A 116763-nucleotide genomic window follows, 5' to 3' on the forward strand; every position below is an offset into this window, starting at 1 on the left:
GGTATTTTTAGCTCTTCGAGCTAAAAGGGCACTAACTGACGTACAGATTATACGATCTAAAACGTGAAACTTGATTTGTTTGTACATCAATACCTATCGATAAGGATTATTTTAAGCCCTGTTGTTGTGCAAGAGGTATGATCGTCGTGAGTGCGCTATTTCTGTGTAATCACGCCACTTGGGCTACTCTTATTTTCTGCGGTTTATTGCAAATGCATCCGCAAACCAAGGGGGAGCTAACACGGTCCGGTCTAGCCCGCGGTGGGACGGCATAATTTAATGATAGCGCGTTCTATACGCCGTTCCCGCTGGATGTCTCCCCACCCTGTCTGCGGTAAATAACGCTGAACGATCTCTATTATGTACGTGTCGAAATGCTAACCATTAAACATATAAAACAGATAGTTAAATAGGATAACCTTCTTCGACAAAGACAAACTGTTTTCTGCGTTATAGGGCTATTCACTTTTTACATAACCGTCTATGTAAATTTTCTCCCCTGTTTACGCCTAAGGTAAAAATATTTGTTGTTGCGTTCCACTGTTTTGACGTAGCCATTGGCTTAAAATCAACAATGCTTACCGCCAGGATGGATCTTTTATTTAATTTTCTTGTTATGACACATACGAACACTGGGTTCAAAGTAAGGAAATGAGAAGTTATTTGTTTCGATCACTGATAACGCGAGTATTTATAAATAGAGCATTTTTAATGGAAATCAGCCAAATGTTCAACAATATGCGCATTCTAAATTACTACTCTGACTTGCTCTGAGCTTATTGTTGTAATTATATCTTATTCGTGCGTGCGATAACATGACGAAGTTTTGTTGTTGTTTGAAATGTATTAAAATATATTTCATTTGATGAGTCAATTGACCCCGCTACACAGAGCATACATTTCGGTAGTTCAATCAAGAAACAGATATACTTTTACTTTAACATTGTTGTTAATAAAAGTACTACACGCTATTTATACTTTTTTTCTTATTTATCGCAAATAAACCATTGCATGTTCAAATATAGATAATAACGAAAAAGTTGTTGATCGACATTCTTAAACTGAAACTCTCAGATCCCTGGAAGTTATCTCAATACCCTGCAGCATTGTAACGTTACTTTGCGTGCATAGGTGCCGTTATCTGCCGTTATCATGAAAGCTCCTTCACGCTCTAACTCTCCTACCACGAAAACCGCGTTCAGATAGTCGCTACTTGGGATAGGTGTTATTCACTTGAACACTATATATAAGGCTGTTTTGGGTTAATGTCTTCGCCTCTAAAGATGCGACAACGCTTGGCTACAAAATGACGAAAGGTACTTGTTTCTACTTGGCTACAAAGAAACAGAACTCAGAAAATGTACTTTAGGTGTGGCTGTTGAACCGCAAGTTGCGTGCAAATCCACACAAGTTATGTATTATACTGATAATCTCGCTTGATCTCTATGATCATTTCACTTGTTTTCTTCAATATAATGCTACTTTGCGGGGGTACGGCTTTACTGCCCAAAAAGATTAAAATAAATGTATTACTCTTCATGTCGATAATAGTGTATGAATGGCATCATGCCTCTATTGATTAAGGCGGTATGATACCAATAAAAATAACTTCAAATTTGAAGTAAATTGACAAAAAACATTTCAAGTTTATTTAGCCTAGAAATTATCTCTGCTTTATTCGTGATTAGATATATTTCTGGGAAAAAAAATTTTCACTTTATTTTCTTACGATCCTCAGGGCCGACCCACGTGACCCCTTAAAGAATGTCGATCAGCCATATACTTCATTATCGTTTATCATTGAAAACACAACAGTTTATTCCCAAGGAAACTTCATAATAACAATCTAAAAAATAATTTGATTGAGGATATCTTGGTTAATCGCTTGAATAAGCCGATGGAAATTGATTCTTTCTGTGACTCGGCATGGAGCGGGAGCAAAAAATGGCGGCGTGGTTTGCCTTCTATATTCGGGACAATGAGAACAAGGAGAACAGTAAACTGTAATGTAGTTCGTTTGATCACACATTTACGGTGCTCTTAGATCATGACCGACATTCAGCTTTCATTTCTTAACACAGGGTACAGCGCAGCGCAATACTTATCCCTGTCACAAGACCTTGCTAACTGGAAGTAATTTACCATCTCGATCGCTCGTTCACTAGCCCCCCACTACAAAATACACGTAGCCGTAAAATCTTTAATGCACTTGACATAGGGCTTTATGGAACTTGGCCAATTCCACTGAGCTTTGGTCTCAGACGTATGCTTTAGAGTCACGAGTATTCTTACGCAAAACCCTGTGCTACAATAGGCTGTGCCCTACCTTTCCTTCTTGGGGTGTGTCGCTCGTGTGACTATCATTGGGTGGACGTGATAAAACGGAGCCCTTTTGGCCATGATCACTTTTTATGAGATGGCCTGGCGAACCTTCCTTGCACACAGTCGGCCATAAAACCAGACCTGCAGTTCAAATGGGGATCTTCCGCCATACTCCTCTGAGTTTAGTTCTAGATAATCTTGTTTGGATGTTTAAATCTTGTTCAAAATATGTAAAGAATTTTTTTCCGCACTACATGAAGAGCTCGTTCCATTGTATTGCGAATTTATTAAAACTGAGTAATTGAATGAATGGGATCATTGTTTCAGACTTCCCTTGAATAGCCTCGGTTGGAATTTATTACAAAAAATTAAAAGCTTACTAACAGTTTCTAAAGAGGTAGATAAATACGTTCACACTTCATATTCAGTCTTTAACAAATTGCTTCGTGGTCTCCCTGTGGTGGCGCAGGGGTGCTCATTATCATTATTATTGATTATGTTGATTCACGAAATGTGAAATGCACTATACGAGGCGACAGTGGGTGTCCGAGTATGAAAAAAGCCAAAGGTTTGCTATGCACCCGCCGTAGATCGATACAGGAGCCACCTTATCCTCTTAGCTCAAGTACACTCAAGCTGGCCTCCCCCGCAGTCATCTCAAAGAGCAAAGAGAAAAAAAGAGTGATTGGGTTGCCTGTGGCAAAAAAAACGGAAGTGGGAAACCGGAAGCGCTGCTATACTTCTCCGCAATTTCCTCACAGGTAACCCGTTCTTTCCCATCTGTTCTTCACGAGTTGCTTGCGGATTAAGCCTTTTTTTAGTAGTGCAGTCGAGCATTGGTGGTTTTTAATTGGCCCGTCGACCCAAAGTCTTGCATCCTTTTATGGCTAGTCGCCAAAACGGCTAAATGACTCGCAATGCATCACGGGTAGGACAAACTCAGAATTTCAACGCATCCCGGGTAGGTCGGACACAGAATGTCGTACGTTATTCCTATTATGCTTTGTTCTTCATGTTATCAAAACCTGGGCGCCAGTCTGCGTCAAGGACATTACGTTTAAATACCTTGCCTATAGAAGCCACTAGCAGCTATCGCTTACCATGTCAACACGTATACCAACAACAAACAACCGTACGATCTGATGCACGTCTCGAGGACGCTTCGGTTATCTACGGATGTTATAACTATTACACTCGCAGACGCTTCGGGTGTTTACGGATGTCATAAACTATAACACCCGATTGACTATCTAACCGCAAATTGCTGTAGAAAAGTGCTGAAAAGTCTTAGAATTTTTATCCTGATATGCTTTTGTTTATAAACTTGCAACGACTTTATTATTTTCTTTAAATGTTCCTGAAGGCTGGTACTGCTTCCAGGTAAAGGATTTTGCAGGTTGTGAGGACCCTCGTTTCTTTTTTAATTTGAATAGCATTCTAAGCATGCAATAAATACCACTTATCGCGTGTGTAGCTCTCGATTCCGGAAGACTCCCATGGCGAGAACATGCAATTGTTACTTATGAGTGTGTGGTATTTATTGTTTTATATTAATGAATTGTTCGCGCAAGATTGGCGACCGGAAATTTAACAAGCTGAGCTATACTTACGGTATGAACATCACACCTGTCACCACATATTTTGTCAACGTCATTTCCACAGTTTTGTTGAGCGCTAATTTTAGAAAGATAATACATTCATCAGTTAATTAGAAGATAGTTAGTATGATTAGAATAAATAATGACTTTTTTTTACCAGAAAGGCTTTTTTAGCGCTAGTGGAGTTCTGAAAGTTTTTTTTTTTTTTTTTAAAGAATCGGCAATGCAGGTTTTTTTTTTTTTTTTTTGGAATTGCCAACCCCCCCCCCCCCCCCCCTCACCAAATTTCTAATGCTCCACCCCTCCTAAGAACATGCCGAGGCTCAGATAGCAGCAAAAAATATATATTTTTTTTCAAATAGTGATCGCTCTTAAAATGAAAAATCAAATTGTGCTCATACTATCGATAAGAACGTATTCAGCCGCCTTATAAAACGGCTCAGCCTCGACTGAAAATTAGACGTTCTTAGATAAAAAAAAACGAGTGTATGATAATGATTAAGGTAGACCAAGAATTTAGCCTGTATACAGACCTCAGTAATTCCTTTTCTGTGTAAGATAGGAATTACGGAGGTATCTATGCAGGCTACCAAGAATTGAGATCTCTTCACAAAATTTAACGAGATTAGGAGCTCTAGCTTAGATCACTCTTTCTTTTCTTTCTTTCTTTCTTTCTTCCTTCCTTCCTATTTTTCTTTCTTTCTTTCGTCCTTTCTTTCTTTCTTTCTTTCTTTCGTCCTTTCTTTCTTTATTTTACATTTTTTTAAACTGAAACCATTTAAACATATCTAAAAGGCCTATTTCAGGAGTTTATATTTTTCTCTCTCTTGAGCTGAAGTGTTTATATGGAGCAAATCCCTAAAGAAAGACCTCCCACCCTGCCACTCATTGAATCTTCATTGAAAATATCTTGAAATATTAAATATAGAAAAACTATCTAAACTAATCTAGTAGTGCTATTTCAGGCTATTTTGTTTTTCTTTCTCTTGATCTGGAGAGTTTGATGTCTATGGACCTGAACCTTAAAACTCAGACCTCCCAGAAAAAAGGCCCTCACACCCCGCCACTTGACTTTCCACTTAAAAATATCCGCTAGATAATTCTCTAGAATAAAAGAATAACAATGTAGTCATATATTGGATTAGTCGCCTTGTTTATTTTTCAGCATTTTTGCAAAGCAATGTACAATAACTATGCACTGTTGTTTAATTATATCACAATATAAGATGCGACAAATACTGTACATTATAGTGGAATATCATTCCTAACTTATACTTGGGATAATCAATTTTAATTACAATAAATAATATCCTCTAAATTTGGATTAGCTAAATATCTATTTAAATTTTCCTTTGGATGGATATATTTTGGCGGTTTATATATTGAGAATATTTTATATTGACAATTAACGTTATCTGGGTTCTGTCTCTGGAGCAACTGCAGGCCCGTCCACGAAGAGTTAACAATGAGACTCCATACCTCGATTTCTATAGAACGAGGCAGTAAATACAAGGAAAATGCAAATAAGTGGACGGGTATTCTGCAGTTTAGCCCTGTCTCTAGTTCCTAAGTACAGTGGGAGTGACATCTGGTCGCTTGATTGCTACGAGTATTTATCCCTACTCTAACACTTAGTGTGTCCCCTCATAAGCGAAAAGAAATGGTGTGCAATTAAATAAATAAATAAATTTTCTAATCAATATGTGTCTCACAACAAGCTCTTACTATTTTATGCTCTCTTTTTTATAAGTTTTAAGGGGAATATTATTTTGTTTTTCTTTCTGCTCGAGGAGACAGTTGGATCAAGGCCAAAAATACTCGAGTTTGCCACATACCCAAATAAAACAATCAAAAATCAATCTTCCGAAGCCCAGAAGACACTTGTAGGTTCATCGCATATTCAAGTCCTGTCTAGATGGTAACCACAACTACAATGAAAACAATCCAATAGGACAAATCTAAAAAGCAATAGGATCAACAGCAATAGCTACACGACGGCTTATTGATAACAGTTAAGGACCACCTTAATCTCACCCATTTTCTATGACTGTTTCTTGATGTATTTATCCCCTTATATTTAAGGACGTGACCTCGGAATGGGTTCGTTTTGTTTTCAAGGTCTGTTTTCAAGTCAATGGATGGTCAAACAATTGAGTGCATAGTAATCAAACCTCCATCAAAGTCGATTTGTCTGCCTCCCTTGGTCCTTGAGTTTCCTGATGCCTTATCGTGATAGCCTCACAGTGTTATTTTGTGAAAATGACGCTTTTTATATAAACAATAACCAAATAACCATCGGTATTCAAGGAACTTCCTGTTCACCTATCGTCGTTATTCAGTTCAAATAAGATACTTCCCTCCTTGCTTAACCTGCATTTCCTTTTTTTTTCTCACGGAGTTCGATTCCATCCTTCACCCTGGTTCCAATGACTCCACTATAGATCGACCGATAGCAAAGCAAAGTACAATAACTCTGCATAATTAAGCTCGTTCAACTTGGCTGATTTCCTGGCTATCTTGATCTATCACTGAACGAAACATTTCCATTCCTCTTCGTTTTTTTTTTTACGGCGCCAAATCATCAAGAAATGATATGTTTATGATATCCGTAAATTCCGACGCAAAGTTATCTTTGATTAAACTTAGAGGAACTGGACATTGCCGTTTGTAACTTTAACGTGTGTAATAACTTTACAAAAAGGCTGAGTCAGGGCCTTGGGATTTCTTGGGCCAGAAGAAATGGTTCTGTTGATGCATTCTGCGTCAGAGTTTTTATCTTTTGCTTAACACCGTGATCCAGTAAGCATTATTGAGGAGCCTTGCTCGACTCTGTCCAAACTCATACATACTAGGCCGCATTCTATCGGTGTGCTCATAGTTCCGTACTGCACAAGTCAGTGTTCTTTAAACCGTCTTCCCAAAATGTATCGGTCCGCCCGACATACGTATATTGTCGGTTCAAACTCAAACTCCTCGCAATAGCGTTCGATGGTCTCGGTGTAACTGGTATTACTGGCTCGCTCACAATCTGCCGTCGCTTGTTTTTCGAAACCGAGCTGTTCTTTCGCCGCAATTTGGCTCTGTTTCCCCAGTCAATTACACTTTTATCCACATTATTGTTCAAATCATTAACGATTTCCTCCTCCAAACAAGGCTCGACTTTCTTTCTGATATCCACTTCGTCAATCAGCTTACTCTTAATAAGATCCTCTGTTTGGAGTCCATTTTCCGACTCTTTAGATTTAAGTGAGAGCAGTGATATTTCCTCTGTTGTTACTTCTAAGTCTCTTGTGAGAGCTTGACTCCGTTCGTACTCCAAGTTTTTATCTTTCTCTCGCATTGTGTCCGTACTGAAAATAACCTCCCAGCCGCAAAAGGCCTCTTTTAAACACTCCAAACTATTCTTGTCTTCCGCAAAATTCCTGCGTTTGATATGAGCAGTGATTATTACTAGACTAGGAAAAACGTGTTGCGTCTTTCTTAACCTCACATGCAAATGTGGACAGTTCCGACAGCAGATAAGCTACGGGCGACTGACTCTGGTTTGAATAAGACGACCTACGCCTATTGTGGTGTTAATTGTGACCCTCACTCCTCCAATCAAAGCCTCTTGAAAACGTCATCTCTCTCTCTGGGCTCGTTTTGATAGAAGCCTGGCGCACTTCAGACAGACCCTCCACAGCGCACAACGCGTCTCTAAAAGTGTTTCATTGTGTTCCTCGTAGCAGTTGGTCTTGTTAGTTTTCTTAGTTTGATAAAAGCGCATTTTTACGCTGTGTAGGCCTCTACTGCCCTTTCGACTTTTGTATGTTAATTATATACGACTGATTTTCCGGCTGTCGTGATGGAGTGTGTTTGTATTAGAATTAGTTCGGCTAATTGAAGCATGTTTCAGCTTTTTCTAGTTTCGTGAATATGTCAATGTTTACGAAGTAGGTGGAGAATGTGTCCGAATTTGCAAATACGAAGAAGCGATACCCGAAGGCTAATTTAAAATTCGCAGTTTCTGTCTTTGTTGGATTACGAATTGAGAATGTCTCTTTTTAAATCGATGCAAGCGATAGTTCACACTCAGGCAATTAGCGGAATTGAGGCGCAATAAGAACCATTACGCTAATGATTCTTGATCGAGTAATCAAATCCGAGCGGCAAAAGCTCCCGGATAAAGGGAAACGACAATGAGCAGGCCATTTACTCACTCAAACAAAAGCTACTAAGACAATAGAGGCACGGAAATGTCATTGTACGCAAGACCGGGCGAGTCTTCAAAGGACCCGCGAAAGACGAGGGGGAGGGGAACCGCTTACCTTTACCGCCTTTATTCATGGTTATATTTATGTCAAGTTGTTGTGTTCAGGATGCGAATTCGTCTAAAGGGCGTCGTATTTTTTTCCTATATTGGATTAACGCCTTAGACACACTTTTTTCTCAAATTCTCCCTTATTACTTATTCTTCTCTCAAAAAAAACTAGCATTTTCAAGTCTTCGTATCCGGTCTTGAAATATCACACCTGGCTCAGTCCGGTTCAGTTCGGATTCACACAAATGTGAGAACAGCGTCATAGGAGAGAATTAAATAGATTCAGATTTACTAAAGGCTTTTGTTATATGTTTAAATGACGCATTTCGTGTGTGTGTGTGCATTTTTCCTTATCTTTTATCTTCAAAGTATTTGCATATAGTGACTGTTATATACCAGTGTTTTTATCATCCATTGGTGGTCGCTTTTTATCTATTAGATAAATGTTTAAAACAGCTAATTTTGGTAATTATGATCTCCTATCTTTTTTGCGATTTTAAAAGCAGAACACCCACGAGCTTTCTATGAAATATCTTTTTTTCTCTATGAAATATCAACAAACATTACCTATAATGTCGTGTTTATACATAGGAAGTATGTTCATACGGCAACAGGGAAATATTTCTTTGTGCGTATTTTTTTTTCAAAAACAATGCACAAACTTAAGTGTATGGCTGTTTTCTATTTTTTCCCACGGTTTTCTGATCAACAAAGAGTTTCGGTGGTTATGAAATATCGCATTTGTCGTAAATCAGAGTAATACACGTATGGGATGATTGATTTGAATGTTAAACCCGACCACTTTACTTTGTTCACCATTCTTGTGGTCATGACCAAGGTCACTTCACGAAATAGGTCTGACGATAAAAATGGCAAAGGAAATACTTCCCTCGCATGTCGTAATAACCAAAGCTTTCCGACGAGCAGTTAATACACGGAAAAACCTCCTAATGTCAATACTGGTGTGAATAATCAGGGCTTATACCCGCGCAAAGTCTGACAGCAATGGAGACCCAGCTGTGCGACGAGTAGCTTAACGAGCCTTCCGACGAGTAGCAAAGTAGTTAATGTTACGGAAGAACATCATAGATCTAGTTATAGTCACTAATCTGGGTTTATAGAGACGTCAATGTTAACGTGTATTCTCTTAGAGAGGCAGCCAAACACCCTTCCGATAAGCACGAGTGGATGGGGTAGTGAGACGCAGCCTAATTTTTGTTTTCCTTAAATCATCTCTTCCTCGTTAGTGTGCAGTGTAGATTAATTTGCCGTGCGTCCGTACCCTATTGCCCACTGCATCGCTACGTTACTCCACCAAGGAATGGCAACGATTGCTGCTTAGCCTGCTTTTACGAAAAGAGGAGCCTGATATTCATTCAGTAGGGAGGCCATCGAACGAAAGGTCGTCACTGTCAAAAATTGAAAATGACGTCATTTTTGTGCGCGTCTTTTTCGCTATATTTCATTATTTCGCAATATTTAACGATACCGTAGACCCAAATGTCTTCATTTCGGGTAAAAAATTTTTATTATGCCATTCGATGACAATAGGCACACTCAAGTTGTTAGCAAAAAATACCACCAAAATCTTAAATACTCCGCCAGATATTCGAGAAAAACCGAATTCGAACGAGTGTAGCGTTATTCTCGAAGGCGTCAATAATCCAATAATCCTGTTTACTTAGCTCAAAGTCCCGCGATCAACATCCGGGGAACTTAGTTTTACGGCTTTTCTCTCTAATTAGCATACAAGCGCGTCAGTATCATTATCGACGTTTTATCCGAGATTTACCCGTATTTATATCAACTTTATAAGCGTTTACTCTAAATTTTGCATAGTTGTAAACTACGCCAAGATTAAGTTAGAATCTTTGGCTTCCTTCGAAGAAGGCTAAGCGAGGAAAAAAGCCCAAAACATAGAGCTGTCTCCGTTCGCGGTCTTTTTAAGTTTTTCGCGCTCTTTTCTTCGGTGCAAGAAAGCTCGCTTCGGTCTAGGCATCTTCCTTCACTTGCACGACTAGCGCTATGACATTTGAGCGCCTAAGAGTTTTCCCGCTGCGTGTAAAGCGTGCAATGTGATTGGTTGCCATACTCTGCTCTATTTGCTCTTCGTCTGTCATTACTGTCACGCTGTTTTCACAACTTCAGTCCCCGATATCTCGCAATCAAATTTCACCCCATCTTACTCTAAATATGTGAATTAAAGGTACACTTCTAACCGCCCGATTCCTACGCAACTTGGCAAGCGTCTAGTATAGATATTGTTCTGTCACACCGTGCCGCGGATAATCAATAGCTTTTTTTTGCTACGGACTTAATTAGCGCGTTGTAGCCAAAAAAGCAAAATTATTCCACGCCTAACTTTGACCCTTGATTATCAATTAACGAGGCTGTGTGACGTCAAATGTAGACACGGTTTGTCAGTTTAGTACATAACGAAAGATATAAAGCAGATCCCGGGAGGTTACGCGCTTTTGGTGTGTATAAATAATTCGCATGTTTAAAAGTGGTCGATTTCGCACTTCGGACCAGGCAAAAGCAATCAAAACTAAGCGCGTATAAAAAAATGATTATTTTAAGAGGAAAGTACAATAATTAAGCTTTAAATTGATATATAGTTTGTTGGCATTTGCTTTAATCCGACGCGAGCGCGAGCGATTTTCCCGGGACGATCGGGGTAATTACCGCTTGGGTCTAGGTATCCTTAAGCCCGAGATGCTCATCACTGACGAAACCATCTGATGGGTCATCCCCAATCTGGCAGCCTTTCTCGAGAAGGTGCGTATTTCTGTCAGCATATGGGATAAGGCTGAAGGATGATTGTATAGTGACCAAAAGTATATTGCTCTACTTGCCCATCGGACAGTGCCTACGGGGTGAATGAATGAATGAATGAATGAATGAATGAATGAATGAATGAATGAATGAATGAATGAATGAATGAATGAATGAATGAATGAATGGATGAATTGGGGGCGAACACACACTCTTTTACTGGTCATCTATAAACATTTTTATTATATTTGGGGAAGTTGGGGGAGGCTGTCCCCAGTACACCACCTCCTAATAATATGTCCCTGAGCACCCCGTTCTCTTATTATAATAGATTATTAATTCGGTTCATATGCAGAGTAAATTTTTTTTTTAGTTTTGCTAACTTGCCTTTTTTGGGGGCATATCACGAAAATTTAGCCAAAAATTGTCGTTTTTTCCCAGACGCGGTCTCTTCCAGGAAACTAATCCATTCCTTATTTGGAAAACCTGCAAGATTCTTGTCATTTTTAGGGCTGCCGTACCGCAGGTGCTTCGTAAACATTATGACTTGTAATCAGAAGAGAAATACAGTGACTGTGTCCTCGGTACCAGTCCCTCGAAACGTCAACGTTTTCTTTATATGTGGAGGGAGGGGGTACCTTGGCATATACCAAGCCACGCTACTCATCATAAATCCCGATAATAGTTTCTCTTATTATTAGCCAAAAATGCATATTGTTCTCTGGACATTTTCTCGTTAATCTCAACGGAACGAATTAACACGTTCGTAATTCCCGCGCTCCGAGTTCAAGCGCTGACATTGGTGCGCGTTTAATCACCCTTATGGGAGATGCACCGACCCGTGCCCTAACTACCTGTCAATCATTTTTATGATTGACAGCAAATAAAGAAAATGCTTGACTGAACATGGCCTTACTTTTCGCTTGAGACATTTGGCGGCGCAGTCCGAGTAAGGCATTGCAAAGCAACGAAATAAAGTAATGTATACGGGGTGTGGTCATTCGAGGACTTGGGAAGAAGGGGTGGAATGCCAATTTGCTTGGCGCATCTCACTTGGCACGTTCCATTGAACCCTTGATGCCCTATTAAGTTGATAACGATAAGTGATTGCAGTAATAGCGGCAATAGATTAGGGATAAGCTCTTCATTATAAAGCAATAAGTGTTACATTCAAGCAAGGTCAAGTAGGACCACACACAGCACCATGGTCATAATGACACAGCAGACAACAACCTTCGCTACATTGTATCCATGATCGGGCTATGATATACCCTTGTCTTATAATAAACTAACTCAACGCTCATGGAGAAGTTCCAATCTCTTCTATTTCTGCTAGCAAAGAAATGAGTGAACAGGATATTGGTATGGTCTGTCTTGCGATGCCTGTTGTAGCTGCTGTTGTCAGTTTTCTAATTCTGGAAATGCCAAAGATGTTGCGAATACCATTTACTGGGATAAGATTATAAATGACCTTGTCATGCTTAGGAAACAAGGCCACTAATAAGGCCCATTAGTATTAAGCTGCTGTCTAAACAGAACAATTAGCTCATTACTATACTACTGATAACTATAACTATACACCAGGTCTTCCTATGTACGGAATTATCAGGAACAATGTCTATAACCTTGCCTTTTAATCTTTTGCACTGCCAAGATGTACAGTGAAGAAACAGGCAGTTATTCACGTTTTAAAAGGGTGCGTTATGAACCTGATGGATAGCAGGTTGAAGGGTCCATGTTACCCCTTTTTTATCAAAGATCTTTGACTTATTTCCAACATTAATTCTGCACGGTGTCTAGTATTCCGTGTATTACGTGCAGAAGAGCACACGCCCCCAAGACCTTTACCTGATATGCGTCAGCAGAGGTTAATTTACTTGCCATGTGGCGCCTTATGACGATAAGTGTAACAGTCACAGGGCTACTTGACGATAAGTGTGTTTCAGTCACAGGGCTTCTTTCTCGGACTCACGTGTAGTTGCCAGTGCTGAAAACGCAAGACTAGTTCCAGTACTGCGCGGTTAAACTATACCTTTTGTTTTTAAATGGCGGCGTTTTACCGGCAAACTGTCACATTTTGGCGAATGCTACACCAAACTTAGGCTATAATTTTCTTTATGACTCCCTCATTATCAAACAAATCTGTCATCTTGTGTACATGGTTTTAAATGCTGTACAGTTAGTCAAAACAGCGACTAAAGTCAGCCTTTCCTACCTTCACTCGATCGATTCAACACTACGATTGTGTTTGTTTTTGCCAGAACACGCGCATACGCATACGTTATTCAGCACCGTACGTGTAGTTGAGTCTTGTGCTGGGGCTAGCTCTGTACCTATACGCCACGTGCTTCTTTGGCCACCTTACCTGTTTCTGTGGTTAAACTGAGTTGATACTGGATGTTGTATGTATTACCACTAGGTAAAATATGATGATGGTTCAGTATTTGATTTGGACCAAAGATCCGTGCGCTCCTAATTATGGAAAATTAAGTATACCGCCACGAGCTAGAACGAGCTACCTCAGAGAAAAAGGGCCGATCTATGGGAACGAATTCCCCTTGTGGGAATTTACTTTTTTTTTTTCTTGAGCTAGGAATGTCGTTCACATAAATTATTTAAACATATTTTGCTCTCACACGTTCAATCGCTCATTTCTTCCCCCTACTATTTCACATAAGTACGGAGGCGTGGTCGCTACACTTTGAACTCGCTTGGTATATATTATCCATTCAAGTACCTTTCCTAAGATGCAAAAACCAAGCTTATAATTGGTAGTCGTCCTAGAGCCGTTCACCCCAAATAAACAGTAGTATACCCGAAAATGTCAAGATCTGGGTCCTTGAGATCCTAAACCGTTAGACAGATTCCAGCGTGGTGCACATTACTTATTGATGACTTCAAGAAACTGTTATACGCCAGACGAATTTGTATCTCTCAGACCCACAGGGACACAGGTAGGTGTAGTCTTAATGTATTTTCTTTCCTTCTTGTCAAGTCTTCCTTTTTTTTATCTAGTCTTGTCTATAAGCCATGCCCCCCCCCCCCCCCCCCCCACACACACACACACACACACACACAACACAACTTATATTTGGATCAGTCACATGTTTATTGGGGCCGCAAGTTAATAAATTTTTGTATAAGCTTTAATGTGATACCCATATCATTATTATTGTATTATCACTGTCAGTACCCAGTTTATTTTACGGCGAAGACAATGCAGGGGAACTACTCTTGATTTGACTTGGAGAAAACGGTGTATTGTTCTCAACTCTGGGTAACTCTGCTGGGTAACTCTTGTTCATAATTCTGGGTAACTCTGTTACCCTTTTTTCTTTTTCAGCCATGGAGTCTCTCGTCGGCTTATTAATAGCGACACTACTCATCTATATCGCCAATGGTAATTCACATTCCACAAATTTGTCGAAGAAAGCATCATAAGTGTAAAACTGTCCCTTAGAACCTGTAAAAAATCAAGACAATGTTTTTCTAAATAAAAAGGGGGAGAAAGTTAGGTTAAGGGGGCTTTCGCAAACCACCAATCTCTCCCAAACGCGTTAAACAGAAGCCCACGCCCACAGCAGTTGGATAGAGGGAATGACATAAAGAACCCTCTTGTTTTCAGGTGCATCTATCTATGAGGACGAGGTAGACTGGAATGCGTATGAAGTGACTTATCCAAGGAGAGCGGACTCTTTGAGTGCGGACGGGGGTGATGCAGAGCTATCCACAAGGACAAAGGTCAGACGTGGTATAGTAGATAGACAACAGGCAACCTGTAGAAAAACTAGATGGTCGTGGTGTATACAAGCTATAAATCAACACAATGTTGAAAAAGTATGCTAAGTCAGCCGCCAGTCTATTGTCAGCCGCCATTTTCTCTTCACAGCAAAACGCCAAATGAGAGAAATCACCATTTTCCATCGGCTGATTAGGGGTAACTAAGTCAAATGGCTTTTTCGAGACAACTACAAATAACTATTTTTCCAATATGGAATGAAAAGAATAACAAAGGTCTCCCGGGTCGGGCTCCCTGTCCCAGGAGGTGAACGTGAGGAGAACCTTCTATTTTTGTGCCCTTGTCAACCACACCTCACCAGTCATTTTCAACAAATATTTGACTGTTGGAGGACAAACTTTGAGAACGAATCTCAAAGTAACCTCCTAAAATTAAAATCTTATTAAAATCTTATTAGAATCAAAATCTTTATTTACCAAATCTTGAAAAAATTACAACAGCATCCCAAAAAGGGACAATGGAAATGAATGCTCTCACGTGTACTTTGCAGGATGACAAAATATGAGGCTGAGGCTTTTTGCGAAGCCTTTTTTGTCAATAATTCAACCGTATTTGTTATCATATTTTAACCTGCATTATTTTCTAGATCGGCCATGAAGAGCAAGCGTCATATGTCGTGAACGCGTTCGGGAAAACCCACCACATCGACCTCAAGAAAAATCGGTCTGTTCTTTGTACCTTTTTATATTCTGTTATTATTTTATAATCGTATTCTGCTTACAGGTAATAAACACTACGTTTCTGTGACCCTGTGAAAAAAAAAAAGACAAACTACCTATCGTAGGAAAGTGGAGACAATTTTACCTCCTTTATTCACTTTTGGTTGATATTAGTTTGTTATTTTAGTGATCTGGTTTCCCCATCGTTCACCCTACGCTATTTCAAGAAGGATGGCACTGAAGTCCTCAAACAGGTGACGTGATCACGTGATGTCCTTGTCGATGTTCACTTAAAATGCGCACTGGTAGATGGCCTTTCCATTATTCCTTTGTCAGACCCTACCTAATTCCTACGCCCTCAACATCTCGGTTTTTGCCACAGGTTTCCCCGGAGAAGTGTCATTATCATGGTCGTATCCGAGGAAATTCCGACTCTCTTGCTGTGATCAGCACGTGTTCAGGACTCAGGTAAGTCTTTAATTAATTGTTAACTATCAATTGTGTTTCTCTGCTTAGACTTAGCACCTATTTCGTCTTCCTGTTAACATCAAGTTATTTGATTCTTTGTTGTTATCATTGTGAAATACCTGGGCCTATTTTAAGATAAAATGCCCCCAAATGAATTTGCGGTCGCGCGAACACGAGAATGTAAGACTGTTTCTTCAACTTTACAATTATCCCTAAGTGTACCTCTAGAGAAATTCATCTCTTTTTGAAGCATTATTATTAGCTGCTTACTCTTGCAGAGGCTTTATCGACGACGGAAAGTCCCGTTTCTACATTCAACCACATGACGACAAGGTAAGTCGATGCAGATAATCATCCCAGCCTTTCTAAAGAAACGCGTTTTTAGAAGGCCAATCACGCCGCTGTCTCACGCTCTTTCTCAATATAGAGTCAGGCATAGCATCCATTCCCATCGGCTAATTCAATCGAGTAACTAAAATAAGTTCAATCAAATATTTTTAATAGAATACCAGTCTTCAAACGTGGATGGTTGTTATAAAGTTTTCTTGTTACTTTTGACATTCTTTAACAAATCTGGACATCTTGCTCATCTCATAAAATATGAGCATAACCACCAGTCGTGCGCGTACCAAAGCAAGATTATTATCCTTATCAGGGTACTGGTGCACACAAGGTGTACGCCGTGAAACCATTGGACCAACAGACCCCACGTGATTGCGGTAGGTCCTTCTTCCCAGTTCTGGAGAAATGGGTCTTTGGTAACTTCCATATGACTCATGTCTGACCACGGAACTAAGCAGAATTTACATAGAAACAGGAAATCGGGCCCGGAATCTAGTGTCGACGGAAACAGGCACTACAGAGCGACGCACTGCCAACTGCGTAACCAATTGCTCCTAGATAACAGTAACCTGATCCTTACACCGGTGTTAGGGAGTCTGGTGAATCTTGCTGTGTCCGAAAATGTGCTATGGGAGTCTTGTATAACTGTTTTAGGGGAGTCTTGTCAATCTGAGTGTTACACCAGTGTTAGGGGCTATATAAACTTGGAGTGTTACACCAGTGTTAGGGACTATATAAACTTGGAGTGATACACCAGTGTTAGGGACTATATAAACTTGGAGTGTTACACCAGTGTTAGGGAATATATAAACTTGGAGTGTTACACCAGTGTTAGGGACTATATAAACTTGGAGTGTTACACCAGTGTTAGGGACTATATAAACTTGGAGTGTTACACCAGTGTTAGGGACTATATAAACTTGGAGTGTTACACCAGTGTTAGGGGCTATATAAACTTGGAGTGTTACACCAGTGTTAGGGACTATATAAACTTGGAGTGTTACACCAGTGTTAGGGACTATATAAACTTGGAGTGTTACACCAGTGTTAGGGACTATATAAACTTGGAGTGTTACACCAGTGTTAGGGACTATATAAACTTGGAGTGATACACCAGTTTGGAAAGTGTGAGCGTTAAACCACTATATGCTAGGGAGGCTTTTTCAGTCTTCCGGGCTTCCTTCTCGATGAAAACACTTGGATCTCACTTGTTTTTGCTTCACTTATTATTTAATTATTGTGGAGGTTTATGTTAACGCTAAAATATAGAAAAGACAATATAGAATAGTAAAGTCAACCTGACATTTCGTTCCCCTTTTTTCAATTTCATTATTATTACTCAGGCCATTCTCATACTGAGAAGAAAGCTATAAATAGAACAAGATCCCATTTCAAGACAAGACGGGTAGGTTTGTTATTATAATAATGATCTCATTTGTTCGCCCCTCCTTTAATAACAGTGTCATGAACAAAAAGTACGCGACGAGACCGTGACACAGTGACGTGACAGACGTTGATGTCATCCATGCATTTTATTAGCGTCATTAAATATATTCAGAGACCTCGAAATATTGAGGGGGGGGGGTCACAGTACAAAGACAACTTGTGGGGGCACAGCTTTGCCCCTGCTAGTCATTTCCTTATATATATCTTATATATATTTTTTTAATATTGGGGAGGGACGTTCCCCAATGCCCCACCCGGCCTTCAACAGCCCCACCAGCCTTTAACAGCCCTGATATTCTTTGCTATTGTCATGGCTTAATCTACTCTTCTACCCATGATGCATTGTGTAGACCATATACCATATCTAGATTATAGTTTCAACGTTAAGAGAGGCAAACGCTCTGATTGGTCACTCCTCAAAGTCAGATACTATTTAACCTTTTAAGGAAAAAGCAAAAACAACTAGATAGTCTTCCTTACATACTGTGTATCACTATTTTTATAAGGAGCGTCGAGAGATAGACGAGTTCTACAGAAAGTACTTCACCACTGATGAGACACGCTATGTTGAGCTTCTCTTTCTAGTGGACAATAAATTGGTACGTATTTGACACGCTATGTTGAGCTTCTCTTTCTAGTGGACAATAAATTGGTACGTATTTGACACGCTATGTTGAGCTTCTCTTTCTAGTGGACAATAAATTGGTACGTATTTCACCACTGATGAGACACGCTATGTTGAGCTTCTCTTTCTAGTGGACAATAAATTGGTACGTATTTCACCACTGATGAGACACGCTATGTTGAGCTTCTCTTTCTAGTGGACAATAAATTGGTACGTATTTGACCACTGATGAGACACGCTATGTTGAGCTTCTCTTTCTAGTGGACAATAATTGGTACGTATTTGACCACTGATGAGACACGCTATGTTGAGCTTCTCTTTCTAGTGGACAATAAATTGGTACGTATTTGACCACTGATGAGACACGCTATGTTGAGCTTCTCTTTCTAGTGGACAATAATTGGTACGTATTTGACCACTGATGAGGCACGCTATGTTGAGCTTCTCTTTCTAGTGGACAATAAATTGGTACGTATTTGACCACTGATGAGACACGCTATGTTGAGCTTCTCTTTCTAGTGGACAATAATTGGTACGTATTTGACCACTGATGAGACACGCTATGTTGAGCTTCTCTTTCTAGTGGACAATAATTGGTACGTATTTGACCACTGATGAGACACGCTATGTTGAGCTTCTCTTTCTAGTGGACAATAAATTGGTACGTATTTGACACGCTATGTTGAGCTTCTCTTTCTAGTGGACGATAAATTGGTACGTATTTGACCACTGATGAGGCACGCTATGTTGAGCTTCTCTTTCTAGTGGACAATAAATTGGTACGTATTTGACACGCTATGTTGAGCTTCTCTTTCTAGTGGACGATAAATTGGTACGTATTTGACCACTGATGAGGCACGCTATGTTGAGCTTCTCTTTCTAGTGGACAATAAATTGGTACGTATTTGACCACTGATGATACACGCTATGTTGAGCTTCTCTTTCTAGTGGACAATAAATTGGTACGTATTTGACCACTGATGAGGCACGCTATGTTGAGCTTCTCTTTCTAGTGGACAATAATTGGTACGTATTTGACCACTGATGAGACACGCTATGTTGAGCTTCTCTTTCTAGTGGACAATAAATTGGTACGTATTTGACCACTGATGAGACACGCTATGTTGAGCTTCTCTTTCTAGTGGACAATAATTGGTACGTATTTGACCACTGATGAGACACGCTATGTTGAGCTTCTCTTTCTAGTGGACAATAATTGGTACGTATTTGACCACTGATGAGACACGCTATGTTGAGCTTCTCTTTCTAGTGGACAATAAATTGGTACGTATTTGACACGCTATGTTGAGCTTCTCTTTCTAGTGGACGATAAATTGGTACGTATTTGACCACTGATGAGGCACGCTATGTTGAGCTTCTCTTTCTAGTGGACAATAAATTGGTACGTATTTGACCACTGGTGAGACACGCTATGTTGAGCTTCTCTTTCTAGTGGACAATAAATTGGTACGTATTTGACCACTGATGATACACGCTATGTTGAGCTTCTCTTTCTAGTGGACAATAAATTGGTACGTATTTGACCACTGATGATACACGCTATGTTGAGCTTCTCTTTCTAGTGGACAATAAATTGGTACGTATTTGACCACTGATGAGGCACGCTTTATGTCGTCGATAGGTCCTCATTGAAGTGTATGATAAAGCTTGTACAGACTTCACCACTGATGGAGACACGCTGTCGAGATCCTCCTTCTAGTGGATGATGCTTTCCTATACTGATGAGTCGCTTGATTGTCCATGCTTTGATCAAACATTTTTCTAATTGTTAGTTGTTGTTGTTATTTTAAGTACAAGAATTATGGCAGCGATGTTAAAAAGATGACCCAGAAGCTGATAACTCTTTCCAACGCTATCGACGCTGTAAGTAAGACAGGAATCTCAGTATCCCTTTTACTGGGGGCGCTATAACACTTTAAAAAGCAATATAAAATTTAATTAATAATTAAATAAATGAATAGATAAACAGATGAAATAAATTTATAAATATTAATAATGTTAGTATATACGGGAGCTCTGATTGGTTCGCTATCTCGGAATAATGGACAGTATTAACCGCTAAAAAGCCAGGGTGATGAATCGATTTGTGTGATTTCACACTATAACTGCGTGCGCTGTCTCAGTTTATCTCTGGGACGGAGCTACGAATTGAATTCGAACGCGCATGCCTGAGCGGAGCGGACGTATCTGCCCGAGCTCCATCTGAAACCCAATTTGTGGACTACACCGGCCTCTTGGAAGACCGCATTTACTACAGTCGTCACTCTAAGGTGTCTCCCCGTGTATAAGTGGATTTTAAGCCGAAAACTGGCGCTCTACCGTCTAATATTACTTCCCGTTAACTATGGAGATTGTGCCGGCCTCTCTACTCTTGCTCTCGGCGCTGGTCATCTTTGAAGCCGCCCCATGCTATAGGGCAAGACCAATTTCTACCCAAGCAGGTCTGCTGGAGTAACTATATCTCCATGTTTGGTTCAAGAGAGTCTTTCATTTGGAAATCAGGGTATTTTTTTGTATCGTCTATTGTCAAACCATGTTACGGGCCTTTTAACAATCTTTACACGGTCTAAAAGCAGCTACCTATTGTTACTGCTCGTCATGGCTGGTGACACAGGCATTTGTATTAATCCTGGACCTTGCAAATTCCCCTGTGGAGTATGCGCCAAGCCTGTCAAGTCAAACCAAGCAGGCATAGAATGCGAACAATGCCTTTTGTGGTATCACAAAAAATGCATCTACCAAACAACGAAATCGTATGAGGCCCTCCAAAATAACTCGAAACTTACGTGGATCTGCAGCTCCTGCCTATTTCCAAACTTTTCAACTACGCACTTCATGAGTTCGCTTAACTTCACAAGTTTTAACGAGTTCACCACCCTGGAATGTGCCACCGACGAGACCCCAGCTTTGTTCGCACCTCTCATGACGTCATCCCCTGGTCACGGGCGCTCCACTTGTGGCGAGAAACACGGCAAGAAAAACACCATATCTGTCCTCTGCGCAAACATAAACAGCATTAGAGGAAAACGGCTTGAGCTCCAGTCTCACCTAGAGACCGAAAAACCTGACGTTGTTGCCCTGCAGGAAACAAAGATTGACTCGCACATCCTAGACACCGAACTCTTCCCCCCTGAACTGGGCTATTCTATATTTAGAAAAGACAGAGTACTCGGCGGCGGAAGAGTTCTCCTGGCCATAAAATCAACGCTTAGTCCTATTCGATGTGATGTTGATACCAAGACCGCCGAAGGAGTCTGGGCCAAAGTGCGCCTGCGTGGGCAACCGCACTACTTTTGCAGTTACTACAGGCCGCCTGACAAGCATCATACAGAACTATCGGGGCTTCGCAACAAGCTCTGTAAGATCTGTGAGTTCCATCCACCAGACAACTCACCAGCCATCCACGTATTGGGCGAATTCAACTTCAGGAATTTGGACTGGACAAACGTCACCACAGAAATGGCGGGGAACTTTGCGAATCTTAGGGCCTGGTGCATAATAATGCGCGACTTCTATATGGATCAGCTCGTCACCTTCCCCACCTACTGATGACAAAACACTGGACCTCTTGTTTACCAACCGACCTGGCCTTGCATCAAATATCTGATCGGTTACTCTATCACATGTTCCACTCCTCCCCTGCGGAAACCACGACGGAAGATCTACCTATACTCTAAAGGAGATTTTGACCGCATTCGCGCTGACATGTCCAAGCTCCAAGAAAGCTTCTCGCCTACCGGTTCAGAGACAAAATCCGCCGAGGTGTACCCTATTTAGAGACACTCTTCAAGACTCAATCGACAAGGCCATTCCATCCAAGTTTGTATCTGGTAGAACCAGTCTCCCCTGGTTAAACCCAACGTTGCGTCGGCTTGTCCAGAAGAAAAACCGACTCCATGCCAAGTTCAAGAAGACCGGGTGTTCCAGGGTGCGGGATAAATGGCGAAACATTAGAAGGAAACTAAGGCGTGCCCTGCTCCAAGCGCGAAGCGGCTATATAAACAACATGATCGGCGATATAAAGTCCAATCCGAAGCCCTTCTGGCAGTTCATCAGATCCCAAAAAAAATACAGTCAATCTATGCCACTATTAAAAGCAACGAATGGCCGGCTTGTGGAGTCCGACATTGGAAAGTCGGAAATGCTAAACCAGCACTTTCGGGAAAATTTCTCCGATGAAGATACTGACTCGATACCATTACTCAAGCGCAGATTCCCCCAGATTCCAAGCATTGCCGTCACAGAGGAGGGAGTTCGCAAGTTACTTGCAGGTCTCACGTCATCAAAAGCAGCTGGCCCTGATGGTTTCCATCCACGCGTGCTAAAGGAGTGTGCACCGGTGATCTCGCCAATATTAAAACAGATCTTCCAGAAGTCCCTGGACGCCGGCAACCTGCCCCGGGAGTGGCGCATTGCGAAAAAATATGCCCTATACACAAGAAAGGCGATTGATCTCTTGCCTCCAACTATCGTCTAATTTCTCTTACTAGCGTTATTTGCAAGATTCTAGAACACATTGTGTGCTCGCACATAAATCGACACCTAGAAGCTCACCAGATCTTATCTGACCGCCAGCATGCCTTCAGGAAAAAGCGCAGTTGTGTGACACAACTGTGTTTTGTCATAAACGACTGGGCCTCAGCCTTGGACCGTGGCTTTTAAACCGACGCCTTTGTGTTAGACTTTGCGAAAGCTTTTGACAGCGTCCCCACTAACGGCTCAAGTCCAAACTATACAGCTATGGAATCGGTGGCCAAACCTTGAAATGGATTGATGCCTTTTTGTGTGAGCGGTACCAGCGTGTTTGTGTCAATGGGGCAAAGTCAAGCTGGACGCGGGTTACATCAGGTGTGCCCCAAGGTACTGTCCTTGGCCCAGTCCTGTTTAACCTGTTTATAAATGACAAGAATATGTACGGTCCGAGATCAGACTCTTTGCAGACGACTGTATTTGTTACCGCACTATTAGATCGCGAGAGGATTGCGAAGAGCTACAGCGAGACATATCGAGACTCACGTCCTGGGCTGACCAGTGGTCCATGAGCTTCCAAGCAGCCAAGTGTAACATGATCCGCATCTCAAGGAAAAACCAGAAACAACATCAACCACCTGTACTATCTGGAAGGTGTGGCCCTGGACTTTGTTGAGGAAATAAAGTACCTCGGAGTCACAATAACAAGGGACCTCCGATGGAACAGACATATTTTGCTGAAACAGTGAGCAAGGCAAACAAGATCCTAGGCCTACTTGGGCTGCACTTTTGCGACACAAAAGCGAAGGAAGCAGCCTACGTTGGCCTCGTTAGGCCGCTGTTGGAATATGCAAGTGCTATCTGGGACCCGCATACCAGCAAGCTCATCGTCGAGATCGAGAAAGTCCAGAGGCGTGCAGCACGCTTTGTTACGGCAGACTTCTTCTCCTTCGAACCCGGCACAATGACGCGCCTCCTTTCCGAACTGGGTTGGCAGCCACTCGAAGACCGCAGGCGCACCTCATCATTGGTGCTGCTAAACAGTGGCCTAAATAATGCCTCTATCCTGCCACTCGAAGATCTGAGGAAACCGTCTCGCGCCTTGCCCCGCACTCAACACTCTGAATTCTATACTATTCCTAACGCTAGAACTGACATATAAATATAGTTATTTTCCCCGTGCACTGAGACTGTGGAAGGTTGTTCCACAGTCAACAGAACAACCTTCCACAGTCTGTAATTGACATGAGAGGCTGCCCAGAGGCCTTCCACGCTGGGCTTTAGACTCGGCACTGCGCTGCGCACTGACATATTGTACAATAGGTTGCGCATTTTTTAAAGTGAAGTGATTAATCTAGATTCATTGTTTTTACGGAAAATCGGCTTCAAACTCTGTGTTTTCGACAATTTCCAGCCGAAATAATTTAGGCAACTTGACGCCGATTAGTTGCCTTTTGTTTTAATTTTATTCTGCACGTTCCAACATGCCGTACAGTTTAAGCCGCATGCAAATTAGATATGCTGCTCCAAAAGTACTCGCATATTTATTCAGCAAGGTATGGGCATCGTTAATCTATTTAGCGAACTAATATCTTTATCTCCTGGATCTACAGATCTACAAACGCATCAACATTCGTATCGTGCTAGGCGCCGCCGAGATCTGGACTGACAGAGACAAAGTGAAGCGAAAGAGCGATGTCTCGTATCCGCTACTTGAAGACTTGGAAAAATACAGAAAAGATATCTTACGCAAGAAATTTCCGACCCATGACAACGCGCAGCTCCTTTGGTAAGAATGAGAGGTGATTTGACTTACTTTAGGGAGGGAAACTTTTGTATTTGGCTGGCTTAAGGCTGAGCCAGATATTTTGTCACCGCATTGTTTTGCATATTTCACTGGATTGGAGTTTATCGTGTTTGTTATCTTATGGCAAATTTTTATACTACAACCCCACCCTACCCTTCGCAGTTTTGAATTGTGGTTCGTTTTCTCTGTTGCCTAAGTTGCCTCCACTTTCGTTTTACCATAGTAATCACTGGGAATGCTATATACGATACGGTATTGGGTATTGTTTTTGACTGATGTTTTAACATGCATGATTCTGTTTGTTTCAGTAATGACGGATGGGACGACGGGATCGGGGGGCTTGCTGGCCTGTACCACATGTGTACACCTAAATCTTGCGCCATTGACGCGGTAGGGATTATTTTTGTCGCCATTCAGGCGACGTTTCTTGTAGTGTTGCCTTGCACAATCAGCTTTGCCATTGTAATCCACCCCAATAGGCCATTCCTGCTATAATTTTGCGTGCGCATTACCATAGAAACTTACCTCAACTACCAGAATGCAGCGCTCTTTTTTTAGCTTGCACCAAACGAAGCGCGCGCTGCATGCCGGTAGTTGAGGGACAGTGCTGAAAAACGCAAGACTAGTTCCAGTACCGCGCCGTTAAACTAGCCTTTTTGTTTTGAAATGGCGGCGTTTTACCGCCGCTATTTAAGGTAGGTTTCCATGGTGAGTGCGCGCGCATGCTTATAGCTGGAATGGCCTATTCTTAAGTAACTGTATTGGCAATGCTTCTAAGGGGAGGTTAGGTTGCGCAGTTACCAGAGAGTCGCTCAGCAGTGCCTTTGCCTCAGACTGCACCATTTGTGGCTCTGGGTCGATTCCCGGTTCCGATGTGAGTTGAGTTAGTTGGTCTTGCCTTTGCCCTGAGGATGTTTCTTGGGGTTCTCCGGTTTCCTCCCTCCACAAAACCAACAATTTCGGTCTTAGCTGTGATCCGTGGTCAGACATGCCTTTAGGTCGACTACGTCTAAATCTGCGCTCTCGTAATTCGGCATCTAGCTGTAATAAAAGTGATTAGCTACTTCAACTTATTTATTCTATTTATATACTTTTAATGTTCGTCTCGATTCATCATCCCCTCTACCCAGTGTTGATAAGTTTGTCCGTCGACATCAGGCTACACAGGGTGAACTTGATATTTGCATTTGTATCAGTGGAACCACCAAACCGTCATGGGACCATGGATTGCTGTAGCACATGAGATGGGACACAACTTTGGCATGGAACACGACGAAGGTATCTGTTGTTCCTGGGGATTGTTTCTCCTTAACAAATCCTGGATCCTCGACGCACACAATCCTAAAATTGTCCCCTTGAAATGTGTCCCCTTTTAACAAATCCTGGACTAGCACTGCCCACCATCCCGAAAGTGTCCCCTTGAGATGTGTCCCCTTAAACAAATCCTGGATCCTCACCGCCCACCATACTGAAATTGTCCCTTTAAAATGTGTCCCCTTTAACAAATCCTGGATTATCCAGTGCCGTAGCAGTTCTCGCATAATACAGAATCGCCCCACCCCCTGCTACGGTCCCGTTAACACAGCCCAGCATCGTGAAAGTTGGTATGAAGCACTGAAATGTCTTTCAGAAAATAGCACGCGGCTTGCTATAACTATGACTTGTCATTAACATAGGATAAAATACAACAGCCAAATTGTGTTTTACTAACCAAGAACCGAGTCTTTGATCAAGTTCTTCAGTCAGAGGTGCTTAGGAAACTGTAAAGTTTGTTTTCTTTTTGTAGAGATAGGTCACTGCACTTGTCTGACACCTCGGGGATGTATCATGGGCGGACACAAGTAAGTAAGGATGATACTTGTAAGCTGTGTAGAAGGGCTTATCACGGCTGTGTAGAAGCTTATTATTACCAAGTAATAATATGAAAGACCAGAAGGTAATAATATGAAAGACCAGAAGTGACGAAATTTACCGAAATATTATTGGCTATTGGTTTGCTAGTATGTTTGTCGCCTTAGCTAACGTATAGTCCTCTATTATTGTGTTGTTAATGTCGTTTTGTTATTAATATTGTTGATACCTTGTCGTTCCTCGATGTTTAGGACTCGCATTGCAGGCTTCTCAGACTGCAGTATGGAAGCTCTGCAGAAAGTGGACGACTCCTGCTTGTATAATATTCCAAAAGAGGTATAATCCACATATCTTTGAGAATTTGCCTTTTTGAAGATGCTTGAGAACACTGAAAGGGGTAAAGGTTTTGACTCCCTAGCGGCGTAGCCAGGATTTTTAACAGGAGGGGGCCCAAAAGGCCCTTTCAATCCATTTTCTCCTGTATTTTAGATAATGTCTCATACATTTACTGTATTTTGGCTGCTAGAAGGGAGGCGGGCCCCCTGGGCCACCCCCCCTGGCTACGCCCCTGCTCCCGTTAGGTCTAAAGCACTTAGCCCATCAGCTGTCAACAAACTTATCATTTTTCTTGTAGGAAATGCAACCGAAATGCGGTAACGGGATTGCAGAAGAAGGAGAGGAATGCGACTGTGGCACCGAACAGGTCTGTCAGGCGGCACTGAAGACTTCTGTCATTATTTATTTTTGGAAAATAATAATAAAAAACGATTGTCTTTGTGTTTAACCTAGAATTGTCAAGAGAAAGACCTATGCTGCGAACCGAAAACTTGCAAACTGAAGCCGGGATCGCAGTGTAGTGATCTCAACCACAGATGCTGCGCTAACTGCTTGGTGAGAATTCCCTTATCTTATAGCAGATCGTAGACCAATCGAGCTCACGTTAAGCTGAAATGTTCTCAAATACCAGCAAAATTATGAAGAATTAAAAAGTTTTAGCATTTATTGATCGGGTTAACGCTGGCATGGTGTAAATGGAATTTGGACCGCACTGTATAAATGTGTCTTCAGTCCGTCCAGTTAAACTGGACCATGGGCCGCACTGAGCGAGTCTCTCGCAGAGTTCGGCGTTTGTTTAAAGTCGAAGTGCATTATTTTACTACAGTAAAAAGCATCTCAAGCAATTTCGTGCTTGATCGCAAAATTACCGATATTTCAAAAGTCGGAAAGGATGGCGTCAAACAAACGCGTCGCTCTTTGCATTCAAATTTACACAGGACAATCATCATCTGGAAAACGGTTGATCGCTATAATACAGTAACAATTGTTCACCTATAACAGCTACCTATCCATTATCCAGGTACTTTAAGTTTACTCTTTTCGTGTTCAGTTTAAGGCGGAGGGTGAGATGTGCCGAGAAAGCAAGGGCGAGTGCGACGTGCCGGAGTACTGTACAGGAACATCTGGACGGGTAGGTGCCATGCCAAGCACTCTATATAATATATGCATACACTCTATGTTCCTTTACGGTGAAATCTGGGCAGGTAGGAACCATAGCCAAGCACTCTATATAATATATGCACATTCTATGTCCCTTTACGGTTAAATCTGGACGGGTAGGAACCATAGCCAAGCACTCTATATAATATATGCACACTCTATGTTACTTTACTGTGAGATCTGGGCAGGTAGGTTCCATAGCCCCCCTTTTAGCAGCCAAAAATACAGTAAATGTATGAGACATTATCTAAAATACAGAAGAAAAAAATGCCATGAAAGTCCCTTTTGGGCCCCCTCCTGTTTAAAATCCTGGCTACGCCGCTGCACGCGCACTGCCACCAAGTGTGTGCCCATCTGCCGTGATATTATGCATGGAAGGTACATATAGTAAACAATATATTCAACTACCGTGGGCACAGCCACGGAGTGTTCTTATATACACCGGATTGTTTCCATCTTTTATCTTTCTCCTCTTCAGTGTCCTGGCGATGAGTACGCGCGCGACGGATATGAATGTGACAGCGAAAAACAGGTGCAATAACACTGATTTATTATAAGCTTATTAAGGGACCTCCCCGGTCCCACAAGCCCAGAACATGTCGTGTCATGTCGTGTCGTTTCATACCGTGTTGTGTCGTGTCATCTCTAAATACCTTCAGTTTTGTATCTGCAAGTTTTTTTTCACAAATCTGAAAGCTCCTATGAGCCTGTCTTTTACGTGATGCCTGTTTCGTATCAGATCATCCGCGGAATAGAGTACCCCGGCCAGGTTAGCGAGCACGCTCTCTCGCCCCGCATCGTGGCGCGCTACATCCGCATCAACCCCCGCCACTGGAGCACCAAGATGTGCCTCACTACTGAGATCTTCGGCTGCTCCGGCTCTGGAGGTAGACAAGTCTACTCGGCAATTTACTATTGTTGTGCTCCTGGTCCTCTTTGTGAAGCAATCAGGATAAGCCTGACCGTGTATAGTCTCCTTTGCAGCCGTTCGCGTTTGTCAGTCGCGCAACCGCCCCAACCCGACTAGACCCTACTATTGACCATACTTTATTCATGAGTCTAGTTTTTAAGATTACCATTTTACTCCTCGTTTTGTAATTACTATCAAAGTTTTGCCTGATTTTACCTTGTTTCAGTCGATGCTTCAAGCCCGACGCCACTACGTACAAATAACTTCTGCCTCGCACCTCAGCGTGGCGGATGCCAGGCTGCTGATGGTACGGCTCTTGTCTTCTCTGACTCCGCCGACTGCGAGAAGCAAGAAATGCAATTTACTCTGTCAGCGGATAGAGTACTAAAGCATGCGTGCAGTGATAAGCTAGTGTGTCCTAAGGACTCAAACAACTGGGACAACACTCTTCTTCAGATCAGCTCCAAGTGCAGCCGAGCGCAGGCCACTTTTGAACGAACCCAAGGTAATGACTCTATGATATTCACTGGCAAATTAACGTTTGCATTCATTGTCCTATCACCAAAAGTGCTGTTAAGATCGCTGCCTGAATGTGTTTGCCTCTGAATTCCTCTAATCCAATGCCAAACCAGCCCTAGTCCCTTGACTCGCCCAACAACCCCCGTGTTCGACTCACTCTTCACCCTTGTTACTCACCCTACCACTTGCAATCTGCCGTATAGATATATACCCCAATTGCTTAGTTGTCTTTGCTAGTTTATGTTATCATCACGTGGAGCCGTCCGATGAGATGAGAAAGATAAGATAAATGAGATGTCTCTAGATATTGCTATAATTCCGATAGGAGGCTCTTTGAAGCACAGCGCCAGCGGCAAATGCGTCCACCCGTATAGCGGTGGCTACACTGCTGGTACGCAAATGTGTATCTATGGGGACTGCGACCTTCCCAGGATAAAGATCGACTTTATGAGTCAAGGTAAGGACATCGCGTGGTATGTGAAGACAACACACAAGGTTTTGTCTGCGTTTGAATACAGCAGATTGACAAAAGGTTGTCGTCAACCGGCTCCGAGTATACGCGACAAGCCCGCATGTCAGCATGGGTAAAAACCACTGAAGCTCCTGCATATATTAGCCACCGCTACCGTGTCTAATGCTGCATTCACACCAAAACCATGTAGCTAAACAAGGATTTTCTTTGCCTGATAACTTGCTAAGTTTCTCATTGTGTTGAATTCTTACTAGCTAAATGATCACTTAGTAACATATACAGCACAGTCTATTCAGTTTTGTTAATCGTTCTGTCCATTGTTGGGAGATTGAGACTTAAACCAGTTTAATTAAACCACCTTTAAACTGATTTAAAGTGCTAGTATGAATGCGGTATAAGTCTGAAGTAATGCGATGGCTAATATATGCAGCTATGCACTTCAGTGGTTTTTACCCAGGCTTACATGCGGGCTTGTCGCGTGGTCGCGTAGCTGGTTGACGACAATGTTTAGTCAAACACTGTAAGTATGACACTGCACCCGCCTGTCCCATTGTCGTGAGCATCAACGATTAATATTGAGCATGCATACATACACATGGTATTCGCTCTGCCTATTACGATAGCATTTATACACTTCTTGTCTTTAGAACCCGCCGAATAGAAGAAATAACGTTTATTATACATGGTTTACTCCCAAGAAAAGGCTAATTTAAGGTTCTCATTTTTGGCAGACTGCTTATTACCTCTCGGAATGGCTAGCCGTAAGATCAAAGATGACCAGATCTCTGCTTCGTCCTTCACCAACAAAGACCATATGGCAAAACATGGACGTCTTGGCGGGAAACAGGCGTGGTGCGGACGCGGTGACCGCGAGCAATACTTGCAGATAGATTTGAAAAATGTGGGTACCAGTGGTCAATTTTCCGATTCTCACTCAAACGCACGCGCAATATCAGATGCGCCCTTTTGTTTGGACGGTTATCACTTGTGTTACGCTTTTAAGGGGCGTCTCTAGAGAAAACGCAGGGTAAGACCCAGAGTAATTCACTGACCACGAATCAATAGGCCATTCCAGCTATAAGCATGCGCGCACACTCACCATGGGAACCAACCTAAACTACCGGCATGCAGTGCGCGCATTTTTTTATGTAATCTTAAAAAAAACTGTGGTAACGGATCACTAAATTTATCTAGAAACATTTTTTCAATCCAATGATACTAATGCAAGTAATTGGTGTTCTTGCTGTTTAATTTTGTTATTTGCATTTCGAATGTCAACAAAAGGTGATGACGATATCGAGTGTTGCTCTCAGTGCACCAGACTGGGACTTTGTGAGCGGCTACTACCTCTATTACAGTACAGACGGAGAGTCTTGGAAGGCGTACATCGAACAGGATGAGCAGGCGAAACTAAAAGTAGGTGGAGGCTAACTATGCATAGAAATTCTACATGTCTCCATGAGATGAGCTTTTTATGTCTCTGTAACGAGGGTAGCAAAGATGCCACTGTAATTTTTATCCTCGCGTATGCATTGGATCAGTAGAAACATCGGGATTATATCCAAACTAAGACATTTCACCCCATTTTCAACGTTATCAAATATATATGGATTTTTAATTCAACCTTTGATTACATATGGACTTGTAGCCTGGGGCCAGGCTGCACGTTCACATTTAGATAAAATTCTTGTTCTACAAAAAAGGGCAGTACGCCTCATGAATTTCGCTCCCTTTCGTTCTCATGCTGTACCATATTTCATTCAATCTAATATCCTGCCAGTTAGTATGCTTTACTACAAATCTTTAGCTTCTCTAATGTTTGATGTCTATAATAATGCTGCTCCGTCTAACATTCTAAATCTTTTCACACCTCTTCATGAAATTCACCAATACAACACCCGTGGTTCGTCGGTCGGTAATTTTTATATCAAACAATCGAGACTTAACCAACAAAAATACTCTTTCTCAAGAATTGGAGCTAAAGTTTGGAATAGCCTGAACACCAACATCAGGAAATCGCCAAAATATAGATTTAAAAAAGAAGTCCAATCAATGCTTTTTCAAATGCTTGAGACTGAGGACAGTTATGCTGACATATATACGATACTCAATATTCAACAATAATCCTCCCAAATTTTCTTCTTTACTCTTTTCCTACTTTTCTTAATATGCAAACAAAAAATATCTATAATTTAATACTTACTATGTATACTATAGTTCTTTTTACTATTTATGAAATCTAACGTCCTTCACTCTGTCGGTCTAGACTAGCTAAGCTATTTGCCGACAGTGTGTTTATGTAAAATATTATTTGTAAAAGAAAATAAAAAAAAACTGTTCTGTTCTGTTCTGTTGGATTCCTATACCATTTTCTTGACAGTCGCATTGCTACATGGGAAGATGTACCGATACCTTAAACACGCAATGCACGGATCTCTGGGGATCAGGTAAGGTTTTTTTTTTTTTTGTTTAATATATATGCCCAAGAGCAAATTCACAATTCCTGCTTACGATGTGCGTTTTGGTGGAATTAGAGGCATACAAGAAGTGATACACATCTAAGCCAGGCGCGTACACAGGGAGGTGCGCAGGGTGGGCAAAATCTGGGTCATATCTCATTAAGGAATCTTCAAATACCAGGATTTCTCCATAAGATCCTATGACTGCGCTCCCCCTCCTCAGCCAATCCTGGGTACGCGCCTTTAGTAATACACATTCATTTTTTGTGAGTTTTTATTCCTGTTCTTGTGCTTCAGCTGCTCGCTCTGCAGACAAAGCCTGTTACGAAAAGTACAACAAGGAAGGGCGGGAATATGGCACGTGTGACCCATCGACATCTAAACCATGTGCGCAAAGGTAAGGCAGGGAATATGGCACGTGTGACCCATCGACATCTAAACCATGTGCGCAAAGGTAGAACAGAGGATATGGCACGTGCGACCCATCGACATCTAAACCATGTGCGCAAAGGTAGGGCACGGAATATGGCACGTGTGACCCATCGACATCTACACCATGTGCGCAAAGGTAGAACAGAGGATATGGCATGTGTGATCCATCGACTTCTACACCATGTGCGCAAAGGTAGAACAGAGGATATGGCATGTGTGACCCATCGACTTCTACACCATGTGCGCAAAGGTAGAACAGAGGATATGGCATGTGTGACCCATCGACTTCTACACCATGTGCGCAAAGGTAGAACAGAGGATATGGCATGTGTGATCCATCGACTTCTACACCATGTGCGCAAAGGTAGAACAGAGGATATGGCATGTGTGACCCATCGACTTCTACACCATGTGCGCAAAGGTAGAACAGAGGATATGGCACGTGTGACCCATCGACATCTACACCATGTGCGCAAAGGTAGAACAGAGGATATGGCATGTGTGACCCATCGACTTCTAAACCATGTGCGCAAAGGTAGAACAGAGGATATGGCATGTGTGACCCATCGACATCTACACCATGTGCGCAAATGTAGAACAGAGGATATGGCATGTGTGATCCATCGACATCTAAACCATGTGCGCAAAGGTAGAACAGAGGATATGGCACGTGTGACCCATCGACATCTACACCATGTGCGCAAAGGTAGAACAGAGGATATGGCATGTGTGATCCATCGACTTCTACACCATGTGCGCAAAGGTAGAACAGAGGATATGGCATGTGTGACCCATCGACTTCTACACCATGTGCGCAAAAGTAGAACAGAGGATATGGCATGTGTGACCCATCGACATCTACACCATGTGCGCAAAGGTAGAACAGAGGATATGGCATGTGTGATCCATCGGCTTCTACACCATGTGCGCAAAGGTAGAACAGAGGATATGGCATGTGTGACCCATCGACATCTACACCATGTGCGCAAAGGTAGAACAGAGGATATGGCATGTGTGACCCATCGACATCTAAACCATGTGCGCAAAGGTAGGGCAGGGAATATTGCACGTGTGACCCATCAACATCTACGCCATGTGCTCAAAGGTGAGGACGTAATATAGCATTTCGTTATTTTTAATTTTTGAGATTAGATCAGTGATAAAACGCAAGTGGCTAACTTATTTGACTTTTTAGTGACGTGTTGTGTGGCCAGCTTCAATGTCTGGACACTGTGAATGATAAGCCCGCAGTTATTGACTTTGGCAGCGGTTACCTTAGAAAATCAATAGGAAAAGGCGTAAAGTGCAGGTAAGAGAAGTATGGAGTTGTACCTTGATTTCAAACGAATGTGTGATTAAAATAACGAACAGCCTTTCTTAAGATCCAATCAGCTTCCATTTTCTGGCGCATCACTTCTACTTCTATATAAAATAGAAATCAAAATTTCGCCAACACTCGCAAGCTCCCGCCAGCACCACACAGCACCTCCCAAGACGGTGTTCAAACTTAGCCAGCATTGCTGGACCAACGTCTGGCCAGCGTCCCGTCAGCAATTAAAGACCAAAGAGGCTGTAGCCAAACCAACCGCAATATATACTTGACAACAGACTAAAGGTTACGGTGTTTCTATATTCTTTTGCAGCGTGGCGAAATTAAAATCTGCTGACTACGTCGGTCTGGGCATGGTGCGAGACGGGACGACTTGCGGGTCTAACAAGGTTGCATAATACATGACATAAACACGGCTAGGCTTACTTAAAAGTGTGAATAGAATGGTAATTTTAAATTAATCATGAGTTGCTCGTTCTAGATTTGCATAAATCACAAGTGTGAGTCGCTGTCGTCTTTACGCCCAAAATCCTGTCCGTCGATTGGCGGGAAGGAATGCGCCGGCCATGGAGTAAGTGAAACACTTATCCTGCTTTGACACTATATATTGATCTTATTGTGCTTTCTTTTTCTCGTTAAAGAGGAAAATCACTGTAAGCTCTTATTTCGTGCTTTTAGGTTTGTACGAACGAGGGCAAGTGTGCCTGTGATCCAGGCTATGATATTGCGTCATCGTGCGCAAAGGGTAAGTTTCTATTTGTGTTCACCCTCTTCATCTAATGATGTTGTAAGCGCATTTGAGTCTTGGCTTAGACTCAAGGCCCTCAAAAGCAGTTCTTAAACTTTTAAGTTCACCGGTCACTTTTATTGTTCCGTAATCCCGTAATTCCGTAATCCTCTCTCGTGCTTACCACAATTCCAGTCCCGCCTTCTTCTTAGCAGCTAAAATCCCTCTTTTAAAAACAACCAATATCACTATAATCCAAGCAATCCCAATTTCAGTTAAAAACGGTAATGAAACCAGCTTACTCCACGTCAATTACGTAGCGATCTCAGATTACTTTTAACGGAAAATGCCAGAAATATTTCAAAATCTTAAAAGCAGTGTGTCTTTTAGAAGTATCTTCAAGAAGTCGACTGATAATTTAGAGCGAATGGCCAGTTGAATAGCGCGGATTCTAATAACATTCTGCAGTCTTTTGTCGGTTGAGATGTCTGTCGGCCTTACGGAAGTAACTGGTGACAACACCGCTTTAGGTCCCTCAGGATAACATCAGGAAGAAATGTATCAGTACCAAGGAAACCATTAATGGAAAAACAACAATCATAATTATTGATGTTAGAATTTGTGAATACAGCGTACTCACCACGCGATGGCTCATGGGGCAAGTGGTCGCAGTGGACTGAGTGCTCAAGGTTCTGTAACGGCGGCACGCGCATGCGCTATAGACTGTGTGACAGCCCCTCCCCGCGGTACGGCGGTAAAGAGTGTCATGGAGAAAGAATACTTGAGCAGGAATGTAACACAGATCCTTGCCCAGGTACGCACTTGTATTTCTACTCGGGAAACTTTCATTTGCGTCTTAAGAAACTTGAAACAATTAAGATCATCTCCTTAAAAGCCTGTTGGTCTGATGTATTTCCACGTATTTTCTTTTTGGAAAACCTATTTTGTAGCCCGCCCGAAAAGGTTTCTCAACTGTCTGAGATACGAGAGATAACAGTAGACTCTGCCTCAGATACAAGATGTTTTACGGGATGGCTCAACTGTGAAACATGTCACATTCTACGTGTAACGCATGTATCATATCACAGCCAGGCCTTAATTCTTTCATGTCGTTTACAGAGGCCCATTCGTGTCGTCATATCCAACAACTCGGCAAATCTAAAGGCGTCAACTACCGTGACGGTGTCTACAAGATAAACCCGGACGGCAAAGGTGCAGTGAAGACGTACTGTGACATGTCACGTGATGGGGGAGGATGGACGCTATTGGTCACTAGCTTTACGAACAAGTGGACGGGGCAAAAGGTCAAGAAGAACAACGAGGACAAGCCGTCACTCAAACAGGACTTCTCTATTTTGTACAAGGCTGATGACATAAAGAATAGCTTGAATGTGGTCGGAGACAACTTTGAGTATCGTCTGGAGGCAAATGAGTTTGGTATGAAAAAAAACTCTTACACGATTTGTGAGTTTATTCAATACATCACCATCAGTCCATTTTACTTATTCTGTTTTGAAAGGATAGTGTGTCACAACTAAGATATAATGCAATGCAGCCGGCCGATTTAACTTGACGAATGCGTCTTGCAGGTCGCTGGGGCGGCATATGGTCAGCGCCTCGTTCCTATACCTTCCTTGCTACAGATAACTCACAGACTGCTGTGGACCTGACGAAGAAGTTCGATGATTGGGAGTACGACTACTGGAGTCTGGAGAAACGAATGCCTTGGCTGACTGGCGCGCGTCTCACTACCGCAGGGGACCCTGGACAGTCCAACTATGGGTCTATCACTGGTATCTATTCATTATTTTGTTTGTCTGTCTGTTTGTGGTTGTTTTTATTGTTTGTTACTTTGTTTGTTTGCCAATGGGTCAGGACTTCTTCTGAGCTCATTATTTTTTTTCTTATAGCTTTACACCGTTATATTATTACCATGGTATTCCATTAAATTAAAATGAGATGAAGTAAAAAAAATCATTTTAAAAAGTTTCCACCTTTGCTTTCAAAAATCTCTCGTCTGACACTAACTTTTCAGAGATCTGATTTTTTTGTTGTTGTTGCTGTAAAGCAAATCTCAAGGAGTACCATCCTGCCCCGTGGATTTTTGGCAAAGGGAAAGAGGAACAGCCATCTCGGATTTGGTACTGGTTACGAGAGGGAGAGTACCGCCAGCCCAGCTCATGTATGGATATACTGACACGCAGCGCGGGTGAACAGCCCGCAAAAGGTAAGCCACGACTATACGAGCATGAGTTGGTCTTTGTATGAATACAGCCGTTTGACAAAAGGTTGTCGTCAAACGGCTACGGGACAAGCCCGCATGTAAGCATGGGTAAAAACCACTAAAGCGCCTAGCTGCATATATTTGCCAACGCTAGACCGTCAACGTCTGAAGTTATGCAGTGGCTAATATATGCATGGCTAGGCGTTTTAGTGGTTTTTACCCATGCTAACAAGTGCGCTTTTTTTACTGTATACGAGCATGAGTCGGGCTATGCATGAATATACTGATGATATGCAGTGCGGGCGAACATATCGCAAAAGGCAGGCCCGTAGCCAGGGTGGGTTCGAGGGGTTCGAATCCCCCCCCCCCCAACTCGGAGTAGAAGGTCCGCTCATCTAATGAGGGGAAATTGAGTACCCCTGCGAGATAGGACTACCTAAGAGAAAATGGTCCGCTAAATGGGTTAAACGAACCCTCCGCTCAAAATCCTGGCCTGCAAAAGGTACGCATGCCAGCATATTGAACCATGATCTCTGGCTTCATTGGTTGCGTGCGTGCATGTGTGGGTGAGGAAAGAGGGAAAATTGTAAGGCAGAAAAGGTTGTAAACAGTGTTTTTAAAGAGTTGCTGATAAGTCCTGATTTTGAGATAAATTGGAATACTAGAATTACTATAATGAAAGGCACTTGTGTTTTCGTCAGACGGGGTGTTCGCGATCAGCATCGGTGACAAACACGTGCAGACCTACTGCGACATGACCCGAAACGGGGGCGGTTGGACACTAGTACTCACCAGGGCCACCAGGCAAGGTTGGACACAGGCCTCCATACAAGAAAAGAATGTTAACGATCCTCGTCTTGATAAAGACTACTCCCTTATTGGTTTGAGCGATGAGCTGCTGGGTAATCAAAAATTTCAGGTGGGTTGGAAATTGAGATACTAAAACTAGACAAAACTAGACAAACCTTTGTTGATTATTCAAAAGTGGATGATGAGTCAGGTAAAGAAACTCAAAAATCACCATCAAGGAACAAAGGTTCTACAAATAAAACATTTTTTTGTATTTATAAAGCTCAAAGGAAAAAAATATAAAAACATTCCCAAATAAGCCGCTGGAAATTAATGCTTTCTAACGCTTAATATTTTTGCTAAGATGACAAAATGGCTCACACACCACCTTTAACAAAAAATATGTAGATAAAGATGCTTGGATGATAATATTGCTTTTTTGGCCAACATACCTAAACCTAACTCTAACCCTTACCCTACGTCTGTTCGATGTCTCTCAATAAGATTTAGCTTTTATTTTTGTGGTAGCTGTAACCATTGTTCCCACCCCCCTCCCACAATATATGTAACACGGGTGCGGAGCCAGGATTGGCTGAAGAGGTTGGGGGGGCGGTGCAGTAAGAGGTGCATTATGTGGAAAAAGCATTAGTATTTGAAGATTCCTTAATAAGAAATACCCCCACTGTGTTCTCTGGATGCAAAATATTTCAGAGAACACAGTTCAAGCTGAAAATGTTACTCATGTCAATCTTCAGTATCGCATAGAGGCAGATGGCACCGACACATGGGGCGGTATATGGGCAGCGCAAGCCGGGACATCCCTCTCGTCTACCTCAAGTAAACATACGCAAATTAAGTTACTCAAGAAGTTTAGTTCCTGGGATGAAAGTACAGAGAGCTTAAATACGCGAGCCCCTTATATCGATAAGGGTACCTATACTACAGTCTCATCCCGGTCGGACAAGTCCGGGGCGCTGATATCGGACAGTGGAGACTACATAAAGACGGGGAGGCAAAGACCGAGTGTTATACGGATTTGGGTCAGACCAGGAACATGGTAAATATCAAAGACTTGTGCAGGAGCTAGATAATGTTGTAATTTAACGAGGTTAGACTTATTTGTTTAGAAGGCTTATTGATTTGTCGATATTTTTGTATATAAGCTGAATCGTCCTATCGACGTTCTTCTTAACTATAGTAAGTAGTCCCCTGTACTAATTATGCTTTAACTATTTATTGCCAGGTTTATGATTTATTGAACAATCTTTGATTGTACTTACTTAAAACCTTCTAGATGTAGCTGTTTCTAGGTAAATTAACTACTAATGTATATGTCGAGTTTCAATGGTTGTTTGGCATTCTGACAGGCAGTCCTGTAACCAGATCAAGCTGCATAAGAGTCCAGATGTCCGACTTTCGGACGGCGTGTACATGATCGCGACAAAAGACCCCGCCACATATCTCCCGGTGTACTGTGACATGACGTCAGAACCTGGCGCCTATACCCTACTCGTCACCAGTGCTAACGGCAACTGGAAACCACAGGAAGTCACTGTTAGAAACCAAGGAAGCCCTTCACTTATCAGAGATTACTCGATTCTGGGTAGGACGGGTCATCTAGTTATTCCAACTTGTACTCCTTATGATAAAGTTGCTCTTGTGTGAAAGGTTAATTAGGCCTATAAGTGTGTGACTCAATGTAATATTTCATAGCCTGTGTGTCAGAGCTAAAATATACTAGTGACTAATGGGGTAGCGAGTACCATCTAGGTTTGGCCCCGTGCTGACAGGCACAAACGTTTACGAGAAGGTTATTTAATTAAGCTCTTTTAGAATTCCCGCATTAAGACATTTTTAATAATTATTATTATTTTGATGATGATGATAATCATCACATTTGGTAATTTCACTTAGTTGACAAAATACCGGGTTACCCATGCTCTTTTATTATGGTGTAATGTAAAGCATAACAGGGACTGATTCTCAAATAATAATAAATAATAATAATAAAATATAATAAAGCTATGCTTGCGTCTCAGATTATGCCGACGACATCAAATCCGCCAGCCATGCCAAGACATTGAAGTACAAGCTGGAGGCTCGTGAGAGAGGAGCCTGGGGTGGAGTATGGGAGGCACCTAGAGACTATAGGTAAAAGTAAAAGGACCGCGGGCGCTAGGATAGTCCCAGTGTTTATTTGAAAATGTGAACATTTGAATTCCAGTCAGAGTCGTTGTGTGTGTGTGTTCATCTAGTGAACTATTGATATCCGCTAAAACTGAACCAAATTACTTGATTTATTTGTAGAACGCGAAGCGCCAAATAATCATTATTATTTAATTCAGCCGACTGAGCCGACTGAGTTGCACACACATAACGTTTCTGATTGAAATTCAAATGTTTAAACTTTCAAATTAAGTTAGTTTGAAGACTGGGACTATCCTAGCGCCCGTGGTTTGATGAATGCTTTTATAAGGAAGTGAAAACGTAGATTCAAATATCCAACTGTCCCCGTTAATCCCGGGTATAATTGCAAGTATTCGAAATAAAATACCGGCGTCGACTGCAGTAAGTTGCGCTGACACGAATTAAAACATATCAGAAGTTATCATGCACCTATACATCTATATCTTTGCAGCTTCACAAAGAAAGACAACAGTCAAACGAATGTCAAACTGATCAATAAGTTGGGAGACTGGAAGAATAACAAAGACGCCATTCAAAACCGCATGCCTTGGTTAGGGTCAGCCAAAGCGCTGCTGACAACAAATCAGTACTCAAATTGGTACGGCCCCGGGACACTGATCACTGATAGCGGGGATTTTGACCCTGCACCGTGGATCTACCCGGATGGGTACAATCCCGGAGTCATAAGGTACTGGATTAATGACGACGACTGTGGAGCCGACAGAAAACCCGGTAAGTGCAAGGAGTGTCAGAATGTGATGAAAATGTTCAAGAATATGAAGTTTGTTACTTATATCCATTATGCAACGACACTCGTAAATGGCGCGACCTGATTGGTCAAGGACACACGCAGGCGTCAATATGCGCGCGCGCTCCCCAAAAAACTAGATTGTAACGTAAGAAATGAAAACATTTTTATTGTTGTATAAAACAAATAGATGCCATTTTGTGTGTGTGTATGTTCCTATCCTCTAATAGATGCACAGAAGACGTCACAGCGTGTCAAGAGCAAAAATCATGTACTTTTGTGACGTCATATGTGCATTAGTAATTATTTATCGGGTGCAAGGAGAGGGCTTGGGGCCTAATTCAAAGACAAAAAACAAAGATTGTCAGCCGTTTTCGCTACAAAGTGCGTCAGATTTCCTATCACAAGGGTGCATTTAGTATTTTTTCTATTTCAATGTGTGTTAGCTGTCTTTTTACAAAGTACGTCAAAAGCTTTCTTGTTTATAAAAAGTGCGTTAGGTTCATTAATACAATTTGTTTAACTCTAGTGAAACTGTGATAACAAAGCTAAGCACGTTTATCCATAGTTGTTGGCATTTATTTTGGAGATGCTATTTTCATATGAAGACCTGTAAGGTCTGTCTGATTAACTGATTTTATTGGTTTCTCTCTCTGTTAAGTGTATTGATTAGAGATTTTAAATTACTTTTTTGTCTTACTCTCATCAATCACCTTTTATTTATTTTGTTGTGTAGTTTATTAGATTTATGACTTTTCTGAATAAGGAGTTCTTATTGAATACGACCTCTAACAAATATTGATTGTACTTTTTAATTCTCGGCTTCCACTTCTTCATTGACATACGCGCATGTTTTAAAGGCTATGACCGCTGGTTTTGGTTCTTGACCATGTTCTTTTTGATGCTTGGAGCTCCTAAACTCGTTGGGCTTATTCCGACAAAATAACTCTCTTAATGCTTTTCTGAATTCAGGCATCCTCAGAGAGTAAACTACGACGTTTAGAAATGAGTTACTTAGTAAAAGAATGTCTAAAAAGAGTGATATTACATGTATTGACTTATTTTTAATGCACATATCACGGTTAAGAGTTGTTTTAAAAATCGTTCGCGGCATCCATGTAACTAGCGAAGTCGCGATGAGAATAAATAGAGTAACCGACAGTTTTCTATTCTCGACTTGATTCTCGCTTGAGTTGTTTATTGTTTTGCAGAAGACCCTTTTGATCCAGATTGCGAAGTACGAGATGATTATCAATCCGATATCTAGTAAAATAGCAACCACATTCAAAATAAGTGTGAGTTTTAAATTCGAATAAAATAACATCGTTAACCCAGACAAGATTATTGAGATAAGCCACGCGGACAGGATAACTGTAAAGTAGTGTTTTTTTTCGGTCTGTCTGTGTCGAAACGGACTTAGGATTGCAAACGCCCTTTCCATCGCAATAGTACTCAAGGACAACATAGATTGTAATGCAAACAAATATTGTACTGAAAAAAGTGGGTGTAGTTCCACACTTTGAATTTGACCAGGTTTTACCAAAGAATTAAGAAGTTTTTGCTGTTCTTTCATGCACCCAAGTCCCACAAGACCTGTCAGAAGGTCAGCTACTGTCAGGTTGACGAGAAGATACTTGGACTTCTTGAGGCGTAACTTCTTTCCGAGAAAAATCACCAAAGCCAGCGAGTTGGCAACGACGATTACCGAACACTCTAGTCCATATATTGCTTGATACACTGTATTCAGTGTTTCACTGCCTTTTAGACAATGGGTCGTGTTATTCATGATTTGTGAAGTTGTGTGGAATACGGATTCTACTGGTGCTGTGTGGTGACACCTGCACAGTTTTACAGTACCGTCGAAAACCAACCTCACCAAACTATGCGTGTCAGCCGCCAATCAAATCCTAGAAACTAATATAAACTTTATTTTCGAAAGTGTAATATATTCCGATCTCTATTTACACATATCCATCACGGATATTAAACAAGACATTAATAATTCCGTTCAGCATCCAAGTGACTAGTGACATAAAAATGAGACTCTCCAGTCTCTTCCTCGACACTGCCCACGATGCCGCGATAGATGCGAAGTGAGGGAGAAGTAATTATTTATCGGGTGCATGGGAACCCTCCCCTAATTCAAAGACAAAAAAAATGGCGACCCTTCACCCAAAAGGCGACCAATTAAAGATTTGTTGAAAAAGCAAATTAAGGTATCCTTAATTTTCTGTTTTTAGCCTCGTTTTTTAGCCTGGATCAAGGGGACCATTTTGAGCCCTCTTATGCAGCCCCCCAACCCAGAAAAAGCTTTTCAGAATTGTCGACATTAAGTAGTATTTGATTCCTTAGGGACTAATGAACACTACTACACAATTCCCTAACCTTATATCCACGGGAATTATTCAACAGTATGCCCCGACTAAATGCCATTCGTCAGCTCATAGAGTATGACAACATGACTACTATAACCCGAGCCCTAAAAGGTTCACAAATAGACTTTGGGGGATGTGTTTCTTTAATTAAAGGAAATGTCAGAACTAATTGTTTTTTTTTTTTTTTAATATTGCTTGTGTGCATTGATCAAATGATAAGCGCCAGGATATGGTTTTATTACGATAAAACATAGTAATTGTTATTTATATAGTAAAGTAATTCAAGCGGGACACAGAAACATGTGAAAACGCCACGGCGAGTATTATATAAATAAGCTTGTTATTTTGCAGACACATCACAACCATCATTAGAGTGATAAATTTGGGAGAGGAAAATATATATATGTATATATAATCAATTATTTCTTTAGGAGCCTCCAATCATAAAATCGAAATTTGATTATGTTTATTCGGCTTTAGTGGGCTGTAAACTGGAAAGTGGAAATCGAGATTTCCACACACCTTGTCATAATGACAAATTATTTGAACAGCAGCTGAAATCAAACAAAGGGCTGTCAACAGTGCTTTGTGTTTGCGGCTTTGTATAATCCAAACTGCTCAGATCTGTCCCCATAGACGTTGATAACCATCACCTTATTTTACTTTTCTTTTTACACTAGTTTCTAGGTACTCTAGATTAACAATCGTAAGGATGAAATGGAATGGGTTGATTCCTTTATATTGGATCTTGCCCGTATTGCCACACTTGCTCCAGCGTTGTAATTAAAATGTGTTAAAACTAAAGTCGTGTTGACATACAGTATGTATTACTCTGTAGGGCAGTCAAATTGATTACTTGGATGTATTACATCAGCTTTGGCGTTACTCTTAACCTGCCCTGGAAATGGGATGATAACCATGATGATAACAAGCAATAATATATTTAATCTAGCGAGTCAGTAAATTCACTTAAGCCAGTCAGCAAACTCAGGTTTATTAAGCGTAAGACAGTTATTATTGTAAATACCCGCATTTACTCGAGATTGGTTGAATTACGAAAAATGCCATAATTTATTTATCGACTTTCCTAGTATCGCAGTGTGTAATTATGGCAAAGACATGTCGTAGACAGGTAGCATACTACTAAATCGTGTTGCCTTAAAATAAGTACTGGACTGTAATTAATTTGTGTTGTGCTTCTCAGTAAATGGAGGCGTGTCTGGTTGGAGTTCATGGAGCGCATGTGACGAGCTTTGCAAACCAGGGAAACAAGTCAGGAGCAAGTTGTGCAACAATCCGTCGCCGCGATGCGGTGGCGCCCCTTGCCCTGATGCGCAGATGGCGCAACAGACCAGAGACTGCTACTTCTGCCCTGGTAAACCCACGTGACTCTTATTCACCCTATTACTACTCTGCAATTGGGGGCTTCAACTTGTTTACTTATTATGTGTATTCTGGTGTTCCCACGCCAAATCCTCGCTTTCTCACTAAAATACAACCTTCAATCTGGACATAATCACATACTTGGGAAGAGTTATGTGGCTCAGAGTACCGATTTCACACAGAAAAACATAGACTTCGCTCTCTTCTCATGTACTTTCTAGCGAGTTAGCACGAGCCTGCTGGCTGTAACTCCGTCACTCTCGACAACTACCCATGAATTTGTACGTGCAAGATCACGTTTAGTTCTCTGTTGCCACATTAGCGCGCAGAGCTTAAGTGCTATAAGAACCCTAAGAATATTGGATAAAGAGGCGGGAGGCTTTACGATCAAAGGATAATGGCAGAGGAGGGGAGGGGAGGCTAATACGAGACTTTCGCTAAGAGATCACGTGACTGTTTAGGTGGCAAACTAGCGCTTTCAGGCTTTTAGCGGCAAAATAACAGCAACAAAAAGCAGCTTATTCAGCGCTTTTAAAGAAAGCCAGAATTCTTTTTTTCTAGAAATGGTATAGTTTCATTTAAAGATTTGATGTTTTCGTCGTTCCCTGGTGTGACCGGCGCAGTTTTTTGTTTGATTATTTTGTTTTGAATTTGCCACAAAGAAAGGTCACGTGGTCTCTTTGCGCAAGTCCCCTATTGGATAAGGGAGGGAGAGGCTAAGGATATTAGGGAATCTAAGCAACGCAACGGCGAAGGGAGAAAACATTTGAAAAATTCAAGGAGCCAGACGTGAAAGGTACTCTGAAATGGATTATCTAGTATGTCTGATTCATTTCAGCCGTCGTCCTTCAAACTACAACGTGAAAACCCGAAGTTTCGACTAAGGAGGGGAAGGGGGCATTTAACCAGGGTGACTCTATAAGAATGCATTAGTCATATTAGTCATTGGTAGCACATTAGAATCCGTCTAACAGTTGAACTCGGTAACTCAAGCCTCCGCGAACAAACTTTTATCCCTTCAAGATGGTTTTGCAGTATTGGCGATGGTATGAATTATCTTGTGCTACGAACCGATTCTGCTTGTAGCTTAAGTATAAAAAGGAACCCGCAATCAGCAAACTGAGTTTATATATTTGGCTCCTCAGAAAGCCCGATCCGCACACAGAATGGTTACTGCGTGCAGCCGAGTCTACCTCGATGTTCCATGCCTGATGGTACCGCACTCCTCTACCGCAAGGGAGCGAAGGACTGCTCAGAGGACTACCAAGCCTTCCTCTACGACCAAGATCACGTCCTCCGCCACAAATGCTCCGGCAAGCTGGTCTGTCCAAGAGGTTGGATGCTACTCCTCCATATTATAGTGGGGGATCCTCCTTGTTGTTTGTGACTAATAGGGGGAAAGGGGGAGGGGGGTCCTCAGCTGTCGTTTGTGACTAGGGGGATGGTGAGACCCGTAGAGCGTTTGAAGCTTATGTCAAGACACCCGCTTTGTCTTGGGAGAAGAACAGCTAGAGAATAGTTCATTAGGGAACGATTGTTTGATGTTTTTTTTTAGAGATTTTTGTTGTTGTTGTTGTTGTTGGTACCATTCCTCTTACCCTAGTTTGTCGATATTGATGCTTTCTATGTCTATTATCTAAAAAGTTCAAACTTGTCACCAGGGAGTCCTGGCAACATGTGGGGTGCACCACTAGTGCTGACGTCACAATGCAGTACAGATGACGCAAAGTTTCTCAGGTGAGGTCATCCCCAGGGACCCATTTCTCGAAACTTTGGCACAAAAACGTTTTTAATTAGGAAGGTAGTGCTTTTTTTTTTATTTTTGTAAAAAAAAGGCACGTCTGACAAACTATGGCTATAATTTCATTCTAAAATCATTATTTTTTGTTTCCGCTGAACATTGGGTGCAGAAGTGATTTTGTTGTATAACGGGACTTTTCCGGATTAAGATTGGGCTTTTACTACGCCGGGCTCCAGAGAATAAAGGTTTCATTCAACCGGACCTTTTTAGCGTAAAAAGCTACGCATTTCCCTCCGCCCTCCCCCTCCCCCTATCTTCGCTTCAAAAGTCCCCTCTAATTTCATGATATTTTATTATTATTGTTGTTGGGCGTAGGCATTTTGAACTAAAGATCAGACAAACGTGACAGCTAATATTGAATAAAAAATAATTACATTTTGATGTCGACCTATTCAACAGAACCAAGCGTAAATCCTTGCGGCACACCGTCAGTAATCTTTGTGTCCATCCTGAAGGCGGAGTGGCAAGTGATGGTGTCGGCCTCGTGTTATGGCAGGCTTGTGATGAGGACAGGCTGGTCCATGACTTGGTCAATCTTAAATAGAGCCCTTCAAATGCACGATATAATTCCACGATAACTTGTCATCTTTATCAATAGACTTCATTAATGCACCATGCCTTTGTCAGCTTGGTCCATCTTTAAAAGAGCCCTTCAAAAGTGCACGATTCCTTTGTCTAACTTATAAGAACCCGCGGTTTAAATTTTTAGTAAACTCATATAACAAACCCGGGATTACCTTCATAAAGGAGCTTAAAGGCCGTTGACTACAACTAATGTTGATGAAATTAAAAATAAAAGAATAAAAAAGCATTTGTAGAAATAAATGTCATAACTAAAAGATCGCCACTATAAAATCCACTATAATAAATTATCCCCACTATAAAATAAATAAAGTGGGGAAGAGAAAAAACGCTTCGCTGCGGGTCGAGGGGTCAAGTTACTCATTTATCAGGTGGCGGCGGCGGTTACACAGCGCGTCGTTTGAAAGGTCGCAAGCTCATAGGGACAGTGCTCGCTGTAGGAGCAAAACCAAGGCAAATACATCCAGTTGGAATAGCGATACGTCTTTTATTCAACACTAACAAGACTTAGACTTCATTTTGGAGTCAAATTATCCTATAGCCCGTGGCTTTGCTGATCCCGCACCGAGAGATTCTATACAAACCCCACGCTGTCCACGCGAGATAAAACTGCGCGCGTCCCCTAATGGCCCCTAATCCTTTGCTGTATCAATACCAAACTATTACCAAGCGGGGATGCGATACCTGATACGCCTGTCAGCGGGAAAACCGGGCACATCGCTGTCTGGCGATCAGTAGTCAAGGGCACACTGGAACTTCGATATCGTACGTCTTTAGGCGCATCTAGCTTCAGATAAGATTGATATCAGAGGTAGGATCAGCCGTAGGCCTACCTGGGTTCCCTGGAATATGCCTCAGGCGCGCACAAACCGTAAGTCTCTTGCTTCAAACGGTAGCCATGTTTTAGTAGGTATTAATAAACAACAAGCAAAGTAGTGACTGTAAGGACCTTTTCGGCACTTTTTTAAGAAAACACGAGATACTATTTTAATCGTGACTGGAAAAGGTCTTATTTTTCTTATTTTGAATTGCTGCATCAGAAAGCTAATAAGAGAGCAAGATTCCTAGGATAGTCATGTCCAAACTCTATGATCCCTTGCTGAGAGCGAATTAACTTATGCAATTTTCATTGATAATGAATATGACATCTATTCCAGTTGGTCTTATTTTCTGTCTCTATTACAATCTTTTAAGGTGCACTGCTGATATGGGCTACCTGTGTTATCCTGTTTGTTCTATCGGATGGCAAGGTTACATCACGTAAGTAGCGTTAAATTTGAGTTATATGATTGGCAATGCGGTGCGGTAGCAACCTTTGTTTTCTATAAAAAAATAACGTACATATCTGCCCCCCCCCCCCCCCCCCCCGCCCCGATATGTCTTACGTAGTTGCGAAATTCGATCATATTTCCCTTAGTAGATCACTCTGCCAGCCGGCTCTTATTCGGGATAGCCTGCTTGCAGACGGTACTCCGTGTTTTCATCGCGGAAAACCCTCTCCGTTCGGTGATCGGGCGTCATCTTGTATTTTAAGCCGCGTGGTTCCTTGGGACGTGCGCAAAAAACGGACGCAGGGCGCCCGATCACCGAACGGAGAGGGTTTTCCGCAATAATATCACCGAGTACCGCCTGCAAGCAGGCTAATTCGGGGTTATTCGGACATGTTTTCGAATATTGGGAATCCTGTGGCGCGCGCAAGGGCGGAGGATAGCTGGGGCGAGGGTGCCTCACCCCACCGGATTCCAATATATATATAAAAAAAAACATTCCCGACTAACACTGAATGCAAGAGTCGAGCCGACTAAGATATATGTATATAAGATCCCCAAAAATGCTTGATTTGTTGCACTTATTTTGTTTATTTTTCTTGTTATCAGGTTCCATGCACGGCACCTCGCCCCGTGATGAGCACTCCCGCAGTGAGATCGTCTATCCAGAGCGTGTTGATCATTTGCGATATGCACGAGCCACCGGAAACCAGGTGACAAAATCATTAGCTGTATCAAAACCTAACCCGTTTCGTACAATGTAAAACTAGAAACACAAAAGGTCAAATTCACTGTCGAAAGTATTAAATTGCAACGTGTATAATTTACATTTCACTATAAAAGTTTTCTAAGAATGCACGGTTTTTCAAGAGTGAAAGCCAGCAAAAGCTAAACATAATAAAAATGAATTGAATTTCGTTTACAGAGCCGTAGCAGCCACGTAAGATTGGGTGGGCACAATACAAAAACACTAAAAAAATATTGGAGGGCACCGCAACGCCCCTACTGGTTTCCTTATAATTTTTAAAAAATATTAGGGGGGAGGGGCACATGTTCCCAGTGCCCCACCCCCTTTTATGGCCCTGGTTAAGTTACAACAAAAGTTTGAGTTATTCAACGGCACACCTTGGCAAAATTACAAGAAAGTGGATGGGTCTACGCGAGATCGAAGTAGTGAAATTCAGTCAATATGGAGTATAAACCAATAAAGTAGTTAAAATTCTTTTTCACGATTCTTTTTCCGTCATTTTAGATAAAGTGATAGAGTCAACTAGCAATTATAATGTTAAATAATGATAAAACATAAAGAAGCTAAGATTATTAGAAGTACCAAATTATCAAAAAGCACAATGATTTAATACCATTTATATTTCTAACTAATGCAAGCATTTTACAAATCCAACAGAGGTCGATTGAAGTGTACAGAATGTTTGCATTTGGGCGGAACCTCAGTCTTGTTCTTCACAAGAACAGGTAACTCTGTGGTGCACTACTCCATCTAGGCTCTGGTTCTCTCCAATATCTGTGTGGATATATAGCATCAGTGGGGCGTTGAGAATATCATCGTGCAGCGGCGCGCACATCCTTGATAACAGCGTTCAAAGGTTGAATTTTAGGACTGAGCGCTTCATAAACATTTTTATCCGATTGATCTTTTTACTAAAAAAATCAGCCGGTGGTGAGGGAGAAGTGGGGAGATGGGGGGGAGAAGTGCATATAAAACATTTTCGTTTTAAAAGTTATTATTCGTCTTTTCGCGGCGGAGATTGCATACCGTATTTAGAAGTCCTCTCCAATCATTTTCTTGCTCTAAAAAATCACATAACCTTGCAGGGAATATTTTCTTGTTTCGTTTTTCTTGGCGGCCATTTTGTTCGCCGAGGAACACTCGTCGTTTCCCATTATCACAGTAATTCAAGCGTACTCGCCCCAGTCTTCTATATACCATTTGGAAAAAGGAAAACGTATGTTTGATATGTTGCGTCTGCACCCTTCTCTCTTCCTCTCCTCTGAGTCCTGGTTTTAGTCCTCAGTCCTACCTTTAATTCTGGCTCGGTGATAAAATAATTGCTGGTGGTCGATCGATGTCTGTATCTCGAGGCCTTCGAGGTCCGGTAATTGATTACCAAAAATAATCTTAGTAATATGATTGAGACAAAAAAAAACCAAATCGTCAAAACATACCATGGGAATATAATTATTATCAGCAGATGTTTTTGAGCACATTTAAAACTAAATTAGGTTTAATTACTTGCCGGTCTTCCCTTAAAAGCCCAGATGATACCATTCGAAAGAAAGCAATTTATCGCGAGGAAATAAATAGTCAAAGACATCTTAATTACAAAGCAGTCACAAGGCATCTCTCTTGCGTTCGCTGTGACCCATTACTTGTTCTTCACAAGGTCAGAGCTTGAACGGAGTCTTAGGGCAGATACTTAAATTATATAACACTAACAGCATCCTTGTGCTTTTTTTAAAATAAATCTGTAAACAAAACAGTTTTATATCAACCTTAAGATAATGGGAAAGGTGAAATGTCAAGAAAGTGCTCAATCCAATTATTTGCATTACTGTTATATTTTATTATCAAACCTTTCAAGCCGTGTCAATTTCTACGTTTCTCCTCTTCCCGTCAACTATTTTTTTATGCAATTGATATTCGTTGCTGTTTCCACTCTACCCCAAACATAGATTCATGAACTGGTTGTGTTTGAAATACAAGTTAGCATTAAGCACTGTCAGTGATGACTTAGATGAAGTTTTTTTAGGATTTGCTTCCAAAGTCAATCTGTTTTTCTCTATTGCATTCATTCTGGAGTAGGCCACCAACAACAGGCCACTATATGGTAAAGGATGAGTGCACCAATATGGTAAAGGATGGGTGCACCAATATGTAATGCATGACTGTAGATATATTTGTTAAATTTGATTTCCACACATTCTGAATAATCAGTCCAATGAAGGATGGCATCTAAACTGTCTGTAACTATATTTTTGGAATCTTTTAAATGCTGTTATATCCATGACATATTCTTCAAAAGGGCAAAGCTTGTCAGAATATTGTTTGCATTAAAAAATATTCATAATGGAACTTCTATGAAGGGACATAAGAATTTACCATTAGACTCTTGACAACTTTGACAGCCATTTTCACACCAGGAATTGTGTTTGTTAAATTTAATGCACTGCATAATTGATATTTATTGGATGATAGCTGGATCCATTTGGTGGGGCCAATACAATTTGTAACTACATATATGGCTGTAATTAACTTGAGAGGACAGCGGTATTCTAGAGCCCTTGCTCCCCTAACACCACCTCAATCAGTCAACACAAAAAGTGCTCAATGCGGGCTCCGCTTTTCGGCAGTGCCTAAATCTATATATTATTCGTAATGGAAGAGTGTGCATCGTCATTGTCAACTCGCTGGCCTTGGTGTTTTTTTTTCTCGGAGAGAAGTTACACCTTAAGAAGTTCAAGTATCTTCTCGTCAACCTTAGAAAGGGCGTTTGCCATCCCTTTTCCCTTTTCGTCATAGAAAGCTCTGTCGAAAACTCTGTTTATTGTAGTTACAGTTTCAGTAGTAACATAGGGGGGGGGGGGGGGGCTAGATCTACGTATATAATAATGTACTCGTATTTTCTTTTTACTCAGCAACTTGTTTTTGAATGTCATTGTGTATTCCTTGAGACTGCCAGAGTTCAGGAAAGATCTCAAAGAGCTTGTATGCAGGATGAAGCAACTGGAACTTAGGTATCCTCGTCACCAACTAAAGGTGAATACATAATTGTCATGTCCGTGACACAACTGTCTTATGTCAAGAAATGAAGCGCGCCGTGATAACCACTTGGCTTTATTAAAGAAATCGGTCGATAATAAAGAATCTTTCACCGATGATCCCTGTTGTATTTTTCAAACAATTTTCTTTTATACTTTTTCCTCGCCACAACAACACAACAGTGTCCCAATCTATGTATGTCAATGCATCAATCTAACCGCACTCGCTCGCGTACGATCTCAACAATCGCAGGTTGAGTTTCATATGATCGCCCACGATTGCAGGCGACCGCAGGAAACTCTGTGTGATCTGTGCCCTATCGTTTGCGATCATAAACCACTTTGCGATCTGTTGGGATTGTACTCCAAATTAGCTACGATCGTGTGCGATTGACTCTAGCGTTAAAGTCCATGAATAAGACTTGCGAGACACTGTTGTTTCGTTTTGTAATTTGAATGTTTAGAACTCCCATCATTTTGAAAAATATTACTAACTCGACATCGTTTGATGCCCTACAAATATAATCGAGCCGATTTTATTGTAGGATGGATTGAAGTTGACCATGATTTAAGCGGATTTTTTTTTATTATTTGCATAGCGTTTCGTAGCCTACGGAACCACGTGTCACGCTGGTTACGGCACTAATGTCTATAACTGCATTAGTTGTTATATGTTGTACATTTGATTAATAATCGCTCTTTGCGATGATTGGAAGCCATTTTTAGTCTCGTCAACGAAAACTTAAGCTTAAAACTCAAATTCGCAGTGAACAGTTGAAAATCGTTATCTTTAAAGCTCTTCAGTTAACAGGTGTTAACTCGTTCATTGATCCCACAGTCCATTCTTTATCAACAACCAGTTCTGCAAACTAGAAACCGTTCTCATATCTAATAGTCTCCCGGAAGTGTTTTATTTCATAGTCAAAAAACGCACATGAAATCAGTAATAAAGAATGATGAAAGTTTTTTTTTTTTTTTTAGCTTTTGCACCATTATAGATAAAGCCGGCCAACTCAAAGGGTTTAATTCACTTTTAGTTTGAAATGATCACCCATCGATCATCTTCCTGTCAGGTCATTTCTTATTCACTTAGTGAGATATTCAACGATAGCAAGGGAATAGTCAAATGCGTACCATCGATTCACAGGGAGTCGCTTTATATTTCGCCCGTGAACAGTATCAGAGACTGTAAGCACAAAGCAAGACTACGAGACACTGGATTAAGTATGGACAACTTGACCGAGTGCGTTACACCATCTAAGTCAGAAACTATAGCAGTTCAAACGCTATTTGGAATAGTACGACTGTTAATTATCGTTGCCAACTCACTGGCCTTGGTGATTTTTCTTGGAAAGAAGTTGCGTCTCAAGAAGTCCAAGTATCTTCTCGTCAACCTGACAGTAGCTGATCTTTTGAACGGTGTTGCCGGAGTTGCGTACATGGCAGCGATTCCAGGCAATCGTTTACCACAGAGCACCTGGGAAAAGCTACTTACTACCGTTGTCCACTTGTTTTTGACCCTGTCCATTCTGTCATTATGCGTTATTGCCCTAGAAAGAGCGGTCGCCATCCTGTTTCCGTTTCGTCACCGACAGGCCGAAAAGACGCACTACTTTGCCGCCATCGCCGTTGCGTGGCTTTTATCGATGATTCTCACCGTATTTGTAGGGGTATCCACATTTTACAATGATTCACACTTGGAAATAATACTTCTTGTTTCTTTTTTACTTGAGATTGGATTGATAATCATTTCATACTTGGCAATCTGGATCAAAAGGGTCTTCTTTAATCCTATGAACAGCGTAATGGAAAATCGAGACGAGAACAAAAAACTCTCAATGACATTGTTTATACTCATTGCAATCTCACTTCTGACATGGATGCCATCAACTATTTTGAATTTATTTTTCAAGCCTTATGAATGCTGGAAGAAGAGTTCTACTTACACAATGATGTACTGCACATATTTTTTGTTATTAAGTAATTCGTTCTTGAACGTTGTAATTTATTCTCTGAGAATGCCAGAGTTTAGAAAGGCGTTAAAAGGAATGTTTTCTCAAAGTATGGAAATAGAACAGAGACCAGCTCCGGGAGCCAGCGCCATCTGCAAAAGTGCTCCGCATGAGAACATACTAGAAGTAGGGCCAGCTGTCATATTTCTGAGATCACTTGGGCCACCAAGGGGCAACGAAGGATTATGAAAAAAAGCAATTCATCGCGAGGAAATAAATAGTCCCAGCATTTGATTATTCCAAGCAGTCGCAAGACATATCTCTCGTTAGCAGTGACCATCCAAGTCAAGCAACACTACTAACATCTAAAGAATCTGGTAAATATGGACAACGAAACAGCGTGCTACCCTTTTAGTAGATCGGAATATATGGCAATACAAGTTATATTCGTAATCGGAAGAGTGTGCATCGTCGTAGCCAACTCGCTCGCTTTGAGGATTTTTCTTGGAAAGAAGTTACGCCTCAAGAAGTCCAAGTATCTTCTCGTCAACCTGACAGTTGCCGACCTTCTAATGGGACTGGGGGGACTGGTGCACAAGGCAGTTATACATGACCTGCGAGTACTAAACAGTACGTGGGAGTTGTTGCTTACTAGCGTCTGCTTCATGTTCGTAACTCACTCCTCCATGGTCTCCTTGTGTCTTATTGCGTTAGAAAGGGCGTTTGCCATCTTTTTCCCTTTTCGTCATAGACAAACAACTAGAAGAAGCTACATTGTAGCCATAGCCTCTACATGGCTTATTTCCATGATTTCGTTGGTATTGGTAAATGTTTTTATGGTTTATTTCCATGTTTTGGATATCGATTTATTCATTGTTCCTTTTTCATTAGAAATTGGCTTAATAGTCATCTCGTATGTAGCCATATGGATAAAAAGGGTCTTCTTTACTCCAATGAGCAGCTCAAGGAGAAATAGAGGCGAAGACAAAAAGCTGTCGAAAACTTTGTTTATTGTAGTTGCTGTTTCAGTAGTAACATGGGCCCCATGCACTACTCTAAATTTTTTCTTCAAGGCTCACGAGTGTGGGGAAAGTAGATCTACGTACATAATAATGTACTGCTCATATTTCCTTTTACTCAGCAATTCGTTTTTGAATGTCATAGTTTATTCCCTGAGAATGCCAGAGTTCAGGAAAGCACTCAAAGAGCTTGTATGCAGGAAGAAACAACTCGAACTTAGGGATCCTCTTCGCCAAGTAAAAGTGACAACAAGAGAACGCGTTGTCATATCCGTGACACCACTATCTTATGTCAAGAAATTAAGCGCGCCGTGATAACTATTTGGCTTTATTAAAAGAATCGGTCGATAATAAAGAATCTTTTACCGATGATTTCCGTCGTATTTCTCATACTATTTTCCTCCATAGATTTTTCTCGCCACAACGACACAACAATTGTCCCAATCTTTGTATCCAAATGTATCAATCTATCGCACTCTTTCGCACACAATCGAAGTGTGATTTTCCATAAGTCAAGAAGGCTGGTCTCCATGTGATCGCACACGATTGCAGGAAACTCGACCTGTGATCCGTGTGCTATCGTTGGCGATCACATGGAAACCACTTTGCGATCGGTTGCGATAGTACGCTTGTCTGCGATTACATTGGAATTCGCCTGAAGTCCTTAGTCGTACGTTTCCTTAAAAGCCGGGTTTTATTAAAATTAAAACGCTTTTACTACTTGTATGACGGGCTACGGAAGTAGCATCTAAAATAACTGCATTAACTGGGGTATGTTGTACATTTCATTAATAATCGCCTCTTTGCGATGAGATGACATTATTGGAAGCCAGTAAACGTCGTAGTAAACAGTTGAACCTCCATATCTTTTAAAACTCCTCAGTTAACAGGTGTTGAATTCCGTCATTGATCACAGAGTCCATTCTTTATCAACAACTACTACCAGGAGACAAGCCGTTCTCAAATCTAATAGCCTTCCGGAAGTGTTCGATCTCCTCAAAAACGCAGATGACATCAGTAATTAATAATGATGAAAGTGTGGGTTTTTTTTAAAAGCTTTGCACCATTTTCCATAGATAACGCCGGCCAACACCTAGAAAGGGGTCAATTAATTCCATTTTAAAATTATCATCATATTATCAAAGATAAGTCAAGCTTTATGCTTGATGATAATAATCAGTCGTTATGCGTTATTGCCCTAGAAAGAGCGGTCACCATCCTGTTTCCGTTTCGCCACCGACAGGCCGAAAAGACGCACTACTTTGCCGCCATCGCCGTTGCGTGGCTTATATCGATGATTCTCACCGTATGTGTAGGGGTATCCACATTTTACAATGATTCACACTTGGAAATTATACTTCTTGTTTTTTTTTTTTACTTGAGATTGGATCATTTCATACTTGGCAATCTGGATCAAAAGGGTCTCTTCAATCTTATGAACGTTGAAAGAACTGTTTTCACAAAGTATGAAGAACGAACAGAGACCAGCTTCTCGAGGCAGCGCCATCGGCAGGAGCGGGCCGCAGGAGAACATACTAGAACTAGAGCCAGCTGTCATATTTCTGAGATCACTTGGGTTACCAAGGGGCAACGAAGGAGTATAGGCAAAAAATTCGGAAGGCAGATTCTTGTTATCGTTCAGTAATAATCTTTGATGAAATAGTGTTTTTACGGTAACTCTTCTTGATTCTAAAGACGACGCTTTAAAGCCTAATCCGAAGTTATTACAATAGAGATTTGGGGAAAAGGCTTTGTTTGTAAATAGTTTATATCGTATGTTACTGTATGGGTTATATATATATAATGCGTGAGTGCAGGCGTTCATATAATAGTGCTCAATACATAGGTGTAGAGCGGGATATATCTTGGTTTGTAGGAAAAAACACGCGAGCTACCGTCTCATCTCTACAAGCCTGTTTCGTGGTTGCCCACTCATCAGGAGATTTATTAAGATATATTACTACCATCACTTATATACTATCTATGTATAAATTAACATAAAAATAGGGCGTGAAATTTGAATGGCTGTTATGATGAAATTGAATAGTTCAGCTGTTGCATAACAAGGCTTTGTTCCTGTGGCGGCACGAAGACACTAGCTCGTTACGCTTGTTTAAAGTTGATAGCTTGGGTTGGCGAATAATGATAAGTTTTTCTTTTTGGTTTGGATCGGGTATTCGTACCAAGACGTAGGGGCCTAAAGTGGTGATGTTGGAGGGTGATGGTGAAGGATGGCTAGTAAGGTAATGTAGAGTGGAGATGGTAGTAATGTAATTACGGTGAAAAGGTGGATAGGTTAGACTAGTAGGTGGTGGAGGTTGTTTAAAATATAAAGTGGGACTATAGAATAGGTTGTGGTAGTATGTGGTGGGTAGGTGAAAAAAAATATAATATGGTGTGGTGTGGTATGGAGATGGAGATGGCTAATGGCTGTGTTGGTGTGGAAAAATTGGTACGGTGTATAGGTAAGAGTGGTGGTAAGGGAGATGTGGAGTAGATAAGGTTTATAATTTAGCGTAATGGGTCTGCGTGTGTTAAAATGGTAGTGGTGCGGAGGTCGATTTAAACTTTGTGAGGTTATGGTGTAAATGTGGGTGATAATATATCGTTATGAGAGAGTGAGTGAGTGTGGTATTGTAGTATATAGGAAGGCGGTGATAGAAGATGAAGATGGTGATAGGTTGAGATAACTAGGTGTAGGGGTGGTTGTGTAGCGAATAGTGAAACTTAGTTTATGTTTGTGAAGTTGCAGTGTGAAAGAAGGGGAAGGGGTGATAGGGTTATCAGGTTATGTGTAAGTGGTATGATTGACAGGTGAAATTAAACAATAATAGAGATTGAATGAGTGTTGCGAAAACGCCGAGAAAAAATATGAAATACTGTAGCGGTGAAAGGAAGTATTGCGGACAATGGAAAATGATGCTAGTAAAACGGCGAGAAGAAGATGAAGTAGGGGCGCGGGAGGCGACAAAGGGATCGCGGTGAGAGTGGAGATGACGCTGAAACGTTAACAAGACAGGAAGGATATAGTTTACCCTAGATGAAGCGATAATCGGTGGTAAGAGATAAGGGGGAAAAGGCAAAGGCATGAAGAAAACAACCGGCATGTATATGCAAAATAAACATAACAAAATAATACCAATAAGACGAAAGTGTGTAGGTAATTTCAAAGAAATGTAGAACTAAAGGCATATAACGCCAACCAAGACTTCTCATCAGGGGGCGAGGTCTATTGGTTGGTCATATACGAACCTGGAGAATAAAGCGGGAGACTTAGGGGAAAGCTAGGGGAAAAGCGGCGATGATGGTGGGAGTAAAAAGGGGAAAAAACTAGGGAGACGATTCGTATATGAAGCGTGTTTCGAATGATAAGGCCCTCATCACCCGGTTTCTATATCTTGTCTTGAATTCGTTCTCGGTTAGTCCTACGTAGGTTTCGGGGGTGTTGTTGTCCTTTCTTGTTACAGTGGCTTGGTAGGTAACAGATGATTTGAGGCAGTTTCAGTCAAGGGGGCACGCGTTCTTTTGTCTGCAGTTGCATGTTTTGTTATTGGCGGTGGCAAGGGGAGGTTGTGGCGTCTTCGGTTGTTATTGATGAGGCGATTATGCGTTTGTTGTGGCTGTCAATTATCTGCTTGTTGCTCATGCAGCTATAACTGATTTTGATTGTGTTGTGGTCTTTAGGGAAGTGCTTGTCTATGAGTGAAAGGAATCTGTGGCCGATGTTGGTGTTTGTGTTCTTGCTAAAAGGGGGGTTGTACCAGATGATGTTGTTGCGCTGGCGGTTCTTGCGTTTGTTTGTGGTGTTTGGTTCGTAGTGCAGCGTGTAGTTATATCCACTTACGTCGAGTGCTTTCTGGTATGGCGGGGCGGCTTGGTCGAAGGTTTCTTTGTCTGATGATAGTGTAGATAAGCGTTTGTTGATACTGGCAGGGATATTCTTTGTGATGGTAGGTGGGTGGTTGCTCTCGCGGTGGACGTACTGTAGTGGGGCGTTCGGTTTGGTGAAAGGCTGGTAGGTGTTGCGGTTCAGGTCGAATGTGACGTCTAGAAGTTGACTACTCGCTTGTTGGCTTCTATGGTGATTCGCAGTCCGTTGTTGTTGAAGATACGGCATAGTTCTTTCTTGATATTTTCTGTGTTTTTAGGTGTGGCGCTTGTGACAGGCTAGTCCGTCGTCGCGGTAGAGTCCTACGTTGATGTTAAGGTCTTGAAGTTGGGAGAGGGGGGAAAGTTGCCTACAAGTTCGCATGTTTCAGCGCCGTCGTAGCTTCCCATTGTCACGTCGAATGTCGAGTTCCCTTTTTTGTGCCAGGGTGTTTGGTTGTGAACTAGGTTAGAGCTGTTGGCGTGGGTTATGATGTTTTTTTCTTCAGCGGTGATGCAGTCGTAGTCAGCGGCGAAGTTTAGGAGTTCTTGGCTGATGGATGGGTAGAATTCCACTATGTCGAAACATATAAAGTTGGATGCTGTCTTGTTTTTTGTTGATGTGAACCTGTCGATTACGGCTTAGTGCTTTTCAATTGGTGAAAGTTACGTTTTGTTGCGATGGTGGTGTTGATGCGGTCGAGGAAAGTCAAAGAAAAACATGAAGAAGAAAATAAAATTTAATTTTCTAAAGGATGAGAAATAAAACAAAAAGTGTTGATGACCATATTTGTTAGGTAAAACAGTCAAAAAGATAATTAAATCCGTGTTTCTTATCCCAGAGTAAAAAAAAGTTAATAAGTTTCGAGTCATGGTACGTCGTGGCTGAGGATCTTGATATTAAACTCCCATTTAATTACCATTACCGTACGTTCTTATATTATGTTTTTAATCATAAAGCTGCCACTGGACAGTCAATAGAAGTAATCGAAAGTCAACTTATTGTGATTCATCCTCATTAAAACATAATTATATATATATGCTGTTTGTGCGGTTGTACGTGTAGGCGCAGAGCAGGTCAAGTCAGCCTTCGACATTGTCACTATAAGAAATATAGTAATCCGCGTAGAAAAAGCGGGTGACTTTTTTAATATTGCGATATACTCGTAAGGCAAGCTATGGACAACAAAACGCAGTGCGTCGAGGCAAGCAAATCGGAAAATTATGGAATACAAGCCGTGCTTGGTCTAGAAAGAGTGCGTGCATTATCGTTGCCAATTCGCTGGCTTTGGTTATTTTTCTTGGAAAGAAGTTGCGACTCAAGAAGTCCAAGTATCTTCTCGTCAACCTGACATTGGCTGATCTTCTCACAGGGGTCGCTGGATTGGCCTACATGGCAGTTTTGCCTAACGACAGACAGCCACAGAATAAGTGGGAAAGACTGTGCGTCATTTTGGGCCGCTTGTTTCTTACTCATTCTATGATGTCCTTGTGCGTTATCGCAATGGAAAGAGGTTTCGCTATCATATTCCCATTTCGACATAGACAAGCGGAGAACAAGCACTTCTTTGCTGCGATCGCCGCTGCATGGCTCGTATCTATCACTTTTTCTGCCAATCATCTGGCATTGGTATCATATATCTCACTTGTTTTTCAGTAGAGAGTGAATTAATAATCATTTCATACTTTATAATATGGGTCAAACGAGTGTTCTTCAATCCGATGAGCGACGCAAGTGAAAATAGAAACGAAAACAAAAAACTGTCTATGACACTGATTATTCTCATCGCGACTTCACTTATAACATGGCTACCTAGTGTAATTCTGAATCTATTTTTCAAGCCAAACGAGTGCTGGAAAACGAAATCAATATATGTAGTAGCATACGTATCGTACTTTTTAAGACTGGCCAACTCGTTTTTAAACGTTCTAGTTTATTATCTGAGAATCCCAGAGTTTCAAAAAGCACTGAAGGAGCTGTTTTGTCAAAGAACAAATTCACGGCGCCAAGTACAGGAACAACGAGAAGAGCCAGATGTAGAAAACTAGGCTAAAGAGTGAAAAGTATAAACATGTTTGTTTTTACCGCTTACAAATGTAAATATACCAATATAAGTCCTTACTTATGGCAACGGCAGTCCGCGCGCTATGACTGTTGCGCGAGCGAGATTTCCTCTACTGCCCTCGAGCAATCCCTCTTCTTTTTTTTTTATCAGCGCAAGCAAAAACAACCTAACCGGATAGGTTCCTGTCAGAGTTTAGAATAAAGAAAATTGTTCAGTTTAATTTTAATATTTAACACGACGTGTATTTTTCTTATTCTTCGTAAAGTGAATCGTATTAATTTATGTTTGTCAATACTATCTAATAAAGTTGATAAGGTTTGTGGTCATTCCAAATCTTAGATTGTCTCGTATAATTATCATTTCAACAATTGAAATTCATACTGCAAACTACAACAAACCATACAGCGCCTTTGCCCTGGATATGATTTGAAGTGTTGAGGTTTGAAAGGAAAACATAGGCCTATTATTATGTCATACAATTTTTGAACGTTTACATCATGATGATGAGATACAGTTTAAATACTTTTTTTTTGTTTCTATCTTCCTTAATCAAAATAATAATTTTAGCTGCAACTGTTGCTCCCTTTGATTCCTGCTCGTTTAATACATCGACTTGGATATTGTCTATTTTTCTGGAATAATGAACCCATCAAAGTGAAGCATATGCAAGCTTCCAACAATGCCTTGTGGTCCCATTTCTTATTCCTAATCTTTGTACACTTTTTTTAATGAACCTATTTTATAAGAACTCAAGCCTGAGATTTCACCAAAATTTAAGAACATGCTAAGAACTTGGCGAGGCTCAGATAGCAGCATTTTTTTTTTTTAGTCCTGATGCGTTCTAAAATGCAGAATCAAATTGTGCTCGTAGTAACAGCCTTTTTTATTTCTATTGATGATATTAGTGTAATTCTCTTCCCAATAATTCATTGGGTATTATATACTTACATACACTAGAACTTAAAAACATCTTTAACATATTCAGCCTTAAAAAGCTCCATTCAAATATGAACGGCTCAGCCTCAACTGAAAATTAGACGTTCGAATAAAAAATAGAGTGACTGCTAAACCTAGCATAAGTTGACAGCTGCTTGTATTTTTATTTTTATTTTATTCAATATATCAAACAGCTTTTTCATATTTAGGCACGGCTGTATTTGGGCATAATTGAATGCTCTGTTTATGGATCTATGTTTGCAATCAATGGTGGATTCATTGGGAACCTTGTTTGGCTTTGACCGAATAAGAAAATCATGCAGCTGAATCACTCTCCTTAATGCTGTCTTTTCTGAAACCAAACTGATTCCAGTGTTGTTTACACTGTTGTTCTGGGTCTATTTGATTTGAAACGCAAAGCCCATGATGCAAATTCCGTACAAATAATGAACTTACTACCACTCAGGGCCGCAGCAGGGGGTGGGGCACTGGGAGCACGCGCCCCCACCATTTCTAGAAAATTATAAGGAAATGACCAATAGAGGCTTGGCTGTGCCCCCAATATTTTCTTTAAGTTTATGTATCGCCCCCCCCCCCCCCCCACCAAAAAAAAAAACTTTTGAGGCCTGCTGCACTGCTATTCTTGAACCAAGTGTTGAGCTGGCCTTGGGGATATGCGAAGAAAAAACCTAGCGTTATACCTTTTGTGGATACTAGCACTCCTCTAGGGATCATTTTCTTGACGTCCCGCTAAAACCAATACTGTTAGGTCGCCTCGTTTCCATGTCAAGGAGATGACTTTCGATTGTTTGACATTAAAAAAAGTTCTTCGCTCTGGAGTCAATCTGGAGTCAAACTCCAAACCCAAAAGGCCGACAAACACCAATCTCAAGATCAGAATTGCAATCTTTTGATCAACTATGGATAACACGACCAAACGCTGTATAGGAGCAAGCAAATCAGAGAATATTGCTCTTCTGACCGTGCTTGGTCCAGAAAGAGTGTGCATTATCGTTGCCAATTCGCTGGCTTTGGTGATTTTTCTTGGAAAGAAGTTGCGACTCAAGAAGTCCAAGTATCTTCTCGTCAACTTGACAGTGGCTGATCTTCTGACGGGTCTCTCGGGGGTTGTGTTTATGTCAGTCCTGGGCACTAAATCACCACAAACGTCTTGGGAAAATTTACTTTCATCCATGTGTATATGGTTCATGAACGTTTCAATGCTTTCACTGTGTTCCATTGCGTTGGAAAGAGCCCTTGCTATTCTATTCCCGCGGTTGCATTAGGATGTGGATTGATTACCGCATTGTGTGTTGTATCACTCGTTCTGTCAAGGCTAGTATTTCTTTATTACTCAGCTAGTGTAGAATCTTCGGAAGTCATGCCTTATATTGCGATTGCATTAGAATGAGGATTGATTACCATCTCTTACCTAGCAATCTGGGTCAAACGAGTCTTTTTAAACCCAATGGGTAGCGTAAATGAGAATCCAAACGAGAGCAAAAACCTGTCCACGACTATGTTTATTCTCATCGCGACGTGCTGATAACATGGCTGCCATCTCATATCTTGAATTTTTTTTATCGAAAAAGCGTGTTATAAAACTAGATCATCTCTCATTTCCACAAACTTAACTTACATTTTACTTCTAAGCAACTCATTTCTTAACGTTATAGTTTATTATCTTAGAATGCCAGAGTTCAAAAAAGCCCTGAAAGATCTAGTTTTTTGGAACAAACCAACTCAATCGAAGACGAGGTACACATGCCAGAGTCAAAATATAGAACCTGCTGTCATATCCCTGAGAGTACAACAAACCATACAGCGCCTTTGCCCTGGATATTGTTTGGAGTGTTGAGGTTTGAAAGGAAAACATAGGCCTATTATTATGTCATACAATTTTTGAACGTTTACATCATCATGATGAGATACAGTTTAAATACTTTTTTTTTTAAGATCTAGTTTTTTGGAACAAACCAACTCAATCGAAGACGAGGTACACATGCCAGAGTCAAAATATAGAACCTGCTGTCATATCCCTGAGAGTACTCTACTACGATAACGAATATGTTCAAACCAAGAATTAGAAAAATAATAGAGACACCGAGTTTCTCTGCAAATCAATGATGGATAGCTATTAAAAGTATGAGCGAAGTCAGAGAGGGCCATTTGTTACAAAACTTTTACACATGGCTCAAATGTTCACTCTGAAAATAAAACTATTGATTGATGAATTGGTATGATTTGTAAGATGTTCAATAAATGACATTTCCCTTTCTTATCGTCTTATTAGTGCGTTTAAAATTCTAAACTAATATAAAACACTCTCTAATTGATTGCATTGGGTTTTAGGAGTTTCCGCCTTGTACAAAAGGTGGACAAAAAGTAATATTGCACTATGCTGCTAGGTAAATAGTCGATATAGTTAATATAGAAAAAACGTTTCTATAATTAATAGCAGTTTTTCTATGTCAATAAAAGTGTTGACTTGGGGAAATGGGGTAAAACATCACCCAAATTTGCTGATATGACTATTCGGGTTGTTTTTTTTCTTATATTTTTTTTATTTGCCTTATATAAAGGTTGCCAGAAAATCTTGCTGTAATCCCTAATGGTTGAGCTGCCGTCTATTAATCTCTCTTTAAGTCCAGCTTTGTGCCAATCATGACAAGAAATAATATATTATGTTTACTCGATGTAGTTTCTCTATATTTGTTTTTGAGAACTGGTGAAGCACATATGCACCAATAAAGCCTTCATTTTGAGGTGTCATTTCAAATTTTGGGTTAAACAATATGATTAAAAGGTCCGTGTTTGCCAGACTTATACCACACTTAATCAACCTCTCGCGCGAACAACCCAGCATACGACGCCCTTCGAAAATAAGACCTAGAGATCTGACACAATGAACAACAAGACAGAATGTATAACTGCAAATAGCCCAAAGTATATTCCAATACAAGTTGTTCTTGCAATAGAAAGGCTTTGTATTATCGTTGCCAATTCGCTGGCCTTGGTGATTTTTCTCGGAAAGAAGTTGCGCATCAAGAAGTCCAGGTATCTTCTTGTCAACCTGACAGTGGCTGACCTTCTGACGGGGCTGTGGGGAGTGGTATACATGACTACCGTTTCCGATGATAGGTTACCCAAAAACACACTCCAAAAGGTAGTCACTGCCGTATGCCAATTGTTCCTGAACGTTTCAATGTTTTCATTGTGTCTTATTGCGATGGAAAGAGCGGCTGCCATTCTGTTCCCGTTTCGACACAGACAAGCCGAAAACAAACATTACATTGTAGCAATCGCCGGAGCCTGGATGACATCAATTGTTTTATCAGGACTAGTGCTTCTTTATTTCATAGCTGACATTCAGGGCTTCAAAATCGTTCCTTACATTTCATTTTCATTAGAATTTGGAGTAATAGTAATGTCTTATGTAGCAATCTGGATCAAAAGAGTCTTCTTCAATGCCATGAATGGCACAGGCGATAATCGCGACAAGAACAAAAAACTGTCGACGACTCTATTCATTCTTATTGCAACGTCTCTCGTTGCATGGTTGCCACACACGTCAATGAATTTGTTCATCAAAAAAGAGTGCCGGACGAATACATCAGCATTTCTTAAAATGTATTGTTCGTACTTTCTATTACTTAGCAACTCGTTTTTAAACGTTATAGTTTACTCTTGGAGAATTCCTGAGTTCAGAAAAGCTTTAAAAGAGTTGCTATGTAGAAGAACGTATCAAGGACCCAATAAACAAAGAGAAGTTGCAGTCCTATCCCTAAGAACACTTTCCAAGAACACTTCTCTAAAAACACTTTCCATAAACACTTCTCTAAGAACACTTCCCTAAGAACACCTAACAAAGACCTTTTTTGACAACAATATGGAATCACAGAGCCAAACGAATAGAGGAAGATTGTTCCTATTCGAATTGTTTTTCTTTTTTATTTTATTTCATTTTTTTATTATCGAACCAATAAAGTTAAATCAATTATTAAGTGAATGTGCTTTTTGTAAACAATGATATAATTAAACAGAGTTTATTGAACCATTAGTTATTGTTTGTTTAGTGATATTAGAATGTTGGATTATCACCTGATGTTGATATAGTTAAGCTAGAGTGATGGTTTTGGTTATGAACCAAAAAGTAAGAAGAGGAGAATCTTTGCAATAAAGGGTAACCGGAAGACCTAAAACGTCGAAGGCTCAATAAAGAGCGAACCAGATCAAGGGCACCCAACGACGAAAATTTCACAACCGGCCTAAAATGAGTTAAGATGTCGTTTTTATTCGTTTGAAGTCATTTTTATACAATATGGAGGTTTCTTAGATATTTTTTTATCTGTTCGGATTTGCTAGGCGAAATAACAGCCATCCAAAAAATCTAGTTACTCATCCCGAGGCATCCGAAAGCGATTCTAAGATCCTTAAAGCGAAATTTCTAGGTAATGTCCCTTGTATACTCGCTCCCGAAAATACTAGGGTTCCTTTTTTTAAAGCATGTGGGACGTAAAAATCTCCCGAAAATGGTGATGGTGGTAAGGAAAGTAACTCCGAAAAACATAGGTGATCCAGCTCTCTTCCCGAGAAACATAGGTGATCTAGAAATACACATTCCGAAAAAAGTAGACATTTTTAGTCCGACCCCGAAATCCGTAGGTGACCTTGTTTCCGAACAGATATTCGACCGAAAATGGTCGTTGGGTGCCCTTGCCAGATCCTTCTGGCTACGATCAAGTGTAGTATCTGTTCTTTATATCAGCTTTATATTATACTGAGTAGCTCTGATATTAAAGTGATTTATAGAAACTGCCAGTGGAATAAGCGGCTTTCTGCGGGTAAAACCATTATGCTTCAAGAGCTATTTAGGACACGGTCTACACATTAGTCGGTAGTCGATAATCAAAGATGGCTCCTTTCTCGCAGATTGATCATTCCAGAGAAGTTTGTCTTGAGAACATTGAACAGCAACGAAGAAGAATCTATTAATGTGAGTTCAAATCGCATTTCGCATGTTTTTATTCAATTTGAGCTATTGAGATACAAATTTCCTCTCTGTTTAAATTATCTTAATCACAACAGGAGACGTTATTGCATGGAATTCGAATAAACAAAACAGTTCTACGCATCTCATGCTGTCTTAATTCATTCTGCATCAATATTATTAGGGAAAGAAGACCCAGGGAAGCATTTTTATAAATTTCCCCTTTATACTTTTATTGTGTGGTCCATAAATCATATCGGTCATTCCAGAGCCATGTCCGGAACTGTCATTACCAAGGTTACGTGGCTGGTGGCGTGGATTCTGCTGTGGTTCTGGACACGTGTGACGGCCTCAGGTACAAATTCAGTGACATCCTCGGGGACCCAGGGCTGCGCGGAGACCGACGCCTAGGGTTCGCGAGGATGATTCAGTGACCTTATTTCCAATTCCTAATACCTAGTTCTTTTACTCAATAATCGCACAAATAGGAAGAGCTCGCAGATAGAAAAGGAACATTTGAATCTTATTTGTTTGTTTGGCGTATTCGCCTAACTCTAGGTCCTCAGTTCATATACGTGTAAAATTTAATCCTAACCCTCGAAGAACTTTTTATCCAACCTCAAAATATTGGGGGCGCGATACAACATTAACCCATTGGCTCCTGGCTATTTTTGAGCTGAATTTACAAAAAAACAGACTGAAAACAGATACCTCCCCCCCCCCCCCCCTATTCGGAGTTTTATACAGCCCGTCAAAGTCAAACACAGCTGCACCTAGTCAGCGCTTTCCAACAGTGCTTTGCGGTCCCCACTTTTAATCCCTCGTCGTTGTGCTAAAGCCAGCACAAGTTGATGGTTGCTTGTATTTTTCATCAAAAATACAGCTATGAGCATATTTGGAGAGTGTCTCAGGAAATCATGAAGTCTTTTGGGGCATAATTGAGTGCTTTGCTTATGGATATTTGCAAGCAAAGGTGGATTCATGATGATTTTTTCTTGTTTGGCTTTGCCTGGATGAAAAAATAATTTTCTAATGAATCACCACAGCTCTCCTAAATGCTGTCTTTTCTGAAACCAAATTGATTGCAAAATTATTTACACTGCTATTCTGGGTCTGTATGACCTGGAATTGATTTGTTTGGCTTCGGGGTGAAAAGACTTATAAAAAACCATCTGACTTTGGGGAGAGGAGTGTTGACTGGCCCTCCCCTAGTGAATTTTCCCCTGGATCTCCCAGAATGCTTTGCAATACGTAAAGACATCTTCGTGGTTGTACAATCCTTCAAGGAGTGGACATTGTGTTTTGAGGCCATGGAAATGTACCTGGAGGATCAGAATAAAGGTATCTATTTGTGTCTTGAGCTGCGTTTGCTGATCTCTCTCCCTTGTGTGGTATTTTGAGCGTTTTATTGAGAGGGGTGGTTCTGCTTTTCTCTCCTTGTTCGATTTGAGATTTGTCAAAGAACCTGTGCTATTATTTGGCTTAAGAGTAGATGCCAACACCTTGGTTGGATGCATATCTGCAAGATCATTTATTCCTTAGACTGATGCGTGAGTATCTTTATCTTGCTGTGTTTATTTTGCATTTATGAATTTTTGGGGTTGTGGGTACTTCCCAAAGCCGGTACAGGCCGGTTGAGGGGTCAATGTGTTAAGAAAGTACTGGGGGCACGGTCACGACCCTACTGGTCATTTCCTTGAAATTTTTTAATAAAAAAATGGGGGGGGGGGGGGCAAGTGCCCCCAGTGCCCCACTCCTACGCTTTGTCCCTGCTTTTTGAAATTGCACCGTGCCAGCAGGGCAAGTTTTGATGGATAACCACACCGCGTTGAGTCAAAGCTGCTGTAAAATTTCCCTTTTCAGCGGAACCATTGAAAGTGGTGGTCAAGAATATGAGATCGTGCCTGTCAAAAACAAGGTAAAGAATTGCGGACCGTGTTTTTTGTTGTTTCAAAAACTTTGTGTCATCTAACATTTTTTTTAGCCAAAAGGAGCTCACAAGATTTCCCAAGTGCCCATGGCGCATCAACCAGCCCGCTTCAATTGTGGTAGGAAGAGATAATAGGGACCTTAAGCAAGGACGACGGCGACGCTAGGACAAGATCGAAAGAGATGCGTTCGCTTTTAAAAATCAAGTCCAATTTAATTGCAATAAAATCAGCAAAACAATATAGTCAGACTAACTACAACGTCGTATTATCCATGAGCCGTATTCAATGCAAATGAATGCAAATTAAGATAAAATAATCGACTCGATTCATTTGCATTGACCACGGCTCATGGATAATACGACGTTTGAACTTAGCCTCAGAGGCAGATAAAAATAAACTAAGGACATCATATCTACAGTAGCTAACTTAGTTAGAGGAGTTTAAAATGCAAACGTCCGTTTCCTCAATTGACCGTAAAATTGGGACTTTTCACGTCGTGGTTTGGTGGGAAACGGCTGAAATTTATTAGACAGAACGCATTTTCACGTGCTGCTATTGAATTCTGAATCAAATTTTATTGTTTTTAACAAAAACATAAGTGACTTTATTAACGATACGACATCGGCAACGTGGACAACGAACTTGCCGAACAGTATAAACCCGCATGCAAGACCCTAGTGATTACAGAACAATATGCAGAAATGATGGATATATATATATAATCTAATTTAAGAACATCGTTAAGAACATATTCAGCCTTAAATTGTCCAAAAAAATAAGAACAGCCGAGCCTCAACTTAAAATCAGAAGTTCTTATAGAAACAGAGTGTATATAAGTCCCTTTTCCACCTCACTTTGCCCTTCTTATTTACTCCTTCATTTTTCAGGTGTTAAAAACGAGACAGGAAGTCATCACATCTTGCCCCCAGCTTTCTTTCGTGACTCGAAAGGATCCTCCCCATTCTCCACGCGTGAAAACCGGGAAAGGGTCAGTATCAGCCATTATCGAACTCCAAATAAGACCCTAAAGGCATAAAGACCTTAAAAGCGTAGCTCGTATTTTTTTCAAAGTATTTTTCGTATCACTTGCCTGGTGTTATTTTGTGCGGTTCCAGAAAAATATATACCTAACCGCGAGAAATAATTTATTAAGTTTGGTCTCTTGGGATCTTTCAGGGATGAATGGTTAGGGGTTAACAAAACCGTTATCAATACATACCCTGTATGTCGGCGAATTTCCACTGGAAATATTCCTAAAGGGGGCCCCTTGAGAAAAAAATCACACCTTTTTTATTACTGCACATTAGATAACGAAAAAAGCCATATAGTTTTCTTCTCTATTTTTTCGCTGTCGACCCCATTGTTTCTTAGCCATACTTTTTAAAATAGAAATAGAATGGTTTTCTGTATTGTGTGTAATATTGAAGGTTCGCCGATCAGCTGCGATTGAACATGCGTACAGATCGTTCATCAAGACCCCGCGCACCCGATACATGGAACTTATGGTCATCGTCGACAATGATATCGTAAGTGTTTTCTTGCTTTTGGCCTCCCTTTGTAACCTGTTAGATACAAAGAATGACTTTAAACCTATTTCGAAAGAATATTAAGCTAGCATTATGTACGACGTCCTGGAGTCTTTACTGACTTAACTGTGAACGTGGGGATATCCTGAGTGATATTAAATTGTTACAGTCTGAAGACCCGGTGGGGACTCTTCATTAAAGTAGACAGGGGTTATCATTGTCCTATCGTGCTTTCTCTAAGGGTTATAAAATGCTTTTGCACTCCCAATTTATTATCCCTTCGGGGTAGGTATTGCTGTTAAACTCACCTGAAGTGCTATAATCCCTTTTCTCGGCTTGTGCCTAGTTATTTTTTTTTTTTACCATATCATCTTGATAATTGTTAGTTTGGTTTTAGATTGTAAAGCATCGCTCCATGACGACGCCTACCCTATATTATATTGTCAAAATGAAACTCCCAAGCACAAAATTTCCTCTTATTCCCCATTATTGACACATCTTTCCTCCAATTTTCTTATTTTCCTCTAATCACCCTTCAATTTTATCTTTTAGTATAAAAAGTTTGGCAACAACAGTAGCGACGTTCAACGCAGAGTTCTCAACCTTATCAATGCTATTGACAAAGTAAGCCCGTTTTAAATTATTCCTTTTCTACTAGGAACGATTATTTCTAGCAGTAATTCTCAAAGGGGAATGTGCATGCGTGCTCCTTTTTTACCCCTGAATTTGTCTTTTTTGGTTAAGGTTTACCAGAAAATCAACATTCGGATAATCCTCTCTGGGCTGGAGATTTGGAACGAGAGCAATATTGTCCCTCCTGTAAATAAAGCGGGCGAGGATCTGGAGAACTTTCAGAAATACCGAGAGAAGCATCCACTCCGTTATGACAAATTTGATGGCGTTCACCTTTTGAGGTAAGGAATTACCGAACTCTTGTTACCATAGCAGCATGCACAGGGACAAGAGGATCTGTCCCTCCCCCCCCCCCAACAGCCCCTACTGTAAAAATAGGATTGGCGGTAAATGGAAGTTACTACAATAGTATTGGTCCTCTAAGCAACTGCGTTTTTAGCTTCGAGCTTCGTGCAAATAAATGGAAGAACTATACGTCGTGTACTTTGCTCTTTTACATAAAAAAGATACAGCCGACATGGGTGGCTCTAGTTTGGCGATGTTAGATCTAACTATGTGAAGTACACATATACAAGCTATCTCCTAGCATATGTCATGACGGGAAAACCTGGACACAATTTCTTACAATGGCTATAGGTTCCTTGTATTAAGGACTGATTTTTAAAACACAAATAACGTGAGGCCGAAGTGCACATAACCAGATTTTGGCTTTTTAAGATCATTTTTCCTTGATTATCATTGCCCTGTGTATCAGCTCAGGGACGAAAAGCTCAAAGTTCAATGACACTTTACAAAAAGTCGCATCAATTTAAAAAAAGTCGAATTGATATTTTGTTTGCTATAAGTTACTAAGTACTCAGAGAAATTTTCCGCCTTATTCGATGTGAAATGGGCTTATTTGAAGCGTCACGTCATGTTTTTCCGTCATGTCCTGGCATATATGTTTGGCTCGTTACGGTCAAAAAGCTCAAGACCACAATGTACCAAAATAAAATGCCTCGATACAGCTTGTTAAAAAATACTCTGAACACTCCTCCGTCAACAGAGGCAAGTTGTGGGATGACTATGGCGGAATGGCTTACAAAACTACTGTTTGCACGACCAAATCAACAGGCGTCGTCTATGTAAGTTTATCAAATTCTGATAAGGTGCTTTGCGCATACAAAAATACTCTAAACTTTATTTCTGTTTAGTGGAATGACTGGAATCTTCTCGGGCCTTGGTTGGGTCTGTCACATGAGATGGGCCATACATTTGGCATGGACCACGACGGTACAATTAAAATAAGAACAATACTGTGTAACATTAAGATAAGAATAATCGTCCTGTTTTTATTCAAGTCCTCACACTAGAAATTCTTTTAAGGCTAAGTTATTGTACATATAATCGAGAATCCATTCGGTTTTTAATTTAGCGACTGAGGCAGCTCTAGCTGCTTGTATACATCCTCGATGCTAGACTCTTGTGAGCACAAAAAAAAAAACTTGGAGGATGGATTTCCATCATAACCGTGCGCGTAGCTAAACGAGAGCCCTCCCCCCACCCACTCCTCCCACATTACTTCTTTACGCACCTTTGCGATTGTGTTTGTTCTGCCCGTCTATGCACACCATATTTATTTGCATCTTCTTTTTAAATAAAGGCAAGTCTTGCAAGTGCCTCACGCCGAGAGGATGTATCATGGGGCCCTTCAAGTAAGTTTGTGTACAAGCACATTCCATCAATAAAATGGTTGCTTAGGCTAAGTTCAAACGTCGTATATCCTTGAGCCGTATTCAATGCAAATGCATGCAAATAAAGATGAAACAATCGACTCGATTCATTTGCATTGAATACGGCTCATGGATAATCGACGTTTGAACTTGACCCTAATATCTTTCTAGAACACGCATTCCTGGCTTCTCCGACTGCAACATGAGAGATCTTCGTAATATTGATGACAAGTGTTTGAATAACGCCCCCTCTGAGGTAAGAAGGACACTAGCACAACAACATCTTCTGGTTACTTTTGATTCCATAATCATGGCAGCAGCGTAATGTCAAACGTCATCGATCACAACTGTAATCATAAGTTATAATACCGAAAATTGGCAAATCATTTTCCAAAGTTAATAATAAAAAATTAAATACTTATAAATACTTATTCATGTTTTGATATAGGAAATCTTTAATCGGTGTGGGAATGGCATTAAAGAAAGCAACGAGCAATGCGATTGCGGAACCCCAGAGGTAAGAATATTCTATAGTGCACATAAAACTGAAAAGTATAGAAATCGCAAGTCATCGTTTGCAGACGCGCAAGTTGAATAGTGGAGCTTTATAACTCAAAATGTTTTGATTTTCACTTATTACTAAAATGAAATTGTCGGTGATTATTGTATCTCGTATGTCAAATAATAGTTATCGTTATACCTTTTTATTTCATTATTTTATCTATGGAATTACCCTTCTCTCTTTTTTGTGTACGTGTTTTTTTATCGACAATTGTCATAGTTGACCATTGTATCGCTTGCTGTTCTCTTAAACAAGTGTATCGAATAATATATGATCATTATTGTACCTGTCCTGCTGTTCATTTCGCCAGGTGCATCGAATATTTGATCATTATACCTGTCCTGCTGCTCATTTCGCCAGGTGCATCGAATATTTGATCATTATACCTGTCTTGCTGCTCATTTCGCCAGGTGCATCGAATATTTGATCATTATACCTGTCTTGCTGCTCATTTCGCCAGGTGCATCGAATATTTGATCATTATACCTGTCTTGCTGCTCATTTCGCCAGGTGCATCGAATATTTGATCATTATACCTGTCTTGCTGCTCATTTCGCCAGGTGTGTCGAATGGTTGATCGCTGCTGTAACCCTCACACGTGCAGACTTTATGCGCATGCTCAATGTAGCGATCGTCGCGACAAGTGCTGCAGGAATTGCAGCATAGCGCCCAGCGGTATGCCGTGTCGCGCAGCCGCAGATTCGTGTGATGTTCCTGAAGTCTGTGACGGCAAATCGCACAAGGTAACACAATAATGTCCTCAACGCCATTTTCCGGCACTATCCTGACAAGACTTGCATATCAAGAACAAGTTTAGGGTTCTCGGTGTTTTAACTTACTTGAAAACCAAATAGACAACCATATAAAAACATTTCCATTAGTTGTACCCCTATGAACGCACGTACATGGTACATTAAGACATTGTCACTAAAAGTTCGTGACGCCTAATTGTTTTTTTTTTCATCGTATTAACCTGTATCTGGCACAATCCCAGCAACCTTTTGCACGACCTTTTACAGTTTTCCACTAAAATATAATTTATTCGATAGACTTGAGCATAGGCTTACCATTTTAAAGGGTCTCTATAAAAGTCCATTATGAATGAAGTTATTCCCCAACTGGAGCCTTTTCTGATAGGTTTTTTAGTGAGTTTCGGCGGCATGGTTGATTCTGATCTTTACTGAAAACGTAAAAAACTCGGTTAGTTTCCGTCAGACATTCGGCTGTTTTCCGGCAAATCGCCGACGGCCTTATGAAGAAACTCAGTAATTCCCTTGTTAGTGGGAATCATATCGAAATAGCTTTAAGACTTTTCAAGAACTTATATTGAAAAGCGCTAGAGAATGTTGTATTTTTCTTATTGGCGATAGTTAAAAAAGATTATTTTGCTTGTGAAAAAAAATCAATCAAAACAGTTAGATATGGCAGGGAAAACATATCCTGGGGAGTAGCCACGAATTGCTCACGTTTTTAGACTGATATCATTATTAATTCGTTACTTTGTCTGTTGGGACATAGTGTCCGGTAGATGACCTCAAGATCGATGGCACAGCATGCGTGCACCATCCCGACTATGTGAGTATCTTTAGATGCTTTCAAGCATATGACACGTTCCCTATCTCTAAATCATAAAGTCTGACTTTCTATCTTTCTGTCTTTCCGTCCGTCCAGTCAATTTCTACGGATCTACTGTCCTGTCTGTCTATCAGTTTCCTTTTTTCCCTTTCCAACAACAAAATGCTGGCAATCATAGTGTCTAAAATGTCATCAAACTACCTTGTTCGTCTTTATCCGTCTGTCATCCGTCCGTCTGCCGCTTATCTATCCGTCCGTCTGCCGTACATCTGTTTTAGGAGCTTGTCGGTAATGATAAAGAAGGCATGCGAATCTCTTCCCTCGCACACCATATCAGAGCACAGTTTATTCGCATCAACCCACAACACTGGAGCAAAGCAATCTGCATGAGGGCCGAGATATACGGCTGTTCTCTTGCAGGTGAGATTGTGTTTGTATTTTTGTTTGTTTGTTTTCTTTCAGTGTTGTTGTTGTTGTTTTTTTTGTTGTTGTTGTTGTTCTGTGATTCTGACTTATGATCCTGGTTGTTTTGGACTTCTCGGCAGCAATCTCTAGTTGTTGGGAAATCTAAAACCAAAACGAATTAAAAAGCCAAACGTGGAAGCCTCGTGGCGAGACAAATTGTAGGGGGGGGGGGGGGGGGGACGGGTGTCTCTTCTGTCCAGTTCGAGAGTAGAAGAGCGTTGCCTGCGAATGAGGCTATACCTGTCCCAATGATTCAACAGCTACCGATTTGTTTTCACAGATTCACTAAAGCCCGGCACTGCAACACCATTGCGCTCATTCAACAACCTTTGCTTGTCGCCAGAATCTGATCAATGTGACTCGTCAGTCGATTCAGCGCTCGTATTCACCGAGGCACAGTCATGTAACGGTGCTAACTTCCAGTTCGCGATGTCCGCGAGCGGTGTGTTGAGACATACGTGCTCGGGGAACATGGTGTGTCCGAGGTCTGAGTCGGGGGATGATGGCGTGAGTGTCAACAAGCTGGTTGTGAACAACAGATGCACCGAGGACCAGGCAGTATTCGAACGAGTCGGTTAGTAAAGCGGGTATTTGTATATGGGGTATAAGGGGTCACAAGGTTGCGTAGGTAGCGGGTACAGAACGAGATAAAAGATCGGGGTATGTGTGGTTGTGGTAATAAATGGCAAAATTAGAGAATACTTAAACGATGGCAAAGGTGGTAAAGCAGTAGTGTATGACAGTCCAACAGAACGAGTTGGAGTTGGTGCTCATTAAACGAGTTTTTGTTAAGTACTCAGTATGTAAGCACTATGCGTTAGTGGTAAACGAGTCAGTAGGCATTGGATGAGCAGGCAAAATTTTCTTGTCGAGTCAGTCATTGTTGAGCATTGATCAAGTATATAGGGATTTAATGATGCGTTGATGAGCGAAAGTATTCGTAAGAGAGTTCAGATAAAAGCATGGGTTTACACCGATCGAATTATAGATGGGTAATGTATATATATCAATCTTTCATGACCAAAACTTCTTAGCAAATCTGATATATGATGCAGTCTGTATAAGGCAAGTTAGGCTTTCTCAAAGTCGGCTGGCCAGCTTTTTAGAAATTGGCTTCTGCCGTACAACTCTCCGAGCACCCGATTTTTTTACTGGTTATTGAAGAAGACACCCATTATATCTCGCGCTTATATAAGGAAAAACCAAAGAGGGCGACCTGCGGCAAGTCTAAAGGCAAGTCTGCCTAGACCTAGCGGATTATCTTTAGAAATCTGCAGCATCTTTACTTGAAGTTGTGTTGATGCTTGGCAAGATTTAGATAATCACTGATCTCGTTCACAGGAAAAGTGTTGCGGCACAAAGCTACAGGGATGTGCGTCCACCCCTTCAATGGCTACCCTATTAATGGGATACCTGTGGTGCTTTGGAGTGGTTGCTCGGATAGCGAACGTATTCGCATCGACTTTGTTAAACAAGGTAGAGTGAACGATTATTTGCATCGACTTTGTTAAACAGGGTAGAGTGAACGATTTGCATCGAATTTATTAAACACGGGAAAACGTTTTGTCTCAAACATTAATAGTGTAATCGTTTTTTATCCAGATTGTTCTGATGGCCTCGGTGTTTCAAATGAGCGACGAATACGCGACTACCAAATTACCGCGTCCAGTTCGCGACCAAACAAACCCGCACAGCGCGTCCGTCTTGGCGATCACCTCTCCTCGTGGTGTGCTACCATCCATGACACGCGTCCGTTCGTCCAAATTGACCTGGGCGTGATAAAACGCGTGTCTGCTATCGGCACCGAGGGTATCTATGGCGAAGGTCACGTGACGGGGTATCTGTTGTACCACAGTGAAGATGGTCAGCGGTGGAACTTGTTCACAGGGTCTGACGCCTTGGCCAATAATGTGAGGATGTTACGAATTTCTATTGCTAATTTATTGTGGCGAATAAGAGTTTATGTTTTCTTTTTCTTTTCTTTTTTACAGTCATTTTGTTATCGTGGAAAATGTGCCTCTACTCATAAAAGTCAATGCCGAGACCAAATAGGCCCTGGTAAGACAGGAAGCATTAAACAAAGTTCGATGTTTATGGGGAGGACGTGAGTTATATTTATGGGAAAATGCTATTTTACTCAGAAAAGCCAATACCGAGACCATCTAGTCCTAGTTCTGTGTAGGACAGTCTTTTGCGTTGAGATGGGTGGGAGAGATACCACAATATTCTCAATGAGGAAAAAAGGGAAAAAAGAACTAATTCCCATTCTTTTTTCCGTTTCAGGTTCATGGGCGGCCAGCACTGTTCAGTAAGTACACCTTCAAATACCGACCCTCTGATTTGCTTTATTCTCATCCAACTGATGTTTGTCGCTTTTTCTTAGAGACCAGACGTGCGGAAAACTGCAGTGCGCCAAGCCGGCCAACGCTAGGTAAAGAGGTTAGACAGGCGCCAGCAAACAGTGGAAATCAAATATAAATACTTTTTCTGTCTTACTTTAGGATTATAACAAATGCAACAGTCAACCAAGGCACCAAATGTGGCGAAGCAATGGCAAGCATTTCTTCTAATTACTCTTGGTGATTGCCTTTTTGCTGTTTTGGTCTAAATAGTGTCTCTTCTGTTTGCAGATTTGCACAGGAAACACATGTCAGCCGATTGCAAGGAAATCGCCATGTGTGGCGCCCAATGGACAACTCTGCAAGGGGGTAAGAGAGATGAGATAAAAAAATCAACAACAACAAAAGATAAAACTAGCTAACCTGAACTCTAAAGGGAGAAAAATTAGTTAGACTTATCAGAGATTCGAGTTGTCAGAGCTTCGAGTTATTTAAGTTATTTTTAAGAAATTTTAAATTGCTGTCCATACAATTGTGAGATAATTGTGTTATTACTGCAGACTCACCTTTTTGTTTCTTTTCTTTACTTAACTTTTTATTCTTTTTTAGGTCTGTACTACTCGCGGGAAATGCCACTGTACAAACGGCAAGGACCCCAAGACAAACTGTCGGACAGGTACCATGAAATAACGACGTGTTATGTGATTTTACAATAATGCACATACAAAAACAGTTATTTACTAGCGTACCCAATGCTTCCCATAGCTTATTTATATTTTTCTTAATTCTTTTGTAGCTCTAGTGTCACGTGATGGTGGGTGGGGACCCTGGTCTGCATGGACCAACTGTACGCGTGCATGCGATAAAGGAGAGAGGCAAAGACACCGGCACTGTGATAACCCAGCTCCAAGTTATGGTGGGCACAGTTGTCGCGGTGAAAAGCAACAGCGGAGTGCCTGTAACACGCAGCCCTGCCCTGGTACGTATAGCACCTCCTCCCCCTGCCCTGGTACGTATAGCACCCCTCCCCCTGCCCTGGTACGTGTACCACCCCCTGTCCCTGCCCTGGTACGTATACCACCTCCCCCCCTGCCCTGGTACGTATAGCACCCCTCCCCCTGCCCTGGTACGTATAGCACCCCCTCCCCCTGCCCTGGTACGTATACCACCCCCTCCCCCTGCCCTGGTACGTATAGCACCCCCTCACCCTGCCCTGGTACGTATAGCACCCCCTCCCCCTGCCCTGGTACGTATAGCACCCCCTCCCCCTGCCCTGGTACGTATAGCACCCCCTCCCCCTGCCCTGGTACCTATAGCACCCCCTCCCCCTGCCCTGGTACCTATAGCACCCCCTCCCCCTGCCCTGGTACGTATAGCACCCCCTCCCCCTGCCCTGGTACCTATAGCACCCCCTCCCCCTGCCCTGGTACGTATAGCACCCCCTCCCCCTGCCCTGGTACGTATAGCACCCCCTCCCCCTGCCCTGGTACGTATAGCACCCCCTCCCCCTGCCCTGGTACGTATAGCACCCCCTCCCCCTGCCCTGGTACCTATAGCACCCCCTCCCCCTGCCCTGGTACGTATAGCACCCCCTCCCCCTGCCCTGGTACGTATAGCACCCCCTCCCCCTGCCCTGGTACCTATAGCACCCCCTCCCCCTGCCCTGGTACGTATAGCACCCCCTTCCCCTGCCCTGGTACGTATAGCACCCCCTCCCCCTGCCCTGGTACGTATAGCACCCCCTCCCCCTGCCCTGGTACGTATAGCACCCCCTCCCCCTGCCCTGGTACCTATAGCACCCCCTCCCCCTGCCCTGGTACGTATAGCACCCCCTCCCCCTGCCCTGGTACGTATAGCACCCCCTCCCCCTGCCCTGGTACGTATAGCACCCCCTCCCCCTGCCCTGGTACGTATAGCACCCCTCCCCCTGTCCTGGTACGTATAGCACCTCCAACTCCTGCCCTGGTACGTATACCACCTCCTCCCCCTGCCCTGGTACGTATAGCACCTCCAACTCCTGCCCTGGTACGTATACCACCTCTTCCCCCTGCCCTGGTACGTATAGCACCCCTCCCCCTGCCCTGGTACGTGTACCACCTCCTCCCCCTGTCCTGGTACGTATAGCACCTCCTACTCCTGCCCTGGTACGTATACCACCTCCAACTCCTGCCCTGGTACGTATACCACCTCCTCCTCCTGCCCTGGTACGTATAGCACCCCTCCCCCTGTCCTGGTACGTATAGCACCTCCTCCCCCTGTCCTGGTACGTATAGCACCTCCTCCCCCTGCCCTGGTACGTATAGCACCTCCTCCCCCTGTCCTGGTAAGTATACTCCCCCCCCTTGGCCTGGTACGTATACCACCCCCCTCCCTATCCTGGTTCGTATACTCCCCCCCCCCCCCCCTGCTCTGGTACGTATACCACCTCCTCCCCCTGCCCTTGTACGTATACCACCCCTCCCCCTGTCCTGGTTCGTATACTCCCCCCCTGCCCTGGTACGTATACCACCTCCTCCCCCTGCCTTGGTACGTATAGCACCTCCTACTCCTGCCCTGGTACGTATAGCACCCCTCTCCCTGTCCTGGTTCGTATACTCCCCCCCCCCCCCCTGCCCTGGTACGTATACCACCCCCCACCCCCCAGCCCTGGTACGTATACCACCCTTCCCCCTGTCCTGGTAAGTATACTTCCCCCCCTGCCCTGGTACGTATACCACCTCCTCCCCCTGCCCTGGTACGTATACCACCTCCTCCCCCTGCCCTGGTACGTATACCACCTCCTCCCCCTGCCTTGGTACTTATACCACCTCCTACTCCTGCCCTGGTACGTATAGCACCCCTCCCCCTGTCCTGGTTCGTATACTCCACCCCCTCTGCCCTGGTACGTATACCACCTCCCCCTCCCTGCCCTGGTTCGTATACTCCCCCACCCCCACCTGCCCTGGTACGTATACTAACCCCTCCATCTGTCCTGGTACGTATACCACCCTTCTTCCCCTGCTTTATGATTGCACGAAGGTCAATCTTAATAGGACATATTACATACCATTTTCCACCTCAATCTTTTTCCCGTTTCAGAACAGTATAAATCGATAAATTTTACGTATAAGCTTTTAGGAACTTTTTTTTGGCTGCCGTCAGGCTTTTTAAAGACCATTAGGAAAAACGATATAGATTAGTTAATATGTTGTTTTTATCCAAATTCATATTTTTGTGACAGTTGCACATTCCTGTCGACATCTGCAAAAGATTGGTCGGGAGAAAGGTATTACTTATCCAAGTGGTATTTATACTATCAACCCCGGTCGTCGAGGCAACGTCAAGACGTACTGTGACATGTCACGTGATGGTGGTGGCTGGACTCTATTGGTTACCAGTCACACGAACACGTGGACGCCAAGCGTCGTGAGGAAAAGAAACGAGAATAAACCAAGTCTGGACGACGACTTTTCGATTCTTTCTGAAGCCGACTCCATCAAAGATGAGATGTACGTCAAAGGTGCAACCTTTGAGTACAGGATAGAAGCACAGCAGTTTGGTAAGGCCGACACATCAATGATTAACAATAAAAATAATCGCTATTCGTGACAGTGTTCGGCGTGCGGGCGCGACTGTTTGCTTTGCTACACGTTTGAGTTAGTGATGCTGATAATAACAGGGAAGTTAGGCAGAGTATGGAGATAGAAGACAATTCATATACGGGGGCGAGCGAGCATATATTTTTATACATTTGCGAGCTTCTTGTACGTTACGAAAAATTGGCGTCATTAGGGATTTTAAGTAACGATGATGACAACGTGGACGACGACGGAGAAAACAATAGATAATTTGATTAGGAAATTAACAGATGCACGCGAAAATGAGGGTTGTCCAATACACCGAAATAATAATGCATGGCATCGTCTGTAACAATCGAGGTTACTGGGGCGTATTAGAGAACGAGATAAAACAGTGACTCTTGGAAACAATGCCATGCACATATGTCAGAGTAAATGATGTCTTTCCACCGAATTCTCCCCCCGCCCCCTGCTCCCCATTGAGGGAAGTGGCCGCTTAATAAAGGTACCATGATTGTATTTCCAGGAAGATGGGGAGGTATCTGGACAGCCCCACGTCACTACACCTTCCTCAGCACAAACAACAGTCAGCAGGGGGTGGAGCTAGTGCGCAGGTTCGACGAGTGGGTGTACCATGACTATGGGATCGAGAAGACGATGCCATGGATACACGGCGCCACCCTGACCACGTCACGCAACGCGACTCATGTTGCGTATGGTACAATCACAGGTACGCACTTACTGGGTTATCAGTTTACTGTACTCAAAATACGCGCCTCATGTCGCGTATGGTACTACATCACAGGTACGCACTTACTGGGTTATCAGTTTACTGTACTCCAAATACGCGCCTCATGTCGCGTATGGTACAATCACAGGTACGCACTTACTGGGTTATCAGTGTACTGTACTCCAAATACGCGCCTCATGTCGCGTATGGTACAATCACAGGTACGCACTTACTGGGTTATCAGTGTACTGTACTCCAAATACGCGACTCATGTTGCTGTACTGTACTCCAAATACGCGCCTCATGTCGCGTATGGTACTACATCACAGGTACGCACTTACTGGGTTATCAGTGTACTGTACTCCAAATACGCGACTCATGTTGCGTATGGTACAATCACAGGTACGCACTTACTGGGTTATCAGTGTACTGTACTCCAAATACGCGACTCATGTCGCGTATGGTACAATCACAGGTACGCACTTACTGGGTTATCAGTGTACTGTACTCCAAATACGCGACTCATGTCGCATTCAATAAGGAGCACAGGTACAGCTGGATGAAGAGTTCAGTATACCATAAATAAGTAACTTAGCTCATGGTAAGAACACAGATACATACTTAAAGTAACCATTAATATCGCATATGACAAATTAACCATCCACAATTAAAGTCCGATATATAATGCGCAATATTTAATTATAAGCATATTAGTTACTCGTTAGAATAAGCCGATGGAAATGGATGCCTTGCGCTAATCGGTATTACAAGAGATTGACCTTCTTTAAATGCCCAGTGTCTGACTTTTCAAAAATTGTTCCTTCCCTGACAAAAAATCGCACTTGAACATTCTTTGAATGCGAAACATTCCCTACACAACACTTTTTTCGGGGGTTACTGACAAATGTATTACCAAGGGAGTTGATGTTATGTCTATTGTCAGGCAATGACCCAAAGAGCTACCCGGCGGCATGGATCAACGAGAAGGAGCATGAGAGACACCCAATCAACATCTGGTACTGGATGAGAGAGGGAGAGTACACCGTGCCAAGCTCCTGTTTGAAGCTACAGCAACAGATGCTGCTCTCAGGGGGCGCCCTGAAAGGTAAGGGCGGACACTCTAGGATGTAAGCATAAGACCTAGGGCGAACGCAAGGGACAAGTGAGAATCGGTCAAACACAAGCGCAAGCGCAAGGTTATCAAGTGTTCTTTAGCGCTTGCTCTTGCGCTAGCGTTACTGTGAGAAACGAAAAATAAAGTGCGTTGGGCGTATACGCCCTATATTATATATTAACTTGAAGCGTGAGAGAAGCTTTAATAGACGCGAAAATAGACGAAAATTGTATTATTCAAGACTGTAACATGGTAGACTAATCTGTTTTTACATAATGGTATATAGCCAGAAACACTTCAAGTAAGCTGTAGAAATACCTTCTGGTTTGCGTAGGCGTTGTGGAAACTTTCTCCGACGAGGATCTCTACAGTGCCAATAATACTGATGAAACCATCCAGCATCGGTAGCCTGAGTATCAGGCGATTTTATATTTCAAAAGTTGGAGAGGAAAAATAAAAGTACGCCTGACACAAATAATAGACGCGACGCCTGCCGCCCCTTTTCAGGCCACTGTCAAAATACGTCGGCTGTCAATTTTCCAATGACTCGCGTGGCGGCACAATCAAATGCCCAAATAAAATTATAAACAGCATTTATGTAAAACAAAACTACATTGATGTTATATGCAAGGGTAAGAATTTTAGTAACGTTGAACCCGGGTTCAACGTTAACGGTTCAGGAGATTTACGATTTAAGCATATGACTGCATATCCACACATCACTAAATTACTACAGGCTTTTTTTTTGTCTAAATAGACAAACCGCAGCTTGAACACAAATGCAATTATTTGATAAACTCATACTCAAACAACAACTCGCGGGAAGTGCCGCAAACAATCCAAAGCATTCTTCGTGCTCTCACAGACAAATTTCTCGAATATTCGGCGCCTGGTCTGTCTAAAAATTTGCTACTACTAATGATGTCCGTAGTTAAACAGCTTCTATGACATCCAGCGCCTAGTAGATCTTCGCTTCGAAAAACAATACCAATGAGAAATAAACACACGCAATAGCCGGCCTGGGCAAGACATTTGAACATCTAACCTGAGTATCAGGCGGAATTTTTCCGAAGAAAATGTGGAGAGAAAAATATTTTTTTTAATGTTATAGAAAACGATTTCTCTGATTCTGCTAACGCAAGGTCAAAAACACTTTTGAAGTCCGCCATTACTCTGAGAACGAGCAGTCAACGGGTTAGGGTACTATATATAGCTGAACCAATCAGCGCGTCCCATTCGAGTGCCTTTTGTTCTTTTGACCAATAAGGAGACAAGCCGAAATCCGGCATGAGAACATGCGATTTGAACAGTACTTGTATCAGGCCCTTGTCTTGTTTCTCGCCGGCGCGATAGAAACATAGGAGGGCCTGATACTCAGGTTAAGCATCGGTTGCCCCGCTAACATGGCGCAGTTCTTATTCCATGTTGGGCTTTTTTTTAAAGTATTTTGCTTAATATTTTTGTCCGTTCAAACAACGCTATGACCGATACGGGCGCTGTTTGCCGGGAAGAAGAATCGTTAGAAAAAAATCTTTCCGGTTTTAAAGGCATTTAACTATTTCCCTGTATTCACCGGAGTCTGTAATGTTGTAGATGGCATCTTCAGGATCCAGCCTGCAAGGAAGGAAGTGATTACCTACTGTGATTTCTCAAGTCATGGTGGTGGCTGGACGCTGCTGTTGACCAGCACATCATACCGGAGTGGAAGCTGGCAGCGAGGGAACTCGTTTCTTTTCAAGGACAGCAAGACTCCATTCAACACGGACTTTTCTATTCTCGGAGAAAGTGAAGATATTACACAGTCGCGCCATTTTCAGGTAAAAATTAAATGTTAGTAAAAATACACAGTATCGCATAGCATTTTCTTGTAATAGCTTAATTATTACTTACTCGGGTTTCTTCTTCACTATGTACCACTATCGAATCCATTAGCGGATTGACTCAAGCTTGTTTTGAAGTCACAAAAAGGATCTCAGAGTTGTATAAGAATAAACGTTCCCCAAAAATACAAAGCAGTAAAATATTTCGCTATGGATCTTTGCGTATTATGTGAATTACCCTTCCCCGAATAGTCGAAACTACTTAAAAAGCTTACTCTGACAGTATCGTCATGTCGTCTAGTATCGTATAGAGGCCGATGGCACAAACACACAGGGCGGTGTGTTCGCTGCTGACGCCGGAACCTCATTCACCCGCCATTACGGTGAGAAGCCTTATCAGGTCCGCCTACTCAAGCAGTTTGGCCAATGGGATACATCCACTGAGAGCATCACAAACACGCTTCCTCACATCCGGGGCCCCCGACTCACTACGGCAAGCAGGGATGACGAAATGTCCGGTACACTGGCGTCACTGGCGGCCAGCTCGCCGGAATTTACTTATATGAAGAAGGGGAATAAAAAACCAATGGTCATCAGGCTATGGATCAGGGAAGGAACCTGGTACGTTTTGGTCGTGAAAATGGATTATATCGTGATTATACGATACGAGAGTGGTTTAACGGCTATGCGACAAAAGTTGTGACACCATGGTAATGATGATGAATGGTGGTGATTATGATGACTATATTTTAATTAGGGGAAAAGATGATGACAACGCGAGAGTTGAACATGACGGTTCTGTAATTGGGAGATGATGGTGACGATGGTGGTGTTGATGATTATAGTACTTTCGGGAAGGGGGTTGTCGATGATGATGGCTGTCGTTGTTGTGATAATGGTTGAGGTTATGATGTTAATTGTAATAGTGTTAGAGATCAAAACAACTCGAAAATTCTCTACAACTCACATATTTATCCTAGGCGTTCATGTAACGAGATCCTATTGAAGCGCCATCCTCGCCTCCGTCCTCAGAGCTCCGTGTTTATGATTCGCCGCAATGCGTACGAATATCTCCCGGTATACTGTAACATGACGCAGTCACAGGGAGGGTGGACCTTACTCGTGACCAGCACAAAGAACAACTGGAAGGCAAACCAAGTAGAGTCCAGGAATATCCACAGACCCTCGCTCAGCCGAGATTACTCCATCCTGGGGCTTGGAGATCAACTCAAGGCTCTCAGCGGAGCGACGAGCTTTAAGTACAAATTGGAGGCAAATGATAGAGGGCGCTGGGGAGGAGTATGGCTGGCACCTATGGAATACACGTAAGTCATGTCTTTTAGAAAAAAAAACGCTGTTTGCAAGGGTTTCACTAATACAATATTTTAGTCAACTTTTCGATAATGAAATTCAACTCAAAGTTGGCTCAAAGCCAAATAAGATTGATGACGCCGCTACTCGACCAATCGAAAATGTTTGCTGAACAGACATAATTCTTTAAATACGATAAATAAGTTTCCACAAGCATCATTACATCCAGTTGCAAGAAAAGAGCTATAACATTCTCTAATGAACAATAATCTGTCTCAGTCTCCATTTGCTTTGCATCTGTAGATTTACCAGCACTACAAACATTCAGACAAACGTCTCTCTGGTACGTAAGTATAACTCTTGGGAATACAACTGGAGGAACTCCCTTGAGAAGCGCATGCCATGGCTTGGTAAAACCAGCGGTCTACTCACTACTTCCACCGACTCGGACTACTCAGAGTGGGGAACGGTTATCTCTAGTAAAGCAGAGAATAACCCCGCACCGTGGATAAGTCCAGAAATGGTCAACCCTGGAGCCATATGGTACTGGATGAACGAGGATGACTGCGATGCCAGTAGACAACCAGGTATACCTCTCACGAAGTGCAAAAAAAATGTGCTGCTTCCCTTGGACGACGTTTGCAATAGCTTTCTTCATAAATTTCTACATTTTTCATATTTACCCAGTATTCTTTGGCGAGCGGAGGATAACACGCTAGAGTGACTATCCTTGAGTATTTACCCCTTGTGTATTTTCTACTGCAAGGTGGTCTGTCCGGTTGGTAGTGAATATTATTGAGTAGATTCCTCCTTGTATATTTTCTAGTAGAGTGGTCTGTTTGGTTGGGAGTGACTATTGTTGAGTATATTTACCCGTGTGTATATTTTAGTACACGGAGGTCTGTCTGTCTGGAGCACCTGGAGTGAATGTGGCTCTGTGTGTGAATGGGGGGTAAAGACGCGCACACGATCCTGCTCGGGTCCTAAGCCTCGCTGCGGAGGCAAGACTTGTAATGCAACACCAAGACAAACCACAGAATGCTACCACTGTCCAAGTTAGTATGATTCTCCCTCAAGAATTGTGAACATGTTTATGTGTCTACTAATTCACAGGTATCTCATTTTGCGCGACAGATTTCTGCTCTGAATGTTCCAAAGCATTTGTTCCAAGCAAAAAAAAAGAATAGCTTGCATTTTAAAAACCTGGTCGTCGATTAAAAAAATCGGCCGTCAATTTAAAAAAAACGGCCAGTCAGGTAAGGTGAAAAGTGCGTGGCTCCTGGCCAACCCCAGAGTTGGTCAAGAGCCAAAAAACGTGCTAATTCGAGAAACTTTTCAATTAACAAAACGTGCTAAAATAAGCAACTTTTCAATGAACAATTCTTTTTTTGGTTATGACACAGCCCTGTAAATCTATCCCCTTTCTGCTACAGGAAGCTCAATAAGAAATGGCCGGCTATGCATCAAGCCTGTTAAATCCGGGTCTGGCTGTAGTGTTTACGATGGCACTAAGCTTGTGTACACTGACTCCCAGTGCGATGGTCGTGATGCTGTGTTCCTTTATGTCGGGCTGACTCTCAAGCACGAGTGCAGCGGTAAATACGTCTGTCCTGAAGGTAAGGCATATACTTCATGTTAGTGGTAAATACATCTGTGCTGAAGGTAAGGCATAGACCTCATGTTAGCGGTAAATACATCTGTGCTGAAGGTAAGGCATAGACCTCATGTCAGCGGTAAATACATCTGTGCTGGAGGTAAGGCATAGACCTCATGTCAGCGGTAAATACATCTGTGCTGAAGGTAAGGCATAGACCTCATGTTAGCGGTAAATACATCTGTGCTGGAGGTACGGCATAGACCTCGTGTTAGCGGTAAATACGTCTGCTGAATGTAAGGCATAGACTTCATGTTAGCGGTATAAATACATCTTTGCTGAAGGTAAGGCATAGACCTCATGTTAGCGGTAAATACATCTGTGCTGAAGGTAAGGCATAGACTTCATGTTAGCGGTAAATACATCTGTGCTGGAGGTAAGGCATAGACCTCATGTTAGTGGTAAATACATCTGTGCTGAAGGTAAGGCATAGACCTCATGTTAGTGGTAAATACATCTGTGCTGGAGGTAAGGCATAGACCTCATGTTAGTGGTAAATACATCTGTGCTGGAGGTAAGGCATAGACCTCATGTTAGCGGTAAATACATCTGTGCTGGAGGTAAGGCATAGACTTCATGTTAGCGGTAAATACGTCTGCTGAAGGTAAGGCATAGACTTCATGTTAGCGGTAAATACATCTGTGCTGGAGGTAAGGCATAGACTTCATGTTAGCAGTAAATACGTTTGCTAAAGGTAAGGCATAGACTAGATGTTACTATACAGCAACGCTATAATGTGGGGCGCGAGGAAAATAATGTCAACACTGACTGGACATCAGTTACTACGGTTTTCAATATTTTGCAAGCTCTGGCCGACGGGTTCCAACAGCTAAATCGCTTTCTGGTTTCCGTCATCCAAAATCCTTTAAGCGTTTTTAATGGCCAACACTTAAATGGCTTCTTGACAGGCGGCCGCCCTCTCCGCAAGACGCTGACCAATCAAAAAGCAGCAAAATTTGATTCCGTTTGTTTAAACGACGAAAGCCTTCAAAAGCTTTTACAAATTATCAAAGAGAGTTTGCAGAATTTTGAAAAGATATTGGTTTTCCAAAACTAACATTCTCGTTTATTCTTGTGACAGGTAGAACAGGTTATGACTTCCTTGTCCTCAAGACCAAATGCGACGCAGACATTGAAAAGTTCAACAGGTGAAAAAGAAAAAATATATTTTTGAAATGAGGCGAGTGGGGGGCTCCAATGCATGATTCCACCTAGTCTGTTCCTAAGTTATTTTAGTGTCCGCAAATACGGTATACGTACCACTTCGGGAAGCCTGACCGACACAAAGGACGACTACGACTAACTCGTTATTGAGCGGTAACATTTACAGAACGAGTACTATTATAAGTCTAACACTTGCTTTGAACTAAAGGCTGTATTAATATACCTTTAGCGGCCATTTGATTCGATCCAAAGGATGGCCCCAACCTCTTTCCAGGTTCCTGTTGGGTCCCGCCGAATAACAAGGGAACGAGGTTGGGGTAGCCGCTTAATAGAAGTACCAATTCAGGCGCGTTGGGGGCGCAGTCATAAGTATCATATGGAAAAAGCATAGTATTTGGAGATTCCTTTAATAAGAAAAGATTTTTTTGGTAGCCAAGGAAGGGCGCGCACGGTTCGCGTCACCCCCCGGTGTTCGCGCCTGCACTTTATTAAGAACGACAGGTATCGGGTTAGCCCACCTTAACCCTACCGAGAACATAAACTACAACTTCAGCTATAGCCTGATAGCTATAACTTTAAATTATCTTATTAAAAGTGGGAAACAGAGACGGGAAGCAAGGAGGTCTGGACGTTATTCGTAACATTTCTCCCGCATAACATTCGTAACAAAAAGTATAAGAAACATACCACAGGTAGCCCATATTGTACATGGTGCCATTGTTAGCTATCACGATTGGAATGTTTTTACCATGGTAATACCACAGGACCGAAGGCAGAGGCCTGCAGCACGTGGCGACGCCTGGGACCTGCGTACATCCTAACGGGGGGAGCCCTGGGGCTGGCGTCAAGCTCCGACTATGGCCGGGCTGTCAATCACCAGACAATAAACTCGTGCTGGACATGTATTTCAAAGGTAACACATTTAATACACATAGAGGTTGTCAGCCTATATTTTAAGGACTTAAGAAGTAGGATAAATCCAAAGTCTACAATATTATAGTTAATTCGTGTTGTTTCAACTTCACCTTATTTAATATGTCTTTTGGTGTTAGTACGTTTTACCCGGCGAACTTGGATTTCATATTCGCGTCTCTTTATAATTTTATTATAGGTAAATCTCCTCCAAAGCCAGCATCATCAAGTACCCCAACAGCCCCTAAAACCACCACGAACCCTGCTACCCCAACAGCCGTCAGACCAAGAGGTAATGGTAGAGGTGTTTTCACGTAGACACCACTATGTGATTTGAAGGGTAGGTATAAAGGCAACGCCTATAACGACTATGAACGCCATCCGTCAAGCCAGCAGGGAAAGGTAGAGGAGTTTTATCGCATGATGTCATTTTGGAATTTTAAAGAGTAAAATGGAGGTGATGTATACCCGTAAGACCGCTAAAACTCTTTGTCTTATATAAACTTCACAGGTAGCCCTATAAGAGCCCGCGGTGGTTTCTGCTTGAGACCTGAGTCAGCGGATTGCTCTCCCGCGGAAGGTGCACACCTCGTATATGATTCGACAGGTAACCCGGCGTGTGCGCAGACTTACATGTCTTTTGAATTGCTTGCTGATGGCCGACTGAAGCACCGATGCAGCAAGAAGTATGTCTGTCCTGAAGGTAGGTCAATAATAATTAGGGCTTATATAAGGGAAACATTTGCACGATTGTCTTACATTGGGTAAATTTCGTGGCAGAAACCCAATTATTGTAACGACATGTTTCTTTTCAAATGAAAATGCGCTTATATACCGATGTTAAACATAATCATTTGTTGTTGTTGTTTTCGCAGATAGCAACGCTTCGGTGTATGAAGGAATGTATCTTACTTTGAAAAGATCCTGCGCGGGACAGAAGGCGGTTTTCAAAAGGTATATCCGTTAACCTCTGGGTGGAGAGGAGAAATATAGAAGGCGGTAACCGTTAACCTATGGGGGAGGGGAGAATGATAGAATTAGCAGACAGTTTTTTTTAAAGGGGCAGTGTCATGGTAATGCGTATGTCTGGGGTCAGTGTTTTTGTAGGCTTTTTATTGCCTACAAAGGGTTGAACTTTAAGATGGCAATGTCTTGCTAAAATAATATGCAATATTTAATTTTAAGAATACTAATGTTTATTGACAGTTTGTGGTCATTTCCTTTAAATTTTAGTCTCCCACGTGTACCAAAGGCTCATAAGTTATTATTAGAATTTGACTGAAATTCATAATTGTGTCCGGGCCGGAAAGCTATTGAGAGCTTGCAAAGCTATGACAATGACCCTACCCCTTTAAGGTAATAACTTCCGTAAATCTGAAGAGTACGGTTTGTACGGTACAGCTTGTCCAGGAGAATTAACACCGAAGGACATAAATTGTTAAAAACTGATAAGGTTTTGTTATTTATCATCACTATACCGTACAGATAAACAAACGACACTGAAAACTTTAGATTATTTATTGGATTCACCTGGCAAGTTCACTTGAAACTATTGTGACTCCACAATTTTTGGAGATGATAATTATCGTGACTAAATACCATGGAAGACTATGGTGAACTAATAAACTTAACGTTACGTTGTTGTTCTATTTACAGGACATCGTCCAAATATTTGATGTACGGAGAAAGGTTCTGTGTTCAGCCTGAGAGTGGCATTCCCATTACCTCAGGGGATCACGCTGTGCTGTACACCATGTGTAACGATCCGCAGTACCACCTTGACTTCTTCAAACTCCCTCCCGTCAATTAGAAAACTGGGGCCTGGATCAAACGGCGAACCCGAGTCGCACCGTTCTGGTTTATTGAGGTTCGACCATAAAGCGGTTCCACAAGAAAGGCTGGGTTGACCTTCCCATGAATTTGATTCCTGGCGCAGTGAACAACATACTAACGTCTCATTATTTGTACAGCCTAATTAGAACGGCACTATAATGCGACTCTGGCACGCCCTTCAATCTAGGCCCAAGATTACTGTGATTGCGAGTTCAGTGCACTCATTCCTTAATCATCTTTCTTTTTGTATAGTTTAGCGTTACAGCTACGACAGCACCTCACTGTATTTACAGAATACTTTATTGCACAGTACATTAAAACTCTGATCTATTTTTAAAGTTAATTGCAATATTTTATCGGAAGATGGGGAGATCTCTCAATCTATAATGTGCGTGTACAGTAAAAGCTCTAGCTAGCCACAAGGGACCAAGACACTGAATGATTGAAATAGTGTCCGTCTTTAAAACTGTATAAGATTGAGCTATATGGTCATTATTTTTCTATTCACATGGTGAATGTCAGAAGTTTTTGCTACTGAAAGCTGGAGAGCGCGCATGTTTGTGACCCCAAAAGTCACTTGATTTCTTAGTGCAAGTCGTCTCATGATAACGGGAGTTTTCAAAATAGCTCGCTCGTTCTACATACGACAACCTTATGTCTTTTACAAAATTGCTAGCATCGTTTCTAATCGAAAAAATATCTAACCGAAAAATATATGAGACAGCCTTTTGCGCAGTGATTGTTTTCATAATTACTCAGATGTCGTCGCAGCCATAAGGGCGTGTACATATACCTATTTCAAAAAACGTTGTCAGTGCGAAACGGCAAATGGCGATTGGCAAATGGCAGTTCTAGGACCGAAAGGAACCATGGGTCTCATTAAATTTCTACTAAATGCTGAAGAATATGGATAAATCAAACAATTATCCATTAAAGATTATCAATGTATGTCTCTGACATTGCAACATTTTTTTAACACCTTAAATTTTACGAATGATTAGTACCCAGAAGCGCCGTTCGGGCTTAGAACTGCCATTTACTATTTGCCATTCGTCATTTGCACTGACAACCTTTTTGAAATAGGTGTATACAAAATCAGGGCTGGTTCAGTTGCAGTCAAAATGAAAACGGGCCAAAAGCTATTTATATTCTGCCGTGCAAAGCGTTCCTGGATTCCTTCTGAAAATGTGTCACTATTGTTTGATACAGCAGCTAGCCGCCTCTGAGAATTTTCCCACGACACAAGAGGTCCTTTCTGAACTCACTTCCCCGCATATCATGAACATGTCTCTCAGAATGAAAATTAGGAACATGAAGACGGCTCTTCAAAAAGCGCACCGCCATTGTAAGAAGACGTCTCCTTGCGGAACTCCGTCCACGCCAGCACCGTACCCACCTCGTTGCCACACCCCTGCCCCAGGATCTCGATGTACTCGTCCGGCAACACCACGTCCCACAAATTGACGCGTGTGATTGTTCCCACTAGAGCATCCGCCAAAACATACCCTCCGCCGATAGTGTCTTGGTCGTTGCCAAGCACGAATATCCCAGTACCACCAGCGACGATTTTCCCCTTAGCAAGACCTGTGTCTTTGAGTACCAGTGTGTTATCTACGAAGAACTGGTAGTCGCCATTGGTGTTATCCCACGTTATGACGACGCGATGGAACTTGGAGTCCGCTTTGATATAGTAGGGTGTCGACCTAATGAAAATACAAGTCACAGGTTTTAAATCGATCGTTTTCGAAATAACAACTCCGTCCTGTCTTACTCTAAATGTCACTGTGTTTGGTCGTAGCTATGGGGGCTTTCATTCTTTCACGCTCACTATCGGGTTAACAGATTAGATTCGCAGAACGAGATAGCTAACTTTATTATCCGCGCCATGGGGATACACAAGGAATTCTACACAATTTATTCAAGTTTCACAAGAAGATAAAATCCTTCAGTAAGACAAAACCCACCGATAACAATTCTGTTATAGGAGAGGCGCTCAAAATGATTTGAATGACGGCGTTGCAGGCCCGTAGCCAGGGAAGGTTCAGGGAAATAAAGAAAAAGAAATAAAGGAGAATTAAGTATCACTGCGAGCTAGGAGGAGCTACCTAAGAGGAGGAAATGTTCCGCTAAATAAGTTAAACTAACCCCTCCCCGCTCCCCCCCCCCCCCCCCCCCCCCCCCCCCCGCTCAAAACCTTGGCTTCGGGCCTGTGTTGATTTTTTAGTTTCAATAGAACTTATACGCAAACCACTAAGTTTCCTTACAGCATACAAAACCAGGATCAGAAACTCGAATCTTTGCCTGTGTGAACGAAGCTGCTGCGCACCACCTACAGAACCATCGAGCATTTCCTACAGCACCGCGACGACAAAAGACTAACATAGTAGATTGATTTAGATTAGATTGACGGAGGCGAAGGCGCCTCTTCAAAGTAATGGTATTACTTGGGTAATGATGTATAAGCACATTTGGCCTTTAAACTATGGGTAATGATGTATAAGCACATTTGGCCTTTAAACTATGGGTAATGAGGTAAAAGCACATTTGGCCTTTAAACTATGGGTAATGATGTATAAGCACATTTGGCCTTTAAACTCTGGGTAATGAGGTAAAAGCACATTTGGCCTTTAAACTATGGGTAATGAGGTATAAGCATATTTGGCCTTTAAACTAGGGGTAATGATGTATAAGCACAATTGGCCTTTAAACTATGGGTAATGATGTATAAGCTCATTTGGCCTTTAAACTATGGGTAATGATGTATAAGCACAATTGGCCTTTAAACTATGGATAATGATGTATAAGCACATTTGGCCTTTAAGCTATGGGTAACGATGTATAAGCACAATTGGCCTTTAAACTATGGGTAATGATGTATAAGCACAATTGGCCTTTAAAATGTTCCTATCAAACGTCTGCATGAATACAAACACACAGCTGTTTTCGCGGTCAAGAAGGAGAGGGGGTTGCACCCCCCCCCCCCCCCCACCCCCCCCACACACACACACACACACACATTCACCCCTGTACCTTTCCCTTGTTATGTGCCTTGAATACATCGATCTTTCCAATGAAATACTTACAAGAAAAGACCTTGGACGACCAAATACGACATGCGGCTCCGCTGTAGCATAAAGATCCCGTTGCTGTTGGATGACGAGTAGGAGATGAACGTGTGGTCCTTAGTATCATCATCTATACGGACTGTGTAGGTCAAGGTGAATTTGGTCAGATCCACTTTCTTATTTAACCTGACGTAGTCGGTGTTTGTTCTCGTCGGAAACCTTATCTGGAAATTCGATTTGATGTCTGAAAAAAAAGACAAAACAAAAACTCAATGCACAACTTAGTGGACTAGTCAGTGGACAAGTAGAGCTACCTTCTCACTTCTTGACCTAACATAAGTCAACGGCTGGAAGGCATATGCGATTTTGCGATTAGTAAGTACAGTCTAGTCAAAGGCAGATGCAAACCGACCTATGCTCCCGTTATATGCCTAATGTCTGACCAGAGGAACACAGGATCGAATTGTTGACATGCAGTAAATATTCAGTAGAAATAACTAGGTTTGTGAATATCTCTGAATAATCTAGACTAAGAAGTGATGATAATAATTAGAATTAACTAATTCTTTTAATCTCTAATTGATTTGCAGTACCTGTATTCAGATTGCATGTATACAACACGTCGTGGCTGTTTAACACCTCCTGGCATGTGTAGGGTTTAGAACAAGGCTTCGAGCCACACGCAGACTAAGAAAAAGATCAAAAAGATTGTTTTAATCACCGACCATTTACATTACTATCAGCATTGTTATTAATAGTAGCAACACTAAGCAGCAAATGACAAAACCGGGACATCTCAAGAGCGGGGGTGGGGGGGAGGGTGTAAGGAAATAAAAAAGGCGGGTTAAGACATTTTTCTACATCTTCATTCTTTTAAGGTTTAATTTATTGAGAAACGAGTTTAATTTATTGAGACACGAGTGAGAAATAGAACTACCATTACAATTATTAGTAGTGGCAGCATCATAATAACTATCATCTCAATACTTTCAGAGTCTGGTTAATCTCTTTTACTACCATCGTTATCCTTTCATCATTGTCGTCGTCGTTGTCATGGCCACCACTATAGCCTTTATTAGAAATAAGAGATGGGTTGACGATCTGTGTTCTTCTTCCTACCTTCACTGGTTCCAAGAATGTGTATCCCTCCTCTGGGATGTAGAGGTTTTTTCTTGATCGACTCGTTTCACTATTGAGCTGACACACAGACTGCTCAGCAGCTTCTTTGTAGTTGGCCGACTTGCATCTTGGATCATCTACGCAGAGACGGGCACATTCAAACTCTGAGAAAACTTGGACAGATTTGAACTCCTGGTCAGTCAACCTCCAGCCTGAAATCACAATGAAGCCCCTATTCCCGTCAAGCTGCAGATGGGGGGGGGGGGGGGGGGGGGTATATTTGGTCACGAAAAAACGGCGTAGCCAGGATGTTTCCCTTGGGGGAGTGGGGTTATATTGGGTCATGAAGAATGACATCCTTTTTCACCTTTTCTACTCTTGAACAGCCCCATCATGTTATTCTTCTCTGTCTGAATGCCATCTCTGGAAAGCACCGTCTGCTTTGTACACCATATAAGGAGAAGAGCTAGAAAATGGCCCCTCATGGTCCTACACAGTTACTACGTGATCAGCTGTGATATGCAGTGCCAACCTAATAGTTTTCAAAAAAGGGGATTGTTACATAAAATTAAGTCCGTTGTTCCGAGTTGCGTGTCACATAGTTTGCTTTTTGCGGGACTTAAAGGTTAAATTATATTTCTCAAATGATAAGCAATTATGTAGTAAACTCGTTTTTTCAAAGTGCTGAGAATTTTTGTAAGCAAAAGCAAATCATTGTCACGCAGGTCTGACCAAAGGACTTTGAGGGAATGTGTGGTCTTCCCACATACAAAAACGGGAATGAAATGAGGATGGTGCGTTGTTTGCATTTGACTTTCCGAATTTTGAACCCCAGCGGCCCTTTTATGCAGCTTTTTGGGAATTAATTTTCATCGCAAAGTGCTGCTTTGCTGGACGTACGCGGATACACCAGAGTACGACTCGCTAAATAAGAGCACGCGTCACAGTGTAGGTAAATAAATTTAAGAATAAAAATTAAGAGAAGGGATGTCCCTTGGATTGACCTTGGTTTGCTGGCAGATCTTCTTCCTTCGCCCCTAGCTAAAATGAAACAAAATGTCCTCGACATGAAAGCAAAAGCTCTATAGTGCGATTTTGCACAGCTGCTCTGCCTTTAAAAAGTATAAAAAGGGGTTCGATAATTTTTTTTTTTCTCTTTTCTCTGTATCTAATTGCTTTATCGCCATTGGCGTATGATATGTAAACTGACGATATAAAATGAAATAAAAAACACTTTTTCCAAAGGAGATAATCATGGGGAAGAAGTTCTGACTTTCAGAATTTGTCATTCACGTACATTTTTTTATAAGAACGTCTAATTTTCAGTTGAGGCTGAGCCGTTCTTATTTTTGGAGCATTTTAAGGCTGAAGATGTTCTTAATGATGTTCTCAAATTTTAGTTAAATTTTAAATTTTAGCAATATAATATTTAAGGTTAAACCGTATTTTTGATCATATAAGACTTAAAAAGCTAAATGTTGCTGCTGTCTGAGCCTCGGGACGTTCTTAGCATGTTCTTAAAATTTGGCGAAATCCTAGGCTGGACGTTCTTATAAAAAGGTTCTTATAAAAAAGTGTGTATCCCGACTGTGAAAAATAAAAAAAAGCACTTTGTGCTCTACATACATTGTAATAATAAGGTAAAAGTATATTGTATTTCTCAAATTTCTGATTATGCTAGATTTAGCAAGTCAAATTTTAGCTTATTGAAATATTGACATTTCTTATTATAATATATACATCTATATTTTTGTTCCTTTCAATTGGTTCAGGTGCTTTTGACTAGAATAGACCTTTATGAGATAGTTGAAAGTGAATGTGTGAAACTTTCAGAAAACCAAAGGTGGAACTCTCGCCCGCTTGAAAAACATTGCCTTTCTTGCAGATAACGATCGGCGTTTCTCGTAACGGGCCAGCATACTCTTATTGGTACTTACCTTTTCTCCCAACTTCGACATTTCATCAGAATTACTGTAACCTCCTTTTTTCAATGTTCCACGTTTCTCGTTCTAAAGTTATGTTTTTTGTGTACGGTATAAAGGGGGGACGTTGGATTTTGCGGTATCGGCCTTTTTTGTAGGAGATTGCGGTAAAAGAGCAAAATACATGCGGTGGTGCGGTGTTTCAAAACACCGTGAGATGCGAGATTTTGCTTTTTAAACGGCGGAATTGCGGTGAAAAAATAAAATATTGCGGTGTTGCGGTGTTAATTAGTCCTGCGGTGCGCGGGATTTGCCCGTGGTACGGGATGTTTCAGCGGGAAACCTGGGAAATGTCGGGGTGTCGCGCATGCTCTCCAAAAAACCTCGTCCTTCTGTGCGGTATGCAATATTTCCGTTTTTATCTGCGGTATTGCGGTATTTTCGAAAATGTATTGCGTTATTGCCTACCCCCTTATAAAGATCCAAAAAAAGTAAGAAATTTACACTGTAACCAATGTAAACCATGATAGGATTTGCATAATTCGGTTGGCAATCTGCCAACGTTTATGTTCTCCACAACTTTCGTTTCACAAATTTCCTTTTAGCATGAAAGGACAAAAAGAAAAAAACGAAATCACACAGCTTTTTTTAGCAGAAGCAATCCACCCTTTCTCTTATAAAAAGGAAAGTTTCAATTACGGCTAGCAGCAAGATGTGATCCCCAGTTTACAGCGGTACAAAATCGAGTCAGAGATTTCTCCAGATGAAAACTTGCTTGCCCACATGACACTATAGATAAAGTATTGGGCATACTAAGTAGAACGTATGAATCTTGGTATCAACTTATTACCTCACTTTTTAAACAATTTTAAACAAGTTAGTGAATATACTATGGTAGCATTATATATACGACAGCACCTTGAGAACATAACAATGCGAACAACCTGTAAAATGACAACTTTTTAAATGCCACTGGTGAATCTTACTTAACTGAGAAATGAGGCATTTGTGAGATGCTTTATTAAAGGATCTCCGTTAGCGCTAGTGTTAGCGTTTGTTCATGGCAATAGACTTTATCCAATTATCTTTTTCATATGCCCCAACAAGTTTGAAACAGGTCTTATGATTCTTCCTTTCTATGGCTACTGGTAAAAATCATAGATCGGACGACGGACGCCTGCAAGATTTGTGCCCATATGCTAAAGAACAAGGCTTATTGAAAATCATGCACCATTCATTTCAAAGTAGTCCCGAAATTTTTACATAAAAGATAAGCGATTCATAGCGGGAATTTCTCGATACTGTGTAAATGGGTCAACCGACATATTTACAAAGAAAGATAAGCTATTCATAGCGGGAATTTCTCGATATTGTGTAAATGGGTCAACGGTAAAGAGACAGAGAAACCTGAAAAACAACATAAACATACAGTTGGCCTGACTTAACTTGAGCCATATTAAAAAGTAAGCTAAAATAGGAAAAGAAAATTAATATGCCACTTTTCAAATTAACAATACAAATACTCTGTAAAAGACACACAAAACAAGCTTCTTGTGAAGCTCGTAAAGATTTAAGAAAGTACCTTTTTTCTGGGACACAAATCAAGTCGAGTGAGATAACTCGCACGCCTTGCAGCGCGCCTGGTTTCCTTTCCCAAGAGACTTGACGCCTGAATACAGATCTCGTTTTCCACTGGCGCTGGAGGAACATAGAAATCAATGTCAGTTGTTCTTCGATATCCACAAAAAGATATCTTTGCAAATCCTTTATCATTATTATAACGACCCCTTCGTGCCTTATATACCCAAATTTAAGGATATTGAAACAAACCTGCAGTGGGTAGATAACGTTCTTGTGTTTATTTTCGTCCATCCGTCTGACACAAGTTATTAAGATCGCGCACCTCTGATATTTGTTTTATATCAATAACATATTCAATAAATGGTGATTTTTTTCCATCTATTTATACTTTTGGATATAAGATATTTCATTACTCTCGCCCCCAAAATTATACAGAAAATGTATAATTTTGGGTTGTTCAACATGCGGCCGTTTTACAGTGTCAAGAATTTTATTTTTATTAATATTTTCTTTATTAAAAATTCGGTTCGATTGATAAAAAACCATAGTATCATAATTTTATTTTACGTTGTCACCGAAATGAACACGAGAATCAAGAAACAAATAGCTTCTTGTTTTTTTTATTATCAAAGGCAGCAACAAAAAAAGACGACAAAAAAGTTATGTTCCATAGTCGAGTCGTATGTGTTTTTATCAGTTTATTTATAATTAAACTGAGCTGGTAATTAGGTTTGGACGGAAAATAAACTTTTTTACATTTTCAATAATCTGGCAGCCGAAATAAGGGACCAACCATTCGCTGTCTTTTGGTATCAATTCCCTAAAAAGCACTTGCAAAAGCTCTAGCTAAAAGATGAAGCAAAAATAACAGAAAATCAAGCAGCCTAAATGGCCGCGAAAAAAAAATCGAGACAAATGAGAAAAATAAGCAATGTCGGTCCCTAAAATTGCTATGTCAATAAAAGAAGATTCTGGCTATTATTTTAACACATTTGGTAAAATGATTGTGTGTGGCAAGTGTTTTCATGCTTTTTAAGAGATATCTTCGTTTTTTATTATTAAATGCTTGAGCGCAATAATAAGATACATATCAATATTTGGGTGACCTTCAAACCCGCTCGGTCAATCTCTGGGAGGCCTGGGTCTAAGGGCTTTTCAAGATTAGTGAGATGAAAATTTAACCAAGCTGTCAGGTTTTTTGGACAAATTCTTGCCACGAGTCTCAAAATGACAGGAATCAGCATTTTTCACCATATTTTCTGGAGATCAGGGAGCGGGAAAACTTTAGCTCTTCTAAATATGGGCATCAATGACCATATAAGGCAATGCAAACGAAGGACACTATCCTTGGGGAATATGTTTGATATGATTATTGTTCGCTTTTTACAAGCGCTATATTATTAAATTAATGTGTGTTGCGTTTGCAAAGACCTCCTGTCCGATTCGGCCCTGAGGTCCTAGACACAAATATGTCCCGATTTTGGAATTATATCCCGACAAGTGTAGCTAATTGATACAAATTTTAAAAAAAAATGATAATCAAAAAGCAATTATCAAATTTGATGAAAATTTATATCAATTTACTTGATGGTTTTCAACTATCATCAGCAGTCGATAACAATTGAAACTCACTCATTTTTTTTTCCCTTTATCAAATCGAGTTGACTCGATTATCAATTTTTATAAAGTAGATTAGTAACCAATGTCTCTCAATTAGAATTTTGATTATCATTTTTTATCAATAAGGCTCACCCGAATTTTGATTATCAACTTTATAAATTTTTATATCAATTTTGTCTAAGTTGAATTGGTCCACTAATCCATCATTCGGGTCGGATACAACAAAATACATAAAGTGCGTTTAATTTTGCATTGTGAAGAGAAGCCCAGCTTAAAATTCTGGCTAAGGGCCTGTATTGTGCATTAATTTGTCCCTGTATGACTGATTTGTAAATGGCATTTTACCACTTAACATAATGTAGAATTTTACCCCCCCCCCCCCAAAAGTCTTGAATCTTTGTGGGCTTTCTCAAGAGAGTGCGCAATTTGGGGCATACGTTCATTCTGTTATTAAACGGAAAAAAGCTTATCATTTTTTTTTAACAAATAAACATTGCGAAACGATATCAAGGTGAAAATTTCGATTAATTAAGCTATGAAAAGCATTCACAGGCAAGGTATTTTGTAAATATTTTCCGCTTTGTTGAAATTGAGAAAAACGCAAACATGACCGAGGCAATTAGAACCACACATAATAAGTCTCTACATTATCAAATCATTATTTGTTCGCTTATTACTAACTTAGGTCTCTTCTGTCTCGGACCGCGCCCGCTTTTTTACGAAACACCGGAATTTAACTGCTTATCTAAAAAAAAAGCTTTTGAAATGGAAAATTGCATTTTAAGATTTTCATCAAACAGGTGGTGTGAGACCTGTCAAATATTCGCTCGCTTTGAATGGTTATCAAGTGGGGAATTCCTATAAGAAAAGGTAACTACTTTATTCTCTTATAAATTGCCTTCATCAAGGCGAATGTCATCAGCTTTGATAAGTCAAGATGTCGTTGGTGTCTTTTTGCTCGCTTGTGCTCGTGGTGGCTGTATCGTGTTGGCAGGGTTCGGCCCTCAAGTGGACAAACTGCGGTAATACTTGTTTCATTATTCGGAAGTTTAGTAGAGGATCCGTTTGAAATAGCACAAACTCGGAAATGACTCGAATGAACTCGAAACTCTTTCCGGGGTTTTTAGAAAGTCATAGACAAATTTGATTTTTTTTATTCAATATTGTGAAAACAAATTATGTGAAGAGATCTCGAAATAACAATCTAAAACAAAGTTTTAAACTGCATTCCTTTCAGTTCAATTTAAATCAAAATACCGCTTCAATAGCTTTTCCAAGTCACAAGTCAGTCGACCGAAATGGACGCTCTCTTACAGGATGACTTGTGCAAGTCGATTCATTCTCTCCATTCTGTAAAAGAATAGATCCGAGGGTCAAGCGTTTCTTAAGGGAACAAGGAGTAACAAAAACTCAAAAAGGAAAATAAAATTAAATGTACCACCAAAAATTGATCGGTATTTCTCATTCACAAAAGTCCTGACCATTATATCTGTTAAAATCTCTTATTATGGGTACTTTTGTGATGTTCTGTTTACTTTGATAATTTAAGGAGAAAAAGAAAGTCCAGTAAAAGTGACAACCTTGCGTTTGAAGCCTAACCCCATTATTGTGGAGCAAGGGAAGGAAGTCAGGTTTTCCGGGAGTGTCGAGGTGAAGGGAAAGGTCGGATCTACGTATAAACTGAAGACAGAGGTGGTAAAGAACCCTGGGTATTGGTACGCCATGACCTTAGGCTGCTACGGCTCATTTGGAACGTGGTGAGTGATGAGACGATCCCTGGAAGTCGTGACGGGATACCTGTAGTTTGCGGGCTTTCCACAAAGTTCCTTACCGCAGAAAAGCAGAGTGAGGTTTTCGTAGCAGAAAAAAGAAAAGTGCTTGATCAGTCGTTATTATTTTATTTGCCAACTGGTAATCAACCAACACTTTGCTTGATTTTTTTTTTCCCAAAAAATATATTTTTTTTTACAAATCCGAGGTCCGGATCGTAGGATACCAGACTTTACTAGAGCCAGTCAGAGCACACGATTTAATGGATACCGGACATCAAAAATATAGTTATTAGTTATCAGATTTGGTTAGGTGGTGAATTTTAGGATCATCAGCCAAATTATTTTCTGACACCCATTCCGGTGTCTCTTTACGGCCTCCCATTGCATTTCCCTTCTTGTTATTTTAGGGGGATTAGGTAACGTCACTGTGTGATGAAACTTCACATTTCTTCCATTCATACATTCAAAAATATGTTTCGCTAAACGCCGATTCACGTTTTTATTTCGGCTCAACCCCATAATTCTGACGAAATTGTTTTCTTTGTTGGCATGGGGTCTAACATTGACACCTGCATGCGTTTCAAGGAATCAATCCCAATTCCTGAAAGAGTTTTTTTATGCAAGAAGTCACAAAGTTAAACTCCTCCATATATAAGACCGCCTCCCCACCCCCAACTTGACTCCCTCCCTTTCTACACTCATGTGTAATAACGTAATCACACAATTGTCTGGTGGTTCTGGCTCTTCCTTTCAGTGAATACACAGACTTAAAGTGTGAGCAGATGCTACCATTCCTTAAGGTCCCCTCGTGCCCTCCCCCCAAGGGGACCTACGAGCTTAAAGAGCGCAGAATGACGATTCCTCACCTCAGCATTCCTTCTTTTCTAACGAATGTAAGTACGCAGGAGGGGAATGTGTCTCCCTCATCCCTCCCCTCCCCCCTTTTTTCTCTCCCTCCACAAAAGAAATAGTAAAAAGTTATAATATAATTTCCTTCCGCCATTGCTCAGTAGCTATTTGCGTCACTGCAAGTGTTTTAGAGCTGAGCTAATGATACGATGCTTATTGTTCTAGGGACTGTTTCATTTAAAGCTAAGCTGACGATCTGATGCTTATTGTTCTAGGGACTGTTTCATTTAAAGCTCAGCTAATGATCTGATGCGTTTTGTTCTAGGGACTGTATTCAATTAAAGCTGAGGTTTTTGACCAACGGACTGACGAATTGTTGGCTTGCGCTGAAGTGGAAGTAACGGCGACATCATAGATCTACATCAAATTAGCAAAACTTCAATTATCAAACATCAGACTTTTTTTCTACTTGTAATGCTATATATGTATAATGTAGTTTGCATGTATGATAAAGGAATCAAATAAAGTTGAAGAAAATATATAAATTGCGTCGTGTGTCGTAATGTATGTCCCACAAAATTATTATACTTAATAGTCTATTTATTTAGCACGTATACACGGATGGGGAATAAATCCAAAAAAGAAATGATATATACATCTATATTTACATATGCAGGAATGCACCAAACACTGGTTGCCGACTTTGCCACAGAATACACTGTTGTTACCATGGCTTTTCCCAACAGGGAATCTAAGAAATTGAAATCCAATTGTCTAGTTATAAATTGATTAACACCCAGTGCTCTAAGATAAATTAACACAAGCTTGCCAAACTTCAGACTACCAGTAATTCGCAAGTAAACTAGTAAAGAAGACTAACATCATGGGTATACAAGTAAGTCTCTAATTTTCCTCCATAAATCAAGGCGGGTTTTAGTTTTCCTTGTGTAAATAAGAACAACTTTTCCAGCTTTTATGTATTTTTGTTATAAGTGAATTTTTAAAGTTTTTCGTCGTGCTTTGCCTTTATTCCATCACAAAACACGTAATATCTTGATGTTAACCAGTTTCGAATTCGCTGATGCTGTTAAAGCGTTGTTGATAGCATAACGGTATTTTAGCGTTTTCCATTCCTGTGCTTGCATGAACAGGTGGATACAGTATATAATCGCACTGCTATCATATAATCGTTATTTATATGTATTATATGGTATAATGTTATATATATACGAAAGACTGTATTATTATCTTCTTAGAAAAAACGATCCTGGAATTAATTTTGCATTTTGCGTTTGCTCACTAATAAAGAAATTTGTCTGCTAAACTCAATTGAAGCTGGATTGAAGAAAGTGCAACTATTAACTATCGATGCTATCTAGGCAGCCATTTATTTATTCATTTAAATGTTAACAAATAATGTTTTTGTTATACGATATATGTGTTTTAAATCAAGTTATTGTTATTTATCGCATTTGTTTAATTCTCTTTTTATTCCTTTTCATCGGAGTTATTCTTATACAGTATACAGTAGCGGGTTGAATTTTTACATTGATTCATCGAGAATCATCAGGTCCCGGCTTACATAAGCAAAATATTTGTATTTCAGGTCGAAAATTCAAGAACTTCCGTGAGAAAATTCCCACCCTTGAGTTCCCCCCTAATAGCTTTGTCTGTATCGTTTTCAATATTTAATGCGGTCGAGATTACAAACAGGAAACCAACTTATTACGGAAGGTTCATGAAACCAACAAAAAAAAAGTAGAAATAGACAACTCTTTAATATTCTAGTTGGCGGCAATATTTTGTTTGAAATATGAAATACCTAACGTACCATTAACAGCACAGGTAGCCCAGGCTCACGGCGAGTGTATGTTAATTACAGAGTTTGTATGAGCGTACAGAGTTTGTATAAGCGAACAAATCTCGTTGAAATAGATATGCTGATTTGAAAATAAAACAGTAGCTTGACGTCAAACCCGCCATAATTTGCTATTTTAAGCTGTTTTAGCAGCTGCGGATTTTTCCCGTCGCCTTCTGTATATAAAATAGACAAGGTTGCAAACTCCGACAACCAACAAATTCCAAAGTGCTCAACAAATCCACCGATCCTTTCGAAATCCAGACTCGCACGGCAAAATAAACCTCGCAGAATCATAGCACACATATTTATCCTTCCAACCATACCTTTTGATCGCCTTTTTGTCCCCATTTAGCCGTTTGGGCGGCGAGAATCTTTCTTTTGAATTTGAAAATATTCGTGATAGCTCGATGGGCCGACGCTCGATGGACGGGGGAAGTTTTTATAAGAGGGCCAAAGTTTGTCGCGACAAACTTTGAAGTAGCGGGGGCAGCTTTTATAAGAGGGCGACGAACGTTGAACTAGCGGGGCAATTCTTATAAGAGGGCGACACAACTTTGAGCTTGGGGTAGCTGTAGTGATTGTTTTGAAGAATCACTTGACTGAGTTTGAAACAGCGGGTGTGCAGTTTCAAAGAAAGGGCGACGATTCAAACTAGCGGGCGAAGTTTTTAGAAGAGGGCGACAAACTTTGAAGTAGCGGGCGAAGTTTTTAGAAGAGGGCTACAAACTTTGAAGTAGCGGGGGCAGTTTTTATAAGAGGGCTACAAACTTTGAAAGAGCGGGGGAAGTTTTTATAAGAGGGCGACGAACTTCGAACTACAGGGGGCAGTTGTTTTATCTCACACAGAGGGTGTTGTTAATTTTGAAACTAACGGCGCGCCATAGTTTCACGAGGTTCCGGAATATAAGGTGAACAGTTGTCCGGGTGACCGTCCGTCGTAGCAAACAAAAACAACTCGGTTTTAAATATTTAATGAGAAAATAACTAGGAAGTTACATCTGCATTCACGAGCTAGCTCACAGAGCCTTTGTTTTTTTCTGTACTCGTCAAGTATGCGACACTGTTGTTAAACATGGTTTTTACAATAGTGAAAATTTCACGAAACACAAAAGAAGCAAATGTCAGTTCGACTAAGGTTAAGGAGGGGGGGGGGTGGTGAATAAATCCGCCGATCCGCATTATTTTCGGGGCAAATCCGTGGATCCGCAGATATTTTTAGATCCGCATGGTTTGACAGATAAACAATAGCATCGATTGAAATTCATTTAAAATCCGAAATTCGACCGTCAAAGCAGTCAAAATCCGAAATCCGTGCCCAAATTGTCAACAGATCCGTGATCCGCTGTATTTCTAAAATCCGCCAATCCGCTGAAATAATCTTCAAAATCCGTAATCCGTGAGCATTTCGGGGCCGAATTCGCCGATCCGCGAACCTGTTCACCCCCCCCCCCCCCCCCCGTTAAGATCAGCAAAAAGCCTTAGCTGCTACCTTAAACACTATTTTGTCGTGTGATTTTCAATACAGTGTAATTGCAGTAATTGATTCTTTTTCACCAGTTGCCAAAAATAATCCAGTTGCAAACACTGGCTATGCTTTCCGTCCTGCTTCTATCGCCGTCAGGGACGTCTGCCGACACCATTTTCCGCGATAATGAAATGTTCACTGAGGCCTTATTCAAGACATTGGTCGCTACTAAGCTCGATGTTCCCCCCAAACGCAAGATATCAAATTCTGATGCAATCGATTGTGTGCTTGAATGTCTAAGAGATAAGGCCTGTCAGTCGGTCAATCGTCGACATGGCGACTCATTGTGCGAGCTGATTGGTACAAACAAGTTTCAGGACCATTCTGCGCTCAAGACATCCACCGACTACGATCACTTTTATGTGACGGTAAGACGCGTTCGGAAAGAGCACCCCTCGTGGGTGAGGAGGAGGCAAGGGTTGTCTATCCCTAAAAAGAATTTAAGTCTCCAAATCTTTATTGTGATTTCCGTGTTAGTAACACACTTCTCTTGTTTTCGACACACCCCTCCCACAGAAGACCGATGGGCAACTTTGAAGTTAGGGAAGGGTCATTGTTTTATAGGGGGCTGCTACGTTTGGGGGAGGGTTGCGATTTTTTTTATGTTAATTTCGGTAGGGCCTGAAACTTTGAAACATGGTTTAGGGAGGGCTTTATATTTAAAACAGATATTCTGTTCAATTTACCAGCCTCCTAAAAGTCTGGAATTTCTTCTTTTTTTTTCAGACACCCTACAAAATAGATAAATGAATGTGATGCGCCTTCTGCTTGCACTTTCATGACTTTCGTTTCGCTAGCGTTGTAAACTATTATCCCCTAAAGTGTGGCTTCTCCCTTTTTTATCTTTTGCAGTTTTGGTTTTATTTAATCACTGAATCTGCAAATTTTATCAATTCATGTCAAAGTCTCCCCTTACTAACTTTTCAGATTGGTGATATGTAAAGATATGTAAATAAGATTTCATTTGGGAATTTCATGAGGGAGCATGCCCCCAGACCCCCCTATACAATATTATTTACACACCTGAATATGGGCTTAGAAAAACTCACTTCTTCATAAATCATCCATTCTGATTGTCTGAGCTACTAACCGTTTAATCCCTAAGTCAGTGTCCCCCCATGCACACAACAATTTGGCATGCGGGGGGAGGGGGAGGGGGCTGTGTTTGTCTCCCCACAATTTTAATAATTTGAAACAGTGGCACTCAGGTCATATTCCGGTTAAAAAAATATAAAGCATATTTTGTTTTCTTGGCAAAAGGCCCAACCCAATTTCTTTGTTTGTACTGCACAGATTTTAACTGTGTTAACTACATTTGTGGGCAATTTCTTAAGTTGCAATTGTGGGTTTATTACATTTGCGGGCGTTTATTACATTTTTGGGCTCTGCTCTCCGATACGGTTATATAAACTTCTTGTGCTCCTGAACGTGCAGTACGTAGAGCATCATACAACTAAACTATAATTTCAATATACTAACCAATACGCTTTTTTTTCTGTTCTGGGGGAGGGTCACCATTTTTTATCGTCTTTTTGGAGGAGGGTCGACATTTTTGTGCTTTAGATTGGGGGAGGGTCACCATTTTTGTGCTTAGATTGGGGGAAGGTCACCATTTTTGTGCTTAGATTGGGGGAGGGTCACCATTTTTGTGCTTAGATTGGGGGAGGGTCACCATTTTTGTGCTTGGGGAGGTTCATCATTTTTGTGCTTGGGGAGGGTCACCATTTTTGTGCTTAGATTGGGGGAGGGTCACCATTTTTGTGCTTAGATTGGGGGAGGGTCACCATTTGTGTGCTTGGGGAGGGTCACCATTTTTGTGCTTAGATTGGGGGAGGGTCACCATTTTTGTGCTTGGGGAGGGTCACCATTTTTGTGTTTAGATTGGGGGAGGGTCACCATTTTTGTGCTTAGATTGGGAAAGGGTCACCATTTTTGTGCTTAGATTGGGGGAGGGTCACCATTTTTGTGCTTGGGGAGGGTCACCATTTTTGTGCTTGGGGAGGGTCACCATTTTTGTGTTTAGATTGGGGGAGGGTCACCATTTTTGTGCTTTAGATTAGGGGAGGGTCACCATTTTTGTGCTTGGGGAGGGTCACCATTTTTGTGCTTGGGGAGGGTCACCATTTTTGTGCTTAGATTGGGGGAGGGTCACCATTTTTGTGCTTTAGATTAGGGGAGGGTCACCATTTTCGTTCTTTAGATTGGGGGAGGGTCGACATTTTTGTGCTTTAGATTAGGGGAGGGTCACCATTTTCGTTCTTTAGATTGGGGGAGGGTCGACATTTTTTAACAAGAAAAAAGTTCAACTTAGCAGCCCTCTCCCTATAAATAATGACCTTTCCCTTATTAGAAGTTCGTCGCAGAAACACTTAAGTAAAGAAAACAACTCTCCCTGAGAGATTTGAGACGCGTGAGAAGCTCAAAGAAACGTAAACAAAGAAGAACAGCACTCATAGAGAACCAAAATTTGAGGAAACTTGACATTTCTTGTGTTTAACCTTTTGTAAACAACCGCTTAGCATCATGTCAAAGCGACATCACAATTGGCATAACAATGTCCGCTTGCAGACAATGTCCGCAAGCAGATAACTGCTTGGAAGAGACACAAAGTTTTTAGCATTGTATAATTTTTATTTCAGTCAGAGTGTGATCGCCACCCGTGCCGCGATGGCGACTTCTGCCGGCCCCATTACGGTGAGGGATCATACCGGTGTGACTGCAGAGAAAACTACACAGGACCTGTGTGTGGTATGTAGAATGACTGTGTAGGGTGAAAATAAAAGAAGTGTTGGTAAAAGATCATAAGAGCGTCTGTCATCTACCCTACTGGTCATTTCCTTTTAATGGTTGTGGGAGGATATAGTGCACATTCATACTAAAAGTTTCGTTGCTTTTTCGCTCGGTCTCTGCCTTATTAAGACATTGCATACCATGTTTGATAGTCCGCTTTTTTCTTTGGCCGCTAAATGGTGTCAGAAACGGTGTCAATGTTTTACCCCCTGCTACGGCCTTGTTTAGTGCTAAAGAATAATCTTGTGAAGAGCCACTAAGAAACCGTAGTCACTTTCGAATATGCACTTGATCTGCAGAGCATTGTACAGGACCAGCCCTTGGCATGGAGGACGGAAGAATCAAAGATTCGCAGCTGTCACAATCTTCATTTCAACAAGATCCGAAGTACGCTCGACTTAACAGGGTCGAGGTACCTCAAGGTGCTCAGCTAATGCAGTCGGACACGGATGGTGGGTGGTTCTTGGTGGACTTTCTAGTTACAAAGGTCATCAGTGCGTTTGCAATGCAGGGATATGGAAACGTTGGTGGCAATTCGCGCGTAACGTCCTTCATGATTTCCACGTCCCATGACAATGATACCTGGACATTTGTGAAGGCCATGGATAAGTCAGTAAATGTAAGTTAAGCAAGCGAGTCATCCTTGGGAACACAAGGCGTTGTTGTCAGTAAAACCAGGCGTGAGAACGGGTAGAAACAAGGCGTTGCCTTTTTCCGCCTCGTTATCGCGCCTCCTTACGGTGAAGACGACGCCCTTGGTTTTCGAGTATGCAAGTGAGTGTACAACTGTATCATTGACTTTAAGAGCCTTTTTAAACTGCTGGCTATTTTTAGATTTGAACTTATGTATCTTAGGACCATGGTGAGTGTAGAGCTTCCATAGAGTACCCATAGAAACAATGGTCTAAGAGTAAAACGTCTGCTTGGATTTGTCTATAGATTTTTCCTGGGAACACGGACAACGTTGGAATCGTGAAGACGACCTTTTCACCTCCTGTAGTAGGACGCTACTTCCGTATCACCACTAAGACTTGCGTATCATACTGTTCGTTCCGTCTGGAATTCTACGGCTGTGACATCTGCAAGTTAGGTAAGTCTTGGTTGCATAGGTGCGCATCCAGAAATTCGCAGAGGAACAAACGAATGTTGTGGAGGGAGGGGAGGGGGCGTAGATGGGTGTATGTGTCATGAATGGTCAGCTCCAATAGATCTCTTGTTAAGTTTTGGTCACTTCCTGGGATTTTGGTCAGAAAGGCAAAAAAACTTGAATCCTCCCTCGATGGCATGGCGTTTACGACACATTTTATTTTCATTTACTCCCCATACATGTATATACCGATAAAAAGAAACAGAACCCACCATGAAGCAGACAAGATGACAATATTGTATCTGGAGATGGCTACAATTTATTCGAATTTATTTGAATTCAGGGTGAACGAACATACCGTATGAACAGAACACTCCACGCAATTTACCATCATGAGTGTGAGCTAGTGGGTAATTGTTACAGAAAGTGGTAAAATGGGCCAGCGTCCTCCAGCGGCCCTTTTATCTCGAAATACAGGTCAATGATTTGTGGTGAGAGACGGGACCTTTGAGGTAGTGGCATTACCTGGAGAGATTGGCATTCCACAATATAGAGTGCCAGTTTCCCACATCTCTAAAATATTCCAAACTGCGAGCCCCGGTCCTCTGAGGAAGTGCAACCTAAGATATCGCGGCTTTCTTACACAGGACATGCCCTTGGTATGGAGAACAGAAGGGTCAAAGCGGCGCAATTATCGCAGTCTACATACTATGACAACAATCCGGTGTATGGTGGCGACAATGCGCGCCTCAACAAAGTGGTCTGGCCTCAGGGAGCGCAGCTTCACATCGATAACGATGACGGTGGATGGTTCAAAGTGGATTTCCTGAGGGACAAGGTCATCATTGCCTTTGCGATGCAGGGATACGGTAACGCCCATGCAGTTGAACGCACGAAAAGGTTCTGGGTTTCCACTTCTCATGACGATGAAGTCTGGACATTTGTTAAGAACACTACTAGTGGAAGTCCCAAGGTATTTGGCATGCACTAATCTTTCACTAATTTTCCTGGTTTCCCCCTTTTTTATTTTTAGCATATGGCGCACAACAACAACAAAACAGAGAACGCTTTTCACATATATATAATATGCTTTCCATACGGAGCAAAGTTTAGGCCCCAAAGGTCCCAATTAAAGCCCTTCTATTTTTGCGTCTTAATAAAGAGAGCGGACTTCTTTGTGCCTATTATCTCTAAAACCCCCTCCCGGCGTTCTTAATTGATCAGTAACTTGGATTGATCATTTTTTTTTCCAGCTCTTCCCTGGGAATGTCCACAGCATCGCTACGGTCAACACAACCTTTACCCCTCCAGTGATCGGACGTTTTTTCAAAGTAACGACCAAGGAATGTTACCAGTGCTGCTCCTTCCGACTGGAGTTCTATGGCTGCGATGTGTGAATATTGTTGAACATGTGTCACACTAGAAGTTTATATAGCAATGTGAGTGAATATCGAATTTACTCGAATTAGCACCTCACTAACATGTATCATACTAGAAGCTTGTATGTAGTGGTAGTACAATTATTCTAATACAGTTGATAAGCTACGATATACTACTTAAAATGGAATTGAATCGGGTAAGCTATCTAAGGAGGCTCCAAATAATTTACTTTTGAGTATGAGCGTGCACAGCTTTCGTAAAATGTTAGAAGCCTGGTGCGTATACGCATGCCTATGTGTCAGTTTTTGAAATTATGTGGCACGGAACCAAATTTTCACTGCGTTAAAAATCAACGGCGAATTTTACTAAAATGCTATTTTCTCAAGAGAAAGTTTAAAAAAAAAATCGAATACTCCCATCTCAGGGCCGTAGCAGGGGGTGGGGGCACTGGGGGCCCCCATATTTATAAAAATTAGGAAATGACCAAGTAGGGGCGTGGCTGTGCCCCCCAACTATTTTCTTAATGTTTCTGTAGTGCCCCTCCAATATTTCGAGGCCTGCTATGGCACTGCATCTAGTACTACTCTCTACAGTCGAACTCTGTAAGGTTATGTTCCTAGAAATGCGCATATCATATCAGATTATCATTTGACACTCTCCGGAAAGAATGTCAAGAGCTAGAGAGTAAGCTAGAGGGATAGTTGTCTTTTCTTAGTAAAAAGACAATCAGAGCCTAGTGCCTGGCTGCTCCTGCTCACTTTCTTGTTTGATCACTTATGCTTTGAAAGAAAACAATTGTATAAGGATGAATGTGAGCAAATAAAGAATCTAGGAGAGAACAGTTTATTTCTGTACATATTTTACTCTCAAGAGGAATCGATAGTTTTGTTGGTTAAATACTTTCCTCGAGAACCAACAGGTTCAGGGCCATGACCCTGAGGTGCTCATGGGAAGTCCACAGGAACAGGAAAATTGTCAGAGATCCATAGGCTCGGGTATAAATCCTCGGGGGGGGGGGGGGGAGATCTACAGGGCCAAGTATTACTCTCTGGGGGGATCTACAGGTTCAAGTATTACTCTCTGGGGGGGGTGGAGGATCTACAGGGTCAAGTATTACTCTCTGGGGGATCTACAGGGTCAAGTATTACTCACTGGGGGATCTACAGGGTCAAGTATTACTCTCTGGGGGGATCTACAGGGTCAAGTATTACTCTCTGGGGGGATCTACAGGGTCAAGTATTACTCTCTGGGGGGATCTACAGGGTCAAGTATTACTCTCTGGGGGGATCTACAGGGTCAAGTATTACTCTCTGGGGGGATCTACAGGGTGAAGTATTACTCTCTGGGGAGATCTACAGGGTGAAGTATTACTCTCTGGGGGGATCTACAGGGTCAAGTATTACTCTCTGGGGGGATCTACAGGGTCAAGTATTACTCTCTGGGGGATCTACAGGGTCAAGTATTACTCGCTGGGGGGATCTACAGGGTAAAGTATTACTCTCTGGGGGATCTACAGGGTCAAGTATTGCTCTCTGGGGGATCTACAGTGTCAAGTATTACTCGCTGGGGGGATCTACAGGGTCAAGTATTACTCTTTGGGGGGATCTACAGGGTCAAGTATTACTCTCTGGGGGATCTACAGGGTCAAGTATTACTCGCTGGGGGGATCTACAGGGTCAAGTATCACTCTTTTGGGGGATCTACAGGGTCAAGTATTACTCTCTTGGGGGATCTACAGGGTCTAGTATTACTCTCTGGGGGGGATCTACAGGGTCAAGTATTACTCTTTGGGGGGATCTACAGGGTCAAGTATTACTCTCTCGGGGGATCTACAGGGTCAAGTATTACTCGCTGGGGGATCCACAGGGTCAAGTATTACTCTCTGGGGGGATCTACAGGGTCAAGTATTACTCACTGGGGGATCTACAGGGTCAAGTATTACTCTCTGGGGGGATCTACATGGTCAAGTATTACTCTCTGGGGGGGATCTACAGGGTCAAGTATTACTCGCTGGGGGATCTACAGGGTCAAGTATTACTCTCTGGGGGGATCTACAGGGTCAAGTATTACTATCTGGGGGGATCTACAGGGTCAAGTATTACTCGCTGGGGGGATCTACAGGGTCAAGTATTACTCGCTGGGGGATCTACAGGGTCAAGTATTACTCTCTAGGGGGATCTACAGGGTCAAGTATTACTCTTTGGGGGGATCTACAGGGTCTACAGGGTCAAGTATTACTCGCTGGGGGATCTACAGTGTCAAGTATTACTCTCTGGGGGGATCTACAGGGTCAAGTATTATTTGCTGGGGGGATCTACAGGGTCAAGTATTACTCTTTGGGGGGATCTACAGGGTCTAGTATTACTCGCTGGGGGATCTACAGGGTCAAGTATTACTTTCTGGGGGGATCCACAGGGTCAAGTATGTGTCAGAGCGTGATTTCCGGTCACTTGTTAAGAAAAGTCCTAGGCGTTCATGTAGCGCGCTCGCGCTTCGTCCTGGACCGGAGTCAGGCACTTTTTTTCAGGACATGTTCAGTTATGTAATGGCGATCGAGCGTGTTGATAATTACACAGCGCAAAATCTCGTCGAAATTGTGTGTTAAAGTAGTCTTTCTCCGCTCGGAAACCTTTGGAAATAGTCCCCGATATACCCTGCTACATTTTGGCGCCCAACGTGGGGCTCGTGGAGTTAAATTATGGAGATTACCGAAGAAGAAAAAATCGAGCGCGATCGAGTTGTAAGTCTCCTTGGGGCAGAGACCGAAGAAATCACTATCGAATCCCTGGTAGAGAAGTATACAGCTAAGTATAACTGTGGTTTAGAGTTATGGAAAGGGGAGTTTGTAAAAATTGAGGCATTTCTAGCCCACTCGTGCAAAGCCAAAGTAACGGGCTCAAAGGTGATAACAATCAAGGAAGAACCAAAAACTGTTGCACCTACCACCACGATGCAATATTTTTCGAAACCACAGTTCTCACAGTTCTTTGGCTTTGTGCAGACCGATAAAGGGGTGTCGTACCGAGTATGGAGGTACGAAGTTGAAACTTCACGAAAGGAGGCCATATATTCCAATGAATTAATAGCCGAGCAGGTAAGGAAATCTCTTCAAGGAGAGGCAAAGAACAAAATAGTGGGTTTTGGGCCTGAGGCAACACTAGATTCGATTCTAGACAGCCTAGACCAATTTTATGGGGATAATGGTTCCGTGCATGGGGACGAACTATAATTTCACAAGCTTATAAGTTCAAGCAAGGGGAGCATGAAGAAGTATCGGCGTTCGCATCCCGACTTGATACCCAATCACGTAAAGCCAAGGAACAAGGGGCAGAACTGTTAAAGGACGATGACGCCCTAAGCAAACACCTAAGCTTAATATTTTGGGAGGGTCTGTTGTTCGGAATAAGGGACAAAGCGAGACATAAGAAAGATCAATGTAAGTCATTTAGCGAATTGATTGAGGCTGCCCGTTATGGGGAAAGGGAGTACAGAGTTAGCCATCCCACACATACCAGCGCCAGTTGTAAACAAGCTCAGACTTCTGCTGCAAAAAATCAGGCTCCCGCATGGCTCCCCGAAATTGTTGCCGCAGTGACCAGGGAGGTGAGGGATATTATGAAACCACAGGGGTCCCACTTTGAACAGTCCCAGCCCAAGTTCACCTCAGGCATGAAAAGCCAGGTTTACCAAACAACACCACCCAATTATTCATTCTTTTATCCCCAACCACAGGGAGCCCAAGGCTTTCATTTGGGGCAACCACACCCATATCAGTATCAGCAATCTTACCAGTACTGGCCCTCTCAACATTCCAGCCAGATGTTTTCACCACAGGGCTCTGCCTTGCCTAGGACGAGAACATTGAGTGGGTCCTCCCCCCAGTCTCCTGTGCCAGAGTCACCACAGGTACCCCGTGAATATTTACCGGCATGTTATCGCTGTGGGGAACCCGGTCACATACAGAGAAATTGTACAAACATTCCATATTCGGGAAACAGGAAGGTGACTTTTGTGGAGGGGCAACCAAAGGCAGTAAACTACCAGCCCCACATGATAACCGTTTTAAAGTCTTTGATTGGTGATGCAAATAAGTGTATTACATTTGTTAATGGGAGTCCATGTCTGGCACTTTTGGACACTGGGAGTCAAATTTCATCTATATCCCAATCATTTTATAAGAAACATTTAAAGAACTGTCCGTTGAACTCTGTTGACAATTTGATCAAACTCGTTGGGGCTGGGGGGGAGCAAGTCCCATACATAGGATATATCGAGGTTGAAGTTTCCTTTCCGGAAGAAGAGACAGGTGTTCATTTGGAGGAATGTGCTTTATTATTGGTGGTACCAGACAATGATCACAACAAGCGCGTACCCGCAGTTATTGGAACGAACATTGCAAAGGCATTCCATGTACGATGTAAGGAAAAGCATGGAGTTCAGTTTGTTCAAAGGGTACAAATCTCGTCTGCATGGAGAAGGGCTTATGCATCGCTCCACAAAAGGGAACATTTCAATACTAAGCAAAGCAACGGAAAAGTTAAATCCACGCTCCGTCATGATA

At 41.6% G+C, this 116763-nt stretch overlaps 7 protein-coding genes across 12 annotated transcripts; 6 read left to right on the forward strand and 1 right to left on the reverse strand.

Moving 5' to 3' along the window:
• The first annotated feature begins 13906 nt into the window (after positions 1-13906).
• On the forward strand, positions 13907-47157 carry LOC116601185. 3 transcript variants are annotated; one of them, XM_032361906.2, is made up of 44 exons: positions 13907-13949; positions 14339-14395; positions 14621-14736; positions 15381-15457; positions 15641-15707; positions 15836-15921; positions 16200-16254; positions 16577-16640; positions 17607-17668; positions 18216-18308; positions 20147-20218; positions 24439-24614; positions 24941-25022; positions 25829-25910; positions 26419-26473; positions 26735-26819; positions 27118-27186; positions 27273-27374; positions 27871-27951; positions 28459-28512; positions 28720-28867; positions 29117-29395; positions 29735-29866; positions 30613-30782; positions 31166-31297; positions 32262-32328; positions 32638-32737; positions 33968-34081; positions 34416-34491; positions 34584-34673; positions 34781-34847; positions 35461-35643; positions 35949-36266; positions 36419-36622; positions 36898-37056; positions 37755-37972; positions 38598-38899; positions 39210-39445; positions 39882-39993; positions 40481-40761; positions 44357-44527; positions 45681-45869; positions 46197-46272; positions 46736-47157. In XM_032361906.2, exons 2-44 carry the CDS (start codon positions 14341-14343, stop codon positions 46878-46880), a joined length of 5502 nt encoding a protein of 1833 aa, XP_032217797.2. In that variant the 5' UTR covers positions 13907-13949; positions 14339-14340; the 3' UTR covers positions 46881-47157. The 3 variants fall into 3 exon arrangements, with proteins under 3 accessions (XP_032217797.2, XP_048582659.1, XP_048582654.1); XM_048726702.1 differs by lacking the exons at positions 13907-13949; positions 14339-14395; positions 14621-14736; ... (5 more) ...; positions 17607-17668; positions 18216-18308 and adding an exon at positions 19564-19618; XM_048726697.1 differs by lacking the exons at positions 13907-13949; positions 14339-14395; positions 14621-14736; ... (5 more) ...; positions 17607-17668; positions 18216-18308 and adding an exon at positions 19776-19931.
• A 146-nt stretch (positions 47158-47303) lies between these two features.
• LOC5517368 lies at positions 47304-91965 on the forward strand. Of its 3 annotated transcripts, none has more exons than XM_032361835.2 (45): positions 47304-47789; positions 48113-48178; positions 48796-48899; positions 49592-49659; positions 66736-66799; positions 67063-67148; positions 68657-68711; positions 68778-68841; positions 69612-69712; positions 70152-70250; positions 70803-70874; positions 70995-71164; positions 71929-72007; positions 72077-72155; positions 72526-72577; positions 72767-72851; positions 73044-73112; positions 73718-73900; positions 74676-74732; positions 75011-75152; positions 75478-75771; positions 76539-76673; positions 76800-77107; positions 77189-77255; positions 77481-77505; positions 77581-77628; positions 77699-77750; positions 77828-77905; positions 78146-78212; positions 78333-78515; positions 80757-81074; positions 81620-81823; positions 82767-82928; positions 84531-84754; positions 85059-85378; positions 85738-86082; positions 86372-86655; positions 86959-87123; positions 87502-87684; positions 88804-88870; positions 89651-89799; positions 89998-90090; positions 90310-90501; positions 90674-90752; positions 91455-91965. In XM_032361835.2, exons 1-45 carry the CDS (start codon positions 47768-47770, stop codon positions 91606-91608), a joined length of 5913 nt encoding a protein of 1970 aa, XP_032217726.2. In that variant the 5' UTR covers positions 47304-47767; the 3' UTR covers positions 91609-91965. The 3 variants fall into 3 exon arrangements, with proteins under 3 accessions (XP_032217726.2, XP_032217727.2, XP_048582649.1); XM_032361836.2 differs by having other exon boundaries at positions 75541-75771; XM_048726692.1 differs by lacking the exons at positions 66736-66799; positions 67063-67148.
• On the forward strand, positions 52981-54283 carry LOC116601156 (tachykinin-like peptides receptor 86C). The gene has a single exon (XM_032361837.2). The coding sequence runs from the start codon at positions 53007-53009 to the stop codon at positions 54162-54164; it is 1158 nt and encodes a 385-aa protein (XP_032217728.2). The 5' UTR covers positions 52981-53006; the 3' UTR covers positions 54165-54283.
• Positions 54299-55306, forward strand: LOC116601160 (melanocortin receptor 4). The gene has a single exon (XM_032361839.2). The coding sequence runs from the start codon at positions 54299-54301 to the stop codon at positions 55247-55249; it is 951 nt and encodes a 316-aa protein (XP_032217730.1). The 3' UTR covers positions 55250-55306.
• LOC5517351 (female protein) lies at positions 91914-99783 on the reverse strand. 2 transcript variants are annotated; one of them, XM_001637311.3, is made up of 7 exons: positions 99568-99783; positions 99320-99435; positions 96183-96347; positions 95816-96027; positions 95290-95383; positions 94745-94940; positions 91914-93334 (listed from the first exon to the last, which is right to left on the reverse strand). In XM_001637311.3, the coding sequence occupies exons 3-7, from the start codon at positions 96298-96300 to the stop codon at positions 92935-92937; spliced, it is 1020 nt and encodes a 339-aa protein (XP_001637361.3). In that variant the 5' UTR covers positions 96301-96347; positions 99320-99435; positions 99568-99783; the 3' UTR covers positions 91914-92934. The 2 variants fall into 2 exon arrangements, with proteins under 2 accessions (XP_001637361.3, XP_032217724.2); XM_032361833.2 differs by having other exon boundaries at positions 94715-94940.
• Positions 99784-101811: 2028 nt separating this feature from the next.
• On the forward strand, positions 101812-104100 carry LOC5517358 (ganglioside GM2 activator). Its single transcript, XM_001637365.3, has 4 exons — positions 101812-101960; positions 102488-102695; positions 103465-103603; positions 103885-104100. Exons 1-4 carry the CDS (start codon positions 101876-101878, stop codon positions 103972-103974), a joined length of 522 nt encoding a protein of 173 aa, XP_001637415.2. The 5' UTR covers positions 101812-101875; the 3' UTR covers positions 103975-104100.
• Positions 104101-104361: 261 nt separating this feature from the next.
• LOC5517349 (lactadherin) lies at positions 104362-113043 on the forward strand. Its single transcript, XM_048731643.1, has 7 exons — positions 104362-104454; positions 106978-107313; positions 109585-109693; positions 110035-110354; positions 110675-110825; positions 111470-111795; positions 112076-113043. The coding sequence occupies exons 1-7, from the start codon at positions 104443-104445 to the stop codon at positions 112217-112219; spliced, it is 1398 nt and encodes a 465-aa protein (XP_048587600.1). The 5' UTR covers positions 104362-104442; the 3' UTR covers positions 112220-113043.
• Positions 113044-116763: the final 3720 nt, after the last annotated feature.

The sequence above is a fragment of the Nematostella vectensis genome, chromosome 1 (genome assembly GCF_932526225.1).
Source record: "Nematostella vectensis chromosome 1, jaNemVect1.1, whole genome shotgun sequence".
NCBI lineage: Eukaryota > Metazoa > Cnidaria > Anthozoa > Actiniaria > Edwardsiidae > Nematostella > Nematostella vectensis.

Bases quoted from the DNA above. Each gene is read 5' to 3' on its own strand.
- LOC116601185 (XM_032361906.2), top strand. From the start codon at position 14,341: ATGGAGTCTCTCGTCGGCTTATTAATAGCGACACTACTCATCTATATC. The intron at 34,848-35,460 runs GTAAGTTTCTAT...TTGTGAATACAG, and splicing joins TGCGTCATCGTGCGCAAAGG to CGTACTCACCACGCGATGGC. The intron at 38,900-39,209 runs GTAAATATCAAA...GCATTCTGACAG, and splicing joins TGGGTCAGACCAGGAACATG to GCAGTCCTGTAACCAGATCA.
- LOC5517368 (XM_032361835.2), top strand. From the start codon at position 47,768: ATGCCTCAGGCGCGCACAAACC. The intron at 73,901-74,675 runs GTAACACAATAA...GTTGGGACATAG, and splicing joins GTGACGGCAAATCGCACAAG to TGTCCGGTAGATGACCTCAA. The intron at 86,656-86,958 runs GTATACCTCTCA...TGTATATTTTAG, and splicing joins CGATGCCAGTAGACAACCAG to TACACGGAGGTCTGTCTGTC.
- LOC116601156 (XM_032361837.2), top strand. From the start codon at position 53,007: ATGATCACCCATCGATCATCTTCCTGTCAGGTCATTTCTTATTCACTT.
- LOC116601160 (XM_032361839.2), top strand. From the start codon at position 54,299: ATGGACAACGAAACAGCGTGCTACCCTTTTAGTAGATCGGAATATATG.
- LOC5517351 (XM_032361833.2), bottom strand. From the start codon at position 96,300: ATGAGGGGCCATTTTCTAGCTCTTCTCCTTATATGGTGTACAAAGCAG. The intron at 94,941-95,289 runs GTACTGCAAATC...CTTTTTTTTCAG, and splicing joins TACATGCAATCTGAATACAG to ACATCAAATCGAATTTCCAG. The intron at 93,335-94,714 runs GTAAGTATTTCA...TATTTTCATTAG, and splicing joins GTCGTCCAAGGTCTTTTCTT to GTCGACACCCTACTATATCA.
- LOC5517358 (XM_001637365.3), top strand. From the start codon at position 101,876: ATGTCGTTGGTGTCTTTTTGCTCGCTTGTGCTCGTGGTGGCTGTATCG. The intron at 101,961-102,487 runs GTAATACTTGTT...TGATAATTTAAG, and splicing joins CCTCAAGTGGACAAACTGCG to GAGAAAAAGAAAGTCCAGTA. The intron at 102,696-103,464 runs GTGAGTGATGAG...TCTTCCTTTCAG, and splicing joins TACGGCTCATTTGGAACGTG to TGAATACACAGACTTAAAGT.
- LOC5517349 (XM_048731643.1), top strand. The intron at 109,694-110,034 runs GTATGTAGAATG...CTTGATCTGCAG, and splicing joins CTACACAGGACCTGTGTGTG to AGCATTGTACAGGACCAGCC. The intron at 110,355-110,674 runs GTAAGTTAAGCA...ATTTGTCTATAG, and splicing joins CCATGGATAAGTCAGTAAAT to ATTTTTCCTGGGAACACGGA.